This window comes from Labrus bergylta, chromosome 3 (genome assembly GCF_963930695.1).
Source record: "Labrus bergylta chromosome 3, fLabBer1.1, whole genome shotgun sequence".
NCBI lineage: Eukaryota > Metazoa > Chordata > Actinopteri > Labriformes > Labridae > Labrus > Labrus bergylta.
In genome coordinates, this window is record NC_089197.1 from 26,389,859 (window position 1) to 26,527,377 (window position 137,519).

At 40.4% G+C, this 137,519-nt stretch overlaps 4 protein-coding genes across 9 annotated transcripts; 2 read left to right on the top strand and 2 right to left on the bottom strand.

Moving 5' to 3' along the window:
• Positions 1–18,477: 18,477 nt before the first annotated feature.
• On the bottom strand, positions 18,478–38,612 carry fam120b (family with sequence similarity 120 member B). Of its 5 annotated transcripts, none has more exons than XR_010665975.1 (15): positions 38,520–38,612; positions 37,969–38,106; positions 36,288–36,478; positions 35,956–36,089; positions 35,654–35,776; positions 35,318–35,509; positions 34,876–35,146; positions 34,600–34,783; positions 33,587–33,688; positions 32,584–32,756; positions 27,751–27,843; positions 24,561–24,767; positions 24,257–24,404; positions 20,047–20,135; positions 18,478–19,388 (listed from the first exon to the last, which is right to left on the bottom strand). XR_010665975.1 is itself a non-coding variant. In XM_065953050.1 (15 exons), exons 2-15 carry the CDS (start codon positions 38,102–38,104, stop codon positions 19,358–19,360), a joined length of 2,628 nt encoding a protein of 875 aa, XP_065809122.1. In that variant the 5' UTR covers positions 38,105–38,106; positions 38,520–38,612; the 3' UTR covers positions 18,478–19,357. The 5 variants fall into 5 exon arrangements, 4 of the variants coding, with proteins under 4 accessions (XP_065809122.1, XP_065809121.1, XP_065809123.1 ...); XM_065953050.1 differs by having other exon boundaries at positions 20,047–20,689; XM_065953049.1 differs by having other exon boundaries at positions 20,047–20,689; positions 24,248–24,404.
• A 7,728-nt stretch (positions 38,613–46,340) lies between these two features.
• Positions 46,341–54,710, top strand: dld (deltaD). Its single transcript, XM_020633503.3, has 12 exons — positions 46,341–46,821; positions 47,003–47,308; positions 48,035–48,095; positions 48,924–49,181; positions 50,669–50,729; positions 50,819–50,949; positions 51,057–51,226; positions 51,314–51,530; positions 51,618–51,791; positions 51,877–52,603; positions 52,724–52,979; positions 53,091–54,710. Exons 1-12 carry the CDS (start codon positions 46,768–46,770, stop codon positions 53,094–53,096), a joined length of 2,421 nt encoding a protein of 806 aa, XP_020489159.2. The 5' UTR covers positions 46,341–46,767; the 3' UTR covers positions 53,097–54,710.
• A 17,031-nt stretch (positions 54,711–71,741) lies between these two features.
• On the bottom strand, positions 71,742–74,230 carry mis12 (MIS12 kinetochore complex component). Its single transcript, XM_020634835.3, has 2 exons — positions 73,788–74,230; positions 71,742–72,594 (listed from the first exon to the last, which is right to left on the bottom strand). Exons 1-2 carry the CDS (start codon positions 74,199–74,201, stop codon positions 72,325–72,327), a joined length of 684 nt encoding a protein of 227 aa, XP_020490491.2. The 5' UTR covers positions 74,202–74,230; the 3' UTR covers positions 71,742–72,324.
• A 1,340-nt stretch (positions 74,231–75,570) lies between these two features.
• On the top strand, positions 75,571–85,558 carry ppm1g (protein phosphatase, Mg2+/Mn2+ dependent, 1G). Of its 2 annotated transcripts, none has more exons than XM_020633865.3 (13): positions 75,571–75,728; positions 76,030–76,166; positions 76,762–76,831; positions 77,172–77,257; positions 77,389–77,518; positions 77,804–77,915; positions 78,064–78,257; positions 78,430–78,740; positions 79,193–79,295; positions 80,517–80,648; positions 80,773–80,902; positions 81,689–81,788; positions 83,499–85,558. In XM_020633865.3, the coding sequence occupies exons 2-13, from the start codon at positions 76,056–76,058 to the stop codon at positions 83,691–83,693; spliced, it is 1,674 nt and encodes a 557-aa protein (XP_020489521.2). In that variant the 5' UTR covers positions 75,571–75,728; positions 76,030–76,055; the 3' UTR covers positions 83,694–85,558. The 2 variants fall into 2 exon arrangements, with proteins under 2 accessions (XP_020489521.2, XP_065809125.1); XM_065953053.1 differs by having other exon boundaries at positions 78,433–78,740.
• The last annotated feature ends 51,961 nt before the right edge of the window (positions 85,559–137,519 follow it).

Here is a 137,519-nt window from a genome sequence, read left to right on the forward strand (position 1 = left end):
TTTTGGAGTTTGTCATAGTTTTTTTTTCAGTGTTAGGTTGAGAAGATGTTCAACAAAACACAATCCCTGGGTTTATGGGGAATTTTATGGACACAAAATACATTTTGGTCCTAAGTAATTTTAAAAGGCCTCTACTAGACACTGGAAATGGACTGGAAATGATGTAGCCTATGTGGCTTAGTGTGGTTTGTCACTGTCATTATGTCATGGGATGAGTAGGCTATTCTCTTTTCCCTCTACTTTAGTTTGTAAGTGTGCTATCCAAGCACTGAAACAAAGTAGTTGTTTACACAGCAAAATTGATGCTTATGGTACACCTTCATAATTAACATAACATAATCAGGCGATGGATTTAAAATGTGCTTTGGACACATTAAGAATACCTTTAAACATTAAATCGTTCATAATTGTATATGATTTAAGTGTATGGTTTATTAAATATGTATGCTGCTCAAGGGTTTCCTTTTCTTTTTTTCCAAGATTTATTTTTGTGCTTTTTGTGCAAAGGTTTCCTTTTCAACATGTATTTAAAATAATGTCATTAAATTAGTTTGAGTCCTAATCCTGCAACCTTTTACGCTGCAGGATTGGGTCTTGTGGTTGGAGTGATTATCAAAGGCCAGAATTCAAATGAAGGCTATTTGAATTGTTTTTAAATGGTAACCACATGAAGACTCCAGTCAAGTGTGATGAGTACTTACATCGCTGCATCGAGTTAAATTTACATGTGAAGGCCTTGATGGTGAGGAGTGACTGATCAAACATGGTCTCCGCTGGAGGCAGCCTGAGTGTCACCTCCCTCAAACACAGATTACAGGGACAGCACAGAGGATGACAACATTTAGGAGGACATCAGCTATTATCATAGGGATATCATAAGGATGGCACACCCAGTGTCACTGACAACTACTGTACAAGTGACTTGACTACTCACATATGTCATGCTAAAATCTGTGATGGAGAAGGTTCCCAGTTTAGTCTGTATTAAAGTCTACAATCAAATTTGACACACACAAAAAATAGAAAAGCACAAACATGGAGGGGATTAAAAACATTTGCTTTTCCCCATTTTATATTCCCACACCACAAGAGAGCAGCGGAGTCTTTGTCTTTCTCCATAACCAAGAGACTTTGACAAGTCACAAAAGCAGTTTGAAAGTGTCATCAAATGACAGATACTGATTTCTGTATGTTAGGTCACTGGAAACATATTGTGAATATTAAAAAAGCAGTTTGCTAAAGGCCATTTTTTGTAAAAGCCATTGTTTGTCTGGAATAGATTCAAGATGTTTGCAGGACAACACTCACACTCACCCAAATGTCGTGTAATAACTGAGTGTGATTGTGATGTCTATTTGAAAAATACCACTTCACCCAATAAGATGACTCAGAATGCAACTTGTTGTCAAGAGGGCTGGAAAACAAGTCCAAAACAACAAGTTTTGACATACCATAAAAAAAATTTGTGTGCATATTTTGTTGTTGTTCTAATACAAACTGTAGCCTAAAGAGCCACAGGGTCTCATCCCGCACACCAAAACAATAAGCAAACATCTTGAATGAAGACCCTGGTTTGCACACATGGTTGACAGAGCGGGCGCCCTACACAGGTTAAAGCCCTCAACGCATCTGTCGCAGGTTCGACAAGCGCCAGGGATGTCTAATCAGTAAAGGCAAAAAAACGGTTAAACAAGTAATTTAAAAAAGAACCTGCCAGCAGCACACATCTAATACATCCTCTTGGATGGACCCTCTTCAAATTGTTCCTTTTGAGTTATAACACATAAACCATGAAATTGACTGAAAATTTGAAAACTGATTGAAATTTGGTGGTTCTTGAAGCTGATGTGTTTGTCCGTCTGCTATGTTAGCTTCCCCTGACTCAACACACAAACCTATACACACACACACACACACACACACACACACACACACCCATTCTCTGTTGTGTGAGTGATGCATTTATCTTTAGAGGAAAGGTGGAGGGAGGACAAAATGAGATACACAGCTTAAAACAGTCACAAGGCAGGTAGTTAAAGATACGTGTGTGTGTGTGTGTGTGTGTGTGTGTGTGTGTGTGTGTGTGTGTGTGTGTGTGTGTGTGTGTGTGTGTGTGTGTGTGTGTGTGTGTGTGTGTGTGTGTGTGTGTTAGTTTGAAACATGCTGAGCAAGCTAGTGAGCCAGTGATGTAGTAAACAGAGGTTTGTCTGATCACAGCCACTTTAAAAGAGCATGTTCTGGTTGTCACCATGGAGACAGACATTAAATCCCTCTGGTCTAGACCGATAATCTATAGACTTTAATATCTGGTGAGGTGGAGAGACATTTTCCAACTGGAGACATCCTCCGATAGTGTGTGTGTGTGTGTGTGTGTGTGGTGTGTGTGTGTGTGTGTGTGTGTGTGTGTGTGTGTGTGTGTGTGTGTGTGTGTGTGTGTGTGTGTGTGTGTGTGTGTGTGTGTGTGTGTGTGTGTGTGTGTGTGTGTGTGTTGTTGCAGAGCGGCTCTTTCCCAGACCAGTGATAAGTGTCACCTCAGTGGGGGCTTTGACACCTGGGCGGGTGTAAAGGTGGGGTGAAGTGGGGCGTGAGAAGTCTGGGGTTCACACCTCATTGACGTTAGGAGATGATCCTGTAACTAACCTCCTAATAAACACACCAACACACAAGCATCAGCACACACACACATACTGGCAACATGGGCGAGAAATCTTGGGTCACTTTGTGCTGCACATAAAGAACACGCAGTCGTCACGATACGTTTTTGCTTAACTGCATGCTTTATGAAAGCAATCAAAAGTTTGAATACCTGCAGCAACTCATTTTTCCTCAGTAGTGACCTGAAGATAGTTATATAGATGAAAACCTTTACTTTAAATATGACGTTATTTTATGTTATCATCATTCTGTTTACATAGAATTGCAGTAGTCAGAAGAGACTATTTTTAAAAACTCGAAGCATTCTTGGAAGCTCAGACGTCTCAAGTCTGTGGAAAAGCATTGCATGAGCCTTGAAGTCAAACACTGAAGGAGAAACAAAAACAAACCTGATTCTTTTTCATTTTGTTAATCTAAAAAATAATCAGTTTTTATTTGACGGTACGCTGTTCCCTTTTTTAGTGTCCTTAAATAAGCTAGCAGAGAAAAGTAACAGCCCTGCTTGCAGCTGCATCGCCAGGCCATGGTAATGTGGGGTTAACAGATAAAGAAAGACAAGGGATAAACTGGACAAAACTGGTGATGTGAAGCATTGCACGTTCCAAGTAGGTTTGGGATATCTTCAAGTTGATTTTAAGAGAGCACATGGGTGAAAACCAACGGCTGCCTAGAGGGAAGAACATCAGTCAGAAACCACAGGAATGATGCATTCACTTCTAGATACCCATTATTTTGTCAAAGTGAATTCCTGCAATGGAAATGTGACTTTTTTCACAAACATGCCCCATAGTGATATATAAAAAAAAGAGAGCTCTCATGTCCTTTGTGTCATTCACCCTATGTTCCCTGACGCCGGGTTTTCTAACTCTAAATGCGTATTGCACTGTTTTTGTTGCGGGATCTCTCACTTTAACCCACAACATATCACTCTCCAAAAGAAACGTGTTCCATAATGATAAAGTTGCTTGTTTGCACACTGACATCTAAAATAGCAAACAGATATGATGAAGATGATGCGGGGACATCTTGAAAGAGTTCAGAGACTTGGGAACACTCTCACAGTAGATACATGACAAGGCTCCTCATCCTGTAAACTCTGATTCACAGGCACAAACACATCCTGTTCCTTTTGACAGACACATGCTAAAGAGCTGCTGTGGCTCATTTGTACCATTTAAGGCATGTGTGAGATTTTTTTCTTTTCTTCCTTTCTTGTGTCTTGATCAGCACCTTGCTCTTGTTCTGCATGTGTTTATTGTGTTGATTTCCCTCTCTCATCTTTAAATCTCTTTCTCCCTTGTCATACCTCCTGCATACATTTAGAATGGCAGAGAAGTCTGCTCACATGCATCCACAAAACTAGTTTTAAGTTAAATTTTGCAATACAAAGTGAAAAATCGCAACAAATTGATAAGATAATCTGTTCATCTTGATCCCTTTTCATCAGCAAACAATAAAACGTGCATCACAGTTAACATCTGTTGATAAGTTGGTAGTTTCTGGCAACATACATTTTGCAGATTGTTGCTGTTTGTCTTACTTCAAAAAAATAAAATTTGCTTTAAGAGTCGGAGAAATTATTCTTGAGTGTATTCCCTTTGTGTGTGTGTGTGTGTGTGTGTGTGTTTGTCAGTCCCATGTTAAAGGGAAGTGTCTGTGCTTATCAAAGAGCAGGATGAGGTGCCATGTACCTGCTGAAGAGCCATCTGCATTTTTACTGTGCTGTTTCCCCCAACAGGGTCAAAGTGTGTAGTGTTCTGTGTGTCTTTGTGTGGGTATTTACTTGCTCCTACAGAAATATTTGACTTATTCAAGATTTTCTTTTGAAAATGAAAGAGACTATTCTGTGGCCTTTCTTTCACAGAGTACAAACAAACATATTTTGATCTCATCTGTAGGTATTTTGCAGCGTTTAGCTTGCTTATCATTGTGATATCTCTTTTTTTCTGCTGTCACATATGCACTGGTTGGACCTGACATTACCTTGGGTGCCTCTCACTGATGACATGAAGACATCCTACCTCATTCATCATTTTTTAACATTGTGATCAACCAGTTAACAGTCGGGTATTTACAGCCTTGGCTGTGGTTTTCAGCGAGGAAGACACCACCTTGGCGTGACAGGATTTTAAAGGTCAGGTCAATGTCAGATTTTTCCTTATTTTTGAGTCATGTTTGTGGCTCGTTTGATGTCGAGTTCAGCGTTCACTTCACGACGAAGCAGACTGACAACAGAACTACACAGCTGTGATAAAACATCATAGTTTTTTTAAAATTTGATAATAAACCAAAATTTATACTCATTAGCTATAATTCCACTGCGGGAACTTACCCCGGGGACTATAGTGACTTATTTAGAAGAAATCAGTGCTCTATTTTAACCCCCTGATATCTTTTAACAGTTGTGGGTTCTTTTGTTAAAAAAAGAAGCTTTTACTTGTATCACTGCATTGAGTCAATAACTTACTAGATGCAGCACAGGGTCTTTTATTGAGTTGTTCTAAAACCACCATGTTGCGATGATGCAATTGATACAGAAACCCCTCATTGTTTATTTTCTTTAATTTCTGCAGAACTGAATGCTTCTGGACACTATTATGAGCAACAAAGAATGGGATTTGGGAGAGGCTTCTAGGCTTAGTAGCTATTTTATACATCCAGCCCATATTATTATTTTTACATTAAACAGGGACGTCCAGCATGCAAGTAAATCATCGCCAGCAGGGCAAACAGTCAAACGGCTAAAAGTACAGAGGATAAAGCAGTGACAAGATGTCTCAACGCTCCTTTATCACCTGTGTCAAAGAAGATGTTTGTGTGGATAAGTAGCAGATCAAAGTACGTTTCTGAAATAATCATCCCCCAGGAGGAGGAGTGTCCCTGCACTGAGCTCTGGGATTTCCCTGTTATCTTGACCTTTGACGTTGACCTCTCATGCCCACCTCCTAAACCTGCCTGCTTATTAACCTGGTCGTCATGCGTGTGACCCATCAGCACTTCAGAGGAAGTCCCAATGGAAAGACATCTGAACAGGGTTAAACCGTTACAGAGAGAAATAGGAAGAATGATATGAATGAGAGGAAGACGGGGAGGGAGAGGAAGAAAGGGGAGCACAGAGTCAAAGTGTCATGATTCATACATTAACACAGGAATTCCATTGAGGAGTGGAACAGGCTCCATAGTTTCCAGCAGTGGGGTGGGTGGGGCAAATTGGTGATGATCCAGTTAAAGGGAGAACCTGCTGCAAAACAAAACCCATGTGTGCTGTTGATCGTCTGATCTCAGTGCTTCAAAAGTAAAAATGAATAAAAGATTAGTGCAGCATTATGACAATAATTGGGATAAATAAGAAACTCCATCACTGCTTGCATGAATAATCAGAAATCAAACCTTGGGTCTTGTAGATAAGTGAAAACACTTTCTCTTTATAAATATAAAGGGGTCAGATTTTGTAGCAGATATTAAAAGAAAAACCTTAACTATTTGATGAAAGATATAAACTACTGAAACTCATACAGTACAGTCCTTTTCTAAACATATTTTTTCTAATAAGTTAGTTTCTTTTTGCAATCAAACATACAATATTCTTATTAAATGTAACTCTCTTGTAACAATTCATAACCCAGTATATGTCAGTGGACCTATAGGTCCAGCTTGATTTTCAGGACCATTTAACAAAGTGATAAAGTCACAAAGTGATTTGATGCATTGATTGTACAAATATATAAATACTCTTTCTTTTGATACTTCTCATCCTAATACTCCAAATAGTATAATGTTGAATCCTTGACCTGAGTTATAACCTAAAATATGAGTTATTTTTTCTTTAATGATTTAAACAATACAACCCTTATTAAAATAATGTAGGAGTTAATCCACCAGAAATCTGTGATGAGCACAACTCTCACTGTTAGAGACAAAACAAGGGGTGTTTCTTTTTTGATCATGGAGATGAACTCAGAATAGATGCAGATGTGTGTTCACACTGATCACACACTGCGACCTGCTGTTTAAAGAATAACGGGAAAATAAAGTAAACTCAAATGATGACCAAAACTTAAATGAGCATAACAATTCTGGCCTTGTCTGGTGTGTGTTTACTTTGGTCTGTGTGTATGTGGTTTGAATGTTTTAACATGTGTGTCTAGGACCTTCTGGGTTTTTAGGGAAGTCAAACCAGTAAGATACCAGCAGGTACACACAGACAAAAATTCCTTTCTTGACCCTGTGGAGCATAAATTATCTACATAACTCTCTTCTAACCATAACTAAAGACTTTTCTATCTATAGTTTGAGGGAGGAAGGATAGATGTCTACACAGTTGTCAGGACTGTTCAACTGCACAAAATTCCACAATCGCTGCTAGATAAACAGAGGAAGAGGAAAGACAAAGAAGCTAGTGAAAGTAACAGAAAAAGAGATCATTTTTTAAGACTGATATAAGTAAAGAGAAAGTAACAAGACACGACATCAAGAGAAAAAAAAAGTTGGTCTGAGGCTTTAAGTTTTACAGTTTGCATGCTCACATACAGAATGTGCAGAGATGTCTTGGTTAACCAGACGTCGCAGTAGATACTGTGGTCAGTAATGCTGTGTGTGCTGAATGTCTTCTATCATTCAATTGTTGTTGCACAATATCGAACCCCCCTGCAAACAAAGAAATATCTCATAGCTCATCTCTGGGTGAAGCTAACAGCTCAGTGCTACATTAGCTAGCATAACAAACATGGCGTTAATCATTAAATCAGTGCAGCACTATTTTAATTATCAAAGGAGCAGGTTTCCAAGAGAATATCTCAATAACCTGAAGAGAACATACATGTGATTGGTTGGTATCACTTTCTTACTAAAGCACCATAAAGAGCTCATACATTTTTAAAATCAACTAAAGTATGTGGATTATCAGAAGCTCTGCAGCCTAATGAGTCATATTACTTAAAAAGCTAGCTAAACATAAGAGAGTTTCACAACCTGGAAAGCCCATATGTGTTATAAAGGCTGTACACAATAGATGAATGAACAAATTAATGATTTCATTTCAAAGCAAATATTTAAATTTGATGAAAAACAAACAAAAGAAATGTAACAGTGTCTGAAAAGGAATAAGTAGAAGTCAAATACTCCCTTTACTCACTTTTCTTCTATTAATTCATATATCACTCCAACAACTTCTCAAATGTACAACTATATAAAGGAACAGTAAATGACTGATCAACTTTTTATAAAGCAAATTGTTTTAGTAACTTTTTAAATTGGGAAAACAAACCCTTAAATTGTTCACCCACAAATCAGTCCCTTCTTTTTGTGAATCATTCCTCGACCGCAAATGATTTTCTGTTGATTGCACAGAATAAAGCTGTTTCACATGCATATACAAACACTACAAACACACTCCCAGCTGACCAACTGGAGGCATCTTCATCCACAAACACACATACAGTAACACAACCACAGTTACACAGCTGTCAAATCACTATAATGATGGACATGTCTTTTGAATTTTAAACATCTTTTTGTTCTTTTGCTTTAATGTGGATGAAAAACACTGAACACAGTCTTTCTCAAAGTGTTCATTCTCATAAGGAAACAATTGTCTTGTGGGATGACCAATACACAGCATGGCTCTTTCAATAAGCACCAACAAGCATTTACACTAATAAAAACACAAGTATTACTTCAGGAAAATTCAACTCTCTATTCAAGGCTTGTCTTATGGTGGAGACAGTGGTGAGGGACTTACAAAATGGGAAAGAATTTAGGTGGTTGACATAAAACCGAGATCATAGTTTGGGCTCAAACACAAAAAACCACAATATGAAATGAGTCTCAGCTGCCAAACAACCACAACGCTCCAGTGAGTCCTATATTGTTATGTTGGAGGGGGGATCCCCTGTGTAGTGCTTCTAATGCTGTACTACTCAGAAACTGATTATCACCTTAAAATGTCTTCTGATGTCTTTACACACACAGTTTTAGTCTTTAAGTCTGCCTGTGCGTTTTCTGAGCCGTAACTTCAGACAGATGCAGCTTCAGCCTCCAACTATCCCGCCATTATTGTGTTGACATAAGAAGCATGAATAATACCTTTAAGTTAAGTTCATACGCTGAGCTAAAATACTGTATGTATCCATTCACCATATGATCTAAATATCTCATCGGCAGCAGGTTACTCAAGTATCCCTGACCGTCTTCTCTTTGGCCTTCTGATTTTTTTAGGCCAGGTGGGTTATAATCCCTCGGTCACCGTCTCCTCTCCATCACATACGGATGTGTTCTGGGATGCACTTGCCCACATTTGTCTGGCAGTCTGACGCTCATGTGGCCACACTAAAAGGCCACCTTCTCCCTCTACCAGGGAATTGACATTGATTATGTTGAGAGACAATAAACTCCCCTTTCCAGTTTGACTGATTTAATGATGTAATTTCTCATGTCATTACAAGCATGTTCAAACATATTGTATGCATCTTGGGAACTTTGCATGAAACTAGGAGACAAATCACACCCTGCATTGATCCGATAAGGGATATTGCAAGAAATGGTTCAATATGGGGCAATCCTTCACAGGATTGGGGGCAGGATGGTGTCTGCACCCAGGTGAGAGATGTGACCCATGAGCAGTCCATCATAGTTTATAATAAGGAAGTGCAGTGGGAATACAGATTCACACACAACACTGAGATCACCTGTGTGTTGACAGCACTCACAAGCCATAAGAAAAACCATGGACTCTACAGAAGCAAACATCCTCTGCATGTCACATGTTGGTCCCTACATTGTCCATAAAACTGATATTAGAATCCTCATCAGGAATAATCTCTTACATGTCGTATTACAAAAACAACTTCAGCACCAAATAAGCCTGAGCACATTCCAAGGGCTCTGGTATAGAGATGAACTGAGCCAACAGTTTTGCACAATGTACAAATACATTGATCCTTTTTTATCTACAAAAATGTTCTAAGGTTTAGCCGCAGCTGTGTCTCAATGAAGCTGTGTCTCAATGAAGAGTACTTCTAGTATAGTACTATCAGGAGTGCCCGAGTCGTCTTTTTCTTTGTTTTCAGTGACATTCTTGCTCGACTCAGCCCCTGCGCTCTTTGGTGTGAGTGTTTCTGGTTTGTTGGACAGTAGATCATGTCAAACCACACTTCAGAGCTGTTTCAAGTGTTTATAATATTGATGGGAAGATTTTGTTTTTTTTACTAGTCCTGATTTTGACTTGCTGTGTTCATGTTAAAGAGTATTCAGTCAGATAGACACTCAATACAGACACCATCATGTAACACTGATTCTAGCCTCAGATCATGTCAAAGATGCCCTGCAGACAGTGCAGGTCTCAGGTGCCCAACACTGGTGTCAGATGAATCCCATCGGTTGTTTTATCTCTCTGAATCTCACAGCGAGAAGAAAGGCATACAAAAAAACAGTAACTGTACTTTAACCTGTTGACATTTGTGGAGTTAGTTTTAGTGGATTTTGGAAAGGAGCAGAATTAGTACTCAAACTGTTCTGTTTGCAGACCACATTCTTTGGGATTGGAGGTATATGTGTTGGTTGAGTTCAGCCCTGTTTTGGCTGGTAGGCGCCTGACATAGCCTTTGAAGATTGATACATTTGTTCTTTCATTCATAGGCTGCACTTACCCTGGTGTGAGTTCAACTATGTAAAGGCAGAAAATGACATTTTTGGAAACAATGATGCAGCATCAGAGTCCTTTCATAGTTCGTCACACCCCGTCATACGAGCCTTTTCAAAAAACAACCAACTACCTTAAGCATTGTTGGGTAACATGACTACTTAATTACAGGCCCTGCTGGCCTTGTTGTCTGTACTAGCTGATGTGCGTTTAAATCTGTTATTTTATAATGGTACCACTGCTTTTCATGTGTTCAGTTACTAAGTCCAATTGCATGACTGTTGTTTGTGAATCAACTTGTTATTCGTTCGCATGTAAGCAAAACAAGTGCTAAAACTCAGTGGTTGTTGTCAGTTTTGTCGTGGCTTGGTTTCCACTTTGTATATTTGGTCAGGAGAGATTTCTTTGTTAGCAAGCATTTTTTTAAAGGAATGTTTTGTTGTGCTTTTTTCTGTACTTGCATGGTTTTATTTAGTTGTTTTTTTGTGTGGAGGCAGGGTAGTGCGAATTGATTTGCGTGTCCAGCTGCATGCAACTGTTCCTGCTCATTTCAAGGTCAACATCTGAAAGTACACTGTGAGTCATTTTGTATACGTGGTGGATGAAGTTGAAAGCCATACTTGCAGAAAATGATTTGATAAAAATTCAAATGAGCTATTCTGATAGTACTTGAGTAAAAGTCTTCTATGTACTGCACTTATCGTATTAAAAATAGTTTTCTGATATTGATAAAAGAACAAGTACCATAGATTATTTTAATGAACTCTTAATGAAATCTTTGAGAATTACTAAATTAAATTAAATTACATTACATTTTAACTGCAAACCATCTATGAAAAATGAAGTGAGAAGAGAAAGATGTTCACATTTTTGATGTGATGGATGTGATGTGGATGTCACATGTTTCTCATATACATTTCATTTTGAAAATGGGTTGATTGGAAAAGGTTTTTTATTATTATTATTTAACATATTCCTAGGAACAATTGGTATCAAGAGAGACCAAAGAGAAAGTGACTGGGTATGACAAACTATTAGTGGACACACACACACACACACACACACACACACACACACACACACACACACACACACACACACACACACACACACACACAAACACACACAAACACACACATACACCACATGCAAAAAAAGGAGATGGGCTGACATATGGCCAGCTGTGTGTGTGTGTGTGTGTGTGTGTGTGTGTGTGTGTGTGTGTGTGTGTGTGTGTGTGTGTGTGTGTGTGTGTGTGTGTGTGTGTGTGTGTGTGTGTGTAAAGCATGGGCAGAGAATTATGTCTGTTTTTAATCGGTTATAAATTACTTGAATGAGTGTTGTCAGTTTTGGACATTTTCTTACTCAATCTAAACCCCAAAACAAAACAAAGGAGAGAGTAGGCATTTTCAAAGAAAACACTCTTTTGATGGGAATCTAAAAAGACAACAGATTTAAACAAAAACATAAAAATATTTTATTACTTCTATTGGAGTCGATATGAAAGCTTATTTGAAAACAAAAACAATAATTTGTGGTTTGTTAACTTAGACATCTTTGTTGATTGATTGACTTGTACAGTGTTTTGTGTTTTTGTAGTGTCTCACAGAGACAATGCCCAGCAGCTACAGTATAAAGAAAATCAGTGTGAATGTGGAAACCCAAAGGATCAATGGGATAATGAAGGAGCAGGTTGTGTTATAGGGTTAGCCTTATTTCATCAACATGTGGGAATTCCACCACACTGCCAGTCAATTCCTAAACATAAACACACACACACACACACACACACACACACACACACAGAGCCAGGAGTTGTTTGATGGGCTGTTTGACTGAATGGCCTATTGCCATGGTTACAGCAGCACTCCATCAGTCCATTCAAGGAACAGATGGCCGATGTGCAACAGGAGGCATATGTTTCAATGAACACACACACACACACACACACACACACACACACACACACACACACACACACACACACACACACACACACACACACACACACACACACACACACACACACACACACTATACACAGTCATGGATGCGGCCCCGCTCAGAGGGAGGGTATTGAACAACCAGCAGCATATGTTCCACTAGTCAGAGACCATTCATTCAAACGTAGAGGGAGAGAGAGAGAGAAAGAGAGAGCGAGAGATAGAGAGACGAGGAAGACGTGAAGGGGGAGGCTGTGGAGGGGAGAGAGGGAGATAGGGGGATGGCAGGAGAGTGAGGGAGGGATAGGTTAAAGTTATCGATTGTATAAAACTTAGCAGGACGTCTCTCATTGGTTATTGAGAGTTTTGAGGCCCAGTGATTGCAGTCGCCATGTTGAAAAATGCTGCCTCAATCTAACTTTTGGTCAACCATAGAAACGAAGAGGTGGAGCCGAGTCAGAGCTTAACATGCCGGCTTGCAGTCATATCAGTCATTTCCCTAATTATGCATAATTATTATCCATCAAAAAATCAAAACGGATGAGTTACATAAAAATTCCACCCCTGTACAGTGTGTGCTGATAAAGACTAACTATTCCAACCAGAACGGTTAATGGAACAAGGCTGTAAATGCGTTTATTTCTGCTGTTAAAATGGACATTTTAACGTCAGTGATTATGTGACTTCCCAGGCTATTGCAGCCAGCTGGATGATTTAAAAAACACATTTGAAATGAAAAGTTTAACATTTAAGGACATAAACGTGTCAGTGCTTCTTTACAGATCACGGTTTATCACCATCATCCTTTCAACTGGTTGCCTAGCAACCTCACACTAATGACAAATTCCAGGAAGTGACTCCAACTGACTGTTGTTCAAGACGACGTTACAGCTAACGCTTTCTCTCCTACAAATCCCTGATATCTCCACAAATAGCCAGCATACATTAAAGTATCAAGGAGCCTTGTGTGACTTGCAACTGAAGTTTGTTCAGAATAAGGAGTCAAAGGTCAAACTTTGACCACAAAGAGTAAAGATGCAGAGCTGTTTTTGTGTTCCTGAGAACATTAGGCTATAGCCTACGTAGCTTACACATTTATGTTTTAATCACAAAGCTTGGAGTAGGTCCATTCAAGTTTCTCAATATGTTTCTTCAGTTTTCTCATTTTATTCCTCTCTTTCTTTCTTCGAAAAACCTCCTTTAATTTATCTCTACAGGACTGTGTGTGTGACAGGAGTTACACACACACACACACACACACACACACACACACACACACACACACACACACACACACACACACACACACACACACACACACACACATACCCACACACACAGCGCTCTGGGAGTTGTTCTCTGTGTTTTGGCCTCAGCTAAAGAAAGCAGTTTATATTTATAGTCTCTGGTGTAAATACAGAAGAGTTATTTTGGGTCACTATGGTTTTGTGTATTTTTGGACGCCTGTTTCACTTTGGTGCGTGTGTCTGTAAAATCAACACAAAAACAACAAAATAACAGAGCTGGTGCTGTGGCCAGGATTCTTTCTTTGTGTGTGCTTGTGTAAAAGCACACACACACATACACACGCAAACAATACACTCACACATACACAATACACTCACAGACACACACACAGAGTCACATAGAATCAAATTAGAAAACAAACTTTGCATGTCTTTTTCAGTGCAACAATGCATTTTTGCACATATTAATTTTTATCAAAAATGTCCAAATTTGATTGGCAGTATATGTTTTATAAAAATGTGTTCATAGTTTTTTTGTGTGTTCCTGAAGTTCAAGTAAAAACACCAATTGGGAGGTTTTGCATGGTAACACTTGAACTGAAGGTGCTTGTTAACTGACTATAACATGTCTGTCACTATATAATAATAACAATTACACTCTGTAACAGTAGGCTGCTGAGGTGTTAACAACCTGTGTTATGGTTGAGGTACATTTTCTCTTCCTATATTTGCCTGAATTACTGTAATTTGACAATACTCGGAACTTGACAAACAAGAGACTATCATTCACTTAGTGCATATCACAACACTTTTGACTGATGCAAGGTTGAACTTAGACACTAGGGTGTTTTGAAGTGACTGGTTAAATGAACATGCTGACACTGTAACTGCAACTTTAAGACTGACACAGCAGCAGCTGATACTTGCACTGATAGCAGATGCACTTATATATTATATATTATAACTTGAATGTAATAATTACATTCAAGGTATAATATATATATAACTCGATGGAAAGATTTATATATATAATTCGATGTCTGTCATTTTGACCAGACAGAAAAGGTAAAAAAATAAAGCAGTGTCTGGTTTGAATGCATGCACAGTTGGTGCACTTGTTGAGTGGGTTAATGATCAGAGCAGACATAAACTCTAGGCTACACACAGAGGTCAATGAAGAGCCAAACTGAGACAATTGCAGCCTTCACTTGAAGTGCAGATGACAAAATATATTTCACAAAAATTCTTGCAAACATGCAGTATTTGAAATGATGAAAAAGCCATCAGCAGAAAAGTACTGGTATCAACCAAAGTTCCCACAATTCTTAACCAATTGGAAAAAAACTGTCTGTAAAAGATTACATGGCAAAAAGATCCAATTGTTGTTGGAATAATTCAAATAAAACCATCGTGAAAAATCATGATGCAATAGAAAAAAGCATGAAAATTGGCAAAGCCATCAGGATTAACTTACAACTATTTTTATTTTTCACAAATTTCACTGAACTTCATCCTGTAGTTGTTGAGAAATGTGTTTATGTGATCATAGAGATGATATTCTTTTTTTCATTTTGCAGCCTTAACTTTTGATCTCAACCAATGCTGTATTTGATTTGTTCAGTGTGATCTTTAAAATAAACACAACCAATTTGTTTCAGTTTATGATGAATTTAAACTGACCGCTGGAAATTAAGAGAAAAATGATCTTTATCTTTAACCAGCACAGTATAGCATCCAAAACACTTGTGACATATGCAACCACCTGTCCAGAGGGGATTTTAGAAACATAAGCTGCCTCAAGCTGGATTTTTTCATTTGTGAAGTTTGTTGAAGTGGTTTCGTGATCAATGGAGTCCATTAAGGTGCCGCTATTGTGGCCAACACACCACAAGGGTTTGAATCAGATCTCCTCGATTGGACAAACGGGTGCTTGGTTTGATGACTTTGTCGGGAAGAAAGCCTCAGAAAAGATTAGATAAGATGTTAAAAGAGTGCAAGACAAAATAAGTGTGTTGAATGACAAGCAGCTAAGAGGAAAGAGGCCTTAGCCAATCCCAGGCAGGAGGCCTCCAAAGGGGGTTTGACTGTTTGTCTCCCTGCTGCTGGAGGTACCACGCCCAGACCACTACACACACACACACACACACACACACACACACACACACACACACACACACACACACACACACACACACACACACACACACACACACACGCAGGAAGCTGATCTGTCGGGCAGCCAACATGGTTTCCTGTGGTCGAGGCAAGACTACACTCAATCTGCTTGTGTTCTTAAGTCTTCCGTCTTCTCCCCTTTCTCTAAATTAACCGCCTTTCTTTCTTCACTCCCATCCTGTTGTTTGTTCTTTTCTCTATTCCTACTCCTCTTCATCTGATGTTCACTCCTTCTTCCTTTCTCTCTCTCTCTCAAGTTTTTCTCTCTCCCACAATTTCATTCATTTCCATCTTTCACTTTGTTTCTTTCCCTCTTCCTCCCGTCTTATCCTTCCATCCCTCACTTCCTCTTCACCACAGAAAACATCCCTCCTCCTGTTATTGTTATTACACAGAGGGAGCGAATGGACCCAAGTCATGCATGTGCGTTGCCTGCCACACCCATAGTCGCCCCTCCTCACATAGACACCCACACCCACTCCCCTCACCACAGTTACTGACCTGAAAACACACACACACACACACACACTTCTAGAACCCAAAAGACAGGGAGTGACTCTAATAATCATTAGCAGACGTCTAGCATTTCTAACCCTTTAAAAGTTCAACATGGTGATAAAAACTTACATTTTTCTGCATGTCTTTGTTGAAGTTTGTCCACAGTTCCTTTCACACGATCAAAACAATATATACAAACTGCTTCAGGGTGCCAGTAGTTCAGCCAGTATGGTGTAGGGTTGGGATCTCGGGGGTTGCCGATTCGGGTCCCGGTGTGGATCAAATTGTGTAAAATGGTCTGGTTGCTGAAGGATGCCAGTTTACTTACTGGGTGCTGCTGAGGTGCCCTTGAGCAAGCCAACAAACCCCCAACAGTTCAGAAGTGCCCTCTGTGTGTAGCCCTCTCACTCTGACATCTCTACACAAATAAAGGTCCTGTCTGTGTATGTCGGGTCTATGTGTGTGAGTAGGATGTCTCTCAATAATGGATTGTAAACACAAATGTCCCTGGTCTTATAGTAATTATTAATTCACTGTAACAACATAACACTCACAAAGACAGCAAAGGGCTAAAAGAAACATTTATGATATCTATCACAAACACATTGCATGTATTGTTATTGTATCTTATAAGGTGTTGGGTGTTCCAAACCCAATATATATTCTTTATGGTCTCCAGGATCATTATTAGACCTGCATTGTTGGCTTTCATATGCTCTAACTGTCTCTGCTGGATTATGTTATTGGTAAACCTGAACCTGAATCAGCCCTTTTCTGGGATTGGAATTATTTAGATGCAAGTCTCCGCTCTGTCACGCGAAACACAATATAAACATTGTCAAGTCTACATCAATACTTTCATATCCCCTCATTTTTCCCCATCAGTCAGTCAGAGTATTACCTCCCCCCACCTTTCCTTTTCCTCAATGGAAGGTTTCAAAGTGAGTGTTCATGGTGCTACAGGAACACACACACACACACACACACACACACACACACACACACACACACACACACACACACACACACACACAGACACACACACACACACACACACACACACACACACACACACACACACACACAGACACACACACACACACACACACACACACACACACACACACACAAATACTTGTGTTGTTGTCACTGAAAACATTCAGCTGTTCCAAAAGAAGCAGATCAAATGTTTAACTTGGTATTTACAAGAAAACAAATGTTGGTCATGTTTTCTGGACTCAGTTCTTTATTCTTCTTTTCAAAATGAAGAGTGAAGCTTCAGATTAAACAAAACATGAAGATCGATAACAGATGCTCTGGTCTTTGAGTTTACCAACAAGAGTTAATATTGGAATGTCACAAAATCCACTTAAAGGGATACTTCACCCGTTGAAACATGAATCTGTATTGACATTGGGTCATATATGTAGTAGAAATGTAAAATACATTTTGAAGTTGGTGTCTTCTTGGCTGAGAAAAGGCAGAAAGTGTCTTTTTGGCTCATGTGGATGAAAGACACCAAATCCCAGAATGCACGGAACCGCAGGCCACTCCCACTAAGGTCAGGTTTACAGACATATTAACTTCAACACATAAGGCTGTTTCCTCAACTGATTCCGAGATTTCTTTTCGAGATTAGCATCTTGGAAATTCCTGGCAGAAAACAGACTCTATGTCTGTGTCCACAGGCAAACAGTGAGAGCACCGACACTACCAGTCTGCCCCAGCTCGAGCCCCGGCTCCCCGTCCTCACCGCCGCCGACAGGCAGGGCTTATGTCTCGGCTGCTGAGCTGGCAGCGGCCGGCGCCGGCCAGCAGTATAGCCGTGAGATGGCTGCTGCCGACAGGCCTGTTTTGTTTCTTGGCTGCCGGCCAGCGGCGGCCCCGGCAGCCAAAACAAGACCGGCCTGTCGGCAGCAGCCGTTTCGCCGCTATATTTATATTTTTTCACCATTATCAGCTTTCTCCATAGAGCCTGTTAGCATAGCTTACAAGCAATATGGCGGACGTTAAGTTTCAATTATGAGAGTAAGTTCCCACCCACTGATCTGTGATTGGTCTGTAGCTTCAGTGGTTGAAAATATGAGGAACTAGCGTTGTAGTTTCACCCTGCTAACCACAACAGCTTCCGATGACGCAAAATTACAATTCTTACGTCACTGGAAGCTTCTTTTCAGACTTAGAAATACAAAGATTTGGGTGAAGTATCCCTTTAAACATTGTTCCTGTGTTTTTAGGAATAATACACATGACAGATTTGGGATTAACACTGAAAACTGAATCTTCAGGTTACATTTGCAATAAACACAAGACACTCGTGCCCTGAATGTTTTTCATGTTTATTATTTGAAGACATTTAAATTTGTATCAAGACTGATCAAATACTCAAACCAGTCATTAATTAATATCAATAAATGTATGCAACCTGAAGCCCCTAACACCAGAATAAGTGTTGATCATTTATCAGGGCTCGGAATCAAGACAATTTATCGGCAGACCAAGAAGAGAACAGTGGCATATATAAACGTTTGTCTGTATTTATGGGACAAACAGATAACTCACTTTCTTCTGTGTTAAGAAAAAAACAGAAACGTATATTCCTTCACTTTGTTTTTGTCCCTAATAATCTGTGTGTCTGATGCCTCAGTTCAGTTGACAGATGATACTGGCCATACTGTTCCTCCACTTAAAACCAGTCCCATCAGAAGATTATGCTACTGGAAGCAAAGCTTCAAAGATCTTCTCCCTTTTATTGACAAAGATAAGGGGTAAAACCGGCTTGAGGATTAGCCATTAATCCACTTCTCAGTGTGTTTGGGGTCATCTGTGTGTTTGTTTGGAGAGTGCTCATCCTTGCTGTTCATTCACTGTCACAGTTAAACAGGTAACTTTCCCTGAGACAAGGAGGAGCTTTTTTAATAAATGTCTTACAGCCACAAGATTATTTTGACATGCGCAACAAACCCAAACAGGCAAATGAAGGGGTCCTTATGCTTCATTCTGCCTCCTCTTGATTGCCTTCCCTCTACCTCCTGCATCCTTTAGACAAAGACTCCTGATGAGTGATCCACTAATCAGTTTGCTCAGAGACATTTGATTCCTCCGCTAATCTCATCATGTCCTCCCCATCCTATTAACTTCCTTAAATCTTTTCCTCTAATCCTTCTCTTTTCTTCTCACCTCTCTGGTTCACGGTGGAGTTATGTCCCTGAAGTAGGAGGGCGAGACCACCTGAGAGGAGAGGAGAGGAATGAAACATGACATTATGAAATTGATCGGGTATTGCCCAGTAGATACGTCTGTACACTAAATTTAATACCATTATTTTCAAGCTAGCTTCAAATGAAATCATTCATCCTTCATCGCTCCAAAAAAAGAGCCTACACAGTGAAAACTGCCTTTACCAGCACGATGGAATGTGTTTTTGCTGCCACAGGTAACTACTGTGTGAAAGCAGGAGAGAAGAATTTACTTCTCAGAGGGTCCTGGCACCCGCTAATTTTGGCTTAAACAGGATTTTTAGTAAGAATTCCTTTACCATTAGTTGCTCTGACGTATTTACAAGTGATGAATTATACAGAGAAGACTCCTTCACTTATATAAAATGATCGAGCGTTTACAAATGGTAAAAACACCAATGTGAGCTTCTTCATCAAAACATCAAGGTCCCTCAAACAAGTGAGGAAAAAAGTCAAAAAAAAATATTCTCCATAGAGAACTGTTATTTATGTAATTAACAAATTGAAAGCAAAAATAAACATATACAGGGAAAGTCTGATGCTAGTACAAAAACATTTAGTATATGTCTATACATAAATTGAGATATTGGAATTGAAGAGGAAAAAACAATAGTACCAGAAAAGCTATATTCTGGTGTCACTGGTGTTACCTCGAGGCCAGATGATATCTTCCTCTACTGCCATGAGATCCTCCTCTGGACTGTTTCGGATGACGGCTAGTGTCGTAGGGCCCTTCATCCTGGAAGTCAGCATAAGAGTGAGGATTAGGGGGAAAATGTTGCCTTCCACTGTACCCTCCTCCTCTGTACCCTCCTCTTTCCCACTGTCCCTCTCTGTTTCCATATTCTCTTCTTTCTCCTGTCATCTCCCCTTGCTCCCTCCATCCTCCACCATGTTGTCGGCCTCCTGTCATCTCCCCTTGCTCCCTCCATCCTCCACCATGTTGTTGGCCTCCTGTCATCTCCCCTTGCTCCCTCCATCCTCCACCATGTTGTCGGCCTCCTGTCATCTCCCCTTGCTCCCTCCATCCTCCACCATGTTGTTGGTTTCCTGTCATTTCCCCTTGCTCCCTCCATCCTCCACCATGTTGTCGGCCTCCTGTCATCTCCCCTTGCTCCCTCCATCCTCCACCATGTTGTCGGCCTCCTGTCATCTCCCCTTGCTCCCTCCATCCTCCACCATGTTGTCTGCCTCCTGTCATCTCCCCTTGCTCCCTCCATCCTCCACCATGTTGTTGGTTTCCTGTCATTTCCCCTTGCTCCCTCCAGTTCTTATCACTGCCTGAAGATTGACCTGAAAGTGAGAAAGGTGATAGTTAATTGTCCTTATATTATTCATATTGAGGTGCACTGAGCTATGTATGAAAAGTGTGATAAACACACACACACACACACACACACACACACACACACACACACACACACACACACACACACATTAAAAGCTTGCCTTTAAAATTTGCCCACAATTATTTCAAGGCTTCCCCCAAAACAGCAAAAGAAAAAAACACCATATCCCATCTGACAAACTCTGCCAGTCTTTGAGTGAAAACTTATTCAGAGAACAGAAAAACATTTTGCTGAGGCTGAATGTTAACAGATCTATTTGTCAGCAGCAACCAAGATGTGACATATTTTAGATTCATGGGCGTCTGTGAAGTGTCTTGCTCTGCTATTGTTTATAAAAAAATTTTAAAGATGTATTTTTACTGGAGAGTGGATAGAGTCAGAAATTAGGGTGAGAGAGAGAATGGGGAATGACATGAGGGAAAAGAGCCACAGGTTGGATTCAAACCCAAGGCCGCTCGTTTCAAGGACTACAGCCTCTGTACATGGGGAGAGCGAACTAACCTCTCGGGCGCAGTCGCCCCTTTACACAGAAACTGGAGCAGCTCTGACAGATGTGGCAGATGTTAAGTTACTTACTGAGTACTTGAAATGAAATACCAAGTATAAGTTTAGACCCTTCACAGAGGGTGCTGTGCCTGCTTGACTAAATCAGACCGCTGATAAATTATAAATCCATTCAGTGAGCGTGAAAGTGTGGAAAACAGGAACATGAAAGCATACCATGTGTCAAACAGGCCACCAGCACCAACACTATTAAAGGTCTATTTTTGTGGTTCTGTTTGTCTTCTGGAAAAGTTTCAGTTTCTCAGTTTGGGATTCAACGCAGAACAATAAAAAAAGGACACATTCAATCAGAGAGATGTTTTAAAATATGTTATTTATCTGTCAGCGAGTGATCAATGTGTGTACATGTAAATGACAAAGTATCAGAGGACAGATAAAAGGAGATGGTCAATCAGGCTGATTCAATAAGGGCCCCTCCATTACAAAAAAAGTTTCAAAATCAATCAAAAACCTATTAAAAGCCATGTGTCGGGGCGTCTGTGGCTGAGTGGTTAGGGCGCACGCCCCATGTACACAGGCAGCGGGCTGCTTGGGTTAAAATCCGACCTGTGGCTCCTTTCCCGCATGTCATTCCCCACTTCATAGTCCTCTCTCTAAATAAAGGAATAATAAGCCCAAAAATAAAGAAAAAAAAACATGAATGGCCAGCAAAGTTGGAATTGAAATATATTTGCAGTTTACCTTTGTTGTCATTTTAGTGAACACAATGTGACTCTCCTATGTTCAGACTGCTAAAACAAAACTTTTGAATACCATAAGTATTTCTGTGCTCAATAAAAACAGAAGATTGTGGTTGTTAAAGGTTCAGCCATGCACTGAATAGTTCTGAAGAAGAGGAACATCCACATTCTTTATCAGAGCTCGACTGTGACCCAATCTGAGAGTGAGGTTGTTTTCAAATTATCTCTGACAGAGAAGTGAAGAGACGTGGGAGAGCAGCTACACTGGATTCACTGTTAGAGTGTAATTGTAAGGGCAGGCGGCCAGAGGAGATATTTGCTGAGGAGACTAAACATCAGGCCCGATTCCAAACAAAAACCAAACCAGGCCTTCGACTGTACCACATAGCGCCACCACTACTCTCACGCACACACGCACTCTCTCTTTCTTTCACACACACTCCACATCCCCACAGTTCTGTAGTAATGATTGGTGTCTGCGTCTGGCAGAAATGAAACACTGAGGTATAAAGACTGAACAGCCTTCCATCTATAAAACCAGAAACATCCTCATGAGACCCACAAGGGCAAAAAGCAGACAGTTCGGCGCAATTTCAGAGACTCTGCGCCAACATGGCACGCAGAGAAACAATCCCAAAAGGTTTATAAGTCATGGGTTGAAGAGAAACTATGGGTTCACATTTCATGAGCTGCAACTGAGATGTCTTCTGAGACTGACCACCAAGCAGGACTGTGGACTATAGAGACAAGTCTTGTATCAACAGGGAGCTCATTTTGCCTTAAAGTCTGCAGAATACAGTGAACGGCATCAAATAACGACTGTGACATTCATGCAAAACAAACCAATATGTGTGTAAAGGGGGAGATTACATGTGAATATATGTGTAATAAGATAGGGAGGTGACTGGGACAGCTCTACTGTAAATGCAGCAGATCAATAGTAAGAAATAAGAAACAGAAACAGAGAGATGATGAAGAAAATAAAAGAATAAAGACTGATTCAGAGGGAAAAGATTGAGGGGAAGGGGAGCAGAATGGGGGGAGGGGGCACAAGAGAGAAGCCTGTAATCAGCTCGTTTTGTTGTCTGTCTTAAAATAGAGCTCTCCCAGCCTATAAACAGAAACCTACTATTACTGGTGCACTGACAAAGCAAGTCTCCGATGTGTGCACATGTGACTGTGAGTGCATGCACACACACAGCTGTATTTGTTACCGCCGCAGCACACATGGAGCTTGTTACAGCACGGCCCGCTGGGTAATGTGGTTCTGCGAGGGGCACCAGAGAACTACAACCACAGACGAATTGTCAGATTAAAATGATGTATTTCAGAGCTGCCGAGTGTTTTTGCCACTGAGATCACTGGAGGCCTTTTGAGTTTTTCTGTTTTCATGCAGTGATTAGAAACATAGACGAGCTCCGAAACATTATCACTGTACTATAGCTTCCAAAAGAATACATCAAAAAGAATACAATGTTCCTTCTTTTTTTTCTCTATGTAACGTAATTTGAAAGTTGAAGGAACAGATACGCAGAGGGAACAAAAAGAGAAAGAGATGTGATGTACGACTGTGGTAACATGGTATAAATCTTAACCACCATGCCACAAGGGTGCCATAGAAACAACAAAACATTTTTTAATCAGGTCAAAATGTTTTTCTCTCTCTAACCTTTATTTAACCAGAATGGTTAAAACATATTTTACTGGACATTCTCGAACCAAACAAAGCATATTTATAGGACACGTTATTGTAACTACATTTACAGGCGCCCCACCGAAGGCAGTGCTGATGGCTCTGCTTGATTATATACACACAGAATGTTTACATGATATTAAAAAAGATTGATTTGCTCTTGCATGTATACAACTTAATTGGCCCAAAGCTGTCCTAGGTGTTCTGCGCATGCTCCACAGTTCCCTAGAACATCAAGACAAAGGTATCCACATGGCAAATGCACGAGTGAGAACCAAGTATTCTAAGACAGACAAGGAGACAGTCTATGTTGTTTCAGCTGAAGGTATAACAAATACTGAGGAACATGGGTAGAAGGAAAATGCTCAATGGCGAATTGGTGTAGTATATGACTTAATATGTCAACCAGGAGAAGGTCCAATAATTACTAGCGGACAGTGAGCATATCGCCCCCTACTGTAGTGGAGTCAGACATACTGTACTTACGTTAATAAATCAACTCTCCCCTTGTGCTTTTATACTGGGACAGTAGTTCAATAAAATAGCCTAATCGGGCTGGACTTACAGATCTCACCTGTTTGTCTCTCTCTGTATCGGGGTCCTGGTGTGGTTTTATGACTTTGCTCAAGTGGTTTGGGTCTGGACTGCAGGACTTTGCCTCGTTTCATGCAGGCTTCTGTGAGTTTTTCTCTCAAGCAGAGAAACACAGACAAACAGGTTGACTGCAGAGAGAGAGAAAATGTAAAAAAATTACGTTGTGTTCTTGTTGTTTCAAGTGGTTGAAACAAATCCAATTGTGTTCGTTTTTCCTTCCTCAAACTCGTTCCCCACGCATACACACGTACAGATTTCCCTTTTGTTTCCCCGTATGCACTCACATCATTCTCTAGCAGCACAGTTTTCTCCGCAGAGTTGTGTGCCAGCAGGTACTTTGAGTGGAACAGACGTCCATCAAAGCATTGCCAAGGCATCAGGGCAGCGCTGGGCAGTGGGCAGCCGCTGGCATAGTTAGCACCCAGCAGGTGGCCCAGTCCCCGGACGAAGAGAGATCCCAGCTGCAATGCACGGCTGCAGAGGACAGGCAGCTAAGAACAGAGCAAGAAAGAGGGATTTATGTTTGACTGATGTTAAATCACAATCATGAATCATCTTCTGTCACAACACGTGTAGTTCAAATCTTCAACTTGCCCTCACTACATGGGACAACAAACTCTTCAAACTCAAGGTTCAACAAAGCATAAAGCAGATCCTCAAAGATCCTTACACACAGCTGATCACTCCATCTTACATAGAAGGAGACATACAGTAGCTGTTTATTTAGTAACGTAACGCTATTATTATTCTTGTATTAGTCAAGATTATTATAGTTCCCCCTGCTGGCTTTTTCTTAGTTTCAAGCCAAACCCCAATATATTCCGAGCAAGTTTTACTCACTACTTATTAGTGCTCAATAACAGATATCTGAACTAAAGAAGTCTTTTGGATGAGAGTGCAAGCGTCCTCAAGAACTCCAACTATGCCTAGTTGCATTTTAGGGCCAAACATTGAATTAAATGACACCGTTAATAAATAATGTTGGCTGACATTGGGTTTTCTTCAAAACAGTAAGATTGTTTGAAATGTACTTGAGTGGTAGAAAAATCAAAGTGTCAGAGTTGATGGTTTAACCTTTAGTTTTTTTAAATATACAAAATGATGTCCCCCCCAAGGGTCCATAAAGGTCCCATCTTATTCATGATTTATACTTATATAATCCTATTTGTAGAAATGTTTCTGAGCAAAGTTTCATTTTTATGCTGACGATACGGTTATGTATACTTCTTCGCCTTCCTTAGCAAGTGCAATTAATAAACTACAAGCAGCATTTAATGTTGTCCAGAGAAACCTTAGTACATTAAGACTTGTACTTAATGCCAACAAGACTAAAATGATGTTCTTCTTAAGGTCTTAGTCAACCGTTAAAGATGGTATTCTGAATGTGTCCCAACATATAAATATCTTGGTTTCTGCTAGAAGCAAAGCTGTCTTTAAATCAATATTCTGATTGTCAAACAAAAAAAGACACTTTATGTAAAATAGATTTTTGTATCTCAATTCCTGGTTAAATAAAGTTTAAATAAAAAATTTTTTTATTAACACAATTTACCAATTTAAGCTGCTTTATTTCCCAAAGCCTCACATTTCTTTGCGCAAAAGGTCAAATGGTTGAATTCACAATTAATTACATTTCCTGGTAAGTTATCAGGAGTGATGGAATTTAAATCCACAGTTCAATAAATCATTCTATAATAACATGGTTTAAGATAGATATTGTTTTATTTTATTTTTCTATACAGGCTTTACAGTGCAGGTAAAAGCTCAGCGATTAAGGGCGGACAGGTGTAAGATTCTCCTGTTTGTTGACAAAGACGATACAAGTCTGAAGAGCAGGAGGAGGGGAAAAAAGAAAAGAAGGCGAGGCTAATGAAGAAGCAGAAAGCAAGCTAACAGTAACAACAGCAGGCAGATGTTGTGTGTGTGTTTGTGTGTTTGTGTGAGTGTGTGTTTTGCTCTCACCTGTCCTTTGGCAGATAGTAGTGATAACAGTGATTTTGTGTACACACACACACACACACACACACACACACACACACACACACACACACACACTAGGAGAGCAGAGAAGAGATAAAGAGCAACAAGACAAGAGAGGATGGAAAAGAGAAAGTGGTCCAGTGTGAAAGAAGAAGAACATGAGAACACACAGAGTGTGAGCGAGACAAAGACAGGAACGTGTGTGTGCGTGTGTCCAGCGGGGCGGAGGGTACTTGGTGTAAATAGCTCCATGTGGTGAGCGCCAGCCAGGACAGAAAGGCGGCTGTCGCCAGCACACTCTCTCTGTTTCACACACAGACACACACACGCCACAATCACAGTCCCTTGAGGAGCAATGTTGCAACAAAACCTACCCACTACCACTTTACCCTAAACAGACCGACGCACACACACACACACACAAGCAGAATGACTCATTTTCAACCGGTTGAACGTGATCCATTTTTCACACAAATGATTTATGTATCGTCAATTTAGTCATTCTATAAAAATCTTCAATCTTTTTTCGTTAGGGTGAGATGTGGGGACATAAAGAGGCTAAATGTACTGTGTTATACTGCTGTTTGTGTATGTACAGGCTGCGCACAGATGAAAATACCTACACAATCTGACCTCAGGAAACAGCCTCATGTTAGTTGATCACTGGGTGTAAATGAATCTACATTCATGTGTTTAGTTAGCGTTTTAGTTCATTCACATACTCGTCACTCACTCTGTGAACTTTCCCCTCCCATCAACTGTGAACCTCTCCCCGTCAGCAAATTCAAATCAACGCACAGCCATAATTATTGTGTAGGAAACAGATGAGCAGCAGAAATACAAATTACTAGACACAAGTATTGTAATTAAGCACTTAAAATAAATGGGGTTACATCCGACAAGGCAGCAAAAAGCTCTGCCGACTCTCCCATCCTCTGATCTGTGAGAGCTCTTAAGTCATATCAAGCAAGCTAAATGAAGACTGTGTGAGAAGACAGAGGTAACAATGCTCGCAGTGTTGTTGGCAGTGTTGACAGTACAGTAGTGCTTCCAGTGTTGCCACTTCCTTTGGTTTTACTTTCACACAGAAGCAACAATCCTTTGAAATGCTTTGGTGTGTCAAGGTGATCAAAACAATGTTTTTCCCTACAAGCACTAAGTCAAGTTTGGCTCTGATTTCCCTGATTATTTTATTTTTTCATACTGAAAAAAAAAAAAAAAGTATCCAACACCTGCAGTTTTTCCACAACTGTTTTGAAATGGTTTTGTGGTTTGTTTGATTGTTTATCCTTGAGACTCCACCAGCTGCTTGTTGACATTTCCCTTCCATTTTACTCTTCACTTTCTATTACTGGAAACATTCCCTGAGTTTTCTGTAAACCACACGGACATTGTCTTCTTGCAACAGGAAACAACAACTTTAGTTTTCAGATATATTTTTTTAGGTGTGTGTGTGTGTTTGTGTGTCTGTGTATGCATGCGTTTGTAACTGACCTTGATGTTTTTCAGCTCCTGAGAGGATTTTAATCTCAGACACACAGCCTGACTCAGGTAAGCATCTACGTCCTCTTGAGACAAAGTTTGTACCTGAAAACATTCAGACACGAGCACACATGAACACACAAACATAAACGCATGCACACCAAAAAAACAGGTTTTTATGGCTGACCAATTCAATCACATCCCAGAGTGTCGTGTGTGTGGGTCGTTTTGTTTTGTCTGCTTTCTTTGCAACAACTAAACAGACAAAGAAACAATGCAGAGTGCAGAACCAAGGCTGCCCAGTTGTGTGTACAAAACAAACAAACCCTGAAGCTGTTTAAATAGAAGAGTGATGAGGGAATGTGAATGCAGCAGCGATCAGACAACAACAGCTACTGTTGTCTGTCAGCCTGTCTGGCTGACTTTGATTGTCTGCCCCTCTAACATTCTGTCTGACAAGCTGCTCAGCTGTCTGTCTGTCTGCTCATACTTCATCCATTTCAATGATTGTCTCCAAGTGTCGATCTATCACTCCACCAGAAACCAGCTTCTCTCAAGAAGACATGCCGGATGATCAACTGAGTGTGTTTGAACTACGCACTTTTATATAGAATGAAGTTTCAATACAAGCCCGACCTTCTACGGTGAAGGGTTAACCGGTTCAGTAGAAGCTTCACTTATTATTAATTTGACTCTGTTTTACATCTTAAATTGTGATTAAACAGCCCCTTCATCAACACTATTCAGATGTTAGCTGAAACTGCAGCTGTCCCGCTCCGTGGCATTTACTCTTTAGTAAACATGTTGGCTTGATTTCAATATAAGACTGACATGAAGAATCAGTAAATGAGTTCATTGAATGTATTTTCTTATATGCCAAAATAGTGGAGTGTTTAAAAAGAAAAAGGGTTAATATTAGAAAACACATTTAGAAATAATTTGGGCATGATAGAATGATGTAAGATTAACAACCACAAGTGAATTGCATTGTGGGTAACGCTGGCACAAAGGTTTTGATGGGGACAACGATCTAGTGGTTTTAAAAAAGACAATATCTTGGATTCTGGTGAATTGATTTTAATATTCAAGATTTAAACACTTTGATCATAAACACTCATCATACATGGGAGTGAAATGTCGTTCTCCTCAAATGAGGCACACTTAAAAACACACACACACTTAAAACACACACACACACACACACACACACATTCACACTTGTTCTTTAAAAGAACAAGACGCACAATAGTTTAAAACAAGACACATGAAAATAAAACAGCAATTAAGCGGCCCTTTTGACAACATGTGAATTAAAGTGAAATACCCTTGTTGACGGTCTGTTCTGTGTTGTTTGGATTTGGCTTGATGTCAGCTTCTTTCACCCACTGAGTGCCCAGGTAAACCGGGGCATAGAAATCTTTAGATTTAAGCATTAACTCTGAAATATGTAACAAAACATTTGGGATTAACGTCTTGGAATAGAAAAATGATGAGGAAGACATTAAAACTCAATATAAGTACTGATTATTGCTGAGACGGCAAAAAAGGATATCAAGAATAATTTCTGTTTAACTTCCGCAAAAAGACACACGTAGCTTTAACTTTGTGATGGAATGAATTAATCTCTATTTTAAAGCTCAATCAATTGACGTCAAAGACAACATACAAACCATGAGCACAAATCTCTGCTTCTTCGGATACTTTGAACAGCAATCACAGAGTTGGAGTTTTTCAAAACAAGGCTTTACAACAAGATTACAAACAGCAGAAATGTTTATAGTGTAACATTTGCAACCAAAACGAGGAAACAATAGTTGTATGGTGAATTAAGAAATGGCTCTTAAGATATTCAAGCCCCTGGATGCTTATCAAAGCAGTTGTTGACGTAAGAGCTAGAGCTCCAAAGAACAGTGTCTGTAGTTAACCTGGGCACTCAGTGGGTGAAAGAAGCTGACATCAAGCCATAACAAAACAACACAGAACAGACCGTCAACAAGGGATGTTTCACTTTAAATCCCAAGTTGACAAAAGGGCAGAATGACTGTTGTATTATAGGTGTAAATCTCAAATCAAAAGCTTTATACAGGCTTTACAGTGCAGGTAAAAGCTCAGCGATTAAGGGCGAACAGGTGGAAGAGTCTGCTGTTTGCTGACAAAGACGATACAAGTCTGAATAAAAATGAGAAGAAACAAAGAACAGGAGGAGGGGAAAAAAGAAAAGAAGGCGATGCTAATGAAGAAGCAGAGAGCAAGCTAACAGGCAGATGTTGTATGTGTGTTTGTGTGAGTGTGAGTGTGTGTGTGTGTTTGTGTGTGTGTGTGTTTGTGTGAGTGTGTGTTTGTGTGAGTGTGTGTTTTGCTCTCACCTGTCCTTTGGCAGATAGTACTGATAACAGTGATTTTGTGTATACACACACACAGACATGCACACGCACACACAGACACAGACACACGCACGCACACACACACACATACACATACACACACACACACGCACACACACACACACACACACGCACACACACACACACACACACACACACACACACAGCTAGCCCTGCCTGCCACCTGCTTCCAGGCAAACACAGCTTCACCTTCCGAAGACAATAAACCACTGGACTGACACACAAAAGACTGAAGGGGTGCACAAAACACTCACACACACAACCGCACGCACGCACACACACACACACACACACACACACACACACACACACATACACACACACACACACACACACACACACACACACACAAGGAGAGCAGAGAAGAGATAAAGAGCAACAAGACAAGAGAGGATGGAAAAGAGAAAGTGGTCCAGTGTGAAAGAAGAAGAACATGAGAACGCACAGAGTGTGAGCGAGACAAAGACAGGAACGTGTGTGTGCGTGTGTGTGCGTGTGTCCAGCGGGGCGGAGGGTGCTTGGTGTAAATAGCTCCATGTGGTGAGCGCCAGCCAGGACAGAAAGGCGGCTGTCGCCAGCACACTCTCTCTGTTTCACACACAGACACACACACGCCACAATCACAGTCCCTTGAGGAGCAATGTTGCAACAAAACCTACCCACTACCACTTTACCCTAAACAGACCGACGCACACACACACACACACAAGCAGAATGACTCATTTTCAACCGGTTGAACGTGATCCATTTTTCATACAAATGATTTATGTATCGTCAATTTAGTCATTCTATAAAAATCTTCAATCTTTTTTCGTTGGGGTGAGATGTGGGGACATAAAGAGGCTAAATGTACTGTGTTATACTGCTGTTTGTGAATGTACAGGCTGCGCACAGATGAAAATACCTACACAATCTGACCTCAGGAAACAGCCTCATGTTAGTTGATCACTGGGTGTAAATGAATCTACATTCATGTGTTTAGTTAGCGTTTTAGTTCATTCACATACTCGTCACTCACTCTGTGAACTTTCCCCTCCCATCAACTGTGAACCTCTCCCCGTCAGCACACTTAAAAACAAATGCACACTTAAAGCACACACACACACATGCAAACTTGCTCTTTAAAAGAACAAGACGCACAATAGTTTAAAACAGGACACATGAAAATAAAACAGCAGGTAAACCGGGGCATAGAAATCTTTAGATTTAAGCATTAACTCTGAAATATGCAACAAAACATTTGGGATTAACGTCTTGGAATAGAAAAATGATGAGGAAGACATTAAAACTCAATATAAGAACTGATTATTGCCGAGACGGCAAAAAAGGATATCAAGAATAATTTCTGTTTAACTTCCGCAAAAAGACACACGTAGCTTTAACTTTGTGATGGAATGATTAATCTCTATTTTAAAGCTCAATCAATTGACGTCAAAGACAACATACAAACCATTAACCACAAATCTCTGCTTCTTCGGATACTTTGAACAGCAATCACAGAGTTGGAGTTTTTCAAAACAAGGCTTTACAACAAGATTACAAACAGCAGAAATGTTTATAGTGTAACATTTGCAACCAAAACAAGGAAACAATAGTTGTATGGTGAATTAAGAAATGGCTCTTAAGATATTCAAGCCCCTGGATGCTTATCAAAGCAGCTGTTGACGTAAGAGCTAGAGCTCCAAAGAACAGTGTCTGTAGTTAACCTGGGCACTCAGTGGGTGAAAGAAGCTGACATCAAGCCATAACAAAACAACACAGAACAGACCGTCAACAAGGGATGTTTCACTTTAAATCCCAAGTTGACAAAAGGGCAGAATGACTGTTGTAGTATAGGTGTAAATCTCAAATCAAAAGCTGTCTTGTGTGTTTAGTAGTAACTCAGGACATTTGGTCTTTCACTTCTTTTACCAATCAGCAGGAGTAGCTTTAATGACCATTATCTGGACAGAAATGCCTCAATAAACTGATCATATTGTGTTCAACCATTTCATTCAGCAGCTCAATTCATTTAATTCAGAAATGCAGCCGAGCCGATGGAGATTAAAAGTAGTATCTTTCTCTTAAGATGTCTCAATGTTTTTTAGCAAATGGAACAACCAACAGGACTCAAGAGAAGGGTGTAGATAATGTATTACTAGTCTTATATTAGAGAACATCTATCTACACAATTCATGAGTTAAACTGTGTTAAACATGTTAAACTCTATGGACTGCATGTTCAAATACCGTAGTTGATTTGTGTCTTCAGTCTTCCTTTCTGAGAATAGATTATACACAGACTAATATTCTCCACCTATTAAGTGTATAGACTTTTTTTTTGTTTTGTTATGCTCTCAGTGCATTGGTTTTAGTTTGGCCCATGACCTCCACTTTCTTTCTAGTGTCTGTGCTGCCATTACCAAATGAAAACTATTAAAGGAAGAGAAAGTTGACTTTACCTGGAGGGCAATGTAAGTGACCAGGCAGAGAGCAGCCAGGAGAGAGTCTTCAATCACTCCGTGCAACTCTGAAAACTCCTGGCAGTCAAAAATTGAGAAGAAGGACATCAAGCGCAGTGCAGATACGTCAGGGCCAGTGCCAAACCAAAGTAAGTCCAGACTGGGCTGATCACCTTCACATTCACACAGAACAGAAGAATTGTTCACAATTGGTCTGGCTGATTGAAAACGCATACAAAATGGACAGAACTATGACCAAATACATTTCCCAATCTCTTTGCCCACCAACTGGCACAATTGCATTCAGTACATTCCATGTAGTAATTTTAAGTTGATCTATTGTGTAAGTCCGCCAAAAAGTGGACTTTAAAATGCATGTCCACATATTAGTGCAACTGAAATTGTAAAAGTTGGAATATCACAAAGTCGGACTCACACATCTAGATAATGTGGTTCAGGATCGCTTAACTCTTGCATGTATACGCCTAGATCAGACCCAAACTGGCCAAGGCATTCTGCGCATGCTCCTCAGTCTTCGTGCCGGGTTATGACCGGGAAGTCAAAACAGCATAAATGAGTAGCAAAGCAAGTCGTCTGCCTTCAGATATCTCCATAAATTAGAGGGATAGCGTGCATCAGATTTGTACAAAAAGTTAAGTGTAGAGTACGAATGAAATGTACAGAACTGTAAAGTTCTCCATGTTTACACCGTTGGACATATAACCCGTTTTTCTCTTCCTTACTTGTTAACCAGGTCATCTAGAAGAAATCTGATAGAAAATAGCTGAAACAGGATATATCGTAACCTACTGTAGCGGAGTTGGACATACTTCTATCAATACTGGGAGAAGAACAGTAGTCCAATTAAATGCCCTTATCCAGCTTTAACAGTTAGCTGGACTTAACTGTGCATTGAAATGTACTGATTGAAACCATGTTTTGTCTTAATTCTGAGCCAAGGAAAACACAGACCATCATACACAGAAACAAGCAGGCATAGTACCTGGAAGACTGATTGGGACAGGATGGACCATGTCAGGATCCTTCAGAGGATTTCCAGGGTATACAAACCATTCCCTGATCACTGGAGGGTCATCACTGCAGCCTGAACAAATGAAAAGCCACAGTTATACTTGGATATTGTTCATATCGTTGTCCTGGGAAGTATTCTTTGCTTTATATGTTCAACCTCATGTGTAAAATGTAGATAAATACATATTGTGATGATTTGCGAGACACTGACACTCCATATTTCATTGAAAAAAGCACAAAGACAACATAACAAGTGTTGAAACTGAGATATGTTATTGTTTGTTGAAAAACGAAATACCCATTTTGAATTTGATGCAACACACTTGAAAAAAGTTGAGACAGGGTCATACCACGCTGCTTGTAAACTTTCGCTTTTATCAACAATTTGGAAACATTTAGGAAATTCAGGAGACCAATTCTTGTCATTTAGAAACTGGAATGTTTTACCATTCTTGTTAAACATAGGATTTCAGCTGTTCAATAGTAAAGGGTCTCCTTTTGTCTTACTCCAAACATTTTCGATATGTGACAAGTCAGTACTGCAGCAAGGCCAGTTTATAATCCAGATTTTCTTTCTACCGAGCCATGCTGTTGAATATTTCAAGAATGTGGTTTGTCATCGTCCTGCTGAAATAAGCAAGAAAAATATTCTATTTAGCATCATATGTTGCTCCAAAACCTGTATGGTTCAGCATTAACAGAGCCTTTACAAATGTGCACCACCATATTGAAATGTGCACTCTCTTCTTAAACCCAGAGAAGATAGTGTCAAGGATGAACTTCTGCTAAAGTCGAAGTTCAGTATATGTTTTTAGTTGTCTACCTTGACATATGCATTTGTATTTTCTGACATGTTACATGTTACTTTTCTGAAAAGTTGTGCTTTCTGACTCTTTGCATGGTGTTAACCGAGTACATGTGTATGTGGGTGTGTGTTTGTAAGACCTCAAATGTGTGTGTATTGGACAAATCTTTACATCCTACCATCATGCCCGTGCAGCAGCACCAGCCCATAGATGCGTTGTCTGCAGGGCTTGTAGACGAGGGCGTGAGGCAACAGTTCAGTGTCCTCCTCATCCTCTAGAGTGTTGCTACATTCAATGACTCCCTCGCACACAATACTATAAACCATGAAACCATCTGCTGCCACATGCTTCTCCCTACAGGCCTTGGGAAACCCAGAAAGAAAAACAAAATATAAACTTTTATTGATTTGTTGCTGTCAAAACATCAGAAAAGGGAATAAAATACAGGGCGCACCTTTAATATTTCTGGACTAACGTGTTTCTCAAATGCAAAGGCAGAGGAAGGTGCAGAGATGTAACCCTGCTGAAGAGCTTCCTGTCCAGAAAGTATATATGAGCTAATTCCCCGCTGCAGCAGTTCTCTGAGAGGAGCCGACAGGTTCAGGGAATGGAGGATAAGCCCAACATCTTCCTCCTCTCTCCTCCACAACGAGCTCACAAAGTGGGATACAGCTAGCACCATTTGCCCCGGAGGAGCACCAGAGTGTGATACAGGGTTGTTAATCCTAGGAAACAATGACATTGCTGACATTATGTAACATCATATTATATGAATGGATGCATCCAGTATTCTTGGTCAACAACATTTATCCTGAAGAGGATAGGACATTTGTATTTAATATTTCTACATTAAAACAAGAAAATAGAGACAACAACCATAAGTCAACTCAAAACACCTGTAAGTTGAAATTGCATTGTTCCTGATGTGCTGCATCTTCTCCTCAGACACCACATCGTTACCTAGGAGACAGGCCAGCAGTGGTAGCTGGTTAACATCCAATCCAACGGTTTGACAGAGCCTCTCTTGGTTGTACAGGACTGTAGTAAGGCTGCGAATCTGCAGCTTTGCCACAGAGAAGTAAGGGGCACTTCAAAAGATATAAATACATGTTCAGTCTGTCAGTTTATGCACGTTTTCCATGACTTTCAAATTATTATTTGCTTGGTCGAGTATTAACCGTAGTGCAGCAAAGGTCCAAAAGTATAAAATAAGGTTGCCAATTCAAGAACACCTGTCGTATATGATGAAGTCTGAGTCCTGTCCCAGAATGCCCATACTTTTATGTTGACGAGCATAGCTTGCAATCTCATAGTCAGCTTCCCGCACTGAGCAAAACACCTCCTGACCCAATAACCTGTAAAAAAGAATTCAAAATTTACATTAGAAAATGAATAAAACCAACTACTGAGCCTCCATCGGATATTAGATGAACCCTCATATAACGTTTAACCCTTCACTGTTAAATGTAATACTGCAGTGTAACGTCATGTACATTAGGACTCGTGCATATCAATACACCTTGTAGATGCTGACCTGAGAGCAAAGCGTGTGAAAGTAGCCAGACCAGAAGGAAGACAAAAGAGCTCTCTACCAGGCTGCTCACCATGGGCCTTCAGGTGACGAAACATTTTTGAAATCTCTCCATTCACTCTGCGTCTCCTTTTCACCTGCAGACACAAGAGTGTGATGTGTACAGGAGGTTGATTAGGTATTTTAAGTGCTACACAATTATTAACCTCTATGTTGAAGTTTTAAAAAAGTGCTAGCCAATAAACTGTAACTAAAAAAAGAGGCATATTAACTGGAAACATATTACGACAACAATGTGTGTTCTAAAATACAGTCAAAATGATTCTCTTCCTCACCCACTGCTTTCTTTTCTGCTCTTCCACCACCCCATCAAAAAAGAAGACCAGTCGTATTCCTGCTGAGGTGAAGGCCTCCACCCAGCTCTTAAGCACCTCCATGTACTCCTTCCACTGACCTCCACACACCCAGTCCTTACACGAGTACCAGTGGCGCAGGCATGCCATACCATCCACAACAAGTGTTGGGCCTAAATGAGAGTGAAAATACACATGTAAAAAGAATGCATGCTAAAAAAAAACTTTGATAAAAGACAAATTATACACAAAATATGTCTAGTTTACTTTTTTTACCCAAGATTTAAGCTTGAAGATCATCAGCATGTTTTTAACTAAATCCCGCCAAAATACTAATTCAAACGATTAGCCTTGACGATCATTCATTTTACTTTGTCTGTGTTCCTACAGCCCTTCACTTATTGTAGTTTCAGTGTCACTGACTCTAAGTCTGCATGAATGCTGTAAAGACTAGCAAAATGCACATTGTTACTTATACCACCAGGTTATATAAGAGAAACTGAATAATTTCACTGATCTCCCTACACTGTTATCTGCGCTTATGAAAACGTTTTTTTTTACTACGTCAAGATGTTAAATATTTGGGAGTTAAAATGTACATTTATAGTTGTTCTCATCAACCAGAAGACATGTGTGCTTTCACACTGATTGCATTATCTTAATAAAGAATTTAAAAAATATATGACTATAGTAGGCGAGCAGTTGAATAGCTATATCAGAATCAGAAATACTTTATTAATCCCAGAGGGAAATTCGATTGTTACAGTTTCTCCAAAATATACAATATAGCAGTAGAAATATAGTTGTAAAAATATTAATCGGATAGGAATGTAAGTAAGATAGCAATAATAGGTCCAAGAAATATTTACACGAATAAGAGTCAGATGGAATATATACACACATTTTAAACTAACTAAATGTTTATAACAACATGTGTTATGTAAGTGTTTGTTGTCTTTCACAGTGTTTTGCTTTAGGTTCATCTGTTAAGACATACAGTTTGGTAACTTCACCCCCATAAAACACTACCCACATGACCTGCTTCATTACTATCATTACTAACCTTGTATTATTGCATTATTATACTGTATTATTGTTATTATTATTATTTAGCATCAATATATATATATACATATATACTGTACATTCTATATATTTTATTATATTACTATACTATTCTATATTATATAACATTTCATTATATTACACTATATTGTTCATATTGCACTATATTATATTATACTACGTTATATTATATAACTGCACTCTGCATTACTGTGGTACAACACTGCCTCTCTCTTGATGTTTACATTACTCGCTGCTATTTATCATAACAAGTCACTTTAATCACTTGTCACTTTATCTTGTCATTCTCTGTAAATACTGTCTCAATTCTAAATTCCCTAAATAGTTAACTTCATCATTCATTTTGTATTGTAGATACCCCCTTATTTATATTTTTATTTATCTTATCTATTCTGTTTAATGTGTATTTTTGAGCTTTCTTGTCTGTGCTGCTGTAACTCCCGAATTTCCCCTCTGGGGATCAATAAAGTTTTATCCTATCCTAACATCAGTAATAATAACTCCATCTCCTTCTCTAAGTGAACAAGTAGAGTTGTTCTGTGATGTATTCACTCCTGCACACTGAAATAAACTCAACTGTATGTGTTAGCTGGGGTTGTGAAGCCCTGCTGTATTTTGTCAGCATGTTTTCTGGCCATTTGTTGGAGGTTCACCGTCACACAGGCTCCTGGACAGCAGCGCTCCATAAACGACTGAAGACCTTTGACACCCATTTCTACAGAGAAACAGAAAAACAGAAACAGAGAAAATGAGAAACAGAGAAACAGAGGAAACGAGAAACAGAGAAACAGAAACAGAGTGGGAGTGTATTCATTGTGAACTTTGTTTCAATGTGAGATAGAAAGATGTCTAAAAGCTACCTGATGGTTTACTGATATTTGTATAAAATAGAAAAGTCTTTCGCATATTTTTGGCATCAAAAGAGACTGTGTAGGTTATACATCGCTGCAGGACGACATACAAAACGAGATGAGTCATTTGACTCAAATCTCCTGACCTGGATGCTAACAGTTAGCTTAGCTTCTAGCCGAAACAGTCATTTATTCAGGCGTAACCAACTCGTCGTGTATCAACTTCTACCTGCACATGTGCTTGCCCCTGGTATAGTTTCACAGAGCACGAACTTACCTTAGACTCTCTGTATACGCAGCAACACTTGTCAGGTTTTGTTTACATGCTGTTCAATGCAATTTACGTCCCGTGATCTTACGCGTGGCGTCATCACGTTGCAAAACAAGGCACACGTGCTGGGCGCAAGGAGCTCACTGAGGCGTCAGTGGAAAAATGTTTTCCTTGTGATGATTAATCCTAAAATAATAGACTCTATGGACCCGAGTGAAATTACTCCCCAAGTTACTCCCCAAGTCACATATTTGGCTTTTTATTTAGATGAGCACAGTTCTATAAAAAAACGTCTTGATTTTGAATGATTGAGAATAGACCATTGAGGTTTTTGTGGGCTCAGTCCTCTCATAATAACTCCCCAGGCCAGGATCAGAGGCAGGCTAATTGCTCTCCTGGAGAATAGGGGCTCTATTCTAGAGTCAGAAGCTATTAGGTCTACCTTCTAAACACAAGGCCCCCCCATCCCCTCCACTCTATTGTGTGAGTAGAGCAAGACTAAAAAAGGGACATATGCTGGGTGTCAGTCCAGCTGTCAGCATCTGTCGTTCCTCAGCCAGATGCTCTGTGGGCTGAAAGGACAATCCACCCCTCCCAGTCAACTGATCTCCAAGTTAGGAGGGGCTGTGTTGTAAATCTGCCCCCCACCCCACCCCACCCCACCCCCCTTCTTGAGTGTAGTTATGACCACTGGACTCATGAAGACCACATCAGTCTTAGAGCAAACTTGACCAGTGTTTGTGTCTCAGTACTCCCAAAAACATGTGGCTTTTGTGATCATAATTCAATTTAACGTGTAGATCATCATTGGGAGGATGTTGTTAGATGAAGTGGCTCTGTACCTGTGCAGGTGTTGAATCTGCTGCTTCATCTCTTATTGTCATGGTCCTCCTAAAGTTAAGTTTGCAAGTTCATAACCATTGCTGTAAGGCCTGCAGGGAATATAAATAACAACACACAATGTATCACACATAATAAATACAAACCGAACAGAGCCCTAGCAAGAAAAAAAAATGGACAAATATTTTAGCATTTGGGAATTGTGTCGAGTTGGAAGAATAGAAAAATATTGCTTACTGTAAAATGTTTTCTTGTAAATGTATTTTTTTCTAAGAAATATGGTCTGTATTGTATTGTAAATTAATGTTTAAGAAGTTTGTTTTCGTGTTATAGCTTACTGATAATGTGAAGAGATGCTGGGTATGTATTCTGACCCTTGAAGTAGTTATAAAAATAAAATGACCTTTTTATCAATGATCAAGATGATATCTGGTATCTGATCCAGCTCACAAGGTGTATAAACATGCTTTTTCTAAAGGACCAGACACAAAGTTTCTGATTGTTCAAACTTAACATGTTTGTCTCACCCATGAAAATATAAATACCACAAAGCAAACAAACACTGAATGAATTGAATTGCACATATATATATATATATATATATATATATATATATATATATATATATAATCCTAACCCCAGTCAGTGTGTTTTAGTGTGTTGTCTTTTCATCTTGTCAACTTCCTTCTCCTCTTCAATCTCCTCCCCATTTAGTGATTCTCCCCCCTGGTGCATCCCTCCTCCCTTCACCCCACTCCTGACCAAAGCTTGACTCAGGAGAAACAGAGGCAGATGTTCCAGGAGCACACGACTGCCCTCAGCCCTGCCCCCCAACACCTCCCATTTGTACTGGATCAGCAGTTAACCCCCGGAAAGAATTGACCATACAAGCAGGCACACACACACACACACACACACACACACACACACACACACACACAAAGAACACCGCTGCACAAATCTGTACAGGCTCAACAGTTGTCCAACTGAATGAACAGCATACACACACACATTTCTACACACCAAATGCTGACCAAATCCCCTCAGTGTCCCTGATAGTAGCCACACCGGGGTCAGGCCTGGTGTCAGCGTCCAGGGCCTGGGGTCTCTGTGGGCAGCTGGCCTGGCTAATCCTGCTGCTCGAGGCCACTGGTTCTCAAACCTAATGCCCAGGACCCCTGGGGAACCACAGGCCAGGATCTCATGGAGCAGGGAGAGTGTGATTTGTTTGCTTAAAGTTCATTAAAGATTAGCTATAGAATGTCATGGTGAAGCCATACTTTAACTGTGACAATTCATGAGAATAAAATAAAAAACACTTATCTAAACACCAAAATATTATATAATGGTTGATGACCGGGGCACACTTTTGAAGGATGGTGTAGGCCATGAGGAACACTGTCTTTTAGTCCCAAAACAACATATAGGCCTATACATAATTCAATTGGATATACATTTGGGAAATATTAATTCCTCTTATTTATGATGGTAAAAGCATGTATTAATTCATTATCATTTGTTGTTAATAACATAAACATACATTAAATCCTATATAGAAGCAGGTGTGTAATAAAATAAATGTAATGTTTTATCTAGTGTTGAAATTAAGGTTTGAACTCTAGATTTTGAGAAGGATGTTCAAATATTGAAACTAGATGGATTTTCACTTCTTACTTCTTAAAAAAATAATTATAGCCCAGGCAGGATAAAGACGCAGCATTTGTCTAAAACAATATCAAAAATGTACTGAATCACAGGTGTACTGTAAAGTGTTTTTTACTGATGCACTCCTGAAAATGTCTTGAATAGTCCAGAGGGCTGCCATTGAAATCTTCTTCAGTTGCTTGTTCACACATCGAAAGACTATCCCTGGCGGATGGGAGTGGGAGTTTGTCTGGAGTGATGTAAAAAGAACAATGTCAGACAAAGCAACAGAATCTTGTTGACAATTGTTGGCTTAATATCTACAACATGTAGCTCGACATATTCACTCGCTGGTTCCTGAAAATGTTCTGCTTCGTTCACAAATCAGCTCACCCCAGCTTCATGCAGAGAATGTACCAGTATCTATCTCTCTCTCTCTCTCTCTCTATCTATTTATCTATCTATCTATCTATATTTTATCATAGTGTGATGGAAATGCAGTGAATCAGACTAATTAAATAAAAATGTGTTTAGTTGAATATTGGTCTCTTTCTTAAACCCTTTCAGCTGGGTTACACATTAAATATCTCAGTCAGCATGGCTAATTACAGCTTGGTTTCTTGTCTTAATGTGGGAACATAGCACAGCGGGAGTTACAATTTGTTGTGCCTCAAATGGAGACCCTTGATTTCTATAACTGACCACACCAAATGCTGCAATGCTATGTGCAACGGTGTGTGTGTGTATCCATGTGTGATCATGTGTGTGGGTAGTCGGTGTGATGGCAATATTGTGGAGGTTCCCACGATGGCCATCCATCCATTTCTTGGCACGCACGCACACAAACACAGCCTCACAAACACACAGGCCATATGGTCAGCCCAAACCCCTTGGATGCCTTCACTGTGATTTGCCCCATCAAGCAACCAGAAGCTTCACCTACAAAGGCTTTCAAAGTGAAAATTGGTTGTATGGGGAGAGAGAAAAGGAGAAAGAAGATGAGGACTGACAGATAGATGTGAGAAACACAGATCTGCATTGTGGAGAACGCACACTTTTATATAAAAGGAGAAATTAAGAAACTTCATAGGGTGATTGAGATGGGGAAGCCATTTGGTAGTTGGTTTGTGTTGTGGTGTTTGGTGAGCAGATGGCCGGGTCTCGCGGAGGGGCGTGTCTTGTCCTCGCGACCCTTCACAAATCACACGGTTTCTCCCCTGAGGGGCTCGCGACTCGCCGTTCAATAAGAATCAATGGGAATTACCTCGGGAGAGAAAGGGATGAATGGGCGGCGGGGCGCAAGACCTCTTCCTTTGTTGTCCCCCTGCGTGTCACACAAACACACACACACACACACACACACACACACACACACACACACACACACACACGTACACACAAGGGAACAAACACGCGCACACGCAGTTACACACACACATTGACAAGAGGAAAGCACTTCAGTTAAACAGTCGACCTCAAGTTAAACAATTTTTCAACCTCACACGCGCGTGCACACAGTCTATGCTACACACACACTCACACACACACACACTCACACAAAGTTGGATCAGATGGGAGGAGTTTCTACTTTATGCTGTTTCCTGAAGACACAATTAGAGAATCTCCTGGCATAAATTAGGCTATGTTTTGGAGAAAAAGAACGAGTGAGAGATAGAAATAAAAAAAAGTGGTGGTGGTGGTGGGGGGGAGATGGGGCGGAGGGTCACTTTCTATCCCAACATGCCTTTCAGTCACGCTTTGCTGGCGTAATCGCAAAATGTGTGCCACGTCATGGTGATGAATGACTGATGGTATATTGGCCTAATACAAGGGGGGCAGAAAGAGCATCAGGGACCTCTGTAAGTCGGGAAGAGAGTGTAAATAAAAGGCTTCAAGAGAGGGATTTTACGCCACGCCACATAGGAGCATTGTATGCTATTGAGGAGGGGGCTGAAATCAACTGGTTAAATTAAATGAGCAGCGTCCTATAGCTAAACACACACAAGCTACGGGTATCTGGAAGGACTGTGGCAGGCAAGGATAATAGTTTTAAAGCTTAAGGTTAAAGGCCCTTCAATCAGCCTGGAGGGGTGTAAAGAGCACATCATGGACACGCAGCAACATTAGACATAGGAGACAGGGGTTTCTCATTTATCTGCACGCTGACCCAGAGGGAGTTACAGCCCCTCAGGGTCATCAAACTTAAGCAATGATGCGACAACAGCAGCTCCAAGGGCAGTTGTGCATCAGCACTGATAGTGTGTGGAAAGTTGTGGAGAGTGGAATGTGATGGGAAGGGAGCAGCTTCAATTAGGCATAGTTGTTAATTAATAACAGCACCCCTCCCCCAACACACACACACACACACACACACACACACACACACACACACACACACACACACACACACACACACACACACACACGCGTTAACTCACTAACAACCTTGAATCATTAGTGAAAGATATATCTTTGCGTAAATTGTTTTCTGTAAATGCAAATCACTGGCCTTTATAGGATAGCAGTAGCAGCTGCCCGTTGGTTGTATTCGTTCTGACTGGCCCAATCACTCCTCCTACAGGACTATCTCTACAGCTCCCTCTCCCCTACTGTTTACTCCTGCTCAGAAAGTGAAAGTTTCCGGAGGACACGAAACATGAGTGTCAAAACGATCCAATGAAGCATGCAATGATGCGCAAATACTAAAGACTTTCACGATGATGACAAACAATGTGTAAAGTCCCCGCAGCAGGATTGATCTGCCACTGCCCCACTGTCATGCACAAACAGGTGGAGGAGCAGAGGTGTGTGATGATGCCAGATAGAAAAATGGAGGAGTGTGTGTGTCAGGCAAACCGAGGTCTAGGCCTAATAGTGTGGGCCATAATCATAAGTGAATGAGGCCATGGCGACAACGAGCGTTAAACGAGCCGCTGGCCAAGCACGATGAGTTAGATCTGTAGATCATTATTAGGCTGAATGTTCTCTTATTAAAGATGAATGAAAAATGTGTTCGTGAGGTCAAATATTTTGTTCTCCTTGCTAAAATGTGGAAGTGATGGTAAAAGTATAGACTATACACACCGTGTTGGTAAATGTACTTATTACAAAAGTCCTCCAGTCCTCCAGTTATGTAGACCTACATATGTCAGTATCTTCATGAATGTAATTTAAGTAGGTTTCTTAAAGGTTTGATATACAGTAAAATTCATTCTGTGAGTATTTTACTTATACTAATATCAAAGCTGCATTGATATCATGCTTTGGTTTTCTTCTGATATGGCATGATGGTTTTTTCTATCTATTTATGAGTTTGGAAAAACTTCTAATCCTAACAAGTACAGTAGGCCTACCTGACCTCTGAGATAGAGTAGAAATGTAAACAAAAAAAACATCAAATGTAAAATCAAGAGAAGCTAAATTGACTTGAATAATGGAGATATTTTACATTGAACATTATTCATATATGTTATGACATAAATCCTTGAGTAAGGATGTCCTCTAGTCACCAACAACCACAAGGGAGTCATGCTTGTATGCCCAACATAGTCCTAACCTTTTTTTAAAACATGTTGTGGGCATCAAATTTGAAATGGGCATTTAATTTCCCCGAAATAGCCTAATTCAATTTCTCAGTTACAACATTTGACTTTTTTTTTTGTTGCTATTGAAACTCATCACATTCTGTTTTTATTAAACATTTTACACGACGTCCCACTGTATTTATTTTGGCGTCATAAGTTGATAACAGGTCAGTAAATGTTTAAAAACAATAGGTGTCGGCTACCTATAGCCTACTTCACAGCCACAGATGAGGTCATGACAAAATCCTGCCAACAAGTGCGAATTCTTCCCCACATTTTTCTGCGGATAAACACAGATATGCAAATGAGACAGTATGAGTGGAGCCAGAATATGTCCTCATACCAGCTTATGAAGAGGATACTTTCAAATTAACACATTATGTAAATACTCATGCCCCCCCCCCCATTGTGTGTAGGGAATTCGATATTTAATCAAACAATATAGGCTATCTATTTACTATTTGTAAAAACAACATGCTCTCAGTCTCCCTCTCTCTCTCTCTCTCTTCCTCTCTCTCTCTCTCTCGCTCTCTCTCTGGTGTTGCATTATTGTGGGAGAGCAGGTGCTTCTGCCCCAATTACCATACAGCTGAAAGCACAAAGAAAAAAAACTTTACTCCCTCAATGCCTCCCCTTCTCCTCGTCCTCCACCCCTCCTTTTCCCCTCAAAGTCCCTTAATGACAGCCACGCGAGTGACACACCACCTTTTTTTACTGCCTCTACCAGTGAGAGAAATAGAGAGACATGTGTTGAAAAAGGTTGAAGGGTGTTTGCGTTCAGCCAAGGTGTGCAGTGCGTCTTTGCGTGCTTTGTTTCTACAGGCTACATCGTTTTTACCTACAAGCACATAATGCTCTTTTGTGTCGATATGAAGAGTTTCAGCATGTTAAGTCTAGTTTGGAACAAAAAAAAAAAAAAAAGGGATGTTATCACCTCAGATATGGAATGTAGGCTATGTATGCGCATTGGAGCAAGGTTTTTGACTTTTGGGTATGCTATTTGTGAAGTTAAACAATACGACTTCATCGATCAAGTATCATGCCATCCATTTTCCATTCAAATGAATCAAAAGTTTACATATATGATATATATTTTCCTTTTGCGCACTAAAAGGGTCGGTCTTGGAGAGGTGTTAATGATATAAGACAATCAAGAAATAAATCAATGACAACAAATCTACTCGTTTGTGTACATGAACACCACAGCAAGAGTAACACCATAGGAATGTGGCGGAGCAGATGGTCGTTGAGCGCAGTTTGGGACGTCTGGCTGCCGGCTGGACATGCTGCCAGAGATCGGGCCAGCCAAGGCTTCACTAAAAAAAAAAAAAAAAATTAGAAGACACTGTCGGACTATAGCTTCTGTTTTTCGAAACCACTTGATGTTGCTATGTTGAGGATTTCATGCGGTGGTTAAATAATTTGTCGGAATGCAAATGGGCCCTGTGTGCTGTGTTGTGTTGTGGAGGAGGGAGGCATCAGGGGAAGCGAGGGTTGTTGCACATTTAACAGCTCAGTAGCCATTTGGTCTGTCCCTTTGAGAGAAGAGGGCAGGGGTGTGTGGAGGGAGGAGGGGACGGGTTTGGAAAAGTTGTATGCACCCCCCCCCCCCTTCTCTGTCTTTGTGATGGCCCCGGGGCGGACTTGTGGTGGTGGTGGAGGGAGGGAAAGAAGAGGAGCAGAGGGGCTCATTTGCATCTTATTACCCTTCGCCTGCTGGCCTGGTATAAAACCCTGAGCAGGGCAGTAGTCCATCAGACACACGCACTGTTGAACCGAGAGACACTGAAAGACAACGGAGACTATAAGAATCAGAATATCATTATTAATGAGGTGGGAAATAAACAAGAGCATCACGAGCTGCTTTTACGTCTGATTGGAACTAACCCTTTTATTTTCCACCCGGATTTCATTTACGCTTCTCCAAGAGGAACCTTCTTCTGAGGATTACTTTACACTGTAAAACTTTTTTTGTTTATATCAGTAAGTCGTGCCTCGTGTGGGAAAGTAGAGAGGCAGAAAGAAAGTTTATCTTCAGAGTTTATCTTCACCTTTCCTCGTGCGCCTCAGCTGTTCACCTTGACTGTGACATAACGGAACGCTTTTCAAACTTTCTCCATGAGTGTTTGAGCTGGGCTGCACTGACGTGTGGAGCTTTCACTGCTTGTTGAAGGGTTGTCAACACAATGGGACGCTTATGTCTGCTTCTTGTTGTCAGCCTCTCCCTGCTCACCTGCCAGGTAGGTCCAATCACAACACAGAACAATTTCTAACAACAACAAAAAAACAGCCTGTGCGCTTCAATGAAAATGTCTGGTCGTTAAGCGTAAAAGTTAAGCGAAGTATTGCGATTTTTTTTTTTTCGAAGAAATTCTGAAGTCACCTGTCGGCTGATTGTGTGCATGTATGTGTGTGTTACAGGTTTTGTGCTCCGGAATGTTTGAGCTGAAGCTGCAAGAGTTTCTCAATAAGAAAGGGGTACCTGGGAACGCAAACTGCTGTCCCGGGGGCTCCGCTTATCCGCAGGGCCAAAACCAGCAGTGCGAGTGCAAAACTTTCTTTCGGGTGTGTCTGAAGCACTACCAGGCCAATGTCTCACCCGAGCCTCCCTGCACCTACGGCGGGGCCGTTACTCCCGTTCTCGGCTCCAACTCCTTCCAGGTGCCGGAGACAAACGCAGACAGCTTTACCAACCCTATCCGCTTCCCCTTTGGCTTCACCTGGCCGGTAAGTGTTTAGTGCAGGATGAGTAGCCTATTTTATTTAGTAATGCCGACAAGCCAAAAAGAGTTGAAACTAACTTTTCCTAAAAGATTAAAGTTGGATTTGAAATCCACATGCATGTAATTTACAAATACTTTTAAGGGCATATTTCTTTCCTATGATCAATATCACATGTTGAATATTGTGATATTCAAAATATAGAAATCTATGGATAGATTGTAAAGTTATTACAGTCTTATTCCATTGGGACACATTAGCTTTGAAGAGTGCAAAACGCAACAGATGCTCCCAAACTACACGTTTGTGGGGGTCTTTGTCAGTGGTGTGTGAGAGAGGCTATTGTAGTGTTTCTCTACTCTTTGGTGGGATAAAACGGGGAGGGGAAGAGGGAGTGTGTATGTGGAGGGGGGTGGGGGGTGGTGGCAGTGTTTTCACCAAACGTTCCTCTCCTCCGACCAGCCGTGGTGGGAAATTTAACATCCTCTGAGTTGGCACATCATTGGCAGCGCAGCGTGAAATTCCGCCTCGTTTGGTTTTACGGCGGTGTTAGAGTGTGATAGTAGCAGGGGTGTGAAAAGGGAGCAGGTAGTAGCCCTTATTAGGCCCCTAATCAACACGCGGATTAGGCTGTGAAGTTTATTGGGAGGCCTCCTAATGGCCCTCTGCTGCTGGGCAGAGGGAGGGAGGCTGCAGGCCGAGCAGCTGTTGACTCTCTGTTTCTCTCCTCAGGGGACGTTTTCACTGATCATTGAAGCCCTGCACACTGACTCCCTGGACGACCTGACAACAGGTGGGTGACAGCTAGAGAGGCAGCAGTGTAACTCATACACAGGCCAGAGGACTAGCGGCCTCAAAGTAACATGTTTTTCATTAAGTTAGGCCAACTGCTCTGTCAATAGAGTCAACAGGTAAACAAAAAGTTTGACGTGTGATTAAGATTCTTCTCCTTTTAAGCTTTATACGATTCCCTTCAAAGTAGATCTCCTTGTATTAGTGTGATCCTGTACACATGTTATCACATTATACTGATAGATCACATTAACATGTAGAAAATATAAGTCATAAACCTTGTTGATTAGGTGTTAAACTTCTAGAGAACAGCTGGGGTTTTTTATTTACCACCACATAGAGGAAAGGACCACCTACAGTTTAGTGGGGATATTTGCTGTTATCTTTATGCCCTGCTCTTATCACTGAATGGACTAATGGTGACTAACTGACCACAGCACAGGAGTGTCGGTGTCTGTGTTTAAGATAATGAAATACACCAGATGCAACATGTGCTTTCTGTGTACAAGGAGAGATCAAAATGTAAATCTTTAATCTTTAAATGAGACTTAATTAACACATCAGCATTCACCTCTTTATTAAGATTAAAATTGCTCCCCACAAAACAAATTGGTTATAAATCCATTGATTTCTTTGTTTATAAACAAATATGAAATAAAAAGCAAAGATCTGAAATCAAGTAAGCAAATGTGATTGACGTTTTTTTTGACAATTATGATACTTCATAACACCCCTTATGCAGCTAAACCTGGAGATCATCCTTAAGGGAACATGTTTTTTGGCATTCAATCAAAACTCTGACATTAACGACAGTCATTGACTTTTGCAGAAAACCCTGAGCGTCTGATCAGCAGAATCACCACTCAACGTCACCTCACCGTAGGAGAAGAGTGGTCCAAGGACATGCAAACGAGCGGTAGGACTGAGCTGCGTTACTCTTACCGCTTCCTGTGTGACGAGCACTACTATGGCGACGGCTGCTCTGTCTTCTGCCGGCCCCGAGACGATGCTTTTGGGCACTTCACCTGTGGCGAGCGTGGGGAGATCATATGCAACTCTGGCTGGAAGGGACATTACTGCACTGAACGTAAGTGTGTTTGCTTATTCATCTGACACTATCACTCAGGCTGTGTTTTGAAACAGGAATATAGGCCATAAGGATCATTAGAAGACATTCATTTTGGAGGTATTGCACAAGTCATTATTTAGATGAACCACATTTGCTTGTTGGATAGATAAACTAGGATAACTACAGTCATTAGAAGTACAAAACTCATACCAAAATATTACTTAAATAATTGAGTAACAGTGATAAGGCTGTACATTTCTGAAAACTTAAAGAGGGTTCACTTTCAGATCAAAAAATATTGTGGAAACAGTAAAAGGGGGCTATCTCATTTAGAAAAGGCAAAGACATTTTGAAAAGTTTCTGAATTCATTTTCATAGTTTATCACTTTCCTGTCTTTATTTGGTGACTGTTTTTCACCTCCTAATGCGGAGCCCGTGTGCAACAGGCGTCAGTTAGTTATCCAATAGCACCAGAGGCTTTCATTCTGATGAGCTGCAGTGGCTCCTCAGTAATTCACACGCCGCGTGCCTTCCATTAGACCACTGGGGCCTCCTCGCCCCCGAACCTCTACCCTGATTGGCCAAGTGGGGGTCCTGTATTGTTGTGGCCCAGGTCGGTGATTGGCCAAGCGGGGTTGTGTATTGTTGCGGAGGGGGCAGCTGCTTGATGAGAGGAGACAATGGAGCAGCTGTCTGGTGGTTAGCTCCACACAGACCAGCTGGCCCTAGGGGGAGGAGGAGGAGGGTAGTGAGGAGAAAGAGAGACGGGAGGAGCGGAGGAGGGAAAAGGAAAATGTGGAAGAGAGGAGAAGAAGGAGAGAGGAGGAAGAGAAAAGAGGGCATAGGGTAATAAAAAAAAAAGGAGAGAAGGATCGGAAGAAGGTGGGGAGATCAGAAGTAGTCGGGGAGAAGGGGGAGAGGAGGAGAGGGGCCAAGGGTGAGAAAAGAGACTTCTGACCCACAGTCAAGGGGAGAAAGGAGGCTTTGTGTGGGATGCTTTTTTGTTTGAGATCAACCATGTAAAAGAGAGGGTTTGTTGGCTGGTTCCCCTTTTAGTTGACTCCCTTTGGGCTGTCAACGCTTTTAAGGTGACATTTTCAGTAACTTTTGTGGAATTGAAGGGTCAAATTTTCAGCCAGTGGTCAGGAATGACCTGAGGACCCGGATTACTCTCAAATTCTATTTTCTAACTTTTGACAGCTGAGTTTTGGCCCGAATGTCTCTAACCATCAAATAGGAGCCACAAGCATCTTTCTGGTTTAGACTTGGCAGAGATAATAAAAAAAAGACTGTGGAAAGACAGCAGGTAAAGAACATGGTAAGACAGACAGGCAACCAGACAGACTGAAAGCCAGGCAAACAGATAAGAATGTCCGGGCGCCGACCAGACAATCAAGACAGCAGTTTGAAAAGGTCCTCTGTGAATGGGAGACTGATGGAGGCCAAACACATGTTTCCAGCCCTAGATTTCAAATGTTTGACCTGTCATTATTTGCTCCCTGCAGCGATCTGTCTTCCTGGCTGTGATGAAGAGCATGGCTTCTGTGATAAACCTGGAGAGTGCAAGTAAGTTATGAAACGATTAAAAGTCATGTTCAGGTCATTGTTTCTGTGTTTCTGTTATGAATAGTGTTTAATGAATGTTGTGTTCATAGGTGTCGTGTGGGCTTCAGTGGACGTTATTGTGACGACTGTATCCGTTACCCGGGCTGCCTCCATGGCACCTGCCAGCAGCCCTGGCAATGTAACTGCCAGGAGGGATGGGGTGGGCTCTTCTGCAACCAGGGTGAGTTCACTGAGAGATGAATTGCTACTTGTGGACAAAATCAGCCTCCATCGTTTCATATTTAAAGTGTAGTGTTTCTAAATGTTGTTCCCTGTTGATGTCCCCAGATCTGAACTACTGTACACACCATAAGCCCTGTCTTAATGGAGCCACCTGTACCAACACTGGCCAGGGCAGTTACACGTGCTCTTGTCTGCCTGGGTACACAGGAGCCAGCTGTGAGCTCCAGGTCAACGAGTGCTCTGGAAACCCATGTCGTAATGGAGGCAGCTGCACTGTAAGTATCAATCAACACTTGTTACGTGTTGATAAAAACAAGTATAGTCACACAATCTGAGTGTAACTACTTTTTTTTTCAATACAGGACAATGATGATGGCTATAAGTGCACCTGCCCACCTGGTTTCTATGGCAACTTTTGTGAGTTAAGTGCCAATACCTGTGCAGATGGGCCTTGCTTCAATGGGGGGCGTTGTGCTGACAACCCTGAGGGAGGATACTTTTGTCAGTGTCCAATGGGATATGCTGGCTTCAACTGTGAGAAGAAAATTGACCACTGCTCTTCTAACCCATGTTTGAATGGTATGTTGTGCTAAGTGTATCTACACCTGCAATTATCCAAACCTACAATAAAAGACTGGAGACTAATCCATCATCTTTGTTCTACAGGTGCAGAATGCGTGGATCTGGTGAACTCCTACCTCTGCCAGTGTCCTGAGGGATTTTTGGGTCCTAACTGTGAGGATAGTGTCAGCATCTCTGGGTCATGTCTGACCTTCCCTTGTCAGAACGGTGGGACGTGTCAGGAAGGAGTAAACGGATACACTTGTACCTGCCCCCCAGGTATGGCAGCACTCAATCAATTTGGCTTGGTTTTATGAAGTTTACATCAGATGTTCTAGACCCTTAATCTCTGCTTCTTCTGCAGGATACACAGGTGAAAATTGCAGTTCCCCTGTCTCTCGCTGCCATCACAGCCCCTGTCACAATGGAGCCACCTGCCATGAGCGTGGCGGTCGCTATGTGTGTGCCTGTGTGCCTGGGTACGGCGGTCACAACTGTCAGTTCCTCTTACCTGAGGTTCCCTTAGGTCAGCCGGTGGTTGACGGACCAGATCGGAGATATTCCCTTGATGGGGAAATTGGTGAAGAGGATGATGATGGCAACAGTGATTTCCCCTGGACCGCTGTGTGCGCTGGGGTTTTCCTTGTTCTTGTGATCCTGATAGGCTGCTCTGTCCTGGTGGTCTACGTTCGGGTCAAACTGCAGGAGCGGCACAGTCACCACAGTGACAGTGTCCATAGCGACAGCCATGAGACAATGAACAACATGACTACCACGAACAACTGTCTCCGCAGCGACAAGGAACTTGGTTCACTGATGACAACATCTATTAAAAACACCAACAAGAAGGTAGAATACCATTCAGATCTTGCGGGGTCACTGGGTGGTCTGAGTGGCATCAGTGGACTTAACGGGCCAGAGAAGAACGGCTTTAAGACTCGCTATACTAGTGTGGAGTACAACCTGGTCCATGAGCTGCAGCCTGAGGAGCTGTTGCTGTGTAAAGATGAGGGCCATGAAGAGCCGGAGGTTAAATGTGAGATCCTGGTTGACTCTGACTCAGAGGAAGGATACAGGAAAAGACAAAACAGGTAAGCAGCTGTCAAAAACAATGCTCATTTTATATCCTGCATACCTTAAACTTAGCTACCTTGTAATGTTTTTGTGATAGACAGCAGTTCTTATCCTGTTTGTCCTTCTTGATCCCACAGTGACGCATCAGAAAAGAAACAAGCAGAAGAGTCACCGAGCTGCAGTCAAGCAAAATATCAGTCATCCAGTGACTTGAACAATCACGCAGCAAGTGATCTTAAATACACATCGACCAGTGACATAAAATACCAGCCAACAAGTGATGTTGACTACCACAGTCCCAATGACAGCAGGCACCATTGTACGACAGACACCAAATACCAGTCTGTCTACGTCATGTCAGACCAAAAAGATGAATGTATCATTGCAACAGAGGTGAGAACAGCAGGACAAAAGTTTCTGCATTGCAAAATATAAAGATAAATCATAACTTTCTCACAGCGTTCATTACAAAAAATGACGATTTTGCTTTTCTCTGTATTACAGGTATGATACAAGTCTAGACCAGACCAGATCAGACCAGATTCCTCTGGTTGATGGCGGTCCGCAAAAACCAGCCCTGAGCAGTAGAGCTCAGCTTGTCTCCAGGAGGTTTTACTCCTGCTGTTTGCTGCTGTTCCCTGGGATTTACCAGAGGACTCGAGCCAAGATGCTACTGAGCCAGTGCAGATTCAATTCCCACTTGGCAAGGACTTAGTACTATAGTAGTACTATGGGTGAATACTGGACATTTGTGACCCTCAATGGATCATGGTCTTTTGCTGACTCTACTACAGATGAAGTACCAAAAGACAGTGCTGAATGAATACTGAGGTCCAAAGGTGGCTGCTAGAGGACGGTTGCATAATTGAGGAATATTCTGCTCATACCAGGATGAACTCTTCTTTCTTGATTTGGATGTTGACCGATGATATTGTAGTACCTTGGAGTACTGATTGAATGAACAGTGTAGTACCTTTGGTGTACTGAGAACTTTTGAAGTACTGTTGTAGTACTGTTATGTGTTGTGGTTTTACAATGCAGGTAAAAGCTATCGTAGATAGAGGACAGTTCATGTTCTGTACAGTGCTGCAGAGTAAAAGATAAATTACAAGTGACAGAATAAGTACTGTAACATCAATAGTACTATAGATGCTGCAGTAATAAATGTATTAATTAAATCAGTCTTAATTTGAGCTTTCGAGTCAAAAGACAAATACAGTGGCAAACAGTTGAACTACTGAAAAGCTGTACATCTTTGGCTCTGCAGCATTGACAGTGACAGTGTTGGCTGAGCTGGTTCTCAGCAGGTTACAAAGAACTGAAGACTCCGGTAGTGACTGCAGATCGATCCAACATGGATCCTGTTGGGCCATACTGGCCCCTGACCCTGACCTGAAGGTTGTGATACACGGGGTAATGTTTCGGGCAGAACATATTAGAAACACAGCAGTCAAAATGAGAGAACAAATAAAGAGACAAGAGACTTGAGAATAAATCAGAAAGAAAATGAAGAATTTGTGACCATCTTTTTTTAAACAAAATACCTTAAAGAGTTAAAAAATCTTCCTTAGCTCTGATGATGCTGTTGTGTTTCCAAGGAGGCAGAGCTATTAAGGACTAGTCTTAACTGCCAAGACCTCATTGCACTATGGAGATGTGTGTGTTTATGTGTGTATGAGTGTGTGTGTACAGAAGAGTTGATGCCTGTGTGTGGTGTCATCATGTATTCACTGCCAACTCCCATACCTATCACTCCAAGTCTTCCACTATTAGCCAATTGAAAGACACCATCACCCTGCCCATTATTTGTTAGGATCATTTATTTTTATTTTATTTGTTATCTAAAGAAAGATGTATTCTTTTAATTAAATTATGTAATTATTTGTGTTACACTCTGTTGTGATGTTTTTGTTAAACCTGTTATAATTTATGTTGGATTGTTTTTATTGGAACATAATGTATGTATGTATGTATGTATATGTATGTATGCATGTATGTGTTAGGCACTTGAGACCCCTGTGAACTGTGTTGTATTTAAGAGAAAAGTCTTACGTACAGAGCCTGTCATTTTTATTACTGGAAAACAGCGCAATATTTTTCCAAAATAAAAGAGGAATGAAATAATTAACATCTTCTGTTATATTTTTTTATGGAGGTGACTTATAACTGTTAAATAGTTTAAAATATTGAGACAAACTTCAAAGTGGACAAAACTAATCGTCCACCTATGTTCAGTGGGAGTTTGGAATCGTCACAAAAGATGTAAAACATTAGCAAAAAACTGCTCCCATACACAGACATTTTTAAGTTTGCAGTTGCCTTAAGGGTAAATCAGTCAAATTCAAGCGGAGGGATTTGTTGAAGCTAAGTAATGGTGTTTTGGTATTTGCTTGTGTGTGTGTGTGAGTGAGTGAGTGTGTGTGTGTTTGTGCGTGTGCGTGTGTGTGTGTTCGTCTGACGCAGCAGAAGACTGTCTCCTTGTGGAACCACTAAATGAGACAAAGACACACCCCATAATCATAGACCGCTTAGCTGGCCTCCTCTGAGGCCCGATCCATCTCTTTGTGTGTGAGTATTTGTGCGTGTGTGTATGTATAATCACATTTATGTGTGTATGAGACAAAGAGAAAAATAAAAAGTGTGTTTCCTCAAATGTGACTGATGGAACACATGTTTATCTATAATCTGATTCTCAATGTGTAAATGTCTTTTTCTATTGGACTACCTAAATTAGTATCAGTGCGTATCAGTGTATGTGTGTGTGTGTGTTTGTGTGTTTTGTGTGAGTATAATCTTGTTTTAAGCAGAGGGGTATTTATAGCTGGAGAGAGAAACCACCAGTCTGGATTTAGTCCCAATTGCCCCTGCCTGACTACTGTGTGTGTGTGTGTGTGTGTGTGTGTGTGTGTGTGTGTGTGTGTTAGCGACCACTGGTAGAGTAGAAGCAGTCATCAAAGAAAATCATCTGGTTGGTATTCTCATATAAACACACATGCACACAAGACGGTGAAATTAGTTGATCACAAGTTTTAAAAGTATATTAAGTGTCTACATGTACCACATAAACACATTCACGACTAAACACACACTCTCAGACACACAAGCAAACCCAAACACAGACAATGGCACTGCTGAATAAATCAAGAGCCTTATTAGGAATTAATCAAATAAACAGGACTACTTAAGACAAAATAAGCAATTAATATATTGATTTACAGTCACAGTATATTTGAGTCTTGTTTTCTTCACATCTCAGCTGACTTTTAGATCCACATATTGTAGCTGTGACCTGCCAGCTGGCTGTAGACACAGAGACTGTTTCCCCTCCAAAGACTGCTACTATGACTGCTCAAAAAGTATTTGCTTGTATTACACAAGCGGCAGGCAGTTGTTGCACATACCATGCTAAGCTTTTTAACTTAACTTTTTTTTGGTGACACAATAGCTTTTCGCTGAGTTGGAAAAATCACAGGAGACAGGCTTAAAGCTGGTCTTTTGTTGTTGTTAGGCTGTCCTCTGCTCCTGAACAGTCGCACACTCACATCCTCCCCTAGCTGTATCTCTCTGGTATCAATAGTCAGACAAAGACCACTGGCTGCCATATGCTGCCCTGCTGCACAGAGAGAACAGCACTCTTTCAACTTCTGAGAGAGAAATCAAAACTTCTTCATGGTCAAATATACTTTTTGTAGAAGCCCAAGTTGTACATACATAGGCTACATACATACATCCATCCATCCATACACCCATCCATCCATCCATCCATCCATACATACAGTACGTACATACATACATACATCCATCCATCCATCCATCCATCCATACATACATACATACATACATACAGGACATGTATTTGTCTTATTAGGATAAGCCCCTTGAGATGTACTAATCTGGTTTTCAAGGGGGTTAGGGTTAGCCAACAAATAGCAACCCACTAAGATAAAACAGCGTAGTTGATGAAAAGCATTTCAATCAAGTGATTGACTAATTGGCCATTAAAGGAAAGAATGAACAGATCCAAACATAATCATAAGTTAATATGTACAAATACAGACAGTGACAGTATTAGCAGTAACAAGAACACTGTGCTTCTGTCTTCTTAGTGAGTGATGGAAATTTTAGTGCATTGTATGCTAAACAATGATAAGTAAAAAAAGAACAACCTGCAGTCTATTATAAGCCATGTTAAACTGAGCAAGATCAGCTTTAGATGCATTTTGGTAAATATCATCCCAGTAGTCAATAATTGTCAGTATTAGTTGAGAGGGAAGTCTCTTGTGAACATTGTAAAGAAAAACAGCCACGAGATCGATACAGGACACTGATAGCGAAATTGACTTTGCGTAAAACATGATCAATACGTGATTGAAAAGATAGTTCTGGATCAAGCCAAAATCTAAGATAATTAAAATGATCAACTTGATGCAGATGAGTGCCATCTTTACAAGTGTTTACCATGGGCCAAGATACTGATCTGAGTTTCCTATTAGTACTGAATAACATTATATAGAGTATATATTGGTTGTATTGACTATTAAGTAGTTTATTGGATAAAAAACAATATTGCAAAATATTGAAGTCTGACTGGAGAGAGGCTTGTATTTGTGAAACATCAGTATTCAGTATAAAACAGTATCATCTGCATAAAGCTGAAGAAGTCAATATTGAGTATTAATGGTAAATCATCAAGAAAAATAGAAAAAAAAGTGGACCAAATGTTGATCCCTGTGGTACACCTCATTGTTTTATCAGCATATTAAAAACACAATTGAAAGCCTTTGTTATATCAATAAAACTTCATCCAGAGAGTTCCCCATTATCAGCAGCACATAACCCATCATTGCAAATTTAAGCAAAGTTGTAGTTGTGGAATGATACGGCCTGAAGTCAGATTGATAAGGTGATACAATATTATACATTAGATTTGGTTGTAAATAAAATTTTCAAATACATTAACAATAGAACAGACAAGATATATGGGCTTATAGGTATTCAGATTTAGAGATTTATGAAGTGGAGTGATGTGAGCACATTTCCATATAGCAGGTAGCTCACAAGTGGTTAAAGAAAGATTATAAAGAACAGCAAGTGGGAACAACAAGAATATGAGAAGTTAGCTTGATCAACCAGTTTTCTTATCCATTCAGACCAGCACCACTATTAACTTTAAAAATATTGATGGCATTCTGGACCTCAGTTGGTACAATTTGTCTAAAATGAAAATAAATTAAACAGGGTGAGTTGTTGCAAACAGATACGATTGGAGGATAATCCCGGGCCGATGCTGCGAGCCATCGTGTCCCTGTATGACCAAAGCGAGAGCTGTGTCTGCATTCTAGGCACAAAGTCAGACATATTCCTAGTGCATGTTGGCCTCCGCCAGGGCTGTCCCTTGTCTCTGATTTTGTTTGTGGTTTTTCATGGGCAGGATCTCAAGACGCAGCCGGGAGACCTCAGAATATCACCTCTGCTCTTTGATGTTGGCTTCTTCAGGCTGGGACCTCCAACAGGCATTTAGGCGGATTGCTAAGTGGTCGGGATGTCGGTCAGCTCCTCCAAGTCCGAGGCCATGGTTCTCTGATGGAAAACGATGTACTGCTCCCTCAGGGTGGAGTGAGTCTCTGCCTCAAGCGAAGAAATTCAAGAATCTCAGGGTTTCGTTCACAAGAGAGGGTAAAATGGATCGGGAGATGGACCTTGTTGGTGAAGAGGGAGCTGAGCAGGAAGGTAAAGCTCTTGATTTACCAGTTGATCTACATTCTAACCCTGATATATGGTCATGAGTTGTGGGTAGGGATGAAAAGAATGAGATTGTGGATACAAGCGAGTCCTCTCATTATTTATTTGTCATGCCAGGCCTGAATTTATTGAACCCAATAATTAACCCATTGAGATCAAGATCTCTCTCTGCCAAGAATGTCATAATTGTCTTTCGTATCAAATAACCTTCTGTTATAATGTCATACTGCTGTTTTCCAGTTTTCAAGTCATATAAATATATAAAACCTGGCAAGTCATTATCACTTCATTGGTCCCAGTGCGATCAACAGCTAAAATACAATAAAGAGGGAAAATCAAAAGGAACATTGGGCCACAAGTCAAAAACACATATTTAGCAACCAGTTAACTACCATTATACAACAGGGAATGTTAGAATTCATCCACCTCTTTGCTAAAATGTGTATTATATATAAGGGTATAAGGGGGGTGAATGCTTGCATTGGCTAATAGTGTTACATGATAAGATAGAAAAAGTATTGAAAGACTTTATTTTGTAAAAACAACATATTTGATAGTCCATAGCTATAACAAAAAAAAGCTTATGTTAGCATTCAGTCATCTCTAGCTAATATTTACGATAAAATACATTATCTTTGACAGTGATAGAACATGCTATAAAGGTAAAAAAAACAAAAAACATAGCCTATTTGAAAACCCATTATCTACTTACAGAAAACAGAACTGAGCCACCTCCTAGCTTAAGATCCCACCAGCTAAATTACCTGACCGCTAACATTACCGTTTGATCATGTGATATAAAATTAAATTAGGGTATGAATGGAACCTTGTGAAATGTTAATGTTATCTTGTGTTTGCAATCAACAACTTCCTTGCGAACATTACACTAGGCCAGGAATTGGAACCTTTTCTAACATATAGTACGTTCAAACCTCAAACCTGCACAAAACTCCTGAAAAACTCCCAATACTTTCAGGAGGAGCTGCATGTGTGAACATAAACGGTCCGATTTTTCACGCTGACATTATCTGGAGTTTCTCCTTCCAGCCGTAACGCTGTTACTTGGTCCGCCACTACTGCGTCGTCCGCCTCAGGAAACCCCTTCAGCGGCCCTCCTCAAATTCTAAGAATTTTCAGGAGTTCAAAAAATATCGTAACAGGACTGCTAACAGGATCTGTTCTCTAATGGAAACCAGATGGTTTTCAAAAAACATGTTTCAACTTGAAATAGATTGCATGATGTCCCTTTCAATTTTCAAGGTTGTTTCAGTTTTTTGGTCCGTAAGTACTAATTACCAAATGATAAAATGAAAGGAGCTTCCCACAGAAGAAATGGTTGCTGTACACATGGTAAATGATCATCATTGCCATATTTCGAACTTCCCATATTAGTTTACATTCAAAGGATGTTTAGCACTAAGAACAAACATTTTTGGACACAAACTCCAAAATATCTGAAGTCTACATGTGAGTTGGACACCTTTTTTTGTGTCCAATAGGAGTACAAGTCCCAGACTTTAATTCACAGCATCACAGGTCTTGCTATAGAACTTTGTTGCACATGGTTCACAGTTTCTCCTACTGTCATTTCCGGTCAGTTTTCTAATAAAGGTACAAAGGCTATTCAGGAACAGTCTTAGTGTGGAGTCCAGGAAAGAAGAAGAATGAATTACTAGCCTTATTCAGTTCATGCAATATTAACGTCCCTGTGAAGTTATCAATCTGAATATCCCAGGGGCGTAATGGGGTGACAAAGTGTACCCCTCAAGTGCCTTCTTCAGAGGTAGTAACAGAGGCGTTACATGGGCTGGACAGGATCAGCAGATCCAGCGAGAGAGCACAGTGCTATGTGTGTGTGCATTTCTGACTGTGTGTCTATGTGGAGCTCCAGCTGTGCCGTGGTCTTTACTCCTTCCATAACGACGTAAGGCAATGTAAATTCACAGACCAATGTGGATTCCGTAGCCCTTTTCAGACTGAAATTCCACTATACAGCCATAACAAAGCTCTGCCATCATTACAACTTAAGACGTTCATATTAAAACCTTGAATAGAAAGGTGTCCTACATGCACTGTAATGGTTCTGGTGTATACTAATCCTGGCGGCACCACTGTGCATATCAACAGAGTCAGAGTGACAGTTATCTGCTGCTGTGGGTAACATTCCTTCTGTTTATCTCTATAATACAAATTGTTGTTTGGTGCTCATGGTAATGTTTAAATCTCAACTATTGCATCTTTACTTTTTTTTTTAGAGTTTAAACACTTTACAATTGTTTTTTTTTTATTTGCCAGATGTTGGTTTCTAAAGTTGTATTTCTTTCTAAATAAACCTTGAATTGGGTTAGTTACTCAACTGATTTTGTCTTGCGTTGTTGCCACCCCATAATTAGAATTACACAGCAATGATAAGTAGTTATCCCAAACTATGACTGTTCATTTGTGCTATATAACAATCAGTACAAAACATACAACTGTGTTGCTAATGTAAACAGTTAAGAAATTGAAGCAAAAGGTCTTAAAGAGTATTTATCTTAAGATATTCTGTATATACCCTGTCTTTACTGAGGTCTGGCACTGTCATTCAAATTCCACTTGACCTCTAAATTCAAGCCAAAAATGTGTCGCAAATCTTTTCTACAGGTCAATTGATTTGTTAAAAACATTTTCTCTCTCTTGGTGTTTTCACACATGCTCAAATCTCAAAAAAACGTCCTGAAATTTTCAAAGTGAGTTGCACGTTTGAACACGCATAGCATCATTTAGGGGTGAATAACAAAAGTGTGATCTCGGTGCAAGGTTTATATGTGAACAAGCAATTCAGGGGTAGTCTGCCTGTAATTTTTTAGATATTTTCAGGAATGCATATGCTTCTGTCTTCACCTATTTGATGAGTTGTAATTGCAGGTTACCACAAAAAAGAGGCACTAAAACAGCAAATCACTGACTTTACTGCTATCTCTGCTCTGCATTACTTCTCTCTTACACTTGTGTTTCATTTTGTCACCAGGTTATATCCTCACACACAGAGCATCATTGCCTATTTTGTCTTTTTGGGGCTCAATCTTGTGGGAAAACAGAGATTTCTCTCCCATTCGTGCTCTATTGTTGAGTTTGAACAAACAAAGTGACCACAGCAGCCAGAGTCAGACAATGACAGACAGCTTATTCAGCTACTTCATCTGTCGCAGCTCCCCGGGGACCACGCTCTGATCTTTCCCAGAGCTCCATCTCTCTCTTTCTCCCCCTTTTTTCCTCTTTTCCCGATTGTCTCTACCTCCTGACTCGGTTAATATCTGCAAAACCTGACTGCATTAAATCAATCTTTGCTTTTCATGCTTGTGTATCATCTGAATGAAATCCTAATTTTTTGGGTATAGCTGGAAGTCAAACATGTAGAGTAGAATCAATTCCTCAGTTCTCGGCTGAGTATCAGTTAGAGCGTTGTTTTTGTTTTTATTTTTGCTTTTTGTCATTAGTCCCTGGGGGTTAAAAGACAAAGTCATTCCTTCAGAGACACCAGCTCCATCAGCGCCTTCTGGTCATTACTAGTGCATCGTGGGAACAGCTTGGAGAGGACAATGATTGGCTAGAACAATGAAGCTGGGGGGCAACATAAAGGACACGCCCACTGCATGATGGGAAACTTCAGCGGAAGAAGCAGATGTTGCCACAGAGGACACACAGGGGAGAGAGAGAGAGAGAGAGAGAGAGAGAGAGAGAGAGAGACAGCATGTGTGTCTTTCAGTCTTCTTCTGATTTGTCATTTAGTGTTTTGTTTTTGCATCTATCCTGCACTTTTTGAAGCTATGACGAGAAATGCATTTTACAAGTAAAGACAATTTTAAATCCATCAAATGGAAACCTTTAAATGTTTTATGCATGATCTGAAACATGTCTGCGATTAAAGACTGAAAAATGTGTTACATTCATAATTAGTCTTTCACATCAGTTTCTGTGTGCTGGATTGATCGTTCTTCTAGTCATCTTACAACCTAAAGCAATTTTAAACATGTGATGTTCAACCATTAACACACATTCCTTCACTGCTGGCAGTCTACTACGATACAAAGTGTCAGGCTGCCTTTGGGATCAGTTGGCTGGGTATCAAACCGCCTATTTGGTTGGATGATCCAATCTACCTCTGAGCCACAGCCGCCTATAAGAAGCCACAAGTTTAAGAACTTCCAAACTGTACAATTTTGACATAAACTGTATCTTTATATTTTGGGAAGAAAAAATGAGAAGCAGTATGACATGAGATTCAACCTCAAAGATTAACTCTACAGGTGCCTCTGCTCCTGTATTACACTTTATGTTTCCTGTTAAGAAGGAAAATGTATTTGTACTTAAATCTAACACAAGCAGCTGAAGAGTTTATGATTGCGCTTGGATCCTTTACCTGCAGAATAGCCAGTGTGTTGCCTTCCTTCCTGTTTTTAGTTTTGGATCTTTCCTTCAATTCGTTCATCCTGTTTTGAACTTCTCTGTGTCCTACTAGTTTCAAAATGTCTGGGACCATTACACCTTCACTTGGAACAAGTGTTGTTTCCATCTCTGGCTGTAGCTGCAACGGTGACCTGCTCACTATATTCTACCTGCACACCCTCTCCTGTACTGTTGGCTGCAGTTATTGCACGTGGCTGGAGGTGCTTTTCTGAGATTTCATATAGCAAAGAAGACAGATTGTAGCGATAGAAATCATAACAGAAAGTTGAAAACATCATGGGTGGTGTCACAAAATGTCTGGAATTTGTGCAGAAAAAACTAGAACTTGAAACTAAAAATGATTTTCATGAATCATATACCTCCAATTTCATCTTTCTTTTGCAGCTTACAAATAAAATATGTCACACCACACCTCAAAGAGAACCTCCGATGGTAAGTCATGAGGCTTCAATTAACACAACTTGAGAGCACAAAATCAGAGCCAATTTGTACCTCAAAATTTGAAGGAAACCTTAAGCTCAAACAAGGTTTTCTGGGATTCCCTTACTTATGACTCAATTTACCACAAGGTAGTCTGTTCATAGGAATACACTGTTCTTTCAAATTTGAGCATTCATGGTGGCTTCACAAATCAGACAACACATTCACTAAATAGCTCTAGTTCATTCATCCCATGAAGATAAAAAGAGGAGGGAAGCTAATGAGAACAAGTCTCCTTGTGTTCGCTGGTGGTGCCACGAGGGACCAGCCCTCACTTCAAATAAAAAGAAATTGAGACATCACTGGGTTGCCATATTTTATCACACAAAACTCTGGGTCGCTAGGTCTGATCCTCTGAGACGAGAGGTGTGGTTAAGATCTACTAAAGTGTGCTCTGGGATGTTGCTCTGATTAGGGCCTGTGTCTGTGTGTGTGTATGCTCTTTGTATTCATCTGTGTGGTGTGTATGTGTGGGAATGGACCCTGGTCTGACTTGTTGATTAATGGCCAGTGTGTGTATGTGTGAAAACGCTCCCGGTCCTGTTTCCATGCTAATGAGGTGCAGCAGATGGGTGAGAGGAGGTCTGACCAACAATGAACAAACACACCAGCGGTTGTACAACTTGGATATAAAAATACACACACACACCTGTTGGGCATGTTTACTTTCACCCGAATACTCTAGGGTTATGACTACTCTTTTTGTTGAGTCAAATTAGACTAATACATGTTTGTAAACTGTCTGTTGGGGGTGCATTTGTGCTGATTGTGATTTTATTTGTGTCTTCAAGTTTGTGTGTGTGTGTGTGTGTGTGTGTGTGTGTGTGTGTCACCTCCACCCCTTTGTGCTGGTCCAACCTACTAGACAAATATAAACACTTCCCCCTGTAAGGCCTGATAATGCTGCCACTGATTAGAAACAACACTGTGTGTATGTGTGAACACTACAGGAAACAAGACCTGTTTCCTGCCAAGAAACAGTTTATTAGTCGGTCTTTATCTTCCCATTCGTAATAATTCTATTAATTTATGTGTTGACATTCAATGTCATTCTCAGTCTTTCTTCCAAGAAACCAAAAACTGGCTCAAAAACGTTGTGCTATGAACAATCTGTCCGGCCCAGTTACCTGTGCAACATCAGGCAAGGTTGACAATAATGAATGCCCCCCACCCTAAATCCAGCTGTTTGAAATCATCCCTGTTTTAATCTTCATACAGAGAAAGCTAAATCCTGTTATGAATGATAGTGTATATATGATAGGAAAAAAACACTAATGACCCTTAGTCAAGGTGGAAACACACACAAACACATACACAAAGTCTGCAGCACAGTCATTAAAGACACATACACGCCTTCTGTGTTTGTGAATGTGTGCCTGATAGAGACTCCTGAGGAATGCTCTTAGTGATGTTGTATTAGCTGCGAACAGGAAATGGATTCCCAGAGACAGGAAGTAACTTCATGGAGAGAGGAAGTGTTTGCCAGCATCCGCCCTCTGTCTGCTGATGGGGAAGGAAGGGGAAGAGTGAGTGGGGGAGTAATGGGTTGGGAATAACTGGATAGAGAGTTGTTTAAGGAAGAGGAGAAAGAAAAAAGTAATAGAATGTGTTAGGAGGTGTAAGGTAGAGCCAGATCCATTCACACTTCAATTTAAAAAAAACAGCTTTCAAATGATCTTCTTTCTGCTCTTAAAACTGATTTTGGGAGAGTGAGGACGGACGATGGTGCTGTTGTTATAGACACATTATCAAATCAAACATTTGTAGAAAAATCCAGTTAACCAACTTGCTCCATTAGTTCTGTAATACTGTGTTTATGCCAGTCTGGTTTATATGACTTCCTAATCTGCAAACAGGGCCTTATAGAATCTGCACAGCATGCAATGTGTGCCATCCTTACAGACCCTGGACTCAGGAAAAATATGTCCAAAACCTCCTTCAACAGGGGAAAAATGGCAGAAACCCTTGTAAGAGCAACACAGAGTTTGGAGACGTGTAACGATATAGCAGCAGATTGAGGTTCATTTAATGAGATGCAATAGCCTGTTGAGGTGTCCACATACTTTTGGACATGTTTTGTAGTTTTCGGGCACACTACTGTAAACTTCTATATATTTGGTTGTCAGCTTAGTGCTAAGGAGGAGTTTGCCGCTTGTCTGGAGTTTTTTAACATGTGTCAACCCAGCGCTGCATGATCCTCACACTTTTAAAAACTCCCAAGAGAGAGATGTTGGAGGTGAAAGGTCAGTGGGCAGCATGTGTGTGTGTGTGTGTGTGTGTGTGTGTGTGTGTGTGTGCAGTCTCGGTAAGTGGCTGAAATGTTCAGACCGGGAGCAACATACCACACACACGCACGCACACACACACACACACACACACACACACACACACACACACACACACACACACACACACACACACACACACACACTATGTCCACTCTTTGTCACCTTGTCTGTTATGTCACCATCATGGCCTCTTTGGACAAGAAAAGTCGGACTCTGGCTGGATGGTGATTTTATGTTTTACTGTAAATATTCTCTGTAACAAAACTGTAAAAGATGATGAAAACTAAGGAATAAAACAGATGCTGAGTAATTTGGGAAGCGGAAGAAAGTTTAATGTAGCGTGTGTGTGTTGAGATGGCACTCGATGGACAGATGGTCTTTTGTGACTCCTGACACCTGCCAGCTGCTCCTCTTCACCTCTTTTTCTCCTCTTGCCCTCACCTCTCCATCTCTTTTCTCTTCTTCTCTTCCCCGTTTCTGCTCTGTTGGTCCTGCTTTTCTTTTCTTTTTGTCCTCTACTTTTATCTCCAAAAAAAGAACTTAAGATCAAATAGTTGAACCAGAAGAAAGGGAGGTGTGCTGTGTATAGGGCATCTGAGGCTCAGTGAGGGTTGGCTGTGTTCAGGTGTTGCAGACACATTTGTATTCACATGTTCTAGTTTTAAACAGGATTTGTTGGACTGACAAAATAGAAATATTTATGAAACAAATGTGTCCAATCCAAGCTATTTCCAAACGTATGTGGCTAAATCTTCAATGTTAAAAACTGTTTTTATGTCCTCATTAAGATGGTGTTTGCGTCAGCTAGAAATAGATGTTTCTTTTACTTCAAAGTGGAACAACTTTGAAATGTTGGTCTGTTGCTGTTTTGTGGTGAGGAGAAGGGTTTTACAAAAATGCTGAGGTTTTGATCTGTTTTTGGGCATCATGACTCACTGACAGCCCCTTTTTTTCAAGTTTCTTCTGTCAACAACAATAATGCCACCAAAACAGCAGAGGGTTAGCTGGCTGACAATGCTTAAAGCTTCTGCTTGCTCTGCACTCGCACAGTAAAAGAGCTTGTAGAAATATGAGCGTTTATGTTGTAGTCATGGCTTCACTTTAAAAACTGTCAGTATTAGAGGTAGCACATCTGCAACATACTCACATAATTAGAGATCCTGCTTAATATCTCATTAAAGGTGCGTGACCTACCTAGTGCCCAATTTCATACAGGATCTACTCCTGCCTGCAACCCCCTAAAAGACAAGCATAGACAATCGATGGATGAATGGATTTAAAAATACAAAAAATCTATACTGCTGACTAGCAGGTCATAAATCTTCCTGCACAATTACAATGGTGGATTATTTTTTACCCAACAGTACCAGAGGCTTATTTTGAATGTCCATGTTTAGTGGTTATATCAAATTAAAAAAGGGAACAAAGCAGAACAAACACATCTGAATATAGCAAAAGTACAAGATGTTGTTCTGATAACAAAGTTGTTGTGCCCTCCGGAGCAGATTCTCTGGGTTAGTTGATTGGAAGACATCTGTTTAAAATGTGCTCATGCATTTGGAGAGAAAAAGTACCAACATTGGTTAGGGACACCACTTAAAACATTTCAGTGACAGAAAATGAATAATTGTTTTTGTCTCAGTTTATTGCCAGCCAATTCATGTTATTTCCTACAGTTGTTTAAAGCAATGCGATTTTCTTTCTTCCTATATCACTTGTCTCAGTGATCTGCAGTTGGAAGACATGCTTGAAATGTAAAGAGAGGCATTACTTCTGATGTGTGTGATTGTTTCCCCGCTGGGTGACACGTGGGTTTAAAAAAGTCTGAGTGAATTCCAGACTAGCTCACAGAGCCTGAGAAAACAATCGTGTCTGCCTGACCGTCACTCTCTCCTCTACACCTCTGTGTGGGATGTTCGGTCACAAAGGACAGCTGGCCGGCTTACCCTGGATGTATATCTGCGTATGTGGAGGTATCTGAGGTTTGTGTGTGATCCTGAGGGGTCAGAGGTCAAGCTGTGGTTCACAGAGAGCCACGCTGTTCTCCTCCCTACAGGAAGGGAGGGCACTGTCCATATGCTGTCTTCACTCACACACAAGTACAGATTCACACGCTCACACATCATACACACTGGTACAGTTGCAGAGTGCAACAGGTAGTAACACTTTACAAACCTCACAACACACACTCCGTATGTTTGCATGCACAGTTAAGTAGAGCTACAGTTATAGCTCGATTAGACCATTTGATTGGACTTCTGTCCTAATCCCAGTATACAATCACCATGTCCCCTTTCAGCTAGTTTCTATCAGACTTTCTTCTGGTTGACTGATAAAGAAGATTGCAAACAAGATCATTCACCAGGACACTAACTAGGACATTACAACATTCAAACAAATGTTTTCTATTGCAGAGGAAAAGCATTCCTTAAAACTTGATGTGTTTTCAGAAAACAGAATGCAACGTTTGTTAAGATGAAGTTAAATGACATTTTTTTGTTGTTGAAAAAATATTACAGAACACCATGAAAGAGAGGAATGCTGGAGCAGGTGAAGCTCAAAGACCTTTAAAATCAAACCAAAATATTTGCAGTTCTTGTGACATTGTGACCTCAATATTGGTCAAGAATCTTTTTGTTTTTGCCTTTATTGAGATAGTACAGTGGACAGTGTCAGAAAAGGGGAGAGAGAGAGTTGGTAATGACATGCGTGAAATAAGCCACAGGTCTGACTCAAGCCCGGGACTGGAGTACAACACTTTCTGTACATAGGGCTGTGAACCAACTGCTAGGTCCCCATCACCCCAGAATATTTTTATTGTAGCCACATCACACAGCACAGACCTGTATTATACCTGTCATGGTAACAACTACGTGTTTGTAAAACAACAATTGTATATCAGGAATCACTGCTTATTTGTCATTGTGTTCCCCTCCTGACAGACACGTGTGACTTACTTAAATTACGAGTTCATAATGAAAACAAGTGATACCATGAGGGCAGATCTTAAAATTTGACACACTTTTTTTTTTAGGAGGAAAGAAAACATCAGTCTATACGTTCCAGAGTGATAATGACTATACACCGGGTTTTTTTATATTTCAAATGCTTCAACTCTGACTCTGGCAGACCTGTTTAGGACAACAGTGTGAAAGTTTGAGACCCTGCTGTGGAATGAAGACAACCCTCCTCAACCTTCTGTCTCTGTTTTGTCTCCCCTCCCCTCAAATACAAGCACTTTCTCTTTTAAAACGCACTGCCTGACACAAGTTTGGCCTTCCCTTTTGCTGATTAGATACTTTTTTCTCTGACTGAGGGAACAAGTATGTCCAAAGTCTGCACAACCAGTGGACAGCTGCATACAGCTGTGCCCTCACAGTGTTGGACAACAACTTTTAAAATCTTTATAGGCAATAGATACAGACACACACACACACACACACACACACACACACACACACACACACACACACACACACACACACACACACACACACACACACACACACTCTAACATACTAGGGAGGGCAAAGTTTAACATTTATTGTTCTTTCACACACAGAGTAAACCTATAGACAGCTGTGTTGACACGCACACACCTTGTTACCAACACTGAGGAGTCTCTGAGCTGATGACAAGATGTTTAAGAGGTGTTCAGAGGAACAGACACCACTCTGCGTGTAGCATTGAAAATGAGGCATATTTGTTTTCTTTTATTTCCTTCTTGCTCAATATACGAGCAATATACAAGACGACTATGAGTGCCTGACATTGTCAAAAGTAAACAAGTTTAATAACTAAATAACACACTTGTGCTGACTCATATGGAAGGTATGTTTAGTGGTCAGTCAACAATAATAGTCTGATACAAAAAATAATATATTTCAACATATGAGGTAGTGTCCAAATGATCTAGTTCTACACCAACTGTATCAGCGTTTAGTCGTCATAAAATCCCATTACACTTCACTTTACATTCAGTGACTGTGACAATGGATATAATATACTGTATTTGTACCATTGACTATCACAGAGCTCTTGTTTGACCTGATTAAAGAATATTGAACATGATAAACCAACTTTGGGAACACAATTATCTTAGCAGTGCTGCTCTACTACATGTGCTGCAAGTATTGTGAACTATGAGTGCACTCTGCTTGTCCAATATTAGATTAGATTAGATTAAATTCAACTTTATTGTCATTGTGCAGAGTACAAGTACAGAGACAACGGAATGTATTATGTGATGATACCCTTTCTAAATGGAGCCAGTTTTCTGATCTGGTGGCAAATCAGAAAACATATACACGAGTAATATGTGGCATGGAGCAATAGCAGCAAGATATCATTCAACATCTAAAAAGACCTCCAAACACTTGCTGTGACAGAAAGCGTGACGACCATTTGGAAGTTTTTGGTGTATAAACAGCCGAGTTAGAGAAACAAGCAGAGATGGATTGGATTTAAAGATACGTCAAACTAAGGCATTTATGACAACTGTGAGTTTTTCTCCTGGTCACAACATTTTTTAAGTGATGCCTGAGTTTTACAGGGATTTCTACTGTATGTAGTTACAGCGTGCAGATCATCATTCTTGGAGCTTAAGACACGATGGCACACACAAACAACTCAGAGTAAGTAGTACTCCCACCCTGCACCTGGACCGACACTTTCTCAAGTCACAACAGGCAGATGGGACACACACACGCACGCACGCACGCGCGCACACACACACACACACACACACACACACACACACACACACACACACACACACACACACACACACACACCCGCGCACATACACACACTCCAGGAATGCTAAAACAAATGTTTACAGTTTACATTGGACCTCTTGTTGTTGTTTACGTACTTTCACATGTATTGGTAATTGTCGTTGTTGGGAATGTAAATCTGAGGCTGCTAACATCAGCAGAAGCAATCACAGGTTCAGCATGCTAAATCAAAAATAACAGTTAAAGGCTTCGGGTCATGGATTATTTTACCCACCTGATCATTCCATAATCACAGGGGTGATGAGTGTCATGCTCAATGATCATACAGCACAACACACACTTTTATTTAAACACTGGCGCCCCCTTATGGTCTACTGCTTGTAGCTACATATCACCCCAGGAAAATCTGAATTACAGAGTTACACACAAAGCTAACAGTCTGAAGAACTTCAAAGCAATGAACACTTCCTGTACCATAACAAGATAATGATGTGGAGAAACTGCTTTCTGCGGTTAAAAAGCACAAACGGTCTATCCTTCATCTTACATCCCAAATTAACTGAGAAGGCTTGAGATCCGATAGCAAGCAGTAAGTGTTACTATTATGAAATATATTTTTGTCCTACCATTGTCTTGGAAAACCTTGACTGTAAGCATGTGAGCACATTTCCAGGACCTGGACACCAAACTAGCTATCTATTGAAATAAAACATTACAAGTGGTATAATTTTTTGCCTGTGAGATTGTTCATAATGTTTCTTTGTGAGTCTGTCTTTGTAAATATTATCATTAATTATTAAGTCACACATTGACTACAAAAAGAATCAAAATGATCAAGTGATTTGATTTGTCAATGTAGTTAATGTTATTCCTAATTTCATACCCCAAATTGATTTTGCACAAATAAGCGCTAGTGCTCACATTAAACATGTTATTTTAATATTTATTGTTATTAATAATAGTTCATATAATTAACAAAGAACATATTTAAAAAGGTCTACTGTCCATATTTTAATTGTTTTAATCCAATATATTGACGGCACACACAAAAAAAAACCCTAATTTCTCTGAATAAAAGAGTTCAGCAGCACCACACATCACATCTCTCTATAACAGGTTTACAGAAAATGGAGATAAAAACGACCATGATGGAAGAATTACACACGAGACTGTTTGTAAGACAGCATTAGTTTGAGCTAGGAGGTGAACCTTTTAAACTGGAGACTGAGGGCATGTATCAGGGGTGAGTGTGTGTGTGTGTGTGTGTGTGTGTGTGTGTGTGTGTGTGTGTGTGGGGGGGGGGGGGTGAGTGCTGTTAACTTACAGAGATCGCCCTCTGCTGGGAGTCAGTGCATCCTTAAAACTGAGGAGCCTGGGTAAGGCGACATTGTCATGACTTTAGCTTACATTTTGAGGCTGTGAAGTCGAGGGTTTAAGAAGGTAGACGACAGAAACAAACACAAATTCATCCATGTGCTTTATTATTATTTACATTACATTGTGAAAGGATTTTTTTTTTCATATGGAGAAAAGTTTGAATGGAAGTGATACATATGGTCTGGGGATCATTTTCAGTAATTATGTTTTAGTTATTATAGATATGCTATATGTTGTTGAATGTTTGTTAGTGTAAAAAGAATATACACAATATGAATGTGTAAAATGTATTGTCACAATGTAAACTGCAGACCCCAAGAAGAAACAGCTTCGAGCTACGCTGAAGCTAACGGGGATCCAAATAAACAAACCAACAAAGAAAAAGACACAACCAACTCAAAGGCCTAAATCTCTGTGATCTAGAATTAGCTTTGTTACAATATTTACACAATGAAGCCTTAATTCATTGGGGTTTTATTATCTCCAAAATAATACAAATACAAATAAAACTGGACTGTTCTAGATTTCAGTGGGCAGATGATTTAAGCCTCATTTGCAGTGAACAATGCCTTCTGAATTCTCTAGTCTTTTTCAGATAGTCTAAAAACAGGATACCACATAAGACTTTTTCAGTAATATTTATTTGTTTGCTAATCTAATCTCAAATCAATGAGGTGCCTTGTGACAGACCTCCCTGGCGGCCTCCTGCAGTCTTTTAACAGACTCCATCACCATCTGGAAGCTTTCATGGAAGCTGCCGTTACCTTCCTTCACCCAGGCCGCCTGGAGCTCTCTGACCCACATCAAGACCCCGTCCAGCTGCTTCTGCACCTCCTTCTGCTCCTCCAGCTCTGCCAGCAGGGCCTGTCTGGCACAGACCTCTGCTTCGTAGGCGCTATGGAGGTCAGCAAGGTTTGACTCCAGCCTCAGCACCTCCTGGAAGCAGCATAAGCAAAGTCAAATCACAGATTAAATAGCGCCCATCTTGTTAATAACTATATACGCAGATTCTGAGTTGGAAGTAAAACATACATGGAAAGGAAACATTCAAGTTTATTAGAAGTGTATGAAAAACTATCTCTTGACTTTATTTCCATACATAGGTCATGCTCAGGGTATGTCAACAGTGCCTTTGATGAGAGTTGTATCCGAAAATGCTCTAACACAGAGTCCATCTCTCCAATGCTCTAACACAGAGTCCATCTCTCCAATGCTCTAACACAGAGTCCATCTCTCCAATGCTCTAACACAGAGTCCATCTCTCCAATGCTCTAACACAGAGTCCATCTCTCCAATGCTCTAACACAGTATTCAAATCTCCCAGTTCTGAATGAAATGACAAGTGAGTGTAAGATATGACTGTGGTGAGAGCCGTCTAGAGTCTGTAGTAACAGACACTTTGTGTCCACAACAAAATGATTTGATCTTTTTCTAAGCTTTTTAAAAAAAAAAAGGTATAAACTTAAGAGGTTGAAATGAGAATTTTAATAAGAATTGACAACTTTTAATTTCCTTTTTTTATGTGGCTGTTCTACCTCCTAAAGGAGACATACTAGTTTGGTTAAGTAAATTCACTTAGCTGGTCATCATTCTCGCCCTATATGTTGGGCGAAATAAAGTTACATGAAATGTATTTTTATTGAACAAAAAGAGGATTAGATATCATCATGTAGCCTCACCATCTGGCAAGAAGAGAGAGTGCTCGAACCCAACCCACCTGTGTAGCAAAACACCACAGCTGTGTAGCAAAACATCACACCTGTGTAGCAAAACATCACACCTGTGTTGCTGACATTTTTCATATAGAAACAACTTTCTATACAGTCTACAATCAAAGATAAACATTATTAAATTACAGCTCAAATATTCACCAAGTGGCTCCATATCAACCACTGGTAAACACTTCCTCAGGCTAATTAGTATTAGTTTTATAGAAGTCCTTGTTGTTGGGCTCTTTGAGGTGTCATAACATAACAGAGACGATGTCTAACCTTTAACCTCTCTCGTAAAGTATTTATCACAAATTGTAAACACTGTCCAGATCACGGGCTGCACCTTGCATCATGTAGAAGCACATGAAACATTGAGAGTGTGTAGAAACCCTCGTGAAGAGCTCCTCCTGCACCCACCTGTATGTGTTGGGGGTAGTTCTTGTGGGACTGGTCCTCGGACAGCAGGACATTTGGCGGCACGGAGAAGCAGCGGTCGAGCAGCAGTGTTTCCATCCTCTTCGACAGCTGCTTGAACCTTTCATCGAGAAACTGCTGCAGTTTCCGGCTGCACTCTCTGGCCCGGGACCGAAGCAGTTCCTCGGACCCGTCCGACTTGTCTCTGCTGAGCTGCCTCACACACACCTTTTCCACAACAGGTAAAATGTCGTACAGACAATCCTGGAAGGCGCTGTATACTCGCAACATACATGTCTGCGGAGTGAAGCCGAAAAACTGCGTCTCGTACAGTTTTAATGTGGATGGATAAGGGCTGTCCGACTCTTTATCTGTGCTGGTATCCATTTCAGTTTCTTCACGGTTTTCCCGCGCCATTGTCAAATCGTGACGTCAGGTTCTTCTTCTTCTTTAAGGTTTTATCGCGGTTGGAAACCAGCTTGAATTAGCATTACCGCCATCTACCGGACAGGAGTGTGGAGCAGCACATTGGCAGGAAAAGGGACAAAAAAATAATGATTTCAATTAATAATTTTTCCTTCAAATATAATAATTAAACGTTGTTTTGTTTCCTTTGTGTTCTATAGTGAAAGTCGTTTAAATAGTTTATAGTTAATTGAACTTTAACAGGAAGTAATGACGATAAGAGTTGCAGATATACATTTAGTTGCAACTTGTATGTTGATTTTTTTTTAAACATTTACCTTCCTCATTTTCAAATATATGTGGCTACCTCAGCTTATCTTAAATTATTTTTAAGTCTAATGAAAACAGCTAGGACTTCAAACACTTTCATGAAAAAAATATTGATTTAAAAAAATGTCGAAGATTTTCCAGAAAAAAAATTGACTACATAAATTTCGAAAATTTTCATGAAAAAATGGTGTGCCTTAGGGAACAAAATACCATGCGATTAAAAATAATTAATGCATTAATTTCAGACCTTAATTAATCGTCATTAACTGTTTTTTGCAGAAAGCCTAGTTTTTTCTGGAATGTTTTTGCAATTGTTGTATAAGTTATTATTTTTTAGTGTTCAATCAATCACTTAATCTTTATTTGTATATCGCCAATTTATAACAAATGTTATCTCGAGATACTTTAAACAAAAGAGCAGCACTTTGTTAGTTAATATTGCAAAAGAGCAGGTAAAAGACCTGACTTCATATGTTAGAAAATAGCAAGTACAAACCTAGATAGATAGATAGATAGATAGATAGATAGATAGATACTTTATTGATCCCGAGGGAAATTCAAAGCATCCAGTAGCAGGTTACAAAGACGTACATGACATGAAACATTTGTTACAAATTAAACCACAAACCCGACCCCCTCTCTCATACATATATATTAACCCGAAAAAAGATTTAAAGAATACCCCTAGATGAAACAAGCTTAAACTGTGCAATTAAAAATAGCCTTATACAAGAAATGTACATAACCCGTGCAGGGATAAAAAAAAAAAAATGTGTAATTTAAAGCAAGAACCTATAAACAGTTGAGGAAAAAAATAAAATATATAAATAAAATTACAAAATAAAAAAAAAGTGTTGACCTTCTGAAGTTGTGAACCTGTTGGAATATCTACAATTAAAAAATGATCTACAATATAATTGCACGGATATTGTCTGTAAGTGGTTTTGGGAAATGATTGTAAACTCTTGTAGGCTAATTAAAAAAAAAAAAAAAAAAGTTTATTTGTGACGTAGGTTACGACCACGCCCCCTTATCTGAACGAAAGGGACATGCGCACACCGTCACTTCCTGCGCAGCTTCGGGCTCTTTTAGGTCTGTCTGTCTGTCTGTGTTGATAGCGGCTTCAGCTTCCACACGTGTAGTCCTTCCTATGTGAATCTCTCTCTCTCTTAGGCTCGTTCATTAGCTCGTCCCGCTCCGTCAGAAAAGGTAAAGTAACGTCGAGGACGAGTTTGATCTTTTAACAACTGCGCAGTCGCTTGCTCGTCGGGGGGGCAGAGGTTACGGCTAGAAGTTTAGCCGGGTGTTAGCATGGTGATGTTAGCTTGCTGATGCGTCTACTTTTTTTTTTTTTTTGTTGTGGTGATGCTAACGTTAGCTAGCTAGCAACATGTAACAAGCCGAGGTGTTTTAACAGTTTCTAAGTGTGACAAATGCACTTGATCACACACGTGTGTTTCTTTCTTTACACCTGGTATGAGCAGTGTATTTTGTGTCGTCCTCTGTCCAGGTGTTAAGCCATAGAAACCGACAACCATGGGGGCTTATCTGTCGCAACCTAACACAACCAAGACCTCTTCCGATGGCGGCAACAGCAGGATGAGCTTTGGTTTCTCTGCCATGCAGGGCTGGCGCGTCTCCATGGAGGTGAGGGAGACACACATGATGCAGCTCTGTTTCATGGACACATCTGGGACTAAATGTACATCGAGTTGGCGGGAGAAACGATGCGTGGCGTTTCTCTGAACACGTTTGTCTGCGTGGTGTGGGTTCAAGTCTCTAGAAGTACACTTTAAAGAGTTTGTCGCATTTTTCCAAACTAGATTTTCTCTGGCCATCGATTTAAGGGATTGGAGTAAAGTTACAAATACAATCAGTGTTTCCAACATGCTACATTACATCCAATCCTCAACAACTTCAATGGAGTGTGTTGAATGCTTGCTGTGTGTGGTAATGTATCATGAGAACATCATCTTTGTACAAGGCCCCTAGCTGTAACCAACATTCAACAGAACAGCACAAGTATTTGTCTTTAAAGGCTCACATGCCAGTAATTCAATGAAAAGATATGTATGGACATATCAACATTACTTGACACTACATGGAGATTACCACTTTGTCCTAAAGATACAAGTTGTTTATATATTTTTTGTACTTGTGTAGAAGTAGTGGGTGCTTTGATTTGTACCAGTTTGCCCAGTGCTGTATTGTCTGTAATGTTTATTTGTTTGTTTTGTCACAGGATGCTCACAACTGTATCCCAGACTTTGATGAGGATACAGCCATGTTTGCCGTGTATGATGGACATGGAGGTAAAACACTTGAATAGTACAGTTCTCTCTGTATGCCGTTTTGCAGAATACTTTATGCCGCTTGCAGTTTTTACCACCAACTCAGTCGGTAGCGTTTTATATTGTCGCTGTGTAACAGAATAACTACATTGTCTCCAGAGATGTGTTGCTGTTTGTCATCGTGAGCCACCAAAGAAACCAATGCACCTTTTTTTTTGTGTCACACGTTTTGGATGTGGAGAACACCTTTATTTTGTGTTGCCCCTCTGCCCCTATTTTGTAACACCCCCCCTGCAAAGTACCGTGCTTCTATACAAACACCTAACCTGAGATTTAACATTTCCTGCTGATCCCTATTTAGGCGAGGAGGTGGCTCTGTACTGTTCAAAGTACCTTCCCATCATCATCAAGGAGCAGAAGACCTACAAAGACGGCAAACTGCAAAAGGTGATGCAGCTGTAGGAGCCACAGCATGACTTGTTTGTTGGAGCAGTGATGTTTATGATCCAGGTGTTTCCTGCTGGACCATGATTTAGTAAACAAGCAGCTGGGCTCCTTTTTGTGTCTGTTGTTTCTAGGCCCTAGAGGATGCTTTCTTGGCCATCGACAGCAGAATGACCACAGAGGACGTCATCAAGGAGCTGGTCCAGATTGCTGGACGGCCAATTGAAGAACCACCGGTTGAGAAAGTGGCAGAGGAGGATGATTGTGAGGACACAAAAAGTCACAACACTATTCATATAGTTATGTTTTGTACTTGTGCATTGTTAGGAGCATCTAACATAGCTCATTCATTCTGAAAGGTAAAGGAGAGTTAATGTTTATCAAAATGCATTTAAACAGGTCAAAGTAAATAAGACCATAACTGACATTGAATAAAACGGTAGGGTTAATGTAAAACATAAACTATGCACTCTAAGGTCCATGCAAGTTCATCACTAGTAGTATTAGACAATAATAACAACTTCTAAATGATGCCGTGTTACCTTTCAGTGGAGACGGAGGAGGCAGCTCTTCTCCATGAGGAAGCCACCATGACCATAGAAGAGCTGCTGGTTCGCTACGGACAGAACCTGCATGCTGTCAAGCACGCTGCTGCCATCAGGTAGTTGAACAATGCTTTGTTTTGACTTTCTACACAAGGACTAAAACTAATGTTTAAGTTCAGTGAGGTTTGATGTGTAGGTCCTTCAATAAGGCTTCCTTTAGAAACAAGAATATAACACCTGCTTTCATGTTTTTTTTGTTCCTAGTGCTGCTGCTAAGAAAGCCTCCTCCTCAGGAGCAGAGGGCTCAGGAGACACTGATGAAGGTGGGAAAGTTCAGAAGAAGGAGGTGCTAAATGGAGAGGTTGAGGAGGAGAGCAATGGAAAGGGGAAGGAAGCCGGAGGAGCAGCAGCAGCAGCATGCGGGTCTAAGCTGAGGGCCTGTCGGAGAGCAGCAGGAGGTGAGTGAAGTGCCTCGAGGACAGAGCCTCTCAGGAGACTTTATCAAGTACAGTTTTGTCCTGCTAAAAGATGACTGTACAAAATGTTTTACTTGAGAAGTCACTTAAATATTGAAGTGAATATCACTTTATTCCTCCAACACAAACACGTTAAACCATGTCTCTTCCACAGCAGCTGCCTGTGGAGGGTCAGGAAGCCCAAATGGAGAAGAAAAAGCGGGTAAGGCTGAAGGAGACGCAGGTCCCTCTTGCTCCTCTTTGTCGTCAAAGACCGCAGGGGACTCAAAGTCCAGGTTCTTCGATGACAGCGAGGAGTCTGAGGGAGAAGAGGAGGGCAGTGACGAAGAAGACGGCAGTGAAGAGGAGGAAGGTGACAGCAGTGAGCTGGAGGAGGAGGAGGATACAGGAGAGGAAGACTCTGAAGATGAAGAGGAGGAGGAGGAGGAGGAAATGTGTCTACCTGGAATGGATGGCAAAGAGGAGGTGTGTGCAATGGAGGTGTCTTAACTGAAACTGTTCTAATGCACTTGACACCTGCAGAGGATACATTATAAAAAAACATCCACAACTTAATTAACCCCTTTAGGTGTCAAATCAAAAGCTGCTTTTTTTTTTGGTGCAAATGTCCTGAGGGGGGAGCTGAGAGAATGATTTTTACAAGATACTTTTTAACTATTCGCCTCCCATTTGAATCTAACTTGGTATAGATGAATAGTGTTGTGTAGAACAGCCTAAAACAGGAATATGGTGTCTCTTCATTTTGAGTTACCATGAAATTACTTGTATTATGTTTTCTCTCAAGTTTCTTAATCATTTTGTTTATTTCACTTGCGGGGTTAGCACACATTTTGAGAGAATATCACACAAAAAAAATCAGATTGTTTGCCTTTTATGCTGGGGTTTATGTCAGCTCTTTTGTCTTTGTGCATTCACAGCCCGGCTCAGACAGCGGCACCACAGCTGTGGTGGCTCTCATCCGAGGAAAACAGCTGATCGTGGCCAATGCTGGAGACTCTCGCTGCGTGGTGTCTGAGCGAGGTAGGTCCAAACCATTCGTCCACCTTTTTAGCCCTGATAGAAGTGTTGATGTGTAAAAATAAGAGAACAAATAACTAATATTAATCTCAGGAACCTGATACAAAGAGTATGTCTTAGAGTTTGGTTAGCTGTACTGTCTCTGTTAACAAGCTTATGATCAATGAGTCTGATTTCACACACAGCCACTTTCTAGACCTTATCAACAGGCAGATTATGAAACAACTTTATGTCTTGGAAAAGACAGAGGGAGTTACATTATTGGACATGAGCCAATTTGATTTAAGAACGGTTTAAAACTTCTTTATGATTAGCACACATGAGCCAATGACGATTTACTCCAAGGGCAAGAAGTAGTGGATGATCTGCTCGCGTTTGTGATGCAAGCAGTGTCTGGATGCTCTTCAGGTGATCATGAGAGGGAGAGATGGCTGCTGATAGGTTCCTCTTCTGTTGCAAAAAACTGAGGTTCAAAGTCTCCTGTAGATTATGGATTTACTGATCCCGTTGTTTTGATTGTTTTGCGCTGCTCATTGCTTTTAATGTCATTCTGCACTCTTAATTTTGCTACGCCATTATTAATTAGTCTTCCAACACAAGGGTCCACTGTTGTTATAACTGAATCTGTAGTGTCACTTTCTAAAACAGGATTTGTTTTTGTTTGGATTGTGTAACATACTTTGTCCGGATCCCTTTTTAAAATTAAAGTCAATATTTCAGTAAAACAAGAATTAGACCATTCTTCACTGTGTTACCATGTGTGACAGAAATTAATCACATGCTCTTGTCATGTTAGAAATTTTCCAAATTGTTTGCCATTATCAACAAAACTAAAGTCAATCCAGTAACGTCATACAGAGCCTCATATGAGCTACACATACTGTATGCTTCAGCTTTGGAGAGTCTGCAGTCAGCAGAAGATCTCTAAAATGCAAAAAGTTTGTAAGTGTATTAAAATTGTTGCATTTGTCATTGACGGAAAAGGTTCCAGATAAACAATTTTAAAAAGACACAGAAGAGTACACAAACTAGATCATAATTATCAAGCGTGCAGTAAATACACAAAAAATTATCAGAATGGTGGAAAATAAATGTTTTGGTGCTGAAAATGTTGTGTGGGAGATCTCCAGATCCATCGTACCTGAAACCAACTATTAGATCAATCAACTATTGAACTATGTAAGAGGATCGATCAACATGTATGGTGTGTTTGTGTGTGTGTAGGCAAAGCTGTGGACATGTCATACGACCACAAACCAGAGGATGAGGTGGAACTTGCTCGCATCAAAAATGCTGGAGGGAAGGTAACCATGGACGGACGGGTCAACGGTGGACTGAATCTCTCCAGAGCTATCGGTATCTTTGATTTTCTGTGACTTTTAGTGAGTCTCAAGGCAGCTCTCAGTTAGCAGTCCTAAAACGGCTGCACACTTTTCTTGTCTGATCTTTTAGCTGATTGAGTTATGTTTGTGACTCACAGGTGACCACTTTTATAAGAGGAACAAGGTTCTACCTCCAGAGGAGCAGATGATCTCTTCGATGCCAGATGTCAAAGTTTTAACACTTAACGAGGACCACGACTTCATGGTCATCGCCTGCGACGGCATCTGGTAAGTTTGAGCTGTTGCACTGGTAGTTTAACCGGAGTTATTGATCACTCATCATGATGTGTGAACATTTCTTTGCATTTCTTTTAGTGGAAAGGATCAAAAATCCTGCGGTCCAGATCAGATCACAGATTTTTGTCATGGATCGAATCGTTTTATCTGATTGAAATATTTTATTTTTTGACTCCTCGGCTAGACGACTGAAACTACGCATGTTGCCATCACTTCACTCTTAATAATGTATCACATCCTCTATATTTTACCTTAAGCTAAACACGTTGAAACAATTCCAATTATAATAATAATCATAATAGAAATGGTTAGATAAACCTGAACTCCCTCTTTATTTAGAAATGCTTTAAAGTCTGATATGACTGTAATACAAAAAACCGAATCATTTAAAAACAGTATTTGTTACCCTCCTTCAGAGACATCAAGTTAACTAACACTAAATAGTATTCAAGTTTGATGTCATCTACAGAAGTCTTATTTTAAAATCTTTTTCTTTTGTATGAGCTTTGAGGATGTTGAACACGTAGCACACACACACACAGTGTTCAGGGGGATGTGTGATTGCTCTGACGGGCGCACACGTTTAGGATCAATATCTTTAGTTTATGGAATGCGGGGGAAGACCCCAATGGACCACGCCTAGATCAAGCCTGATCTGTTTCACCACTTCAGTTTTATACAGCTGACTATTTATTACAAGAATGCACATTAAGGTTGTTCTTTCAGATTTTTCTTTGCAATGTTGATGAACCCTGTTTCTCTGCCTGATGTGTGCAGGAATGTGTTAAGCAGTCAGGAGGTGGTGGACTTCATCAGCGAGAGGATCAAACCAGACCAGACTGGCAATGTCCGAGCCCTCTCATCAATTGTGGAAGAGGTGAGAGAGAGAACCTGATAGACACTTGGACACAGTCAGTCAAAATGTTAGTTTGCAAATTGTAAGCTCAGGAATCAATATTGCATGAAAGACACCTTTCTTTAAAAAAAACAAATCAGTATGGAACAAATAAGCTGTTGAAAATGAAAATCGATATATACTTAAACCTGGAGACTTTCATGTCTGCTGTCTTTAGGGCGATCATCTCAACCACAATATTGAATGTCATTCACAGGTTGAGCTCCTTAACTACTTCACAGTATTGGTACTGCCCTTAAAGCCTCATGTACTATTCCTTAGTATTTGATATACAATGGCCATGTCTGGTTTGCAGGAGGATATTTTCAGGAAACAAAAACCCTTTTCACACATACGGAAATCTCCGGAAAAACTCTGGAGATTAGGCTACCTGGAGGCACTTTAGGCTATGTGTGAACGCAAACAGTCGCATTTTTCAACCGGACTTTACCCGGAGTTTATCCAGCCAGACCCCTAGTATTTTATCCGCAGAAAGTCCGAGTGAGCTGACGTGAGAAGCAGCATATACTCCGGAGGATTCACCTCGAGCCAATGGGACCCAAGTGACGTTTCTATACTTGTACTGCTGAACAGTGTATAGAGTGGCTGCACGCGACCACTACGATCGCCGTGCACGTAATTAAACGGCTGCTTTATGTTTTCTGTTCGTCAGTATGTTGTTCTCCTCTCTTTTGTGGATGTTGTCATTCCATTGGATTACACATAGCATTGATTTAAAGGCAAATATTCTCATTATAACGTCATGTAGCGGACTCTGTTGCTTCGGCCGCTACTTTCACGTTGTTTATTTTATTTTTATTTTTTTTAAGATTTATTTTTGGGGCTTTTCGTGCCTTTAATGCAGAGAGAGGACAGTGGATAGAGTTGGAAACCAGAGAGAGAGAGCGGGGAATGACATGCGGAAAGGGGCCACGGGTGGAAGCGAACCCGGGCCTACCGCTCGAGACGAGAGTCTCAATACATGGGACGCGCGCCCCCCACGTTTTTTATTTAAGTCACGTCTTACCTCAGGAAATCCCCCGACCCCCCTCCCTCTGACAGGGATAGTTCCCCGCTGTGAGGAGCATATGTGAACGGCTAGGTCGGGATAATCTCTGGGGAAGTCCTCCTGCAATTATCTAGATATTATCCGGAGTGCATATGTGAAAACGGCTATACAGTAGTACAGACTGTTTGGTCAATAAGATTGTTGATTTTCCTCCAGAAACATTTTTGTTGTTGTTGGTGGTACAGTGTACTTTTATACTGTTGTGAATATTTTGTTTTTGTTTGACTTTAATGAAACGTTTGATGAGAGTGTCAAGAAATCCTCAGACGACTGATTTTAGATATTTTGTTACTAGACATTGAGCCTTCAAGACGAAAAAAACCCACTTGATTTGTAGTTTTTATTTGATTCTGTGTTTTTAACTTGGAGGCACAATGTGTCCTCTGGCTGAACTCAGTGCCACCAATGGAGACGCAAACCAACAGTGATTTACACAATTAAACATGATTTCAAATGTCTTTATACTTTGAATATTTAAAAAAGAAAATGCTGTTTTGTGAAAGATATCCATCAGTTACTGTTGTCATCATGCATCTAGCTGTTAGCCTTAGTTGACTCCACAAAATTTATAAAAGTAAGACTAAAAAACTTTATACATCTATAATCCCCTGTTCTCCTGACAGCTGCTGGAGCACTGTTTGGCTCCTGACACATCTGGAGACGGGACAGGATGTGACAACATGACCTGTGTCATCATCACCCTCCGGCCGCACCCCGCTCAGTCTGACGACAAAAAGAAGAGGAAGCAACCGGAGGAGGCAGATGGGAAGGAGCTGGGGGAGAATGGAAATGACTGCAAAAAGGCTAAAAGTGACTAAATGCAAAGAGAAACTGTCCGTGAGAGAGCAGCTGGTTCCTGGCTACCAATGATACACCAGAGACACATTCTTCTCAATTAAATCCTGGCCTCACAAAAAAACAAACATCTGACTCTAAAACATAAAAGGCAAAATGCTATGAGTTCTAGCTCTTAAGTTTGGTGGAAGTAAGACCATCAGAGTAGTTATTGCCCTTTCATTCATGATGGATTCATACTTCAAGCTCCCCCAGTAGTTCCTTTAGTTTGCTCTTGCTGGAAAGAAACTGGACATGCTGTACTTCTTAAATTCAGAAGAGGCAGACTCACTGACATGCTGAATGGCATCGAATATTCGATGTGTATGAAGGAAGATGCTGGACAAACCATTCTGCAGACATGTGTATATCTAAACATTTTAGAGACTTCCCCCACCACCACGTATGCTGCAATCTGTTAATGTTACATTTCCACATGACAGTTTTAACCCCCCCCCCCCCCCCCCCCCCTCGTTGAGGTTTGACAATGGCCACCATGACCTGCATGATATTGGCAGAATTGCTCAATTACATGCAGGTTTATTTTTGTTCTGGAACATGCCTAAGTCTTCGTGTAGGTCCCTCATCGCAGAGCTTTTTTTTGTGTCCCATCAAAGTGCCGTAAAGTCCACAAATTAGTTTTGAAGTCCCTTTTTCACGTCCTCCCAAAATGTCTGCATACAAATTGACAATGCGTAAATATAAAAACAAACGATGGATTTAGACACTACTGGTGTCCTTTGAAGCCCAAACTGAAATCTAACATGGAGTGAGAATTGACTGTTAATCCAGCGTTGCATTGAATGTTTTGGTAACCTGTTTTAGGTTTCTCTCAGACCTCCCACCCTGAGTTTCTTTCACAGTTAAGACTTTCAGAACAACGTAAGGATTCTGGTTACTTGTCCAGTTCTTGATTCCTATTTCTCCCCTTTTGACACCCGTTCACAAGTGAGGATACTTTTCAGCCTCTGGTTATCCAAGCTTTTCATTTCTGCTTTGTCTTGTCTTGATAAAAAAAAAAAAAATCTGTAAATTTCCAAACAGAAAAGAAGTGGGGTTTTTGAGCTTTCTCACTGAGTTGGAAACATGACAGCATGGAAACATGTAGTAAGAGGTGGTGTTGAAGTCCTGGACTAACTCTACAAGTACAGCTCGAGTCCAGGACTTAAAGACGTCCTCCACCCTATTCACACTTCTAGTTTTCCCCCTATTTTTCATTGTAACACTTTTTTATTTTATTTTTATTTTTGCACAGTAAAAAATACACCAATAATAAATAAAATATACAGTGAAGGAAGAGGCAGAAAGCTCAGAGCTCATCTGAAGCCTCCTCCTAAACGTTAAAGAATCACACAAAGGAAGAAACACATAACTAACAAGAAATTACCTGTAGGTCATGGGTTTTTAGTCACGACTATTTCCACTCAATAGTTTATTTTTCCATGTTGGCTGAGTACGTTTTCTTGCAGTTTTTATAGAAATCCTTTTTGAGAGCACACTCTGATAACACCTTGATGTTGGAGTGTGGACGGGGAGCCGATGTTATTTTTGGAGTGGAAATACAATCTAAAGATCAGAGCACCGAAACAGTGTAACTTTGTAGAGGGTTTCTTTTCCTTTATTTACAGAAGCCTCGTTTAAACTACATTGTGTGACTGTAAGTTTGTTTCTATTGTACTATTTCGTCACCATGCCCTTTTTTCTGTAAATAGTTTTTCAATACTTGTAATTTGAACAAAAATAATCTTTTTTTTTTTCTTTGTATTTGTGAGTCAGTGTGACATTTGGGGTGCATACTCTTGACACCAGTATGTAAGTACGTACAAATACATTTTTTTAAATAATGAGACTTCTGGATTCCCGTGTGTTTCTTCAGCTCTTGTTTGTTTTCTAGAGGACTGTTTTTTAATACAGTTCATATTCGACGTGGTTTTCAAAAGATAATGTTTATTTGAAAAAGGTCAGAATCCAAGAACTTCTTTAATTATCATTCATGAATGTAAACAGAGATGAGGCATTGGTTGAAACCAATAGTTTTGGTTTATTTTAAACATCGTTGGCCTTATTCACATCTGTTCTTTGGATAAAATTTACTCTTGAGGATATATCAGAGGATTTTGATATTCAGCAATGTTTTCTTGTCTGGGATTTGTTTTTCACTAAGAATATAATTTACAATTACATGAGACTGCTCTGGCCAAAATTACAAGTTATTGTATTTATCCTAATTTAGAGTCTTTAAATTAGATATAAACGTATACAAATTGAACCAGCACGTGTATGTAAGTAACCTTTGATCCCATGATCAACGGAGCAAATTGGGTGAATATAAATTGACATTTTCATGTGAAATTATAATCATTTTATTGGAAGTTCCATACATTTATTTGGACATACTGTCAAAAATTATCTTCGAAACTGTTCTTCAGGTCATTAATTTTACAAATTGTCCGCCAAAATTTGATTTTCCCATACATTTTTATTTGAAGTGTTCGCTTTAAATATATTAACAATTTATTTTTTGCCAAATTGTGCAAAATGTGTATGAGTAGTCTTGCGTTACACTGTGTATAACAGAATGCTGTTTATCCTCTGCTGGATGGGAAACTTAAAAAAAAAAAACATTTTGGGGAAAAATTTAAAGTATACCCACTTTTTTGGGCACCACTACACCACTGATCTCAGCACACCTGTGCAGTACTCTAACACCCTGACGAGGCCGTTAGGCTCAAACACGTCAGTGTGTTTCCACTTTTTTTCTCACCTTAAACCTTACAACCTCTCCCACACAAGTGTGACTGCAACCGCTTCAGGGACCACTCCACTACCAAACAGAGATAAGCTGTCTCACTGCGGTTTCCCAAAATAGTTAATTAGCGATATAATTAACCAACATAGTTGAAATGAGCCCCCACAAATTCGCCCAAAACAGAACAGGAAAAATAAAGCACAACTACGGCAGGTGGATGAACCGAAAAAGAAAGATCAGTTCAAAAGAGTATTTTAAAACAGGAATAGATAGTCACTAACTAGACTGAACTCAAATAAATATACTTAAAGAGTCAGAAGCCACACATTGGCCAGGCCACATGCCGGTGATGCTGACAGGAAGAGGGTACCAGTGCAATAAAAAAATATTTTTAAAAAACCTGACAGTCCAAAAGAAAGACAGAAGTAAGACATTTGGCTAAAATAAGCATACATAGTGATTAAATTAAAAGACAACTAAAATGATAAAAAAAATAAAGTCGATGTTTATAAACCAAAAAAATGATATGATGTATTAATTAAATGTAAAAAAAAAAGGGACAGTTATATTGATGATAGATAGACAGTTGATAGTTCTCATTAAGAGAGAGAGAGAATGGAAAATCTTACTAATTTAACTCAGGGCAGAAAGTGAGGCTCATGTCATCAGGGTGCTTCAAATCATGATGACGTGTGAAAGGAGGAGACATCTTTTAATTGGAAGACGTCCTTTCTCAGAAAGACATTTCAGTTGTAATATCTCTAATTTGCTTCTTTTTTTGTTTGTTTTGGTCTTATAGTCTAGCACCGAATGAAAGGCAACGACTTGTAACAAACACAAAGACCTACTGCAGCTTTATACTGCCCTCTAGTGGCAAGATAATGCCAAACAGTATCAACACAGTACATACCCTTATAAATATGACTAAATGACTATTACACATTTCTTAGTGAATATTTAATAATCTTCAGTATTTTACAGCCTCGTTATTATTATTTAAATGTTTTTTGTTCATGATTACAAGTTTTGTAATTTCAGTTGTAGCTGTATTTTCCCTGACTTAAAAAAACAATATTTGTAATCCCTGGCATCTCTCTTCATACTTTGTTTTTGGAGGCTTGCCTAAACAAATTTCATACTTTTTTCTAAATGCTAGATTTTTGCAACTGATAACAAACCAGTTCTTTCTCTGCAGTCTTTCTCTAGATGAAGTCAAATCCAGCCCCCCATTTACCAAAGGGACTCCTTCAGGAAAAACAGATCATATCTGTGTGAGTGTTCTTAGGGTAAATTGTTTATTTGTTATTTCTGCTACATTATAACCCTCCAGAGGTCAAACACGTGACCTCTATAATTACAGATATTGTCTTGCCATCGGCCGGCAAAGAATTATACAACAGACGTGCATTGATTGTAACGTAATATTATTTAAATTATCTTTTGCATAGTCTCTGCCATTATTATTATTTTTTTACAGTTTTAATATGATTGTGGCTAATTTTGTGTTCATTCAGCTTGATATGTGCACTATTCTGTGTCACTCATGTCTGAGTTTATTTCAACAATTACAGCTGAACAAAAAGGAAGAACAAACAGGAAAAACAACACAGATAAATCCAAAGTCTGATGCAGACTGCAGAGTCTCAGAGGAGGTGATTAAGTGAAAGTCATCAGGGAGGTGAACACATAAAAAAAAAAAAAGAGGATACTGAGGTCTGATGTTATCTTAAACAGTCACCACATGAAAACACTGCACACAGATCAACAATCTTTTCATACTTAGTCATTATATTTGCCATTTTTCCTTTAAAGAGGAATTAAATGAATACAATATTTAAAATGTTTTGCTTACAGAAATTATACAAGGGGTTGGCTGCTCCAAATGCTTTCCTGCCTTTTCACATGAACTAGTTGTAGAGTCAAGCACAGAGATGGTGGGAAGCCCTGGACAGCTCTAGAGACATATGCCTTAAGGGCTAGTTAGTGTTTATGTGACCTGTTTAGAAACACTTTTTATTACTGAGTCACTCAAGCCTAGCTCCTTCTCTCTGCATACGTACATTTCTAGGACTTTCCACATTAAGCCTAAAGATGAACTCTACCTCTTCTTCACTCACTTGCTCATTGACCCTAATTGAAGACTTGGCAGGGAGCGCTGGTGGTGATGGCGTGCACACAGCTAAGGAGTCATCAGTCTTGCTCATCAGCCCCATTACGGAGCTAAAGTGACCTATGATGTCATAATGTATTAAAGTTTAGAAAACGAATGGACAATGTGTCCCCTAACAAAGCTGCTCCTCACACTGGCTCCCATCTTGTTCCCATGTTCAGCGTCATGACTGTTTGAGGTGGCTGTTTTGAAGTGTTATGGTGGACGTGATATTGAGAGAGTCCCTTCAAAGTTTGGGGATGTGAGAGTACCTTTTGTGGTTTGAGCAAGCGTGTTCCTACGAGAACGTTTTACATGGGTTTTTACTTCATATCATGACGTTTGAAAACACTGTAACATTCAGTGTGAATGCAGACAGAGATGGTGGAACTGATTTGAAATGAAAACTTGAGGAGGAGCAAAGGTCATGATCTATTCTCTAATTCTGGGAAGAACTCAATGCATACATTGTTTTCAGGCTGTCAAAGTAGTTAAGCCATTACTACACTGAATTCATTGTTATGTATAATATTTTTACTCAAATTGAATTTAAAGTACATTTACACATTTGTCTAAATCATTTTTGAACCCCTCCCCTTTTTCAGTGTGCACCATCTCTTATTTCCTGCTTACAGGAAATTCAGGAATGAACATTTGTAACTGTTCTCTTATTCTTTATTATTATTAGAGGTAACAATGAGTAGGAAATCAACCAGTTTGATCAATATTCAATCCAGTAATTTTTAATTCAGATTTTAATTGAGATAATTGAATTTATTTGGTTGATTCAAATATTAAACCATTAAATTTAAATATAAAAGCCTACATAACGTGGGAGAGTAGAAGACTTCACAAATAGGCAAAATCAATAAACCCAGTAACGTGGTTTGAATCCTTGAAGACAGTGTGTGATCTGTGATTCAGTGGGGTTTCAGAGGGATTCTTTTTTAACTCAGTTATTTTTTTGGTGCAATTACAACCCTTGTAAGGTTCACAATATAGACACAGGCACAGACAGTCACCACTGCATCATGAGTGGATCATCCTGCTATCACACAATCGAGAATGTGTCTTAATGTGCAAGAGTGTTTATATGTGATGAGGCATTTGAGAAAAAACAAGCTGTATTTTTGGTTGCAACATATACAGCCTGAGTCCTCAGGTCTCTATAACACTGCACTGAGTTTACAGAGGGGACAGCTGTGGCTGAAGATTTACGCCACCTCTTCTTTAGGACCAGCTTAGCAGCTGAGCTCTCAGCCTCTTCATAGCATCCTGAACCCAAGCAAAATGGACGGGAAAAGAGAACTAGTTTCTCCTTCAACCTCTCACAGGGGCTAAATTACGATTTCCCGACTGAATGTGAACCCAGGGAAACGGTCTGAACGGTCATCCATCAGTCCTGGTGTCTACATCCTCCTGAACAATGTGTGACCCCCTGAGCCCAGAGAGGGTCAGAAGAGCGATGGCTTCCACCTACATGCTAAACCTAAACACACATATTCAATCATATTTACACACACACATACACAAACACTTGTGTGTTCCTGTTTTAACAATAATAAAATAAGAGGAGGTAGATAGTCTTCTGTTCTGTGATGCAGAGAGCAAAGATCGCAATATGCTTTGATCCTAAATGATAGATGTGCAAACCTACCATGAACATATGTTGATGGCTTTAATATATTCTATATGATTCAGTTTTAGAGTCACAGTGAACTTCTGATCTGCTGCTCTGTTGGTCATGCCGCTGGGCTGACGGGTGGTGTAGTTTATGGTGCTGCATAGACTGAGTGGCAGCATGTGGAGGGATGGGATCTGTCTGTATCTCTGTCTGGGATCCTGACAGCTCTGGCTTCAGTCTGCACCCAGACCTCCTACATGCATGTCTCACTGTTTACTGCCCCCCATCTCATGCTCCTCCCTCTACACACATCTATCATTACAACAGGACCACACGCACACACAAATACAAACACACACATACACAAACCCTAACTCAGAATCTCATGGTAAAGACTGTCTTTTAATCTACAATGAAGTCGGCTATCTTTTAATCTACAATAAAGTCATCATCTTAAGTGACCATAACTCCTTTTCAAAACTATATCTCATATAACTTTTCAAAGTGAAAGTAAAACACTTGATAAGCACTTATAGGAGTTAAAAAAAGGAAGCTATTATATCCTCATCTTGGAAAAATGTCCTCTCTTTGAATGTTTAACCGTCACATAGCTCAACAAACTCATTCCCTTCTTTATTTTTCATCCCCATCTGCGTCATCGGGTTCCCCAAGTACAGATGTGTTGTATAAGGAGACAGATCGGTGCTCATTCCACACACAGTTTCCTGTAATAAAAGCAGTTTAAGATAGAACAAGCTGATGCCATTTGGTGATACCTGAACACCGGGGAATTCTGCTCACGTCAGATGCCAGAAGATGCTGCCCACGCACTGGCAATTGACCTTTCTGTTTAGTTTTCTAAAGCTTTCTTCACATTTTGCATCGGAACCTTTTGTTTTAATGATTTTTAAAAGTATGTATGCAGGTTTATGTTTTTTATGTGAGCAGGGAGTTTTGGTTCATTATTTATTGGTTAAAAAATTAAGTCCATTATTTATTGGGTGTCAATTACTGCACTTTCCTCTGCTCTATCCATTCATCATTTGTCAGACTTGCTTGCATACATACACACACACACACACACACACACACACACACAGACTCCAACCATCCCCTTACCTCTAACCCTTTAACCCAACCTGCCTTCTCCTCTCTCCTTTCACACATTCGCAGACTTTATGGGAAAGAGTCACTTGTTTATTGTCCTCCTCCTCCTTTCCCTTATCTTTCTCTGGAAAAGGCTTCCATCTTCTATTCTGGCTGCATGCACACTTGTACATTATGTTTTTCTTTTTGCACTCTCTGTCACGCCACCAACCCCCGCTGCATAGTGAAGGCATCCATCTGCGGGGCTGTGGCGGGGTGATTCTCTGGGTTATTTATTTCTCTTTTTCAGAGCAAGTTTGTCTGATTGTTACGGTGGAGAGGACTTTGCTTGGAATCAGGAGTTCAGTTCAGAACAAGACACCAACACAAACAAAAAAGAGAATGTGCTTCTTAATATGAGATTGTAAAAGGTTTTTAATTGACTGATCACAAAAAATATTTACTACTCCGCTGAGTAGAGCGTCATCCATCCCTGATCTCACTCACTGCAGCAGATGACTTCTTATTCGGACATTCTGCCATTGGTTAAGATGTGAACTTTTCACCGTGACTGTGCACACTGACTCATTAGATCCAAAATAAATGCATTTATAAACCTATATTACACCTTACTTTAATGTCACTCAGAAGACCAGCGGTGCACAGAAAATGTTGGGATGGATAAATTGGAAATGTATTGGTAATTGATAACTCAATTCACATTTTTACTAAGGTGAACCATGGTTTTCACCTGACTTTTCTCTTTTTTCATTTTGTTAAACTTTGATACTAAGCATCATCGGTTACATGTTGTTCCAGCTAACATTTAAGCTTTATGATGTACATGCTGAGAGAGGGATAGAGAGAGAGGGAAAGAGAGATGGGGGGGAGGGGGATGTCATACCCAAGCCTCCTTAGTTTTTATGGCTATGCTGTTTCATTAAATCATGGAATCAATCTCAATATATTGTGTGTCATTTATACAATTTCTCCCAAAATCCAGCCATATCCAGTATGTGTTGAAAGTCTACAGAAATAAATTGCTGGTTGTTTGATTCTTTTTAGACAAACTACATGACATTTATAAAGGAGTTACTAGAAGAAAGTTTGTATCGTTAAATTGCACATTAGATGATTTTTTATTCCCCTTTCATGTAAACTTAACCAAACACACACTGCAAGCGTCCTCTCTTTGGTGTCATCAGAAGAGTCCAAGTCAGAGTTAATTAACTATGTTATTCAAAATCACTTAGCAGCGTTGTATAAATGTGTCCTCTGTGCTCTGGCATTAGATTGAGTACGAGGGTTTCGCTGTGTTTACTTGCACGCCTCCAGTGGGTTGGCAGCTGTCCAGGCGGCTCAGGACTGCTTGAGCCTCTTGTCAGGTCCGGCCTGTAGGCAGGATCTTCTGCGCCTGATTACAATACTGTCACAGATGACAAATGAAGGCTCTAAGGAGCTCTATCTTTAGCTCCAACTTAGGCCTCCACTTCTCCAACCTCCACTTGGAGGGACGCAGAGGAAGGGAGAGATGAGGCAGCAGTAGATGGAGAGTTAAAATAAGTCACGACATGGGAAGAAAATCACCTCCGTCAGAGCGCAGGGAGTTGTTTCACCACAAAAAGTTATCAGGGCGAGAATACATGATAACAGAAGAAGATCACTGAAATTAAAATATGTCTGCAGAATCACTTTTTTCACTGTCACCTTGTCTTAATAATCTGAGTTTTGTGTCTTCCAGTGGATAGATTCACATGACTGTACCCTCAAATTTCAGTTTTTTCAGTGTTTTCTACAATATAATGAAATACACCTTTTGGTTGTGTCCATGTTGTTTCCATGACAATGAAGACGGTTAAACTGCTTCCAAGCCATGGGGAACAAGGACATGAATACAGCATTACACCTTCTCTGTAGCCAACATTTTCACTAGTGTGTCTACAACGAGAGTTTCTGTTGTACCTGACATGGTTGTATTGCTGTCGGTGAAGAAGACAAAGCAGCGTTTCTCTCTCCCTCCCTCTGTCTGTCCACCTCCCTCTCAGGTCTCTGTTGGTTTAACCCCAGTGGGCAGCAGCCGGGCCTGACAGCACCCAGACACAGTCATGTGATTTATTACTGGATCTGAGAGTGGAGAGGAGATGACCACTCAGATTTGACCCCTGACTTCTTATCAGCCACTCATCTAGAGGTAGACGACACTCTGACGTATGTAGTTTACTCATATAAACCATGGGCTGTAGTGAAACTAAGCCTAGTTAGTCATAGTAGTTAGTTGAGGTAGTACACAGATAGTAGATTAGTGTTTATCTGTTTAAGATCAAACTTCTACAGATCCAGTTTACCAATACTGTATTAATCTTTTCATAATTTTGACATTATGAGTGTCATTAATCGCACAGTCAGGCAAAGAGAGTCCATCTTTTGGTGTAGTGTTTTCTGCTGTTTTATTTGATCAGGGTAAAGCTGTCTGTTAGCCTCATGTGTCTGGTTTGCTAAGCTAGCTAGCTATCTAACTGGAGAAGCCGGAGAGCTGAAAGAACTTGCTGGAGAAATGTACGCTGAAAATATTGGGTTATCATGTTTTACTTACATCTGAGTAACTACGCCTTGGGACAATGTAAAAAAGGAATCTAATGGTTTTACAAAATATATGTTAAGGATAATTTAAATTGCCTGCAAAAAAAGCTATAACAAGAAAATGATTAAAAAAGTGATTCTCATGTTTCGGACATCTGTACATTTTGTTTCAAATACAACTGAACAACTTCATAGAAAGTGTAAAAATGTGGAGAGATTGTTCATGTTAGATCAGACTGAGAGATTGCAACTTTAGAGCCCTCTAAGATTGCAGCTGCTGGTATTGAAAGGTTTCTTTATAAATACTTTGCTTATAAAGTAGAAAGATGTGCTATATAAGTTATGATACAAGGAGATACAGGTTATAGGGTTTACAAAATGAGACAAAACTATAAATACCTTTCAGTGTCATAACAATTATTATCATAGTTGACCCCTTTAATTGTCCTTTCTTTTTATGTGCTTAAAATGACCGATTGGGAACGTAAGGATAGGTATTTGTATTTATTGGAGATATGGAGAAATGTTTGGATGCACAGATTTGAATGTACATACTGTATGTGTTTGTATACAGCTTCCTGTAATGAGTCCTTTTTTAGTGTTCTAAATTTCCATTAAAATCCAGAAAAAAGGAGACCATTAAAAGAGATGTAAAAGTGTTTGACTTATGTGTGATATTCTGTCTCTTAATACATACCTACATGAATACAATTACCCTGGTATAAAACGTGTGGCCTGTGGCAGGTCTGGGTTAAATAGACTGACTATACACTCGAAGGAATTGTCTGTTGTATTTTGTTTTATTTAAAGGCCATGCTGTTTTTTTCTACGTTGCAGTTTACCTTGTTTCCTGTAGGGGGAGTCCTGGACAATGTTATAAAACCAAAGTGATCATTCTGGGCAGACGCCACATGGACATCATCTATATCTCCTCAGCTGCACACTGGATCATGATATCAAAAACAAAAAAAACATTTATGCAGGTTAATTCAGTAAAAAAATGTAATTAAGATGTAAAAAACAAACAAAAAAAAAAATTAGGACTCTACATCATGAAATGAGGTTCCTGCTAATTCAACCGTAGTGGATATTATGTGTTCACCTGCTGAGCTCTTTTCCAACCCAAAGAAAAAGAAACATTTTTCCACACAGTTCACCGCAGAACATCTTTCAAAACAAGCACTGGGCTGGGTTTAAGGTGATCTAAACACAGATCTATTTCTGTGGCTGTGACACACTGTGGTTTCTCTGGAAAGGGAGCAGCAGCCCCACATCACAACAAAGGAGGCCACACAGACAGTGAGGGCCAGAGCATCTCTCTGGACAAAGACATGGACAGACACATGGAGAAAACCATGAAAGACGATTGTAGCCAAGTGCAATAAATGTTCAGAAATCACATAATACATACGAATGCTTATATGTGCATGTCCTAAACTCCTCATGTGCATACTTATTCAAAGGCATAATCTCAGGTGCGACTAAAAATTACCTGAAGTTACAAGTAGGCCTAACTCTTTATCAATTCAAATGTCAGTGCAATAGGTCAAGTCAATTCAAGCACTGTGAAATAACAATAATAATAATAATAAGTGTAAAAGCAACACAAAGGGGGGAAAGAATTTGAAGAATCTGGATATTTGGCTTGAAATAGCATAAAGTAAACAAGCTATCAAAGTTGTGATCCTCATAAAGCACACACAAATATCAGATTTAAAAAAACACGTAAAATCCTACAAGACCGCTTTGTTTAAAAAGAAAATGCTCATTTTGCTGTTTATAATTTCAGACTTTGATTGTCATATACTGGGCTCATGTGACAAAAGGCACAACGCTGCGCTAAGCAGTTTGTTTTAGTCGTCTGATTCAGAATCTATCGAGGTGATACTTTGCTTACTGAATACATTTAGTCATTTTCAGTACGTCTGAAAAGGCTTTGCTTTCCATATCAAAGTTCACAGATAATCTACACGTTCAGCTTTAGCTCAGGTGACTCTATTTGTTATCAAAGTTATGAATGAAATGCTAAATACTTACATTATTATGAACCTCCTCTAGTGACGCTCAACACCTGTCGCAGAGAACATTTCATCATTTATTCATCAAATAAACATGAAATTAATAGATACATAAATCAGCAGCCATCAATATTTGTTCAGTTGATGCTAATGTTTGGTGTTAACAGTCGAATAGCTGCTGTGTAGCTTTTAGGATGATTAGAATACATAGATTATTGAATACATTTCTGAACACAACCACACCCAATTAAAACTAATGTAATTAAGTATAAAATAACTTAAATGACAATATTGTTAATTGGATCGACATCATTTCATTTATAAGCTGACTTTAATTTTTAAAAGACACAATATTTAGAAATTTTAGACTTGTAGATTTTGGCTCTAATGGCTTTAAAGTTTCATTTGTGTAACGCTTTGAAAAACTACATCCATGGTGGAGAATATAAAGAAAGAGGATAACATTGTTCAAGTGCTGGAGAGGAAGAAAGGAGCCAGATCAGTGTTGTAAAGTCACCCTGACACAGAGACACAGAACAGACAAGGAGCTCTCCCTCGTAAACTCAGCAGTGAGGCCTCAGCAACCTGACACGCATTGAGAGATTTTAACATGCTTATGAACAGTCAGGAATGGAGGGAACAGCGTGTAAAAGCACAATCTGTGGGAGCATCTCTGCATGTGAGCTTGTTTTATCAGTGGTAGGACTCCACAGAGCAAGGATCGATCAGGCGGCAGACAGTTTAGGGCAGACATCACCGACACACTCCTCCTTTCAGTGAGCCCTGGCCCACCTAATTTACACCATCAATCAATTGATTAGGTGCCAAATACTCTCTTCCCCAATCCAACAACCTACCTCCCATCCCATACACTCAAACAAATCGCTACAGACCTAACACTTACTCATCTGACCACGCTGTAGCTCTCCTCCAAAGAGCAAAGTTGAATTTAGGGTGCGTTGGTAAACACACTAACCAACAGCAGGGCCAGAAAATGTTAATCAGGGGAGTTCAAGGGGGACTGGATATGTTATAAGAGGTGGTAATGATTCTTATGACACAAGAAATAACAGATAATATAAAGAAATGAGATTCAGAATAGAATTAACATTCACAGAAGTCACTGCACAACCCAAACGCAATGATTAAGTACATTAGGGATGAAGTGATTAAATACGGAAAGAGCAACAACCTCGAATAATAACAAGCCAGAGGCACAGAAAACCTGGCAGATTAGTTTATCTTCAGCCCAGAGTTATCTCCTAGGATACCCAAAGCACCCCAAAAAATGTCTGTGGTTTAATTGTATTTTCTCATCTATATTATTGTGAGTCATATACATTTCATTTTTAAAGAAGGGAAACAAATAAAAGTGTTTTTTTAGAATTAGAATAAAAAGCCTAATCAGACACTTTACCTGAAACTGTCAGCGATCATAACCACAAGAACAAGGGCCCTGGACAGCGAAAAAACATGGATGCCTCCACCCTTAACCATAACAACGGATGGATTGCTTTATTATAAGGACATCAAAGGGTAGGTGCGTGTTTTTCCCGACTCTACTGTTATGTATTGAATTAATGAGTTTGATTTGAAAATGTACACATTCTGATTTATTGTATGCTTTACTCGTTTATATAGTAATCATTATATATAATCATGTTAGTTTATTAGCTGAAATGTTGGTCTGCTGAGTTTGTCTGATCATACAGAAGGCCTATGTGAGGGTGAAGTGAAAGATAGGCCTAATGCTTGCAGTAGCCGATGTGTGCACTGTGCAGGCCCTGTCATTGGCTCAGTTGCGTTTAATTTTACAGTCAGAAGTGTGCATAGCTGCCTTGTACAATTGCCATCAGCTCAATATTCTTTTATCACTTTAAGTCCTTTTTATGTGTTGTGAGATAGGTGTTTGTGTACGCTTGCATGTGTGTCTGTGCGCATATTTGAGTCAGTCGTGTTGCGCCTCATCACCTAAATTAATAATCCTATAAATATTTGAGTTAAATCACAGTATGTATCTTTTCCACCTCAAAATAGTAGTTTCAAGTCGATCATTTAGTAGGCTACAATAACTTTCTGCAGGGACCATGATGTCTGTCCCACAGAGCACCCCGGTTACCTTCTTTCAGCACTACAGTTTTCGGTGAGAAGTGTGTACAGGTTTGTAGTAGGGGTAGGAGGTAAACAGGTATCAATACCAGTATTACACTCTGCTTTAAATCACACATTTGGTTGTAGAGCGCACACAAGGCATCACATAATGCTCAGCTTCCCAGCCACAGTGGCGTGTAAATGAAAATAGCGTTAAATAGTGATTTGAGAAAGACATCAGCTCAGATTGAGTCCCCTGCTCTTCTGCATGTATTGCTCTGACAGTGTTTCATGCTCACTGATCAAAAAGCACTGTGACTTGTGTCAGAGCAGGTGTCAGTGTTTTCAATTAAATTGAATTGTGGCACAGCAATCAGGTAAACCTGTATTCTCCCTTCTCCATGTTTCAGTAAATAACAACATTAAGTGAGTCTGTTGGTTTGCAGCACATCTCTTTCTGTCCAACCAGGGCTGTATCACTGGCTATGTGCTGGAATGGATTTGTATCTCCATTACAATGGGTCTATCTGCTAAAGCTATGTTTTAACTAATGGCTCGCTTGTTTTAAGTCCAAGATTATTTAAAGAAGCAGGCTGCGGCTGTGACTCATGGTCAAAGGAGTGGCTGTAAATACTAACAGTCCCTACAGTATTGTTGAAAATCTCCCCCTATTGTAGCTCCGCCAAAGCTCAATGATAAACACATTTTAATTCTGAAAATCCTTCACAATATAAGTCCCCACTGATTATGTTGTCAAAATGCTTTAATTGTGAAAGAGTCATATCAGGAAATGAGGTGTTTTCATCAGCAGCTTGACACAACTCTGCGGGAGAGAAAAAAGTCTGTGGCTATGTCAATAGACTTTGAGTGACATTGGGTTGTATCAGAGACCTTCAGTGTGCGCCAAAGCGGACCAAACCAACTCACTGATATTTACACATTCAATTCATTACTTGAAGTAACTGCTAGATTATGAAACATATTAATGTTATTCAGCAGTGCAAACAAACTTACTGTCAAAAATAAATGGTCATCATATTTGATGTTTTAGCCAGTTTGATGTCCCCTATATTCAACATGTTTTGTTCCAAAAATACTTTGATAACTGGTCATCTGTCACTGCTGTTACCACACACGCTGAGCTTAGTCAAATGTGTTGAGGAGATATAACTGATGGAGCTCATCTGATGTCTCATGCAACTTTACATCAGTGTGCAGAATTTAATTGATTCAGTCTACTTTCTAAGAAAGAGAAATATTGTTTAATGACCACATGTGCTGTAATATCCACACTGACATGAGGAACAACACAGCCTGGCTATTCTCTTTATCAACTTTATATGTGGTAGCTAGAAGATAAAGCATTGATAATGTGTGCATTGTGGGGGCACGTGTCTGAATGTATGAACATGACTTCCAATTGGTCCCAGACCAACATGTTGTTCGCTTTAATATAAAAAGTGTTTTTTGTACTATCCAGTTTCTACTGAGTCAGGACAAATGGCAGTCGTCTGCTCAGTGTGTGGGGTAGAATCCAGGAGAGGGCTTCTTTTGTGGGGGAGTTCACCAGAGACATAGATCATATGGAGACAACTGTGGGCAGGTCAACCCCTCAGCAGAGGCCCAGAGAGATCAAGGGTTGATGGAGCCGAGGAGCATTGTCTGGCTGGTTATATCGATGATACTCCAGCATGGGAATTTCAGGTCTTTTTGTGTAATCTCTCTTGTAAAATCTTACCATAGCACGATATTAAAGGATAAGTAAATGTCTCCAGCTAGCTGCAAACACATTGTAATGATGACTAACTAGCCACAACAGCGTCATCAGATCTGCAAACAGATAGCACCAATCACTTTTTAGACATGTTACCAGGGACAGCATCCTCAAATGGTGATGTCATATCCTTCTGCCTGTGAGAGAAATAACTTCTGTCTGATAGAGTTCAGAGGCAAAATTCATGAAACAGAAACTCTGTCTGGATAATCTGCTAATACGGATGATGATAAGATTATTGGATAAGTGTGCTGACACACAGCCTCCTGTCGTTATAGGAGGAGGTATACTGTTTATTAGACTGTCTGGGGTAAATCAAAGCACGAGATGTCTACATTTCTTCCCTCCCTCTTGTCACCATTCCAGTTTTCAGGCCCAGCTTCTGGTTTATTTCCACCCCACTCGGGTCAAGTGTGACGCACGTTTGAAATGGCCAGGAAAATAACTGCAGCTTTTTATTGCGGTGGTGTCATTCCAACTCTAACGAAACCATTCTGAGTTACTATTTAGGTCTCCAAGATGCACCCACACATGCTGTGCAACAGCAGAACCAACTTGGCCAAGAAAACAAAGCTAACACCACACAGAGAGCAAAGTCTTTATTCTGGTGTGTCTGTGTGGTGAAGCCTGACAGACAGCAGTCAGCCTTCTTATTTTAGGATGTAAGGGAGTTCTAAGGGAGTGGGAGGGTATTCTTGATAAAAATCCCATTAATGTCATAACAACACATCTGCATAATCATAGTATCTTTCTATGGCCTTGAAGTGGAACATCTTTTTTTTACATTCAGTAACTGCATTTTTTTCTTGTTTTTGACGTAAATTTACACAACATATGTGCACTTTGTGAAATAGTGAAATAGTGCTTCAAGGTGTATCCTTACCTCAGATTTAAACTTTTCCAAATAAATATTTCCGTTTTGAAAATCTTTTAGTGATGAACAATTGCTGAACGTTCCGAAGCAGGATTAAAAGTATTTCTTATAATGGTTTATGGGAAATTGAGTCATTGGAGTGCAATAAAAAAGGGTAAAAGATTACAAAATATCTTTACAATTTGATTGAGCACAATAGGTAAAAGATAAAAAAAATTATGAAATGAAATAAGAATGATTTATGAATTAAAATATAACAGATATTTATAAATAAAGGTTAGAGATAAATAGTAAAAGTACGTAAAAATAGAAAATAAGTTAATAAGAATATGGCAAAAATGTAAAATAATAAAACAAGGATAAATAAGTTAATGTAAAAGTGAAAGTTAATAAAATAATATATATTTTAAAAAATGTGTTTCTTTATCTGTAGGACTATATGTTAGGGCTGGGAATCTTCGGGTGTCTCACGATTCGTTTTTGATTTGGATTCTTGGGGTCACGATTCGATTGAGAATCTATTTTCTATTCAAAACTATTCTGGATTCATGATTCAAAGTCTAATTTTTGAATTAGTACATACTTCAGGATCTACTCCAGTCATCTGTGATACTTATAGAGCTAGCCTTAGCACTTAGCAGGGAGTGACTGATTAGCCAAAAAAAAAAGTTTTTTTTTCCAACTCTACTATATGTAAAGTTTTATGTTTTTATTCAGTCTGTATACATTTGTCTGTATAGCTGTCCACTTCTGAAACAGTTTATTTTCATTAATTTATCTGATATATTGTTTGATTATTTTTATCCATTGATTTTTCATCACTTTTTCCTTTAACTTTTGCTTTTACTTGAAGGGCCGATCCACTGTTGGTCACTGTTATGGCACTCTATATTAATATGAATGCATAACATTAGAGATTATAAAGCATAATGATCAAAGCTAAAATGTGACATCTTCCCACTTGACTCTGTTTACTTGGAAAGAATTGTTACAGCAACACTAACTTACATTTACCATCACACAAAAAATAAGACAAAGAGTTTTTAAACATATTTTGGGATTGATGTCCCAGTTTGCGTCCATATCTAAGATTGCAGTGAACCTTCACAGCAGAACAGGAAAATCCCGACTTCTTAAAGGGGCGGTAATTCATTTATCAGCTGTGTTGTAACTGTGCTCACACAAAAGGTTAGCAGGTCAGATAATGCCATTTATAAGCACAAGCAGAAACAATCTAATAGAATGATGACAAACCGTGAATTGTGTGTGTGCTTGTGTGTGCCATTGCAGACCTTGATGTGTGTAACTATGACGTACACCGTACACATGTGTATGTGTGTTAAAGTGCCTCTGCTTGCCTGCTTGTGTTTTCCCTGCAGGGATACTGATAGTCCTTCAGATAAGCCCCATCTCCATTTACAATTACAGCTCCTGAGATTGACTCTTTTTTTCTCTAATACGTAAATTACCTCTAATACCTTCTGTGCTGTACTTGGCTGCTCTCCGCCTGCTCAGGTCCTCATGGAAACCAGATGTTGCACCAGCCTGCCGGCATGTACACACACCTTGTAGTGTACACTGGGGCAACACACTGCCTGTACATTCACATGCGTCCTGAATAAATGTGATAGAGTCATCTTTGTTCATTTTTTAAATTAAAATTGAACCCTTCACCTTTCATTTACCCTCTGTAGTTTTATGCACGTTCTTCCTTTCAACACCACTTTCCCTCTCATACTTCTCTTTATTTTCCCATCTGTCACCATTGCTCCTGTCCTTTTTTATCAGCACGGCCAGCTTTACTCCCACTGGACTCATTTTTTCCACACAATAACAAACACAGCCTTGCATTGTGGTTAGGGCCAAATCCAATTGGCTAATGAAGGTATCAATCGATCTTGAGGTGCAGCGGCACTAGCTGGAGGGGGCAGACCTCCGGGTGATCAATAGCTCCACCTGGAAGACATATTTATCCACACTGCTTGTTTGACAGTCTTTGAGAGCTGTGTATCAATAATGTAAACACTGTGAAGCTGCTAACTATTGCTAATGATATATCCTCGTTTCACACATGCATCCATCTTTGGTTGATGATAACTCCTGCTTTTTGATGCTGGAAAGAGAGGGTTAAAATCAGAACCATATGTGGTGCTACAAACTTTATCTGTATATGTGTGCATTTGTGTGTGTGGTTCAAGAATTCCTATGCGCGTGTAGTGTGTGTTGATGGATTGGGGGGGGCAATGTGTGCAAATGCAAATGTGTGCAAATGCCATGTGTGCAAATGAATACGCTGTTTCGTGGTTTCCAAAAATACTGAGACACACACTCACCCCACCCCAACCTGCACAAACACACACACAGGCAAACACTCAGTAAAGACATAGTGAGACAGCACAGGCTGACTGACCCTCCATGCATGCTGTTTTCTGTGACCCTTACCTGTTTCTGTGGGTTTTACAGGCTGCTTCACACCGCAGTGTCACGCATGGCCACACTGAACGCCTCTGAACACTGACTCTTTGTGCATCCACAGCCTTACGTGGGAAGAACCTCCGACACACACCACCCATGTTCATCTGTGAGTATGTACATCTCTATCATCACCTTTGAATGTTTCAGTGGTGGATATTAGCTTCATTTATTTTAACATTAACTCTTTTCAGTGTCCTTTTTATACCATACAGTACACTTATCTGACATGACTTGAAGCCAGTAGTTAATAAATAATCTTTATCAGGCAACTGATTACAGCAGAGGTAAAATCATTTCCTATCACATATTTTTAGAACACCCATAAGATTCCTTACCTTCCTTTTTTCCATTAAAATAGATATTCCTTAATGCGGAGTGTACAGACAACATTTATTCAATGTGTGTACTGTTTGGCTTTATCATACAGGTTACCTAAGTGTACAAATATGTCTGATGTGATAGGTGAAGTGTCATTTTTTTTGTTTTCTTTAAATGGCCTGGCAAAGACTCAATTTTCAATTGTAAAAGGATCAAAAGTATCTCTTTATTAATTAAGGACAAGCAATCTTTCCCAAAGAGGCCGAGGCCTCAACCTCCTGTGGCAGATAAAAACTTAATTTGATAAAAGAAACATGCAGCCACATAAATGATTCAATTCTTTTCTTTTTTCGTTTTCCTTTAGCAGCAGTGAGTGAGCGGTGAATAGATAGATACTTTCTAACTTACTCCAGTTGTTTTCCACTTGTTGTCATTGCTTATATGAGGGGACACAATTGGTTGGTTAAGTAATTCTGCACACTCTTTTGTGAATTGGCATATCCATTGATTCTCTGTAGTTATCTGTATGCCAGATATGTGGAAACATGACTCATCAGGGTAAAATAAACCATATGTAACTGATTTATAAAAGCAGTTTAAACTCCTGATGATTTAGTATTTCACTTCAGACTTAAGTTGTTTTATAGGCTCATGGGTAATCTAAAAAGAAGGGAGGGACCTGATACCACAACACATTGCTAAAGCCAAAAGGTTTCTATATTTAAAAAATAAAAATGAGGCAATATTGATGGCCAGCTAAAACAAACTTATTTAATATCTAGTGGATCCCATTCAACCCTGTCCAAGGTGTCTGCTACATTTTAATGTAGCTCAAAATTTGACTATCCTGAAATCAGCTGAACATCAGATTTCCAATGTATTTTGTATTAAATTAGTCTTCTGTGTTCCTGTATACATTTTGAATTTGGTGTGTTTTGTAGTGTATGTCTCATAAGAGTATACGTACATCTTTGTGGAGGACAGTGGTCCATATATTGCAGCGATGCGGGGCAAATGAGGCCCATCTGGAAACCATTGGCAGAGGCTGAAGCCCTGCAGCTACAAGAGCTTCTGCCCTCCTTATCCAACTCTCATAGGGCAACCACCCCCCCCACCCCCATCTCCTTTATTTTTCTCTCTGTATTTGTCTCTCTCTAAAATAGACAAACTTTCAGAAGGACACATGCAAGCAAACACAAAGTGACTGACATGACACATAGACAGACATACACAGAGACATAAAAACACACACTAACTTCCCTGTTATTGGCAGTATCTCTTCCATTCTGACCCCAGTGGGAAGTGGTAGACTGGACTGCAGATCTCTATCATCACGGCCCTAGAGACACTGATCGTGTGTGTGTGTGTGTGTGTGTGTGTGTGTGTGTGTGTGTGTGTGTGTGTGTGTGTGTGTGTGTGTGTGTGTGTGTGTGTGTGTGTGTGTGTGTGTGTGTGTGTGTGTGTGTGTGTGTGCGTGTGTGTCTGAGAGAGCTAGGTGGACATAGAGGAGCCCTGAGGCCACAGGAAATCCACAGAGACAGACAGACTGAGAGAGTGAAGCCTGTCAGAGAGAGGCAGCAGACTGTGAGGGACAGGGGAAAGAAAACGGAGGGGAGTTAAGGTAGTATGAGTTTATTTGCCTGTGTCTCTCCACTCCGAATATAAAACTAACTTTATGTCAGGCCAATCCTTTAAAAGGTTGAGAGATGGTGCCATGCCACTATAGCCAGTTGCACTGTCAACCTATCTTTCACACGACTTAACGGACAAAGAGCTGGCGCTGAGGCGGATCTTAAGCCTTCTGACAACCCGCCTGTCAGTCATGTTAGCCATGCGCCTTATTATGATAACTCTCATCCTTCATGAAATCTAAACCGTTCCCCTCCCCAATGTGTGTCGATTTCAGACCAATTTAGTTTTTTGAACCTGGCTGTAAACATGTTCGTAGTGTAATGGCATTTTTGAATGTGTTGTATTTGGCTTCTGCAGCCAGCCTCCAGTGGTCAGTCGATGAGCTGCAGGTTTTTGCACCACCCCAATGGCTTCATTTTGTAAGTCCAGAGGTTGCCTCTTGCTTTCACACCCTACATAACCCAAATGTAATGGGCAAGAACCCCATTAAAAAGAGGATTCCTTGGACTGTCCAGCACTGCATATCACACCTGTGGGCGTGGTTTGAGGAGGCTGCATTCAGAGCAGTACAAGTGACGGGCTCATGTGAGTAAGACCTCCTCTCCTCTCTGGCCTGCCTTTGGTTGTTCAACTGTTTAAATCTATTGAAACTTTATTAGGCGAGACAGCCGACCCATGCATGTTTGCCTCTGTGAAAGAGCTGCTTTGTAGAGGAGAGAAGCCGGGCCTGTCCACAGTTCCTCAGTGGGTCTCCATGAGACATTGTTGTTTTTTCCTCTTTTTTTTTCATTTCGCTATATTGTGATTTCATTGAGGCTGCTCCTGCGACATTTAACAGTTCACTACCACTCACAGTGTACAACCTTCATTCCTGTGCCTTCTCATTTCACGAGACCACCCACCCACACACACATATTCATCTGCCATCTCATTCGCTCCTTTTTCTCTGTCTCTTTGACATGATGATGAAATAATGGAAAAAACAAACGATGGAAAAACAAATAATAAGGGGGGAAAGGGAAAATCAGAAAATGGAAAAACTGTATTGACAACACTTGCTTGTGTGCTTTTCCTCCCAAATCATACAATAGATATGTTTCCTGTTTGTGTCTGACCCTTCTTACTGGACAATCTTGGTAACTCAATCCCTTATCTGTTTAAATACCTGCCCCTAAATCTAAGTCCCTGTGACTCAGGCCTGGACAAGCATCACTTGGGGCCAGGATAAAGTGAAGCATTAGCTGTGGGGTTTCTACCCTCAGAAGACCACCCAATTCATCCATATCAAGCAGGCAAAAATCATTAATTAGCTCACCTAGAGCGGTATCTAATTAGTTAGATTTTTTTTTTCTATGGAGGAGATGGTGCTATAAACCTTATTATTTCAGGAAATAGCTTGTTACGATAAATACTTCTGATAAAAAAATGTCATAATTTTTTCAATTTTTTATTTAGCTCTTTATAGCACACTCAAATGTGATTATATTGTAGGAGAATTACCATGCACACACACACACACCTTCAGCCACCCACCTTGGCTTTCAGTCATGGTGGGTATCAGATTGATGACAAATCCTCTAAAGCTCTAAAACTGAGCTTGCAAATTACCACTACCTCCTCCAGCCTTTCATATACATACCTATACTTTAGTTCTATCCTCTCTCTCTCTCTCTCTCTCTCTCTCTCTCTCTCTCTCTCTCTTTCTCTCTCTCTCTTCTCAGACACACACACACACACACACACACACACACACACACATTCTCAGGTTTCTCTGTGTAGCTTTAACATGGTTTACAAGACAGTTAAGTCTGGAGAAAGCTCTGTAACAGAGACAGGAAGACCAGAGTCATTCTGAGAAACTGGTAGAATAAAATTCTGCTCATACAGCCTGTCCCCATATTTCCACTTGTGCATATTAATCAAGTCAAAACAATCGAGTATAGCAACAATATGGTTTTCTGAAGGCTCTTCTTATTGTTTTGTTGCATATATGCATCTACCCGTCGTCTAGGTCAGTGGTTCTCAACCCCAGGATCCACCACCAACTTTCTGAATGTTTTCAACCAATAAGATTTACTTTAAGAAAAATAGTGCAGTCTTGATCTCAGACTCTGCAAAAGCACGTGACGGAGCAGAGCGACTGAACAAAACAACATGTTTGAACAGTGCTTCATGGAATTTTATTTTCACGTTCATGACTCACTGAAAATGGTGCACCATGTTGAGAGTCACTATTAGAGATTGTACATAATAGAAAATGTCCTAATATTCAAACTTTCTTATGTTGTCATGTTCGGCTGGCTTCGGCTAAGCCTGTGTTAACAAGGACAACTTTTATTCTCAAGCAGGAGATCAGACATCCTGTAAAACATTTGCAATTTGAAGGAGAAGAAAATAAATCATTTCTAAAAGTCTATCTATCCATTTCAATTCTATCTGTGATGTTTTTAGTTTGGCCCTCACTATTATGGCAAATCACATTGGCTTATTACTAATTCATTTGCTAAAATGTAAGATATTGCAGAATTAGCAGAGGTCAACACAGACTTCTTTACCATATTGTAATGCCATTATAAATTAAGATGAATTTAAAACTCATGCTGCACTTTAAACATCCCTGTGCCCTGAATAATAGTACTGCAAATTATATAACCAGTGCTTAGATCGATTATTTTCACGACCATTTATCTTTTACCTTTGAAATTCCTTTTGGAAGCAGAGTTATTGTGTGTAAATTGTTATAGAGCAGAACTGAGATATGTGAAAATAAAAAAAAGCCCTGGCCTCCTGATGACTCCACTTACGTTAAATGATGTTCAACTATTCACTTCCTGCCTCACTTAAACTCACTGACTGAGTGTGCCTGAGTGTGTGCTGGTGAGAAAATCTCAGCGTGTGTTTTTCTCCGCACACAAAGATTTGTGTGTGAGCTTTATTGAGCTCTAAGGTGTTTCCACTCTACATTAGTGTGCATGTTTTACTTTCCATTGGGAGAGTAGTGAGAGTAGTGAGACAATGCATGTATGAATCTTGGTGTGTGTTATAGTGTGTGTCTGCGTATGTATGTATGTATGTTTGTGTGTGTGTGTGTGGGTGTGTGTGTGTGTGTGTGTGGGTGTGTGTGTCTGTGTATGTGTGTGTGTGTGTGTGTGTGTGTGTGTGTGCGTGTGTGTGTGTGTGCGTGCAGGAGTGAGACGCAGAGAGGAGACAGATATGAGACATAGAGAGAGTACCTTGTTAGGTAAACTGTTTGACATTCATGTGGAAGATGTGATAAACAGGAAACAGTGAGACCCCCCGCAGTGTCCCACAGCCACACGCCAGGGTCAAACCAGACATCCCCAATATAAACACGTCTGATACACGGACATTTATAGTTATCGGACATGTCAAAACTTCAAAGAAAGGCATGAACGCCTTCTTTGTGCATACAAAAATGGGTTTTATGATATGAGTCCGACTTACAAACAGCTGCACACTTCCTCACAACAGCAGGATAAAATGTTTTTTTTATGTACCAAAACTGAACTTAGTTAAAAAGCAGCCTGTATTTGTATAATAGATTATCAGAGTCTGTAGATGTTTGTGTATTAGCCTACTTGTTGTACAGATAAATAATTTTGTTAAAATATGTAAAATATCATTTTATTTCAAGGAGCAGCATCATGGATCAATTCGTCCGATGTCCAGTCGCTGCTTGTTGTTCAAGCTTATTTCAAAAATTATAAGACTGGATGGATTTTATACTCCTAGAGGCAAATACATAGAGTTAGGCGTACACAGTGTGTTTCTGTGTGTAGTACATCACTGAGGCACTCGTGTGGTAAATATTGTGTTTCCTGTCTCCTCCTTAACTGTTTTGGTAATTGGCTTGTGTTAACCCTGTGACCCAGTGACTTCAGGCCAGTGTGTGTGTGTTTGTGAGGGGGTGGAGGTGTGTGTGTGTGTGTGTGTGTGTGTGTGTGTGTGTGTGTGTGTGTGTGTGTGTGTGTGTGCGTGCGTGCGTGCGTGCGTGCGTGCGTGCGTGCGTGCGTGCGTGCGTGCGTGCGTGCGTGCGTGCGTGCGTGTGTGTGTGTGTGTGTGTGGGTGTGGGTGTGTGTGTGTGTGTGGGGGGGATGTGGGTGTGTGTGTGTGTGGGGGGGGGATGTGACAGAACACTGTGTGTTTTCGCATGTGCAAGATAATTGTTATCTGTTTTAAATCACATTCAGGTAAACATTTTTGAGTAAGATTTCTTGAGTTGTAAAAAAAAATTGCATGTGACCTTTTTACCATTATTAATGAGCTTTTCATTTGTCACCAAACAATCATCATCTTTTTGTGTCATGATGTTGTGATGTCATCATGGTTTTGTTGTCTTCTGTAAAAATCCTCCCCTTGTGGCTCATTAGATTTTTTTGTACATTTCAGCAGATTTTTGGTATAAGACAATATAAAATATTGTATTCATAGAAACAACTAAATATACTCTGATGAAAGAAAAATGTGACTTGCCATACCTCCTGTTACATTATTAGTTTTTCTTGCAGCTATATGTACAACTAACCTGCACCATACATTAATGCAACTTTTCAACGGTCAAAATATGATGTTGCTTTATTTGGGGATTATAAAAAAAGTTGAGGTGCCTGACCTGTACACACACTGATTCAGCAAATAAGAGCGCAAGTAAAAAATAAAAAAAAAGTGTAGTCTGGCAAAGTGGTTGTTGTTGAGGTTTCGGTTGTGTGACATTTGTGTGACATTTGTATTTTTGTGCCTGGTGGCTGCATCACTTCTCCCTTTGTGCTGAAGCTCTGTTTCTGTTTTGCCAAGTTCAACTGATCCAGTTCAATCTGCACTTGACTCCAACAACGCCGACAGTGGTCTTGTAGAGCTTAGCTTTTGCCGTCTTAAAAAAAAAAGTCAGGCTAGATACACTTCATGCTCCCTTTACTTTTGCAGTGTCAGCTAGCCTCATATTTGTAACTCTATAATAACATCATTCCACTCAGCTCAGAGTTCCCTGGTTGGCAATGATTTGTATTTTCCATGTCATGTACACGAGGAAATAAATTATTGTAACTAAATGCCATGATTACAAGTAAACATCTACTGTGTGGGCATGTGCGTGTGTGCCTTCAGTTAGTCAGAGCTCAGGAAGCTCGGGGCTGAGACTGGGGCCGGTTAGCGCTGCTGAGTGGTGGGAGATACAGAACAAAGCAGCAATTAGGCAGCTCCTCTGTACCACTCTTTTTGTCCAAGGAAGCTGATTAGATTGGTTGTGACGTCCTTACATTGAGGAGGGCTTTCAGGAAAGCCTGTCTTCCCTCTTCCTCTGTTGCATCTTCTCAGGTTGTGTGTTCAGTTGATCAAGACTTAGGGTAAAAATGTAAAATCTGTAATTTGGGATTGAACAAATGTTAGCTTACCAGTAGCCTTTTAGGAGTCATGCTATTATAATGTACATCCTATTGCAATGTAATAAGATAATTTGTCATTTAAGCATCTGAATCTCTTGGAAAGGTATTTATAAACCAGATGTTATGTTTTTATTTTCAGACAAATCAGATGCCGTTTCAATCCATATCCACCTGCACTTCCTCTCACCCATTGCAGTCGGACATTGAAAAATATCTCTTTCATCCCTGACAACAGCTCTGATTTGTAACACTTGCCCATTCTGTAAACATTGTATCTGACATAGTGTGTGTTTGGTTTTCTGTGTGTGTCACTGTGCCATTTCAGTGTTTGTATTCACAGAGGATACATCCTCTTGTGATGCAATTTTAAAATTTCCAACAAATATTTTGCAATTGGGAGGACAATTGTACAAAAGGAGAATGACAATTGACAATAAAATTGGTGACTGGGCATTTCATCCAATTCGTAAAAAAATCGGAAACACACAATCCAGAGAGAAAAATCACAACGGAGCTGCCTCAGCCTCGAAAAATCAACACGCTTCATTCCTCTGATCGGCTTGTTGCTTTAAGTAAAATCTAAAGTCTGTCAGGAATTTCACATGCCATGCTCAGAGTAAAGCGAACTTCATTAGAAAACAGACACCAATTCCTGACTGTGATGAGTCATTCTTGTCGTGCCATGTATGGCGTCGCTATGGCAATGTCAAGGCGGGCTATTACGGTACATCTCGAGGGAACAAGACATCACGGAGAGATATGAGTGGTATCTTCACTTACAGAGTCCATGACCCCAGAGTGTAAACAGTTGGCTTGTGTGTTAAGACAGAAGAGGAGAGAACGGGACAGGGCTCACGCTCCAGCCAAAACTCTCCCACCAGCCACTCTGAGTCTGCTATTTAATATTCTACACTCATAGCGGGGGGGGGGGGGGGGTATTTTTGTGTAAAAAAATAGAAAATAAAAGAAAAACAAGAGAGGAAAGCAAAATGAAACTTAGAGAAAAGGAGCAAAAAATGTGTTATTTTAGCCTATACACTCATACAGTAGATTCTTGATTCAATTTATTGTCACTTCCATAAAATACTCTCAGCATCGATAGGATTGAAATGCTGTCCTCCTCAAATCAGTCAGACAATAGCGTTCTATAACAGTAGAAAAAAAACTTGACGATGTACAGACTCAGAGCAAAGACAAAGGCTGTTTAGCAAGAGAAAGAAATGACTGTGTTTAACTGCTGCTAAGAGCTTCACTGTCTAACTGAAAGCACCAATTACACCAAATTAAGAGAACAATTCAGACAGAAAGCAGGTATCATATTTCCAGAAATCCCCGACACACAAATGATGGTACACTGAACAGCCTGAGAGAGATCTCCTGCATGCAGAATGTGCAAAAAAACACTGTTAAGTTGTTCTGTAAATCTTTAGGGTTGCATTGTTTATTTTACTATCCAATTTATATTCTCATGACGTTGCTTATTATGTGAGTTAGCCTTGGTGTTAATGTAGCAATAGCCAGTGAACAACAGAGAAAAGGAGGCTTAGATCGCTTTACTGTTCCAGAAATGAAAGTTTTATAAAAGGGAGGAAAAAAAGATAGAAATACGAAAAAATGGTGTGAGCAAGAAAGAGAGGGGGGAAGAGAGAGAGAGAAACCAGTAATACTCCAGATTTCTTCTGGGTGGTCTCGGTTAGGAGGAGTATCGAGAGGACAGGCAAACAGGCAGATGTAAACTGTAAACCCGCTCGGCTCTACAATGGGCCAGAATGCTGCTGGAACCGGCCACAGATGCAACATGAGACTTCTGCTCTGAGATTTGGGGAAAGACATGGTGACCATGACAGAAAAAAAAATGTAAGTAGCAAACAAAAAAGCAGAAAAACATAAAAATGGTTGATGAGTCACGAGACGCCAGTTGGGAAAGGTCAAAGTACAGTTTGTATTCTTGTAAACTAAAGGTACAGAAGTCATGTATAATTAGCCTTGCACACCGTTGCCTGAGTAAGAAAATCATCTACACACACATGAACACACACTGACAAACACACACACACACACGTAAGGGGAGCTGCAACAAGTAGGAAATGACACAATTTGCTTGTGATTCCAACTGTCAAACATGAGGACGTTGACCCCAGCTGAAAGGGAGCAGTGTAATCTCATAGCAATCAACTGTACATTTAAGCGGAGCCACGGCCCACCAGTTTACCCCTCAGTCCATGAAGCAGATAGCCCTGAGAGGTGTGTGGAGCTGGCAGGCGGGGGACGGTAGTACAGCCCGAAGTGGACATGTTGAACACACTGGGAGAGGCAGGCCCACATCATTGCTCGCCACAGGAAATTAAAGTAAACAATCAAGACCCCACATCCTGTCCATGAGACCACAGTGTGTTCTGATCAGAAAACTTTGGGACTGAGGTGAACAGTGTTAGTGAGTGTGTGCATGTTCACCTATATGTTTGTCTGCACAGCTGTCATTTGTCAATAAGTGTCCTTTGTGGTAGAACAAATTAACACATTTCAAAAAAAGAAAAGAATCCATTCAATATTTATTAAAATACAGTTTGTGATTATGTTATCATATTATATCATATAATATATATATATATATCTATATATATATTTATATATATATACTGTATTTTTTAACATTATAATTTGTTTCAGGTACACAGTGAGGAACTGATTTAGTTCTTTAATTTAGTTTTAAAATTAGCTTTTTTTTCTAAATAACATTTCATAAATTCCTTTAATTGCACTGTTAAAAGAGAACTTGATATGATTCAACACAATAGACTGCATCCTTAAATTATAGGATTGGGAGTTCGTAAATAAATTCAAATGACAGACAGTTACTTTGCAAGTGTGTATATATTTTACATTTTACATTTACAATTACATACATATTTTATTTATATTATGGCCTGTATCTCAAAGCCTATTTTATCAGTCAATGTCATGACAACACGAATGCTCTGGATTAATAAGGTAATTCCTCCTGCATGGGCAAATATGTTGCATACCAACAATGAAATTCTGCTGTTTGCATGGTTCCAAACCACAACAATAAAGTATGAGGTAACGATCCCTTTAATAATGCAAAGAGATCATTGAGCATTTTTCACTGTGCAAACAGAAAAATCTGCAATTATGAATCTTAATCAGCAGTATTTGAACACTTTCATGAAGTTAACCTGGATGATGAATGTAAAAGCTAAATTTTTGATTTCTGTCCCCTCCTCAACTCCATGTCCTGCCCACTTAATCCACCTACTTCCCCTTGGCTGGTTCTGTCCTCTTTCCTTCCTCCCCTCTTCCTCCCCCTCAGGGCTTCTCAGGTTACCACGCGTCACTGATCCAGACAAGCAGGGGATTCTTTCATCGAGCAAATTACAGGCAATTAGGAGCCCAAAGGATAACATTTAGTGTGCAGGGGATGGCCGACGCAGGAGGAGAGAGAGGGTTGTGCAGTGGAACATCCAGATTAGCTGTGTGTGTATGAAAAACAACTCTTCTGTCCTGAAAACATGCTCATCCAGCAATCTCTACTCCAATGCTGGCACACACACACACTCACACAGACTTTTGCATACAGTACACTCATAAGTGAAGAGTGCAAGAAGGACTGATAGTCACAATAGGATTGCCACACAGGTTGTGTTTATAGTAGCAGCATGGTTAAGTGAACCACAGCCGAATCAACTGCAGAATTCTTCAGGACCAGTTTCCAACCAGTACTGAGTGAGTTTGTGTGTGTATCAGAGTTAAGTGTTAGCGTGTGCTGCCTTCATGCATTTACAGTTCTGAAGCAAATGTGAGAGAAGTCAGAGGAGATTAGATCTGAATTGGATGAATAAAGGGGAATGGAAAAATGTATCTCAGCATCTCCGCACGGCGAGGTTTGATTTCTCCAAGTATCTCGAATGAGTCCAATTTATGCTCGAGGAGCTTTATGCTGAATGCACATTTGGTTTGTGTTCTGTTTTAGGAGTTCAGGAGGTCAACCTCATCTCACTGATCACTGCTAATAAGCTGAGGTTTCATCAAACAATGAGGGGAGCATTAGAAAGCAACTCCAGATGGTTAATTTAGCATTTGTCACGGAAAGGCTATATGTATCAAAAATAAGCCTCAGTGAATCTATATACTGAAACATGACAACGCTTTTCCTTGTGCTTTCTGTTTAGATACTTGACCATAGTAGAAGTGGACAAAGCCTCTGGTTACACAACTGAAGCCAATGTAGAAGCATCTTAAACATGCAATCTCTTAATGGCCAGCAGGGGGAGACTTTTGTGGTTGCAGAATTAAGTCTGATTTTAATGAAAATTAGAAAGAAAAATGTCTTGCTTCTGAATAACAATTACCTCTGAAAACATTTTCCAAATAAATGTATTGTCTCACTGACTAGTTTCACGTCCTCTTTAATACAGTTTTTGTAAGAGTAACGATAAATCAGGATAAACTTTAAAGCTGCCTCTGATTGACAAGTCGCTACCACAGCATGTTAAACCAGGAAAGGGAAGTATAGTCCCTCAAATAAATTCACTTCTGTTTGCAAAGAAAAAACAAGGTGACGACTGCTAAAATGATGAAGTTGACGCTTCACGCAGGACTTCACAAACCTGTTGGTGACATCACAGTGGCAAGGTCCCCCTCTTAATTACAGTCTCTAGACACATATGGACAGCAGTCTTCAGAAAACAAAGTCTAATACGCCTTAAATCCAAGCTGTGTTAGTATGTGGGATTCATAAACTGTTACAGCAAATTACATCACACCGTCGTTAGTTGAGAGAGAAAGTGATTAGAGTGAGAGAGGATGAGAGCACATGGGTTGGTGCTCTCTACAGCTGTGAACAAACCGGGGCCCTGCAGGAGCCAACATCATAATTCCTGGCCTATCACTGTAATCACAACTCCATCACAAAATGGATTTTGTCAGGGCACGCCAAGTCCACTAAGAGCTGCTCCTGCTAAACATTAAGCAGCTGCTCCCTCTCCCTTTCTCTCTCTCTCTCTCTCTCTCAGTCTCTTTCTCTCTCTCTCTCTCTCTCTCTCTCTCTCTCTAACACACATACTGGACACACACACAAACAGTCACACTTAAAAACACACAAATATCTTAAATGCCTATCTGTGTATATTTGAGACGTATAAAAGTATTTTTGCGGCAGAGTGTACATCTGTGAAGGCGTGTGTGTGTGTGTGTGTGTGTGTCGGTGTGTGTGTGTGTGTGTGTGTCGGTGTGTCGGTGTGTCGGTGTGTGTGTGTTTGAGATGAAGCTTGGAGCTGGTTTGGATTAGCTCTGCGTCGTGTTCAATCTGACAACAGTGACGTGTGCCCCGGTGGCCTGCACTATAGCTGCAGTGTGAGTGTGTGTGTGTGTTGTATGTTAGAGCGTGTGTGTGTGTGTCTGTGAGTGTATTTGTGTGTGAAATTAAGTGTGTGCACGTAACTGCTGCTGGTTGGGAACGATTTTGGTTCTGACCATTCTAACCCCACCTTTTGTCCTTCTTGCCAAGCCCACGCCAAAGGACACTAATGGGGAGTGATGGGGGTGCTTGCCTGGGTTGAGGTTGGGATGGGGTGAGGTGGGGTGGGGAGGGGCGGGGTCAGTGACAGTTTAGTAACACTCACCAGAGCCTGCCGTCCCCTGTCGCAGAGTGGCATCGCCCACCCTCAGTGCCAGAAGGGAGAGTTTATTTTTTTAGCTCCTGCTCTCCCCAGCGCTGGCAACAGAGGACCACCGAGCGCGGGGTCTCCGTCTCCTTCTGCCCTAAGACTCGTCTGCCCCGGCCGGAAAGAGATTTATTGGGGAGAGGGGGAATGAGAGAAAAAATGCTTGTGACCTCCACTTAACTAGAAGTAAACACAGGGCTGTGGTAGTTTAATCAAAAGTGCATGCTCTCCTCTGACTGTCAGAGCAGCGGGGTTATAGGAGGGATGAAGACACGTTTGACTGTAGGCTTCTTAGAACATCGAGTGGGAATGTGGGGATGTCAGGACAGGGCTCTTTTTTTACTCCGCAAGCGAGGGAACATTACCTAAAATAGACAAAAGTCAAAAAACTGTGGTAAAAACTACTGACAAGGTATTTTACTGAGGACTGATTGTGGTTAAAAAAAAACATCCACCCTTGGTTTGATTCGTTAAAATATGTTTCAAGATGTGACAAATCACATCAATTCATGTTATTGTTTACTCATTGCAGATGTTTATTAGAACATACACACATACACACTTAACCCCAAGTTGCTCCGGCTGCTTTGTCGTCATCGTGTGAATGTCCATCAATAGATTAGTTAATACTGATGGATACTTTTCATAGCAGCCTCTGCCATCAGTGTTTGAATGGGTGTGAATGTGTTGGTGTGACCTGTGGTGTAAAAAGTGCTTTGACTAGTCAGAAAACTAGAAAACGATATACAAGCACAAGTCCATTTACGAAATCATTTAGATGTCAAATTGTTCTGCACGTTATTAGAAGTCAAAAGGTGTATATTTTAAAGTATCAGAACCTGAATATGTTTTTGTGTGTTTAAAACAAAACCCACTCAGATACAGATGAATCATTTTGGTTCATGTAAGCGATGACTATTATTAAATGTTTTAAAAAGGTTAAATATGCTGAGCTGTTTTGTTTTCCACTCGATGTCTGACATACAGGTGCATGTTAGTGCTGATACAGAGCAGGAGCAAGACATCATGTTTAATGCCAGTGATTACACCAGACCTCTCTCCTTCAGCCAACACTTACACAATGTTTTTCGCCTTATTCCTTCAGGCTGTCTTGCTCCAACTCTTCCATCCTTTTTCTCTCAAACACAAAACCACTGATAGTTTCACCCCCTACATCTCCATGCTGCACCTTCCAGTTCACAAATAAACTTTCAACAATGCCTTTCTTTTCTTTCTCTCCTTGCTCTGCTGTGTATGGTACACTGGCCCCCTCCTGACCCCTCCTGCCTCCCTGCTTCTCCTCATCTCCTGACATTTTCTTGGTTATGAATTTAGCCAGTGCAGCAGAGAGATGTCCTGTGCATCTGAACAAACCACACTGATCATTTGAAAGAAGGGTCTGTTGATACACACGGACCGCCATACCAGCACTATATAAACAGGCTCCTGCTCCTCTGGGGAGCCGATTAACCCAGGTCCAGGCCTCCGACCGACTCATAGGGTTGTGGTTGTGTGCGGCCCAAGTCCGGCCTTCCTGTCTAGACCAGTGGAGATGGGGTTATTGAAATCCTCAACGCTGTCTGAAATCTCCCTGAACATTTACTTCGGCATCCATCTTTCAACTTGAAGTGGACCATCACACCTCAGCATACACCTTTATCCCGCCTCCGCCTCCTCCTCCATCCACAAGCCCTAACATACACTCACTGTCACTGTGGAATCCCTTCTCCCCCACCCACACACGGCTATTTTACTCTTACGCATGCGCGCCGTCTCTTCATGGAGAGACGTTTATGAGACAGTCTCAGAATAAATGGTGGTCAGCAGTTCAACGTGTTGGCTCGTCCAGCTCTGTAAATAAGGACAGTCGGACAAAGCCAGAAGGGAAAATGTGTGAGTGTCTAAACCAGCAGCTCTGCCAACAGGAGCACCTGGACGGTGTTAATCACAGCTCAACATAAACACAGTTGCACTCAAACCCTCATACGAGCATGTGCAAATGCTCACAGACTGTATCTTGATGTGTGGGGACGTATTCTGTACATGCTAGCAGTGAGCCACACAGATACTTGCTGATTTAATTCAATCACATAGAGCATCCATACTTTTTCTTTTTGAAAGAGAGCCAAATAAGATGATGCAGGTCAGAACATCTATAAAGGCCGTTTCATTCCCACATCATTATTCAGTCTGACTTTACCTCCTGGTTAGCGAGGGGAGGATATAATACTGATGGAGCGTTACAAGAGGCTGATATAAAAACACCACTCCAATATCCCTTTATGACGACAACAAGGCAGTCTTACACAGCTTAGACACATTTACAGTAAGAACAGGTGGTCAACTATAAATAATACTGTAGACATCTAATCACAAAAAACAACTCCAAGTCACTTTCTTTTTAAACAATTAAAATGCTTTTATTATCTCATGTTTGTTCAGGTCATGTATGTCTTCAACAAACCATGACAAAAAGAGCATGTTTGAGTTGCATTCTGGATACTTGTAAGTATTAAATAAACATATCAATGTCTGCCGAGGCTATCTTTACATGTAATAATATATACTCCAGTCAAGTCATCTTCGTTATTGTAAAAGGAAAATAACAAACCATCCTGACTTCTTGATTCTCAGTGGGCACCTGAGAAAACATCATAACATCTCAGACTCCTGAGTAGGGCTCGGCAATTAATCAAAATTATATTAGAAACCGACATTCAGAACCTCTAACCGACGTAATCTTGCCCATGTCGATTATTTCATTTATTTTTAGGGCAGAGGGACGTGACGACTCGCCCAATCCGCAACATGGAAGCAATGTCCGTCGTTTGGACACATTTTGTCTTTAGGGACGACTCAGAACAAAAAGAACAAAAAGTCAAATGTAAACACTGTGAACAATGTGTCATTTTCATTTCAAGCGATGCTTAATAGTCACATAATAGTTAATCAGATATGCACTCTTTCATTAGAAAAAATATCCCAGCTTTAATAGTTGGGCATATTTACAGTAAACCTGTCAGTGAACTATGAGGGCAAAAAACAAAAATGAAATAACTGTTCATTAATCGTAATCGAGGTAAAATGTTTAAATAATCATGATGTCACAATATTAAACTTTTCTAAGATAATTAGGAAGTACATAATGACAATGCAAAAATACATTGACACAATTAGACAGCAAGTGGTTACCAAACTAAATATGTACTCTTGTGTAATTATTATGTTATTTTAGACATTTCTTGTAAAAATATCAGAAAAAAAAACATTATTTCTACAGCTCAGCTGCATTTCTTGACTCATTGGACACTTTAGTCCTTGATAAAATATGAAAATGCGTCACACAGAGTTTATTTTTAGGCATCGCTCTCTTACACAGACTTGCAGCCACACACGGACAAAAAGAGGGGCACACATCACTCCTGAATGCTCTCTGCTTCTTTTCTTTTTTTCCACAGAGGCACTTTAAATTGGTCTTATGGAACCTGGCCATCAGAGTATTTATCTCTCCAGGACTTGGACTCAGCCATAATGGATCATCCTCAGTGTCACATAGGATAGAGTCATCTCTGCACTAAGTAAACAAAAGCTGTTACACATCAGACCATCAGCAAAGGCTATCCAGGCTCTCCAGAGGAGGGGGCCCTCGGTCCAGCATCTCTACCAAGCTTGTGTGTGTGTGTGTGTGTGCGTGTGTGTGTGTGTGTGTGCGTGTGTGTGTGTGTGTGTGTGTGTGTGTGTGTGTGTGTGTGTGTGTGTGTGTGTGTGTGTGTGTGTGTGTGTGTGTGTCTGTCTGTCTGTCGGGCAAACATGTGTACATGGCTGGCCTGGGTGCTGAAAACAAGCATGCTTTATTACACAGAGCCTGGGCTGAGATAAACACAGTCAGCATGCCACGAGAAGTGTGTATGTGTGTGTATGTGTGTGTGTGTGTGTGTGTGTGTGTGTGTGTGTGTGTGTGTGTATGTGTGTGTGTACGTGTGTGTCTGTGTGTGTGTGTATCATCAGTCAAAAGAAAAAGACATATTATCTGTTTAAATTCTCTCGGTGCAGCCAGGCCACACAGCAGGCTCGTTGCTTCTTTCACTCCAGCTTACACAATCTCTCTCTCATATCTGCAATACTTAACATTTTTTAAAGACTATGACTTTAAATATGACTTTACATTTCCATTCCTGGATCCAGTGTATAGTCTAGGAAAAATACAACAGCATCATTGCTGTGGAAAAATATAATTTCCTAGTATATATTTGTAGGATAAGTCTTCATAGTTTGTGTGCTTGGTCTGCTTTATTTAAAATGCGATACTGATATTGTTTGTACAATTAAATATAAGCTGATCACCTCATATCATTTAGGAACATAAGTCTTAATTTGTGCATGATGTCCCCACGTTTCTTAGTTCATGTCTAATCTTCCATGACATTTAATTCACATTTACCAAAATGACATTCTCTGTTTTCTGACCTTCCTGTAGAGTCTGGCAGCCCAAGTGTCCAAGCCTCAACCACATCAGACCAGGTCAGGTCAGGGTCTGGTTTGACTGGAGACCAGCGGGATGATGGTTTGGGAAGCAGGACTAATATTACAGAGACACTTCCCTGTTAGTGGTTGAAGAAGAATAAAACGCCTTTATGAAAGTAGAATTCCGCAATAGGCTTGGGCAAGGTGTTATTTTCAACAATGCAGTAAAATATGATACGATACAACATGAATGCAATGCCCTCCGAAATAATATGATATGATATGAAACAATTAACTACATTTTTTCCCCATTGAGAAATTCCTCTTGGACTTGGTCTTCCTCTTTTCTCCTTTCTTTCATAGAGTGAGTCTGCCAGTATTTGTAAACTGAAGGGATTTTGTTATATGCTCTTTTACTGGACTGAACTGGGACTGAACTGGTGACCCTTTCTTTATGGGAGGCACTGTAGTGCTCTCACTTCTCCTGAGGAGCCAGCTGGTGTCTCTTCACTCCCAGCTCATTAGCCCTCTGCACATCCAGAGTCTCTGTCCGCAACATATTACCAGCCCCTTCTTCTGCACTGCTCACACGAAGATCTTCCACACAGGAAGAGAGGTAGTAAAGCAGGATCAACAACTTAATATCGGTGTGTGCCCCTCTAGAAAACTCATACACACATGCTTGAGCACACGCTCGTAATTTGCGACCGATGTGGTTGAGGCCCTGTTCTACCTTGTCCCGTCACACATTGATTAACCCTGAGAGTGTTTGGCCATTAGAGCCTGATCTGCAGAAATCAAACCAATATGTGAGCTCTATGATTAGTGTCAGAAGCCATAAAACGCCTTTCACTCAGGGACTACAGCTTGGTGCATTCCAGTCCTTCTTGCCATATCTCTGGTATGAAATACAAATACTCTTAGATGAGGGAGAGAAGCACAGGAGAGAGGCAGGGTGGGGGTTATCGAGCCGCTACATTTTTTCCACGGCAATTCAGAGAACATGTCACCCTGGTTCTCTCTTTCTCCCACCTTCTCACACACAATCAGTTATGAAAATATTTCTACAACGTCAAATGTCCAGGGGCTACTGAGGCAACCCGATTCTCTCTGGTGGGAGGCAGATCAGACGAGAAGTCTGCTCTCTACCTGTTACACTAAAGACCTCCCTGAAATTCCACTGGCTGTCTTTCAGCTGTGAAGGCCGCTGCAGCGCACAAATACAATCCAATAACTCCAGAAGACGAAGGGCAGCAATACAGAGGCTTTCTCCCAGTGCTGACAGAGCCCCCTGACCCCCTGACTGAAGACAAACCAAATACATACAGTTTTCCTGTATAGCTTATGGTGTCCAAAACATCCAGAAGACTAAAGACAGGAAAGAGGGAGAGACATTAGGGCTACAGTACAATGGCAGGGCTGATGGAAGGATGGGGAGGCAACAGGAAGGACTTTACCACACTGCGTGGGTGATGAGGACACCGAGTTGGTACAACAGTGGGGATGTCTATTTACACCATTTCTCTGCCCTAACCCTACTTCTGACTGCAAACTGCTAGAAAATCACTTTCCATCTCCCCCTTTGACCAGACTTGTCCTTTAACTGTCTAATACATCATTTAAGAGGAGTCTGTGACTTCGAGTTGAATATTTGACATACTGCTTCCCCCCTGGAGACAGTACTTTTCTCCTGTAGCATAATAATCTAAATTGCCGAGTCATAATTGAGATATGATATCATGTATCTCTCTCAGGGCCCGCTGGCATGAAGGCAGAGGCTGAGCAGGAAGTTAGCGATAGGAACAAATTGTTAAGAGGAAGGAAATGTTTAAGTCCAGTGGATGATAGCTGCTGATTCTGATAACACACCTCTCAGGACAGTTTCAAACTCAGAACTCTACCAGTCTGACTGCTGTTTTTTTTTTTTTTGTCTTCTGGTTTAAAAATATTTAAAGACTACTACATTTCACTTTTGTCTTTACTAATACCTCTACATTTAGGATTTCTATAATACCGTATCAATTGGTTATCTACACTCATTTTGAATATGTGAGGCAGGCGGGCTTGGAACAACAACTCCTTATTGAGGTAAGCTGCTTAAGTAAACACTTGTGACAAGCATGTGACTGAAGTTAATCAAAAATAATGTCCTCTACTCTGAAACAATTATATAATAAGTGGTCTGTCTGGACTAAACACATTGTACTGTAGAAATTCAGACTTAATTGCATAAACAGACATAAAACAAATGACTGAACTACCGATAAGAGGAAATTAATTTCATATGCATCGTTTCGGATTATTTGGGATATCCTCATGAACCGGTACAGGAAGGGGTTCAGAAAGATGGCATGATGCAATTTTCTATTGTGGAAAAAAACACAATGAACATCAGGCAGGCATTGATGTAACAGATGGGGAAAAGCCGTATAAGATTCATGTTGTTTGTTTCAACAAATCTGTTTTCACTTTCAGACCTCTGATTCTGTGCAATACTGCATTTTGCAAAATGAAAATCCAGCATGGCGGGGGCTGCCGACGATGAGCTTCCGGAGCCCACTGCCGTAACAGATGGGTGACGTCACTCAGGCTTCATCCATTAATATTTACAGTCTATGTTACCCCCAGACAAATGCATGTAACACACAAAATAATACAAGAAAGAAACTAACTTTTACATTGTTTCATTCATGGTAGGTTTTCCCCCATCAGGATTACCAATATCCTTTAAATCTTCCCAAGTTAGGTGATTCAAGTTGGCTCTAGAAAAAAAGAAACATCATGTTTTGATCATCCTTCCTTTAAACATCACCCGACTCAAGGGAAGATAGAGTTATTACAGAACAATTCAATATTTCACGTCAATAGATATGAGTCAGTTACCCTCAAATACAGTGATCTAAAGCAAAGGATTTACTCTAGTACTACTGGAGTCAACACCTTCAAACTCGGCAATATTACTGATCCATACATTGGGGTGCTCACTCAACCAGATTGCTTTGGCTCTACCAGACTTTGGATCACCATGTGTGATGCAGCATACCAACCTTATTGACAAGTTTTTGTTGCAAATGGAGTGTGTAACGCGGAGTGGCCGCCCAGGCTGGATGGTCCACATGTGGGCTGCAGCCCTGCAAAGAAGGGCTGATCCTATGGAGGTCTGGAGCTCTCCTTTCCACAGGTTTAGTCTACATGAACAGAGGAGAGGGTGTCACATCTGGATCTCACCACCATGAACACCATCAGCACTAACACCGTGCCAATACATGTGCACCCCTGTACCCAACACAGGGTATTGGAGGACAGCACAAGTGGAAGCATGGGAGAGACTAAATACATTTAACCTAGTGAAGTGTGCTAATATCTATTATGTCATGTATTTATAATGATTGTGCTGGACTCTGTATTCATAGCATGTTAGATTTTAACTTAGCTATGATAATACAGAGATAGTTTTCTTTCTCTGCTTAGCTCACTGCATATGGATTCACTTTTAACTGTTTGTAAATGAGGGAACACGTGTATGAGGGCATATGTGTGGTTTTTCTGGGTATAAATGGTTGTAGCGATGATGTAGGGAGCCTCAGTAAGATCCTAGGGGGCTGTAAACAGATATGGAGCAAAGCAGGTCTTATGGTCTACCTACCAGCAGGCCACTCACAGTTCACTACACATGACACACTGGAGTGCTCTTTCTCTTTATGACTCTTTGTGTGCCTCTCACACAGTCGTCTTAATCCATACTGTCTGCTTGCTTAACGTGAGAGAAGGGCAGTATCTCAGGTAAGATCAGGGTTTGTCAATAATAATGTGCCGGAGGTGGGAAAGTTATCAACATTCTTTGCTTTTGAAAAAGTAAAAAGGCTTGTGTAAAAAACTTGGGTGAAAGATGAAGTTAGTTTCTTTAGTGACTAAAAGTGAAACATGTCTGAAATGTACTCACAGGGTAAATGTAAACAGTAGTCCTCTGAAGGACAGCTCTTCAGGCTGTTTCTGTGCAAAGCTATGTGAACATCATCACATCATATTTGGGAAACTGTTAACTTAAATGTCAAGTAAAAAAAAAATACACCAAAAATATTGAACTTGAACTTTTCTCTAGTTGGTAAATAAGTTGGATGGGAGATTTCTTGCTTCTCTGATTCTGCTCTAAAACTTGTTCTTCATTTTTGTCCACAAACTTCACTTCCTGAGGTATTATTTTTAACATATCAGGGGCTTTGTAGATAGATAGATAGATACTTTATTGATCCCGAGGGAAATTCAAATGTACCACTCTGGTAATTCATTTATTCATTTATACTGGATCTTAATAGGGAATATTCATGAATGCAAGTCTTATTCATTATTCTATATATATATTACTCCCTCTGTGAATCATATAGACCTTTAATTAGTTGCTGATGTGGTTATCATTACTGCGTATTAAGCCTGGCTCACACCGCAGGAGTTTTAAAATCTTTCCCTTTTTGAATTCGGGCAGCATTACACACTTTAGGAGAATCCTAAAAGATGTTCTTTATAATCTCAAAAGTGCTTACAGTGCAAGATATTAAAATGTTAGCACATCACATACTACATGTAGGATTTCCTTAAGTTTATCGTGCCCGACAGAGGAACGCACCACCTGAACCTGGGCTGCCCGCTTGGAGGATCGCTGGCTCCATACATGGGGCGCGCGCGCTAACAACTGCTCCACCAGCGGGGCCGCTACTACACTTATTACATTCCTCCCTTGTCTCTCTTGGTGATTGTTTTCACACACGACTTCTGCCCGTTTCTGCCAGACCCTTTCATGACCTAATCGTCAAGATTTGGAATCCTAAATATCTAACGATCACAGATCTGGGATGTTAAGATTGGATCTTTGTACCACTAGCACGACAAGAAAATCTTGGCAGATAATCGCTTCAGAGCAGCCTTAAGTCGGGAGCAACTCCGTGGTTGTTGGGAAGGAGGAATCGGACCTCAAATCGGACCCTGATTATCCTGCAGTGTGAGCCAGGCTTTGGTCCCTCATGGGTCATACATTTATTCATGATTAACCGGGCATTAATTCATCATCAATAAATGTTTATTAGAGGAAAAATATTGTAAAGTGTGACTGAGGATTGCTTGGTGTATAGATCAGCGAATATCACACAAAAAGATGTTACATGAGCAACAAAGCAAGTACTAGGACGAACCAGACAAGAGAGAAACTCAAGTCTTCAATGAGGTGTCTGTATGATTTGAAGCATATTTGTCCATCCCATCAAGGCAAAAATCTGTCTCGATATTAGGAAGGTGCTTTCAAAGATAAAAATACTCAATAAGATCCCTTTATTGCATTAAAGCTAAAGTGAAGAGTCTGTAAGGCATACTAAGTACAGTTAAATGTATCAATACATAGGGCTTCAAGTAGTTAAAGATTGAAATACCCAAGCATGTACCTTTAAAAACATACAGTACAGTTAATAAGTATTTGTATTTTTTGTTACTTTCGCTCTCTCAAATCATTGTTTTCTGTTTACACATATTTGCCATCTTCCTATTTCACCTAAAACATTTTTCAGAGTCACTTGATGACAACGAACAGATGGTTTTCCATCACCGTTCTTTTCTCCGTCCTTTTTCGACATGTGGGAGAGCAGGAGCATCCAGTGTCGCATGCAATGGCAAAACTCTAGCAGCCACACTCGGATGTCCCCTCTTCCTGCTATTCTATATATGTCACCAGGCCTTTTGGAACGCCGCTCTTATGGGAGCCATGCTGGCGAGAGATTTGTCTTCGCACACTCACGCACACTTGGCACGCACATACTCACATACACACAAGTAACACAAACCCCTGAAATGTATGTACATGTCCATGAATGTGTGGGATTAGCTGAAGGGTCCGGGGGTATGCGACTGTGGGGAATGCCAGCAGAAGGTTGTGGTCCGACACCTCTCACTGTCTGAGTCGCTGTCAGTGATGGGAAACGCTGCAGCCGCCCAGAAGAGCTCCAGCTTGAGGGTGACGTGATGGGCAGGATGTGTTTCCAGTGGTGAGGTTCAACCATGCATGTGGACCTGCTCAGGGACCTGTGGAGGAAATTCTCAGCACCCCTTGGCCTCTCTGTCATGTTGGATTCACACACACACTCTCTCACACGCACACACACACACACACACACACACACACACACACACACACACACACACACACACACACACACACACACACACACACACACTACAAAAATACTCTTATAGGTATATCTTCTGTTCTAGCAGAAGTATAGGGATACTTCACCTGGAATCCTCTGTGCTATTTGGTACTTTTTTAGGTTAAATACACTTTCTGACAGTCCAGACGAGCTGTAAAAGGCCCCTTGGTGAACATATGGTGACTTAAAAAGACTCTCCGGAGTGATTCATCCAGCGTTGCAGTGGAAGTTATGACTGCTCCCCGATGTGCTCTTACAACCAAGCCTGTGATAAAAGCATCAGTCATTTGCCTTCAAAATCAAACTAGAATTTTAATTGTTCCTGTTGCACCACACATTGATTTCCTCTGACAAGAGTATGAACTGTTTCTGTGCTTAATGCAGTGTGACAATCCTTCAGAGTCTAACAACAAGGCCACACATTTTCAATCATAAAATGAACCCCTCCATTTATTCTTCTCCTTCTCTGTCGCTTCATTCTCCAGCCTCCTCTTTTAACCCATCCCGACTCTCCTCCCTGGCCCTGAATGCCTCTTTCTTGCCCTCTGATAGAATTAGCGAGTTCTTGAACCATGGTGATCACACTTCCTGAAGCAATTACTATTAAGCAGCGGTGACCAGAGAGTGCTGCAGAGGCGGGAGTAAAGCGTGGAGTCTGGTGACACCCACACCAGAAGCATCCAGAGGTGCTTTCCAAAGGGGCCAAGGGGGCACCGATCGGTTTTTGCAGGATCCTAGGATTTACCCAAATGGTATTAAATGTATACAGAAATAAAGGAAAAATTATCAAGAAAGAATGGTTAGGGAATAGTGTGGTTTTCCTCGTCCTGGTAAGCATGTTTGAAAAAATATGGAAGATTCTAAAAAACATCAGTGAAGACCAAATAAACCTTACTGTTTGTGGCAGCCATGCCCTGGCTGCTGTGAATTCCAGCCTGATTTCATGAAGATAACATTTTAGCACCTTTTCCGACCGAATGAGAAAACGATTCTTCATTATCTGTGTAACTGATAAGTTTGCAATCAAACCACACCAGTTTGAAGATACTTGTGGGTCATTTGAAACCAGATATTTTTCTTATTTTAAAATAAAAATGGCAATTTTTTGTGAACAGATCATTTTGCTTAATTTAAGTAACCCTTTAAAAGAATGTTGCTTTTTCCCCCTTCATTTTGAGGGCTGACTTTTGCAATATTATTTCCCCTTACAATAAATCTCCTTCACTATCCTTTAAGCACATTATTTTATCCAAGATCATGTCCTTCAGGGTAAATTAAAGCAAAAACCAGCTGTTTATTTTTGCAAAGGTCTGCATTAAATTTAATTCGTGCAGGATGGGTGCTGGGAGACTCAGGAATCCCCTGCAGCCTCGGAGGAGGAAGAATAGGAATGTGACCCCCAGAGGTCAGTGGTCCCCTCTCCTGGGTTACAGGGGCTCCTGCACACGGGCTGGACTGGGGTCACAGGTCAGAAGGCTCGCTCATTGGGCTCTCTCCTGGCGCCTGCCGGCACAGCCCTCAATTTGTAAAGCGGCACAGGGTGACCCCAGAGGGCCTCTGCCGGCTTCCCTGGCCAAACACAGGTCTTAAACACTACCAGCCTCCCCCTGATTCCCCTGTCTCCCCTTGACTCCCCATGTCCAAAAACCAGAACCTGTAATCTAACACACACACACGCTCACACACACACACACACACACACACACACACACACACACAACCTCAACACCAATCCATCCTTAATAAGAGGAATTACCCCAGGAAGGGGTAAGAGAAAGGGGAGGGGGTAGCAGGTATGCCGCCTTCTCCGCCTCATTACTCAGTGGATTTATGTAGGATCATATGCCTTGCGTGTAGCTGCGTACTTGGGCGCTTAACTCCTTGACCTGCACTGTAAATAAGTAAATTAATAAATACAAAAGTAGGATGTCTGGGGATAGAGATGGATCAGAGAAACTTAGAAAGGTTAAAACAGCAGGCATAGGGCAGGAGCTCTTATTAAAGTCAACCTGAGCTCCATTTTATTATTTTAATGAATAGAAAATGTCCATTATTATTATATTGAGTGAAGCAGGCAAAACAAAAACAAACAAAAAAACAGATTCTGTGGATTTTATTTTGGAAATAAAACCAACATAAACTCCAAAGTCTGACTTTCTGCTTGTGAGTGAGCTGCCAGTCTGTCTGTTCCTACTGAACTGAGAGACTGAGCTGGGTCTGATAGTGACTCTTACAGGGAGACCAATTATCCCAGCCAATGAGGACAGGCCTCTGACAGCATAATTACAGACAGCCCTGCCTTACAGCAACCATATGCCCGGGTATGGCTACCAGTCACCCAGCAGCAGTCAGGAACAGGAGACCAGAGGACGGCAGAGCCGGCACACGGGGGTGGGTATGAAGGTGTCTTAATCCACCAGGACACAAATGTCCTGTCTTGTCCCAGACTCCGGGGCCTCTCTCTGGACTGCTGAGAGCTGGGGCCTGATTTGGCCCAGCTGGAGGAAGCGGGCGATCAGAGTTCAGTTGGTGCAGACAGAAGTAAAGTAAACAGCCGTGGTCACTGGGCAGGCCGTTAGCAGGCTCAGGACAGATGAGCAGGGGGCCGGGAAGACCACACACATACACTTGCAGTCAGACCACACAGGGGCCAGGGCTCAGGGGCCTACGCACGCAAGCACACGCCCCATCGGCAGGGCTCCCCTGTGGGGGAAAGCACGCTGCAGGTCAGGGCGGAGCAACAGGGAGCACAGAGGAACAGCAGGCTGGCACAGAGTGCTCAGATGAACCTTAAGATTGAGAAACTGGCAGGTCTGACCACGTGATTGGAGACATTTTTCTCTTTTCTAAGAGCTGTGAGAGTGTAAACACAAACAGGAAGAGATTCATAAATATGCGTCTGTCCTACTGCCAAACATTAAAGTGTATTTTTTGAGTTTTTCCACTTCCCTGTTCGAGGCATGCACTTCTCCTGGGGGAAAGAAATACATAAACTGGAAAGTCACATATTTCAAGTAAAGCCGAGGACAATTAGCTGCTTTTAATGAGATTTATTTACTAAATAAAACACTTTGACATTGTCCATATTTATTGTTTGTTTTTTTTTAATTAAAGATCTGTACAATTAGAAGTAATTTGTGTTATATTATCATAATTCAAAAAAATCTAAACAAGTACCTCGTAGTACAGGAATGTAGTAATGTGAGATGAGCTTGTGCTCAGTGTTTAATGTAATGGAAATCTAAAAAAACAGAATCTTCTTTTCTTCGAAAGTAATAAAACTGGAAAAACATTTAACATTAAAATATTTAACATCATAGGTCTGATTTAAGACTTGTAAAGGCCTTGTACCAAATAGTTAGAGGACAAGATAAAGGTTCTGAACTCATCATTACATTTAATAGTCATTTTCTAATGTTGTATGTAACAGCTTGTCGTTGAAGTCTTCTTTAATTCCAGATGTGACATTTTTTGCGACACTGAAATTGAGTTTCAAGAAAAATAAGTCCCAAACTCTGGGATCCAAACTTTCTCTTTGTTAAGCAACATGCAAACAAGGACACATTCAAAACCTTCATATACTGTAACATTAAAGCCAGGCAGTTTCATTTTTACTTTCCATCCTTCTTTTATAACCATCAAAAACCAAGAAAATAAACCTTATCACAACCCATAAAACTCTCTCTTTTACCCCCACGCACACACGCACACACAAAGGCAGAACAGAATTTGGCAAACTCATTATCACGTGAAGGCTAAACAGAAATAAATATATAAAACGCAAACATACTCACACACACTCTCTCTCTCTTTCCACAAAACCACATAACCATCAGTCTCTTTCTTTATCTGGACAGTGTCAGAATGACCCATGAGAGAGCTTGTGAATCTGTGTGTGTGTGTGTGTGTGTGTGTGTGTATCAGTCTGACATAGGGTGGGGAGAGCAGTAACGCTCTCAATCACAATTACTCCCCACTGCCACCAGTCATGCCGCCTGCCTCGCATCATCTTACCCCCCACACACACACACACTGAAACACAAGGTCAGCATTTCCACTGGAAAGCCTCGATGCTCTCTGCGTTGGGCAGTGGGTCCAGGCTCACCTTCACCATCACCTCCACCGCGGAGCGAGTGCAGCTGTCAGAGGGATCATGCAGGGCTGCTTACAACACACACCTCTACAGTGTATCAGTAATCCTCCGCACCCTACCTCCCTCTGCTTTCATCGCTTATCAGCACATTTAATTCCACATTTATGATAACACATGACAGGTAGCTCAGCCTTTATCTCATAATGGTACAAGCTGCATTCTTCCCTGTTGCACAGAGCTCTGATAGCCCTGATAAATCCTGATCACAGGGTGGGCTTACTGCTCACTAAAAGTTTTTCTGGCTATTAAAGAGGCAGAAGAGAAATATGAGATTTGCTGCAAATAATATATAAAGTTAGTGATAGGTGTGAAAGTGCAGGTGAATAAAGGAGGCATAGCCAGTAGCATTGTTGTTCTGACTTAGGATAGCAACTTGGCAGTATTCATGATCTAACATGCATTGATCATGTATGTAACAGGGGGCTCAGAAGGTTGGGGTACCGAGGGTGCTGCGGCCCCAAAACCTGATATAATAAGAACAATCAGCAGATGTAAATGACTTCCCCTTTACTTCCATCATTTTTTCTGGGATACAGGTGTAGAAACTCTGTTTTCTTTCCATGTACAAACAACTCATTGACATGGTTTGAAATGACCGTTTTCTCATTGCTTCTACCGTTATAAACTATGATGAGCTGGTCACATCTCCACATGTGTTGTGTTCCTCGTTGACATCAGTGTTGTTTTGCTTTTGCTGCTTTGACATGCAGGAGGTCAAGGTGGTCGTCTGTTGGAGTGTTGTATAGTTCAGAGTTGCTGTTAATATTTTTGGATTTGAGTAATAATTTTAATGCAGAAACTGAAAATATTGCGTGGCATATAAGTATGATGTCAATACATAAAGTGACTTTCTCTCAGCATCCCCACTGACTGACTGACCCCTGGCCCCCTTTCACACTAAAGATGCAAGGTCTCTTTGAGAGAAAAGGAAATACTCTTTGAGGAAGTTTGATTGACATAAAGCGTGTTCTTTTCTTTGGATGTTTATGAGCTGAGCACAAGTTGACAGTTTGTGTCTGGAGGTCAAGCTCGACAAGGACACAGTAAGGTTCAGTGTCTGGACAGGATTCTGGGGTCACTCTGGAAAGAAAAGGCTGCTTTGAGGTCATGGATGCATGTTGGAGGAAAAGGATTGAAAGCAGTCTTTAAAGGTAGAAAAAGCTGTGACGGCAGAGGCAGACAGATGATTTGACGTTGTGATGTTGAGGCGAGGTCAGGGTCATGAGGGGAGACTGGGGGTCTTTAACTCTGAGGAGTGGAGAGTTTCAGAAAGAGCTGGACATGTGTGCTGGGTAAGGAGATGGTGAAGGTCATGGAGCAGAGAAATATTGCTTTCTGTCAGGTAAAGAGGGGAAGTCTCTGTCCTTCCTGCCCTGCCAAGAACGTCTGGGTCCCCACCGGGTGACACCATGGGGTCACGCTCTGTTCAAGGGCTGAGATGAACATTCACACATAGTGAGTAAGCTGGACGTTCACTGACAAAGAATAAAAAAATAAATATCTGGGAACAAAGGCCTAAACAGCTGTGGTTTTTTAAGTAGTAGGCCTAGAGGTTGTAAAATGTAATTCTGAGAAAATAGCTTTTTGATGAAATATTTTGAAAGTCTTTATTTATTTTTATTTTATCATAATTAGCCTATAATCATTATTAATGTTATATTATTAGCCTTCATATTAAATTACTAATAATAAGGGATCTTCATCTCTCCTGGAGTGTATTTTGAACTGGTCTTTCTAAATCAAATGCTAACGGTAATATTTGTAGCTGTGTATTCAGCAATACAAAAAGTGAAATTAACCGATGTATTCTATTTATTTATTTACCATTTAATAAATGAAACTTGTAGAGGCCCTGTGCCAAATACTTCAAAGGACTAGACATGAATAAAACAGAAACTCAGTCTGACAAAGAGTTGAAAGAGTTTGGCTCGGTTTCCTCCATTGTTCGATCGGACAGCTGAAGTCCTCAGCGCTAAATTGGTCCTTAATGAGACGTGCACGTAGGCCACTTCCCCCTGACCCCGACATCCCCGAGCCCGTCCGAGGTTCCTCCTCGGAAAAGGAGGATCAACTACCGAGGAAACCTTCCAGAGGGAGCAGAGGGAGCAGCGCTGTAGCACAGGAAGGTGAAGAGAGAGAAAGAAGTAAAAAGAGAGAGGTGACTCTTTCCCCCCCCAACGTGTTATAGAGAAGTGTAAGAAAACTCTTCTGCGTCAGTTTCGCAGGCTGTGTGTATCAGTGACAGAGTGACCAAACTGAGCTGATGGAAAAATCATTTGAATATTGCTGCAAGAAAGTTGCGTGTTTTTTTTTGTTGTTTTCTCAATTCATCGTTTGACAAGTAATTTACACATGGGGTGACTTACCAAGCTTGAAAAAATAATCACGTTATTTAAATAATACTAATAATATTTATAATTGTCATTATCATTATTATCGTAGAAGTGATATCAAATGTTATTAGTAGAAGGCCTAGTAGCAGTATTGTTATTATTATGACCTTGAGAGCCTATAAATCAATAACATAATGATAGAATGTAAATTGGAAAGTTATAGTCAAATATATTTCAAGACAAATAAAGCATTATTTTTATCTTGTATTTGTGTGTCATGAAGGCTGTTCATTTATAACAGTATGCAGCACGAACATTTTATTTTCTAAATGACAGCCCTTCTGTGTGACACGAGAAATCATTCTTAGTTGTCAAGTCCGTATTTGCCCTTGGTTAAAGTTTGACAGTTAGACTCAAAGTGAAAGCTGTGTTTGGCACTGAGATGTGGAACATGTCCAGCTTTCACTGCTTTCCTGATGGCTTTCTTCTTATATTCTATTATTATTTCTGTCTAACATGTCCAGATAGACCGAGCTCTGCACGGCTTATAACCAGCACATTACGCATGAAACATTTGCTGTATACTAAAGCACCTGACGATGACTGTTTTCAGCTCTGACCGCCTTCAGAGCCTCTTATGTGTCTCAACCAATATGTATATCTATTACAATAATTATAACTGTCAATTAAGTACCTTTGAACATTAAAGTATTCTCAAGACATTTAGACCATTTGATATTTTGATTTCTTTGTCATGAAAAGTTTCAATAAAACACAATAAAACCTGAATGTACTCTGCATGTGAAGAGCGCTTTAGAATTGAACTTTTAATTAATTTAACACAAACATAAAAAATGTTCATCATTGTTCCAGCCTAAAAAAAGAACACATTTTAACCAAATCCACAAGAAAGAGACATTTCTAATTTTCTTCACTGCTAACAAACTTAACAAATTTCTCAGCTCTTTGAAACCAATCACATTTTCATAGCTTTGGCGTTGTGACACTCTCAATAGTGAGTTTCATTTCTTGGTCAGTTTTTTCCTTTAACATTAAATTACACACAACACATCGACCTCGCTAATTCTTCTGTCCAAAGCAAGTCTAACCATTTCGATAAAAAGTATTAAACAATTAAACAGATGCTTCTGACACAAATAGACAAACACATACACACACACACACACACACACACACACACACACACACACATACACACACATACACACACAAGCGACAAATGTGAATGAGTGTATATTTTACTGTAACCCCTCTAGATGGCGTTAACATGCTTCAGGGCCTTGTGGGGTTGATCTTGAAACGGACACTTTACCAAAATAAAAGAAAATCATATTAACTGCTCTATTATTTCATACCAAAGCTCTCCATAGAGAGTCAGTTTATTTTTATTTCATTCTTTTGTGTCAGTGATGTGCACAGAATGTGTCTGCGTTTGGCTCAGGCAGCAGCTGATAAGTTGCTTGTTGACAAAAGTTATTTTGAGAGCACAAGTGCAGCACAATATTTAAAAAAGTAAAAGAAAAGTACAGGAACTTTAAAAAAAAAAAAGATGAGATAAAACACGACTGACACTCCATCTGTTAACAATTTCTAATGATTTTTAAAAAAATTGTCCACAGAACTGAGAACATCTTGAGCATCTCTTTTACACACACAACACAACATATACTCGCACACTTCCAGACACACACAAGAAAAAAACAGGGTCATCCCTTAGAGACACTTTGGCGTGCCTGTTGCCCTTTCACATATTTTCACATATCTGCTGCACTAAATGCTCATAATTGATGCATCTGTCGGTCAGCTGGCGGCCATGATTGGGCTAAAACAGTCACGTAAGGAGAGGGGGGTGCATGCAGCAGAGTCTCACAGACCCCTACATCTAATGATTTGGGGTCCCAGGGTCCCAGGCTGCACGGCTGTGTGGTCCAGAGCAGACACAGCGGACTCAGTGAAAAGCAGCCCCCCTCTGGGACAGAAACAACATTCATCCTTGTGGATCAAATGGCAGCATAACACTCCTGCCGACATCAGATCTCACTACAGCACAAAAGAGGTGTTGTGTCACTCAATATCAAACAGAGACGAGCATTTAGACGACTTCCAAGGTCAACGGCAACGAAACACGTCCGCCTAAAGAAAGGATTTCACTCAGGATTCATAGTACAATCAATCTTTTTATCGCAACATTTTGAAAATAAATGAAAAAGAAAGCATGTGTATTTTTATTTTTCCCTGTTTAATTTTTTGCAAGAATTTGTTAATCGACAGTGTTTCTCATGTGTCTAAGTTTTTCCTTCATCTATTTATAGAAACAGAAATGGAATACGAGCCCGAGGCATCCAGAGACGGAATAAAAGCCAAAAGGGATCTGAGTGATTGCTACTATAAAACGTCTCCCAGGCCTTGTAGAGCTTTAAAGGACAAAGAGAGATAGTGGGACAGGCCTGTTCTCAGGCATCTGGCTGCCTTCAAGACAGTTCTGTCTCTCTCCATGTCTTTCTTTGAGTTCTGGTTCTTTTTCTCACTTTGTCTTTCTTTTTCTTTAATCTATGTTGTTTCTCTCTTTTTTCAGCCAAATCTATTTCAGTGTTGCTTCTCCGTGTCTTTTTTGTCTTTTTTTCCGCCTCGTATAAAGCCTCTAGCATAATACCTGACTGGCCTGTTTAAGGGAATGCCTGTGTGTGTAGTTGTGTTTTTGTGTGTACTAGAGGAGGGAGGGGGAGGGGGGGGGGTAAGGGAGAAGTCTAGGGAAACAGTAACCAGAGAGAGTGTCCCTGAAGTGTCGGATGGGGTCACAGAGAATCGAGGGTCTTCTGTGACCCATCACAGAGCGGAGCGGTCGACAGGGATTTCTTATCACGCTGCACTGTCGCTCACAAATCAATGGCTTCACACACACTCACACACACACACACTCACTCACACACACACACACACACACACACACACACAATGTTTTGCTCCTGAGTGTGTATTAGCAGCTGTTTGCACCACATGCATTTTTTACAAGAACAAAAACTTTTCAATCCAAACTTTATTTGTTAAACACCCAGTTTTCCCTTTTGATAAGACATAAACACAGGCATAGACACGCCGACCCAAACATGCATAAGTATGCATACAAACAAAAACTTGACATCAGGATCAGAAAACGTGGAGTGCTAACGTGCAATTAGCAAGATGTTGAAAATAAATCAAAGGTTTAAATGTGTGCCCCACATCACTTCAATATCAAGGTAAACAGATAACAATTCAGAGTTTCCACATCAAGTTTTCTCTAAACATGCAAAAGCTTTCAGGAGTTAGTAAAATATCAATCATACCCATTTCATCGGAATTTCTTTGAACTCATTATGGACAGAAAGTGGATCAATGCTTTTGTGATCTTGTGTTCAAGAGCTTTAATTTCAGTCTACTGTGTGCTTTGTGCCTCATGTGTGGATGTGCTAGTGTGTGTGTTGTTGTGTGCGTGCATGCCTGCCTTTTTTGCATGCATGCGTGCCGTTGTGTGTGTGTGTGTGTGTGTGTGTGTGCGTATGTGAGTGCGTGCAGCGGGTTGGGGGTTGCAGCACAGCATGAGGAGAATTCATGTTAGTCAGCTCTCAGAGAAGTCTCAAATGTCTGTTTTCCTGACGTGTGATCCATAAATATTTGAAGTGGAAGGGGCTGCACTGCGTTGTAGGACAAATCTAATTAACCCACAACTTCCTAAGGGCTCCTCCGTCTGCAGGGCTGCATTGGTGTCTCTTACATCGCCAATTCAACTCCCTAAAAGGGTCTGACTCCTCATTTAAGCCACTCAAACCTTGATGCATCAGTCAGTTACTTGAGTCTGGAGTTGAGGAAGAACTGCTGATTATTTCTTCTTTCTATGTGATCACTTTTAAAGTTTTTTTTTATGAATTGATATTCGTCTGACATTCTTAAATTGGCTTGAGAAGTATTGTGGCTCCACGATCCAGCCCCGGGAATTGCTTGAAAAAACGTTGAGTTTTAATACAAATATGAAATTATTTCAACTCTGCAGGGAAAGAAGAATCTGCATTTAGGCATTTAGTTTCCTTAAAGATGAAACCCTATATTTAAAGAGTGGTGTCACTGTGGTGAGACGGAGAAGAAAGACACAGACGACCATACAACTACCGTAGCACTTTATTTTTTAATTCTGTCATTCTGTCCAGTTTCTCCT

Coding starts and splice junctions, on each gene's coding strand:
- ppm1g (XM_020633865.3), top strand. CDS start 76,056: ATGGGGGCTTATCTGTCGCAACCTAACACAACCAAGACCTCTTCCGAT. Junction 77,519..77,803: donor AGTGGCAGAGGAGGATGATT/GTGAGGACACAA, acceptor GTTACCTTTCAG/TGGAGACGGAGGAGGCAGCT. Junction 78,258..78,429: donor CTGTCGGAGAGCAGCAGGAG/GTGAGTGAAGTG, acceptor TCTCTTCCACAG/CAGCTGCCTGTGGAGGGTCA.
- fam120b (XM_065953049.1), bottom strand. CDS start 38,104: ATGGGTGTCAAAGGTCTTCAGTCGTTTATGGAGCGCTGCTGTCCAGGA. Junction 35,777..35,955: donor TTCACACGCTTTGCTCTCAG/GTCAGCATCTAC, acceptor TCTTTTTTACAG/GTTATTGGGTCAGGAGGTGT. Junction 33,689..34,599: donor GCTGCTGCACGGGCATGATG/GTAGGATGTAAA, acceptor TCATTTGTTCAG/GCTGCAGTGATGACCCTCCA.
- mis12 (XM_020634835.3), bottom strand. CDS start 74,201: ATGGCGCGGGAAAACCGTGAAGAAACTGAAATGGATACCAGCACAGAT. Junction 72,595..73,787: donor ACTACCCCCAACACATACAG/GTGGGTGCAGGA, acceptor TGCTGCTTCCAG/GAGGTGCTGAGGCTGGAGTC.
- dld (XM_020633503.3), top strand. CDS start 46,768: ATGGGACGCTTATGTCTGCTTCTTGTTGTCAGCCTCTCCCTGCTCACC. Junction 48,096..48,923: donor CCTGGACGACCTGACAACAG/GTGGGTGACAGC, acceptor TGACTTTTGCAG/AAAACCCTGAGCGTCTGATC. Junction 52,604..52,723: donor TACAGGAAAAGACAAAACAG/GTAAGCAGCTGT, acceptor TTGATCCCACAG/TGACGCATCAGAAAAGAAAC.